This window comes from Hemiscyllium ocellatum, chromosome 14, assembly GCF_020745735.1.
Source record: "Hemiscyllium ocellatum isolate sHemOce1 chromosome 14, sHemOce1.pat.X.cur, whole genome shotgun sequence".
Taxonomy (NCBI): Eukaryota; Metazoa; Chordata; class Chondrichthyes; order Orectolobiformes; family Hemiscylliidae; genus Hemiscyllium; species Hemiscyllium ocellatum.
Window position 1 is genome coordinate 12869163 of NC_083414.1, and position 121896 is coordinate 12991058.

Sequence of the window (121896 nt, forward strand, 5' to 3'; positions counted from 1 at the left end):
TGGGTGCTTTGGTTTCCTCCCACAGGTTAGGTGAATTGGCCATGCTAAATTGCCCGTAGTGTTTGGAGAAGGGGTAAATGTAAGGGAATGGGTCTGGGTGGGTTGCGCTTCGGAGGGTCGGTGTGGACTAGTTGGGCCGAAGGACCTGTTTCCACGCTGTAAGTAATTTAATCTAATTTAAGATAATCTAATTTAACATGGCCAATCCACCTGACCTGCACATCTTTGGACCGTGGGAGAAAACCAGAGTATCCATAGGAAATCCAGGCAGACACAGGGAAAATGTACAGATGGTCGTTCAAGGCTGGAATTGAACCAGGGTCCCTGGTACTATGAGGCAACAATGCTAACCACTGAGCCACTGTGCCACACCAAATTGCAGCAGCTTATACACATCGCACTGTATTTTCATAAACATAGGTGAAAATAAATTGTTACTCTGTTCTGTTCTATAACCATGAAATCCCCTGTTAATCAAGAATCTATCTAACTCTGTCTTAAAAATATTAAAATAACCCTGCCTCAAGCACTCTCTTGGGAAGACAGTTATACACTTGTGAACCTCTGAGAGAAAAGATTTTGCTTTGTAGAGTCAGAGAGAACTACAGCACAGAAAAAGGTCCTTTAGCTCATTGCACCTGTGTTGATCAAATAGCAACCACCTAATTATTTTAATCCCCTTTTCCAGCACTTGGCTCAGAATGTGTATGCCTTGGGATTGGAAGTGCACATCTAAATACCTCTGTTTTAAATAAGAGGCTCTTATTTTAAAACTGGATCCTCTATTTCCAGTCTCTCCAACAAGGAGAAATATTCTGACTCTGTTCATTTTGTCGGGTTCCTCAGGATCTTATATGTTTCAGCAAAATTGCCTCTTATTTTTCTAAACACCAATGAATGCAGTTCCACAACTTGTCCAAATTTCCCTCATAGGAAAACCCCCTCACCCAGGTATCTGTCAGGTGAACCTTCTCTGATTTGCTTCTAGTGCAATTATCTCCTTTCTTAAACGCTATTTTTTAAAAAATTCATTCAGGAATGAGAGCGTCTCTGGCTTGGCCAGCATTTATTGCCCGTCAGCAGTTGCCCAGAGTCAAACGTAGGCCCAACCAGGTAAGGACGGCAACTGTTTTAACCTGTTCCGGCAAATCATTTGTTTCACTCTGCGCGAGAAATGCCTCAGGAGATCAGCTTCAAAAATGCAACTGCTGCATCACCAGAGATTGTGCAAACTTTTATGACTATTTCTGAAGCAGAAGAGAAGTGAAACTTTAGCAGTGAGTTACAACTCGCAGTTGGTTCCGCAAAAGGAAACACAGCTGGTTGCACTCAATCTCATGTGACCAAATAACTACATTACAATTGGAGCCAGCAGATCAATTTTGATAAGTTTGGACTCAAAGACAGAGCTTTCATGATTGACGAAGTTGCAATTGCGAAAGATACTGATAAAATGGTAAGTACATTTAAGATTTCATGGAGACAGTTTTGCAATTTGGGTCAAGTGCATTGCGTGCAAACTTATTTTCCACAGGCTAGGGAAACAGAATTGGGAAAATAGCTTTTCAGCTTTGGCTAAGCTTCAAAAGAGGAAAGTAAAGTTTATAAAATATGTTTATATCTCTCTTATCTCTCCTCCCTTTTCAGTCTTTAGAACTTTATCAGCTCCATAACAGAATGATGTACAAATGAGGTGTCATATCCAATTTTCCATCTCTTCACAATCAGGAATGGAAACTTATCTTCAATTGTTCATTGGGTTTTGTCCTCCATATCCCAATATTGAACCCTTATCTTCATTATGTGTAATGCCCTGTCTCTTTGCATTCATTGTGATTCATGGACCCTTCCATTCTAGTGCAAGGTTTTACAGAGCTCCTAAAGGCAAAGAGTGGGTTAGAAAACTGGAGAGACACAGAGATGATATTCCTGAGATGGCGAGTTTGCCAATGTCAGAGCACAAGATATTAGAGTTTGAGAAACGCAGATAGACTGAAGGTTGGAAGTGTCAAAGAGACTGCACAGCTTAGAAAGAGGTGTGGCCATGGAGAGATATAAAAACAAGGGTGAGAATTTTAACGTGGGGTAAAAAATGAGGTCTGCAGATGCTGGAGATCACAGTTGAAAATGCGTTGCTGGTTAAAGCACAGCAGGTCAGGCAGCATCCAAGGAATAGGAAATTTGACGTTTCGGGCATAAGCCCTTCATCAGGATTCCTGATGAAGGGCTTATGCCCGAAACGTCGAATTTCCTATTCCTTGGATGCTGCCTGACCTGCTGTGCTTTAACCAGCAATGCATTTTCAACTGAGAATTTTAACATCAAGATGTTGATCAATAGGAAACTGATGTCGAACAGTGATCATTGGGGTAACAGGTGAGTTATAGAGTCATAGAGCACGGAAACAGACCCTTCAATTTTCCATGCCGACCATAATTCCAACCAGTACATACAGACCATAATCCCAAATTAAACTTGTCCCACCTGGCCCAACTCCTTCCAAACATTTCTTATTCATGTGCTTATCCAAATATCTTTTAAACATTGTAACTGTATCTGCATGTACCTCTTCTTCTAGGAGTTTATTCCACACACTAACCACAGTCTGGGTCAAACAGTTGCCCTTCATGTCTTGTTTAAACCTTTCTCCTCTCACCTAAAAATATGCCCCTAGTCTTGAAATTCCCACCCTCGGAAAAAGTCACCTGTCATTCATCTTGTCTGTATCCTCATGATTTTATAAACTTCTATAAAGTCATCCCTCAACCTCCTACACTCTAGTGAAAAAGTCCCAGCCTACCCAGTTTCTCCTTATAACTCAACCCCTCCATTCCTGGCAACTTCCTGGAAAAACGTTTCTGAGCCATCCCAAGCTTAATAATATCCTTCCTATAACAGGGCGACCAGAACTGAACACAGTACTCCAGTAGAGACCTTATTATCCTGTAAATCCTCAATTCACATCCAACTCCTATTCTAAAAGAACAATGAAAACGAGCATGCTAAACTCCTTCTTAACCACTCTGTCTACATGTGATTTAAACTTCATAGGGGTAGTATGCTGCTTAGTACTGATGCCACACAGCGCCTGGGACCGAGGTTCAATTCTAGCCTTGGGTGACTGTCTATGTGGAGTTTGCACATTCTCCCTGTGTCTGTGTGGTTTTCCTGTAGGTGAACCAGTTTCTTCCCACAATCCAAAGAGGTGCAGTTTAGGTGAATTGGCCATGCTAAATTGCCCCATAGTGTTTGGGGATGTGTGGGTTATGTACATTAGACAGAGGTAAATGTAGGGGAATGGGTTTGGGTGGGATATTCGTTGGAGGATCACTGTGGACTTGTTGGGCTGAAGGGTCTGTTTTCACACTGTGGGGATTCTATGAATTATGTACCTGAACCCCTAAGTCTCTCTGTTCTACAGCACCACCCAGGGTCCTATCATGAATTTTATAAGTGCTGCCCTTGCTTGTTTCACCAAAATGCAATACCTCGCATTTATCAAAACTAAACTTCATCCATTACACCTCACCTCGTTGACCCAATTGATCAAGATCTCTTTGCAATCTTAAATTACCTTCTTCATTGTCCCCTGTCCAACCAATTTTGTGTCATCTGCAAACTTATTAACCATAGTCTCCTAAATTGCCATGAAAATCATTTATATAAATGATAAACAAAAGTGGAACCACCAATCCCTATGGAACACTGCTTGTAACAGCCTCCAGTCTGAAAAGTAACCCTCCATCAGCACCGTCTGTCTCCTGCTGTTAAGCCAACTTTGCATGCGATTGGCAAGCTCACCTTAAATCCCATGTGATCTGACTTTACCAATTAGTCTACCATGTGGAACCTTATCAAAGGCTTTCTTAAAGTCCAAGTAAACAACATCCACCACTCTGCCCTCATCAGTTTTCTTAGTTACTTGCTCAAAAATTTTAATCAAGTTTATGAGACATGATTTTCTTTGCACAAAACAATCCTGACTATCCCTAATCATTCCTTGCCTCTCCAATTGCATATAATTCCTATCTTCCAGAATCTCCTCCCAACAACTTACCCGCCACCGAAGTCAGACTTACAGGTCTATGAATCCCAGGCTTCTCCTTACATCCTTTCTTAAACAAAGGCACAACATTAGCCACTCTCCAGTCATTCAGCACCTCACCCATAATTATAGGTGACATAAATATTTCTGCAAGGGTCCCCACAATTTCCTCCCTAACTTCCCATAGCATCCAGAGATACATCAGATCAGGTACCAGAGATTTATCCACTTTTATATTTTCTGAGAACCCCAACATTCCATCTTCTGTCTTGTGAACTATTTTCAAAACATCAAATGGATTCCCCTGAGTTCTCTAGCCTCCATTTCTTTCCTCACAGTAAAAACTGGCGGAAAATGTTCGTTTAATATCTCTCCCATCTCCCGAGAGATGAACAAAGATAAACAATTTGATCTTTAAGGGGCCCAATTCTTTTTTTTTAAGATTAGATTACTTACAGTGTGGAAACAGGCCCTTCGGCCCAACAAGTCCACACCGACCCACCAAAGCACAACCCATCCAGACCCATTCCCTTATATTTCACCCAATGCTACAGGCAATTTAGCATGGTCAATTCACATAACCTGCACGTTTTTGGACTGTGGGAGGAAACCAGAGCACCCTGAGGAAACCCACACAGACAATGTGCAAACTCCACACAGTCAGTTGCCTGAGATGGGAATTGAACCCGGGTCTCTGGTGCTGTGAGGTGACAATGCTAACCACTGTGCCACCATGCCGCCCATTGCCATTGGGCCACCCATTCTCTCTCTAGTTGTTCTCTTACTCTTAATGTATTTTTAGAATCTCTTTGTTAGGACATGACAGCAGAGATTTAGCTGAGTTTAGGATTATGACGTACAGAAGATGGAAGTGCATCAGAATAATCAAGCCTAGATGTAACATAGGCATCAGCGATGGTTTCATCAGCAGATGAGCTGATGAGGTGATTCAAATCAGGTGACATTGCCAAGTTATAAACATGCAGATGTAGTGACAACATTAGTTTGTAACTAGAAGATCATCTGAGTCATCTCAGACCCCAAGTTTGCAAACAGTATGGTTCAGCCTTAGTTGTTTGCCTCGGAGGGGGAGGGGGAGGGGGATGGAGAATGAAATTCGTGGTAAAGACCAAAGACAATGGCTTCAGTCTTCACAATATTTGTTGGAGGAAATTTCTATTCAGTTACAACTGGATATTGGAGAGGTCATCTATCAGTTTGGAGAAGATGGAGGGCTGGGGAAAGTAGCACCAAACTGGGACCACTCTCGGTATGGAACCCAACCTTTTTCAGATGATGTTGCAAAAGGGGCAGCAATAAGCAATAAGAATAAATTACCTTTAATTCTCTGGTTTTTAGCATCCTATTAACAGATTTAGATACTAACAGAATCCTTCTTTCCTTTTTTCCTGATAAACAAATGACAAAAAAGCTATTTATTTGAAAGTATACAAAATGATGATAAATTATATGTTTACTTATTGTGCAATCAATCTCTGACAAACTCTATATTCCTATACTTCTTGAAAACAAAAGAGATCAATAAGATTACAACAATTCATGATAACACAAGGGTCTCCACTTCAACAAGATCCAACTATTTGGTCAGATAAGCACTCCTCTTTGTAATGTAATCTGTTGCTTGATGATCTGAATCTACTAATTTTATTTTCAACATCTCCTTACTTTCCAGCTTCTGTTTTACTCATAAGATCTATCCTCCAATGGCTTTCCCACAGCATTTTTCACTGAGTGAACATTGTTCCAGAGTGAACGGCTATCAATTATAGTATTTAAATTGTTTTCTGATTACCTCCAATATAGAAAATCCCTTAAAATACTTGGCAAATACACAGCCATACCGTTCACGTCTACCACTGCAAGTGTTTCTGCAGTGAAAATACTTTTATCTAGTCTTTCCATTTTTATCAGTATCTAAGAAAATGGGTATTTCTTCCCACTAAAGATGTAGTGAATCCTGCTGTATTTGAATAAGCATTGAGAAACTAACTTGTGAAGCATCATTAATTTCATTGTTGACTGAAGCCTAATATTATTATTCTGGGTCACCCAAGTCTGGGAATCTGAGCGTACACTGCTCTAAAATTAACTTCTTCAATGTCTTACTTATCTTCAAGCCTTCTTTAACAGTAACATATTTTGACAAAGTTGGACCAAAGGGTCTGATTCCATGCTATACATCTCTATGATGCTATGACTCTATGAAATGGTACAAATTCTAATGCATTATCACACTTACTGATCTACATTGTGTGCATGTAGTGGCCAAGTGGTTTAGGTGGTAGATTAGGAATCCATTCCAAGGATCCCTGTGTTGGTCTGAATCTTGCTAATTATGGTCCAATTAAGTAAGCTTTTAAACTAACGCTTACTGAGCAGGGGGATTCTTATAGTGCAGTGGTATGTGCTTTCCTCTGAGCTAGGAGCTGCAAATGTGTTGCTGGTCAAAGCACAGCAGGCCAGGCAGCATCTCAGGAATAGAGAATTCGACGTTTCGAGCATAAGCCCTTCATCAGGAAGGCTCAAGTTCAAGTCCCACCTGGTCTAGAGATGTGTAATAACATTTCTGAACAGGTTGATTAGAACACATTGAACCACTTTAATTGCCAGATGAACCTTCTCTGCTGATCTGCTTTTTCCTTGCTTGTAGGGATCCTTTTTTCGCCTAGATCTGACCCAATTTATCAGAATCCTATTAACATTTCCTCAGTGGGTCTGTTGATTTCAAGTTATTCCCCACTTAGTCAGTCTAATACCAAACTTTATCATTTTAAAAGCTCCTGAGACCTGAGTTTCAAGTTTGAATTCCCTTATAGTTTTATCCATTGCTAATTTTTCCAGTGCCTCAGGTCCTCCCAATAGGAAATCATTTACATTCATTAAGGAACTACTTTCTAACCTTTCTTCACTGTTTCAACAAAACATTGCATAAATGCTGTCCCCTCCTCACTTCACTTCAGCACTAATGAAGACTCATCTAGATTCAAAAAGTTAGCTTGCTCTCTCTCCATGGACTGTGTCTGACATGCCTTGATCTCCAACATTTGTTGCTTTCAGTACAGATTCCAACATCTGCGTAATTTTCTCCTACAAAACATTGCTGAGACTGTTTTTAGCAAAATATAACTAGTTTTTAACATGACAGGCCTAAGTGAAAAATACCACATGCTGGAAGTTTCATTTATCTCAATAATTTCCCTTCTGTATCTCCAGAAGGGTGGGTTAGTAAATTTGCAGACGACACTAAGGTCGGTGGAGTTGTAGATAGTGACGAGGGATGTTGTAGGTTACAGAGAGACATAAATAAGCTGCAGAGCTGGGCTGAGAGATGGCAAATGGAGTGTAATGCGGACAAGTGTGAGGTGATCCACTTTGGTGGGAGTAACCAGAATGCAAAGTACTGGGCTAATGGTAAGATTCTTGGTAGTGTAGATGAGCAGAGAGATCTTGGTGTCCAGGTACACAGATCCTTGAAAGTTGCCACCCAGGTTGACAGGGTTATTCCTGATGAAGGGCTTGTGCCCGAAACGTTGAATTTCCTGTTCCTTGGATGCTGCCTGACCTGCTGCACTTTATCCAGCAACACATTTTCAGGGTTATTAAGAAGGTATACAGTGTTTTAGCTTTTATTAATAGAGGGATCGAGTTCCGGAACCATGAGATTATACTACAGCTGTACCAAACTCTAGTGCAGCTGCACTTGGAGTATTGTGTCCAGTTCTGGTCACCGCATTATAAGAAGGATGTGGAAGCTTTGGAAAGGATGCAGAGGAGATTTCTTAGGATGTTGCCTGGTTTGGAGGGAAGGTCTTACGAGGAAAAGTTGAGGGACTTGAGGCTGTTTTCGTTAGAGAGAAGAAGGTTGAGAGGTGACTTAATAGAGACATATAAGATAATCAGAGGGTTAGATAGGGTGGACAGGGAGAGTCTTTATCCAAGAATGGTGACGGCGAGCATGAGGAGGTATAGCTTTAAATTGAGGGCTGATAGATATAGGACAGATGTTTGAGGTAGTTTCTTTACTCACAGAGTAGTAAGGGTATGGAATGCTTTGCTTGCAAAGGTAGTAGATTCGCCAACTTTAAGTACATTTAAGTCGTCATTGGACAAACATATGGACGTACATGGAATAGTGTAGGTTAGATGGGTTTCAGATTGGTATGACAGGTTGGCGCAAAATCGAGGGCTGAAGGGCCTGTACTGCGCTGTAATGTTCTATGTGCTATGTTCTATAGTTTCAGAGGCTTTAAAATTCTTCTGTCTGAATTTTTCAACCACTCAGAAGTGCTGTTTTGACATCAACAGATTTACATGCCCATGACTATGTTGTTTAAAGTGCTAGGAATGACTTGAAATTCACTTCTCCTACTGTTGGGGAGTCTACCCTCACCTACTGGTCACTCAATTGTTTCTCAAATTACAAATCTGACCTGAGCTTTATATGCACCATCAAGAAGCATTTATTTTCCTTACATATCCATCAATAGCACAACACTGAGTGTCCTTGATGTGGGGCTTCTGGGCATACCCCAAATTCCCTTCAGCCCTGGAATTCATCGCAGTAATGTTGTTGGAAGCTGTATCCTGATTGCTTTGCAGTCACAAAGGCTTGGTGAGCACGCACCTTTTGCTCTTGGTATCATTCCTGGCCTTGTTCTCTATGAATATCCCTGTGATCACTTTCTGGAGTCTTGCTGTTTGACATCCTCCTCTTATTAACTGGATTCCTTTCCATGCTTCACCATCCCTTTCAAGGGGCACATTCACTCCCAGACCCACTGACTGAGCTTTCCAATGCCTCAAATAAGTCTAAGACTCGTTGAATTCTTTCTGAGACTTCAACTTGAATAAAAGCTCTTTTGATTGCAGGAATGCATTTAAATACTTAGGGAAGATAGAGCTAATTGCGGCCCCTTCCAATCTTCAGCTAAACATTTATTGCTGACAGACTTTAGGATTTCGACCAAAATCTAATTGAGGTTGACTATATCCTTGGACCATCTGCAGCAAATTCTTAGCATGCATGCTGGGTCAGATGATATTGTACAGTTCGGCTAATCTGCCAAAATTTTATGATCCATTTTGCCTATTATTACATAGATTCTATCTTACATCCTGTTGCTAAAAGGGCTTTCCTCTGCTGCATTGATAGCTTTTATATCATTATATTGATTTATGTTTTACATACTTGCACAAGTATATAAAATGGGAAGGTAAAAACCAAGTTGTATTATCAGTAGGCTATAAACCAGAATCCTGCTAACATGATGGGGGCTTGGTTTCAAATCCCACTATGGCAGATGGTGAAATTTGAACTCAATAAAAATCTGGAATTATGAGTCTAATAATGACTATGAAACTATTGTCGATTGTCAGTAAAACCTATCTGCCTCACTATTCTCCTTTCAGGAAGGAAACTGCCATGGTGTTGACACTTGACTGCTCTCTGGGCAATTAGGGATGGGTAATAAATAGTCAGGTGACACTCACATCGTGGGAAGAAACAGAAAAAATTTGCATGTGTATCCCCAAAGTCATCATGAGCAAGCTCTCCATTCCACCCTCCCACCCCACTCCATTGAAATGAGAAACCAGTGATTCTAACACCTTGCTATCTTTAAGTCGTTTGTATTTAGCAACCCATTAACAGAATTAGATACTGATATCTTATCTGCATCTAACCTGTCTGTCCCTTTAAATGTTCTTGTTGGTTTCTACACAATCACTTTTCATTCTTCAAAACTCAAGAGGATGCAGGGTCTGCTTCTTATCATCTTAAAGAGTTCTAGCAAATTTGTCAGGCATGTTTTCCCCATCATGAAGCTGTTTGATCATATTATGGACTTCGAAATACTCTTCTTTTGCATTCTTTATTACAGACTGAAACAGTTTTCTATCACAGAGCATCCCTACAGTGTGGAAGCAGGCCATTCAGTCCATCGAATCCACACTGACCCTCTAAAGAGCATCCCACCCAGACTCAGTCCCCAACCCTCCTCCTGTAACTCCCATGGACAATCCACCTAACCTACTCATCCCTGAGTACTACCTAACCTGCATATCTTTGGAATGTGGAAGGAAACCAGAGCACCCAGAGAAAGAATGTGCAAACTCCACACATGATGGAATTGAACCTGGGTCCCTGTTGCTGTGAGGCAGCAGTGCTAACCACTGAGTTAACCTATGTTTTGGTGGTGATTTAATCTGAGAGTCACCACACCTCAGGCAAGAGGAGAGGTTGTGAATGAGAGCCCATCCTGAGCCAGTGCAGGAATTGGTGTTGGCATCACTCTGCATGATAAATCAACTATCCAACCAACTGAACTAACCAGTTGTGGACGTAACATCATTATCCAGACTGACACTTCACTGCATAATGAGGTTGTGCTTAACTCCTTGGAGTTGCCATTTTCCAAATGGGATTCCAAACTGAGACTTTATTCATCATCTCAGCTGGATGTAAGACTAGTCAGCATGAATTTGTGCCATCCCAACAAATGTTAAAATAACTGGACTATATTTACCTTGCTCCCTCCTTAATAAAGGCGTCTCACACTGGCAATTTTCCAAACCTCTGGAACTTTTCCAGAATACAAGGGTTTCTGGAAGGTTATTCCCAGTGTGTCCACAATATCTGTAGCTACTCCCTTTAATTCCTGAGGATGCAGTCCACCAGGTCTGGGGGACATACTGGCTTTTAGTCCCATTAGTTTCTCTCCCTAGTTATACTTATTAGATTTATTTCCCTTGCTTATTTTGCACATTCATTACTCAATAATTATGAAATACTTTTGGTGTAACTGCCGTGAAGACTGATGCAAAACATTTATCAACTCCCCTGCCATTTTCTGGTCCCTTATTAGGTGGATTGGCCATGCTAAATTGTCTGTAGTGCCCAGGAATATGCAGGCTAGGTGGATTAGCCATGGAAAGTGTGTGGTTACAGGGGTAGGGTAAGAGGCTGGGCTTGGGTGGACTGCTGTTCAGTGGGTCAGTGCAGATTTGATGGGCTGAATGGCCTCTTTCCTCCCAGTAGGGTTTCTATGACTATTAGTAGTTTAGCCTCATTCTCTGAGAGGGCTATGTTCACTTGGGCTTTTCTCTTCCTTTGTCTATATTTAAAGAAACTCTTGCTGTCTGTCTTGACATTACTTGCAAGTTTACCCTCAAAGTTTCTTTCCTCCACCTTTTTTTGATTGTCTTTTGTTGGTTTTTAAAACTTTCCCAATCCTCTTTTGCAGTTAGCCACATCCTCAACTTACTTGCAAGGATCCTTGCATTAAAATAAATGCCGTCTAGCCTTGTTGTGCCCACTTAACTTGTTTATTTTTGCACTGCCTTCTAGCTTTGTGCCATCCACGAATTTGGAAATATTACACTGAATCCCCACATCCAGAACATTGAAATGTATTGTGTATAGCTGGGGTCTAAGTACAGGTCCTTATGGATCCTACTAGTTCCAATCTCCTAGTATGAGACCTGCCCCTTTTCCCTATTCTGTGTGTTCTATCTTTTAGCCAATCCTTAAGCCATGCCAGTGTTTTACTTGTGTGCCCTAATTTTGCTAATCAGCTTACGCTGGAGAACTTTATCAAAAGCCCTCTGAAAATCCAAATGTACTATGTCCAAATACTTCCCCTTCTCAGTTCTGTAAGTAATATCCTCAAAAAACTGTTGTACAGTTTTGGTCACCTTGTTGTAGGAAAGACATAGTTAAACTGGAAAGAGTGCAGAGAACATTTTTGAGGATGTTGCCAGGACTAGTAGGGAGAGATTGGCAAGGATAGGACTTTTTTCCTTGGAACGTAGGAGAATGAGGGGTGACTTTATTGAAGTGTATAAAATCATTAGGGGCATAGATGGCATGAATACATACAGTCTTTTTCCCAGGGATGAGGAATTGTAAACTAGAGGACATAGGTTTAAGGTGAGAGGGGAAAGATTTAAGAAGGACCTGAGAGGCAACTTCTTCACACAGAGGGTGGTGCGTATATGGAATGGGCTGCCAGAGAAAACGGTTGAGGCAGCTACAAGAGCAACATCTAAAAAACATTTGGAATATGTGGTTGGGAAAGGTTTAGAGGGATAGGGACCAAATGTGAGCAATTGGAACTAGCTGAGTGGGCACCATGGTCAAAATGGACCAGTTTGGGCCAAAGGGCCTGTTTCCATGCTGTTTTACTCTATGACTCTATAATTTCATCAAACACAATTTCCCAATCACAAATCCATGCTGACTAGGCTTAACTGTATTACGTGTTCACTTATCACATCCGTTATGTCAACTTTGAGTACTTTTTGTACTTCTGATAAAGGGAGATAACAGTGGAAGGCAATGGATAGTGTGCTGCCTCTTTTGAAATTTTAGCACAAAGTGGAGAGAAGTTGGGGTCAAGGTACTTCTACTTATCATATCCCAAACACCGCAAAACTTGATTGATGAAATTCTAATTGTTAGTTTAGTCCTTCTTGGACATCTTCACCAAAGGGTATTGATGTCATAAGGTGATAATTCACACCATGGTCAACTCTGTGAACAGTATTGTTTGGAGAGGCTCTGACATAGCGATCTCTGCTGCACTCCTTTTTACTTGTCTGCAGAACGTGGCCATCACTAGTTAGGTCAACATTTATTCATCATCCCTAATTTCCCTGGAGAAGGTGCTGGCGAGCTGCCTTCGCACGGTGGCACAGTGGTTAGCACTGCTGTCTCACAGCGCCTGAGACCCGGGTTCAATTCCCGACTCAGGCGACTGACTGTGTGGAGTTTGCACGTTCTCCCCGTGTCTGCGTGGGTTTCCTCCGGGTGCTCCGGTTTCCTCCCACAGTCCAAAGATGTGCGGGTCAGGTGAATTGGCCATGCTAAATTGCCTGTAGTGTTAGGTAAGGGGTAAATGTATGGGTGGGTTGCGCTTCAGCGGGTCGGTGTGGACTTGTTGGGCCGAAGGGCCTGTTTCCACACTGTAAGTATTCTAAAAAAATTTGGGCGGCACGGTGGCACAGTGGTTAGCACTGCTGCCTCACAGCACCAGCGACCTGGGTTCAATTCCCACCTCAGGTGACTGACTGTGTGGAGTTTGCACATTCTCCCCGTGTCTGCGTGGGTTTCCTCCGGGTGCTCCGGTTTCCTCCCACAGTCCAAAGATGTGCGAGTCAGGTGAATTGGCCATGCTAAATTGCCCGTAGTGTTAGGTAAAGGGGTAAATGTAGGGGTATGGGTGGGTTGCGCTTCGGCGGGTCGGTGTGGACTTGTTGGGCCGAAGGGCCTGTTTCCACACTGTAAGTAATCTAATTTAATCTAATCACTGCCCCCATGTCGTGTATATATCCACAATGCCTTCAGTGAGGGAGTAGCAGTATTTAGTCCCAATGAAGGAATGGCAATCTAATTCCAAATCCAGATGGTGGGTGGTTTTGAGGGAAGTTGCCAGTGGTGGTGTTCCAATGCATCTGCTGCCCATAGCCCCAGCTGGCGGAGGTTGCGAATATGGAAGATATTGGCTAAGGAGTCTTGGTGAGTTGCTGTAGTACATTTTGCAGTTGATATACAAAGACAATGTGCCTGTGTTGGAAGCAGTAAATGCTAAAACTGTTAGATGCCACTCAAGTTTCTTTATATTCAGTCATGTCAAGCCTCGTTAGAGTTGGTAAAGCTGCTGTCATCATTAAATAAGGACATATGAACTTGGAACTAGAGTGGCCATTCAGCCCCTTCAGCTGCTCTGCTGTCTGGTACGATCATGGCTGATCTCACCTTAGCCTCAACTCCACTTTCCTATCCACTCTGCAAAACCCTTCAACCCTTTCCTAGTTAAACATCTATCCTTCTCAACGGGCAAAGTACAGTAGAGGAACAGGCTCTTTAGCCCACTAAGACTGCACCAATATTTTATCCCTCTCTAATCCCTGCTTATACATATAGCTGTCAAAATGCTTCTTAAGTGTTGCTATTGTACCCACCTCCTTTGGCAGCACATTTCAGACACCCACTATCCACTGTGCAAAAAAACTTGCCTCTTATATCTCCTTCGAACTTACAATCTTTTACCTTAAGCCCATGTTCCCTAGTAAGTGACATTTCTACTCTGGGAAAACTATTTATTCTACCCATGCCTCTCCCAATTTTGTAAACTTCTATCATCCTTCCCTCATCCTTTGACATTCAAATGAAAACAAACCAAGTTTGCCCAATCTCTTCATAGCTGAGATTCCTCCAAACCAGGGAACATCCTGGTAAACCATTTCAGTACCCTCTCCAAAGTCTCCATATCCTTCTGGTAATGTAGCAACCAGAACCTTTTACATTGTTCAAAATGTGGCCAAATTGAAGTTCTATACAGCTGTAACATAACTTGTCAATTTTTATACTCTATGCCCCAACCAATGACGGCAAGTATGAAATATGCCTTCTGAACCATCTTACCCACTTGTGTTGTTACACACTTTCAGGGAAGTGTGGGCTTGTACTCTGAGATCCCTCTGTATGTTGATGTTACTAAGGGTTCACCATTTAGTGTAAAATTCCCTCCTGCATTAGATCTCCCAAAATACATCACCTCACATTTGTCTGGATTAAACTCCATCTGCCATTTCTCTGCCCAAGTCTCCAGACTATCCATGTCCTGCTGATTCTCTGGCAATCTTCCTCACTATCTGCAGTCTTTGTGTTATCCACAAACTTACACATTAGACCATCCACATTCTCCTCTAAACCATTTATATATATTATGAACAACAGGGGACCCAGCACCAGTCCCTTCAGAACACCACTGCTCACAGATCTCCAGTCAGAAAAATACCCAACATCACTACTCTCCGTCGTTTATCACTAAGCCAGTTCCATATTCACCTTACAAGCTCATAGTGGGTTCCATGTGACTTCCCCTTTCCTATAAACCTGCCATGAAGACCTTGTCAAAGGCCTTGCTAAAGTCACTGTAGACAACATCTACTGCCCTGCCTCATCAATCATTTTGTTACTTCCTCAAAGATTTATGAGACACAACCTTTCTTACACAAAACCGTGCTGCCGATCGTGAAGTCAACATTTTTCCAAAGGTTTGTAAATTCTTTCCCTAAGAGTCTTCTCAATAATTTCCCTATCGTTGACATAGTCTCATCAGCCTGTAATTTCCAAGGTTTTCCCTGTTGCTCTTCTTAACCAAAGGAATATTAGCTATTCTCCAGTCCTTAAAGCATATAAAGCCTGATAGCCTCTTTACAACCTATCCACTCCACCCTCCCCATAATCACCCCCCACCGCATCTATCAATCGCCTTCCCAGCTGCCTTCCCCCCAGCCCCACCCCCACCCCCACCCTCCTATTTATCTCTCAGCCCCCATTCCCCACAACATTCCTGATGAAGGGCTTATGCCCGAAATGTTAACTCTCCCACTCCTTGGATGCTGCCCGACCTGCTGCGCTTTTCCCATGCCACACGTTTCGACTCCTTAAATTTACTCAATGTCCCAGTATTTGCTGCACACTGGGATGGTGAATTCCACAGATTCATGAGTCTTTGAGAAGAGTACTTCCTTTTCATCTCACCTTTGAATCTGCGACCCCTTACATTCATCGGGTCAAAAAATCATACCGCACAGAAACACACTCCTGGGTCCAACCCGTCCATGCTGACCAGGTTTCCTAAGCTGAACGAGTTCCATTTGCCTCTGGCCCAAATCTCTCCAAACTTTGTCCATTCATACACCTGTCCAAATGTCTTTTAAATGTTGTAATCACCTCTACCACTTTCTCTGGCAGCTCAATCCAAACAACTGTGTGAAAACATTGCCCCTCAAGTCCGGTTTAATACTTTCCCTTCTCACATTACACCTAAGTCCTCTAGTTTTGGACAACTTTCCTAACCTGGGGGAAAGACTTTGGCCATTGACTTTATCCATGACCTTAATTGCCCTGGAGAAGGGGCAGATGAGCTGCCTTCTTGAACCATTACTGCCCATGTGATATAAATACCCACAATGGTTTTAGGGAGGGTGTTCCAGGATTTTGACTCAGTAACAGTGAACATAGAACATAGAACAGTATAGCACAGTATAGGCCCTTCAGCACTAAATGTTGTGCCAGCCTTTTATCCTACTCTAAGATCAGACTAACCTATGTACACTTAATTGTACTAATTTGCATGTGTTTATCCAAGAGTCGCTTAAATGTCCCTAATGTCTGACTGTACTACTACTGCTGGCAGTGCATTCCATGCACCCACCTCTCTCTGAGTACCTAACCTACCTCTGAGTCTCCCCTAAACCTTCCTACAATTACCTGAAAAATATGCCCCTTGTGGTAGACATTTCCACCCTGTGAAGGTCTCTATCTATGCCTCTCAACATCTTGTACACCTCTATCAGTTCACCTCTCATCCTTCATCGTTCCAATGAGAAAAGCCCTAGGTCCCTCAGCCTTTCTTCATAAGACATGCCCTCCAGTCCAGGCAGCATTCCGGTAAATCTCCTCTGCATCCTCTCTAAAGCTTCCATTTCTTTCCTATAATGTGGCAACCAGAACAGAACACAACATTCTAAGTGATCTAACCAGGACTCTATAGAGCTGCAGCATAACTTCAAAGCCCTTAAACTTAATCCCTCAGCAATAGAACCCCAACACACCATAGGCCTTCTTAACAACCTTATCAACCTGGATGGCAACTATGAGGGATCTATGGACATAGACCCCAAGATCCCTCTGTTCCTCCACACTGTCAAGAATCTTGCCTTTAACCCTGTATTCTGCATTCAAATTCAACCTTCCAAAGTGAATGACTTCACACTTTTCCAGGTTGAACTCCGTCTGCCACTTCTCAACACAGTTCTGCATCCTGTCAATATCTCATTGCAACCTATAACAGCCCTCTACACTATCCACAACTACAATTACCTGAAAATTATGCCCCTTTGTGATAGATATTTCTGCCATGGAAAAAAGTCATTGACAAACTTACTAACCCACCCTTTCACTTCTAGATCCAAGTCACTTAGAAAAATCACAAAGAGCAAAGATCCCAGAACCAATCCCCATGAAACAGTACTGATCATCGACCTCCAGGCGGAATACTTTCCATCTACCACCACCCTCTGTCTTCTATGGGCCAGCCTATTCTGTATCCAGACAACCAGATATCCCTGTATCCCATGCTTCTTTCCTTTCTGAATGAGCCTACTATAGGGAACTTTATCAATTGTCTTGCTAAAATCCATATATGCCACATTCACTGCTCTACCTTCAGCAATGTGTTTTGTCACATCCTCAAAGAATTCAATAAGATTAGATTAGATTCCCTACAGTGTGGAAACAGGCCCTTCGGCCCAACCAGTCCACACTGACCCTTCGAAGAGTAACCCACCCAGACCCATTTCCTTCTGACTAATGCACCTAACACTACGGGCAATTTATCATAGCCAATTCATCTGACCTGCACACCTTTGGACTGTGGGAGGACACCGGGGCACCCACAGGAAACCCACACTGACATGGGGGGAATGTGCAAATCCACACAGTCACTTGAGGCTGGAATCGAATCTGGGACCCTGGTGTTGTGAGCCACCGTGCCACCCCTTATAGAATCTGCCATTCAGCCCATCAAGTCTGTACCAACCCCCCCAAAGAACATTCTCCCCAGACCCAGTCTCCCACTTTATCCCTGTAACCCTGCATTTCCCATGGCCAATCCACCTAACTAGCACATCTTTGGACTGTCGGAGGAAACCCACGCAGAAGCATGACCTGCCCCTCACAAAGCAATGCTGACTATCTCTAATCAAACTATGCTTTTCCAAGTAATCATAAATCCTGTCTCTCAGAATCCTCTCCAATACTTCACCCACCACTGATGTAAGACCTGGTTTGTAATTCCCAGGATTATCCCTATTCGTTTACTTAAATAAGGGAATATCATTTGCCACCCTCCAATCATTTGGCACTACCCCAGTAGACAGTGAGGATGCAAAGATCATCGTCAAAGATGCAACTATCTCTTCCCTCACTTCCCGTAGTAACCGAGGGCATATCCCGTCTGGTCCAGGAGATATATCTACCCTTATGTTTTTCGAAATTTTTAGCACATCCTTCTTCCGAACATCAACCTGTTCTAGCATATCAGTCTGTCTCATGCTGCCCTCAGAAATGTCAAGGTCCCTCTTAGTAGTGAATACTGAAAAAACGTATTCATGAAGGCCCTCCCCTACTTCCTCTGACTCCAAGCGCCAGTTCCCTCCATTATCCCTGATAGGCCCTACCCTCACTCTGGACATCCTCTTGTTTCTCACAAGAGTGTAGAACGTCTGAGGGATTCTTTAATCCTACCTGCTAAAGTTTTTTCATGCTCTCTTCTGGCTCTCCTAAGTTCCTTCCTGGCTACTTTGTAACCCTCTAGAGCCCTGTCTGATCCTTGCCTCCTCAACCTTAAAAAAGCTCCCTTCTTCCTCGTGATTAGATGTTCCACATCCCTCATCACCCAAGGTTCTTTCACCCTATCATCTCTTCCTTACCTCAGTGGAACATACCTGTCCAGCACTCTCAGCAAGAGCTTCCTAAACAACCTCCACATTTCTATCATGCATTTCCCTGACAACATCTGTTCCCAATTTAGGCACCCCAGTTCCTGCCTAATAGCAGTTTAATTCCCCCTCCCCCAGTTAAGTATTTTCCCATACCATCTGCTCCTATCCCTCTCCATGAATATTGTAAAGTTCAGGGAATTGTGATCACTGTCACTGAAATGCTCCCTCACCAAGAGATCTGACACACTGGCATGGTTCGTTGCCAACTCAAATATGGCCTCCCCTCTACATATTGCATCTGGAACCATTCCTGAACACACCTGACAAAAACTGTTCCATCTAAACTATTTGAACTAAGTAGGTTCCAATCAACATTAGGGAAGTTGAAGTCACCCATGACAACAACCCTGTTACTTTGACACATTGTCTCCCAATTTGCTTCTCTGTGTCTCTGTCACTATTGGAGGCCTGAGGAAAACTCCCAATAAAGTGACTGCTCTTTTCCTGTTTCTTACTTCCACCCATACTGACTCTGTAGACAAACCCTCCTCAACGATCTCCCTTTCTACAGCTATGATACTATCCCTAATTAGCAATGCCACTCCTCCACCTCTTTTACCTTCCCCCCCCATTCCTTTCAAAACATATAAATTCTGGAATATCCAAGAATCATTCCTGACATTGTGATATCCAAGTCTCTGTAAAGGCCACAATATCATCATTCCAAGTACTGATCCATGCTCTGACTTTGTCACCCTTATTCCTGATACTTCTTGCATTAAAATAGACACACTTCAACACATCACACTGACTGCACCTTTATCCAATGAAGTGCCTATCTCTCCTCACAGACTGCCTGTGTCTGCCTGTTCACGACCTACTTCATTATCTAATCCGTAGCTCAGGTTCCCACCCCCTGCCTAGTTTAAATCCTCCCAAAGGGCTCTAGTAAACCTCCCACCCAGGATATTGGTACCCCTCCAGTTCAGGTGCAACCCACCCTTCCCCAGAAGGTATCCCAATGATTCACTTATCTGAAGCCCTCCCTCCTACTTCAGCCCTGCAGCCACATGTTCATCACTCTCTCTCTATTCCTAACCTCACTAGCATATGGACAGGTAACAATCGTGAGATTACCAGTCTGCTCATCCTGCCTTCTAGCTTCCAACCTACCTCCCTATATTCTCTTTTCAGGTCCTCCTCCCTTTCCCTACCTATGTCATTGGTACTGATGTGTACCACAATTTATGGCTGCTCTCCCTCTTAAGAATTCTGTAAATGCGGTCCAAGACATCCCTGACCTTGGTACCCGGGAGGCAACACATCATCGGGAGGAACGGCATTGCAAAATATTCCATTACACTCCTGGTGGACAGGCTTTCTAAGTAAGGAAAAGAATTATTTGCAACAGAATTCCCAGCCTCTGACCTGCTCTTGCAGCCAGTATTTGTTTGGTTGGTCCATTTCAGTTTTTAGTCAACAATAACTGCCTTTCCCCATGTCCCTGTCCACCATTTCTGTACAAATGATTATCCAAAGCCGTCCTGAATGCTTCAATTGAGCCTGCCTCCACCACAGCAACTTGATGAGTGAAAACATTACTTTCTCACATCCTCCTAGATTTGCTCACACATTCTCATTCTTTTCTTAATATCTTAAATAATGCAACATTCCCGCAGTACCACACTGCACTGAAGAGGTGTCATTAACTGATCAGACCCCTCAGCTTGGTCTTGAACTCCACAATTTTCTGATTCAGGGTCAAAGGCACTATCAATTAGCATAGTATCTCTGTGGTTAGCACTCCTGCCTCACAGCACGATGGATCAGGGATTGAGCCCAGGAGTTGGGTGACTACCTGTGTGGAGTTTGCATGTTCTCCCCATGTTTGTGTGAGTTTTCTCCAGTTTCCTCCCGCAGTCCAACACTGTGCAGGTAGATTGACCATGCTAAATTGCTCAGAGTGGCTGTTTAGCCATGGGAAATGATGGTGGGTCTGGGCCTGGGAGGGATGCTTTTCAGAGGGCTGGTGTGATCTTGATAGTCTGAATGGCATGCTTTCTCACTGAAGGGATTATCAAGTTGTAAAGCATGGAAACAGAACCTTCAGTCCAACTTGTTCATGTTGACCAGATATTCAAAATTAATCGAGTCCTATTTGGCCCGTATCACTTCCTATTCATATACTCATACAGAATCCTTTTAAATGTTGTTATTGTATCAGCCTCCACCACTTCCTCTGCAGCTCATTCCTTACACAGACCACGGACTGTATGAAAAGGTTGTTCCTTAGGTCCCTTTTAAATCTTTCCCCTCTCACTTCAAACTGAGGCCCTCTAGATTTGGACTCCCAGACCCCAGGGAAAAGCCCTTGTCTATTTATCCTATTCATACACCTCACAATTTTATAAACCTCTGAGTCACCACTCAGCCTCCGGTGGTCCAGGGAAAACAGTCCCAGCCTATTCAACCTCTCCCTATAGCTCAAACGGTCCAACCCTGGCAACATTCTTGGAAATCATTTCTGAACCCTTTCAAGTTTCACAACATCCTTCCTAACAGGAAGACCAGAATTACATGCAGTATTCCATAAGTGACCTAACCAATGTCCTGTACTGTCGCAACATGACCTCCCAGCTCAATGCACTGACCAATAAAGGAAAGCATGCCAAATGCCTTCTCACTATCCTATCTACCTGTGACTCCACTTTCAAGGAACAATGAACCTGCACTTCAAGGTCGCTTTGTTCAGCATTGCTACCGAGGATCTTGCCATTCAGTGCATAAGTCCTGTCCTGATTTGCCTTTCCAAAATGCAGCATCTCACGTTTATCTGAGTTAAATTCGATCTGCCATTCCTCAGCCCATTGGCCCATCTAAGGTACCTTCTTCGCTGTCCACTACACCTGCAATTTTGGTGTTAGCCACAGGAAAAAGACAGAGTTGTCAAGGAAAATGCTGAGATACAGGCTATCAGACTAGACGGGATTAAGGTTCATAAGGGGGATGTGTTAGCAATTCTGGAAAACGCGAAAATAGATAAGTCACCTGGGCCAGATGGGATTTATCCAAGAATTCTCTGGGAAGCTAGGGAGAAGATTGCAGAGCCTTTGGCTTTGATCTTTAAGTTGTTATTGTCTACAGGAATAGTGCCAGAAGACTGGAGGATAGCAAATGTTTACCCTTTGTTCAAGAAGGGGAGTAGAGACAATGCTGGTAATTATAAACCAGTGAGCCTTACTTCTGTTGTGGGCAAATTTTTGGAAAGGATTATAAGAGATAAGATTCATAATCATCTAGAAAGGAATAAGTTGCTTAGAGATAGTCAACACAGTTTTGTGAAGGATAGGTTGTGCTTCACAAACCTTACTGAGCTGTTGAGAAGGTGACTAAAAAGATGGATGAGAGTAAAGCAGTTGATGTGGTGTATATGGATTTCAGTAAGGCATTTGATAAGCTCCCCCATGGTAGGCTATTACACAAAATACAGCGGTGTGGGATTGAGGGTGATTTAGTGCTTTGGATCAGAAATTGGCTCATGGAAAGAAGACAGAGGGTAGTGGTTGATGGGAAATGTTCATCAGTTACTAGTGGGGTACCACAAGGATGTGTTTTGGGTCCACTGTTGCTTTGTCATTTTTATAAATGACCTGGATGAGGGCATAGAAGGATGGGTTAGTAAATTTTCGGATGACACTAAAGTTGGTGGAGTTGTGGACATTGCGGAAGGATGTTGCAGGTTACAGAGGGACATAGATAAGCTCAGAGCTGAGCTGAGAGGTGGCAAATGGAGTTTAATGTGGTAAGGTGTGAGATGATTCATTTTGGAAGGTGCAACGGTAATAAAGAGCACTGAACTAATGGTAGGATTCTTGGTAGTGTGGATGAGCAGAGAGATCTTGGTGTCCATGTGCATAGATCTCTGAAAGTTGCCACCCAGGTTGATAGGGTTGTTAAGAAGATGTACAGTGTGCTAGCTTTTATTAGTAGAGGAATTGAGTTTCGGAGCCATGAGGTCATATTGCAGCTGTACAAAACTCTGGTGAGGTCGCACTTGGAGTACTTGTACAGTTCTGGTCACCACATTATAGGAAGGATGTAGAAGCATTGGAAGGGATGCAGAGGAGATTTACCAGGATGTTGCCTAGTATGGAGGGAAGGTCTTATGAGGAAAGGTTGTTTTCATTAGAGAGAAGAAGGTTAAGAGGTGACTTAATAGAGGTATACAAGATGATCAGAGGGTTAGATAGGGTGGAGAGTGAGAGCCTTTTTCCTTGGATGGTGATGACTAGCTTTAAATTGAGGGGTGATAGATATAGGACAGATGTCAGAGGTAGGTTCTTTACTCAGACAGTAGTCAGGATGTGGAATGCCCTGCCTGCAACAGTAGGGGACTCGCCAACATTATGGGCATTTAAATGGTCATTGGATAAACATATGGAGGATAATAAGTGAGGTTAGATGGGCTTTAGATTGGTTTCACAGTCGGTGCAACATCAAGGGCTGAAGGGCATTGTAATATTCTATGTTCTATCTGCAAATTTACTAACCATACTTCGTACGATGATTAAAGATCAATTGACTTCTGGATTAGAGTGGTGCTGGAAAAGCACAGCAGTTCCGGCAGCATCCGAGGAGGAGGAAAATTGACATTTCGGGCAAAAGCCCTTCATCAGGTATTCCTGATGAAGGGCTTTGCCCGAAACGTCGATTTTACTGCTCCTCGGATGCTGCCGGAACTGCTGTGCTTTTCCAGCACCACTCTAATCCAGAATCTGGTTTCCAGCATCTGCAGTCATTGCCTTTACCCCATCAATTGACTTCTGATTGACAGAGAGAATCAAATCATACAAGAATGTCATTTTATAAGAAAAAGGATTTTAAAAAATGATTATTCTCATTTTACTTTACTGCAGGATATTTGCAAGAATCGTTTGAGAGAATTACTGCTTGTCCTTCTTAATTGCATCATCACCCATTGTCGTTTTCCAAGCTTCCTGCCATGCGATGGTGCAAGGCTGTCCAGACTGATTAATTGCAGCCACAGGGGTTTAATATCAATACCTATAATCAGATCAGAAAATGCAACCACACTGCTGCTAAATTTTAATTCACTTCAAGAGATCAAGAGACAATCTTTTTCTGGTGTCCCAAACCTTGAGATACTTGACCTGAGTTATAACTGTTGTCCTGGGAAACTCCGGTCCCCTGGTGAAGAATGCAAACTGACCATTGAACCCACAGCATTCGTCCACCTTCGCAAATTGAAAAAAATCGACCTTACAGGAAACAGTCTGACGAGAATCCCACCATTGCCTGCAAACCTTATTGACTTGAGGTTGATCCTCAACAATATCATCAATCTGCAGTTTAGCAACGTCTCCAATCTGGTAAACCTGGAGGTTCTGAATATCAGCAAGAACTGCTATTACCAAAATCCATGCAACACCTCAATGACTATTGCAGAGGACACATTTAAGAGAATGCAGAGGCTGCACATACTCGAAATGGACTTCAATAACATGAAAGCTGTGCCCAGAGGTCTTCCGCGGTCATTGACTAGGCTGAGTCTCTGCGAGAATAAGATTCAGCGCATTTCAGCAGAGGATTTTAAAGGTCTCATTGATTTGGAGCAGCTTCTTCTGGCATGGAATTGCCAACGATGCGATCATGCCTCCCAGCCCTGTTTTCCTTGTAAAGGCAACAAACCCATCGAGCTGTCTCCTGGAGCCTTCCACCCCCTTAGAAAACTGAAGCAGCTCGTGCTCAGAGGTAATTCCCTTCGGAAGCTTGATGCCCAGTTATTCCACTCTCTGGGAGGTTTAACCGAACTTGATCTGTCAGACAACTTCCTTGCCTATGAAATTCAAAACGCCACATTCTTTGCAAACCTCCACATGCTACAAGATCTCAACCTGATGTATAACTATGAACCTTACAAAACCTTTAATCGCCTGGTCTTACCTCCTTCTTTTGTGAACCTAACTTCTTTGAGAAAATTTCAGATTGATGGGTATTTCTTCAGCAGGCTAGATCAGAGAGGCATACACTCTCTGCTCAGGCTCCCCAACCTTAAATCCGTAAACTTTCGAATGAATTTCATACAGACTGTTGACTTGAAATTGTTTGAAAATATAACGACATTGAAATACATTGGGCTGTCGGAAAACAAAGTGTCATTTTCAAGGCGGAGTTCCAAGTGGTACGGTGATGAAAATAACAGAATTGAAGAGGACTCCACCAGCTATCAAGAGCAACAGATTTCTGAGAGAAGAAGTGAAGGTGAGAATAATGAGCATGCCAACACTAAAGATAGATTTTCCTTTCAAAGATGTTCTTCTTACGCAAAGACCTTTGACTTATCATCCAACAACATTGCAGATATTAAAGCTGAAGATTTTGAAGGATTGGAAGATGTTGAATGCCTCTTGTTGTCTTCGAATTATCTGACACAGACGCTAAATGGCTCTCAGTTCAACAAGTTGAAAAAACTGAAGCACTTGGACATTACTCACAACAGAATTGATTTTTATCATGACAAGGCGTTTTCAGAGATCCCATTGCTTGAGACTTTAGATCTCAGTTACAACAGCTACACTTTTGAAATGAAAGGGATGGGGCATAATTTCAGCTTCATCAAGATGCTCCCTTCTCTCAGGTACTTACGTCTAGCCCATAACCAAATAGCTCAGCGGGTGTCAACTGAGCTGCACAGCAACTCTTTGAATGCATTAGACTTTAAGGGCAACATGTTAAACATAATGTGGGAAAGTGGAGCAAACACATACTTGAGTTTCTTCTACAATCTTCACAATTTGACTTTCCTGGACATCTCGGAAAATAAGCTGATGACTGTGCCCCCAGACGCAATGGTTCGATTCCCGCCAAGTCTGAAAGAGCTTTACATCAACAAAAATCAAATCAACTTTTTCCATTGGGATAATCTGACAGTGCTAGTCAATCTACAGCTTCTAGACTTAAGCTATAATTTACTTCATAGCTTGCCCAAAACACCATGTCACTTCCCCAAGACATTTTCCAAACTTGTCCTGCATCACAATATGATAATGGAACTTCCCAGTGAATTTTTCTCCAAAGTCAAGGCGATGCGTTATCTTGACTTAAGCCATAATCGTATAAAAATATTAAACGAAAATAGTTTTCCCTCTCAGTTACTGGGAGGTTTGGAAGTGTTAGCTCTGGCCAATAACCCTTTCAGTTGTACCTGTGATGCTGATTGGTTTATTCACTTTATCGAAGACACTAATGTGTCATTGCCAGAGCTCACCACAAGTTGGAAATGTGAGTTTCCAGAATCGCAACAAGGAATGAGCATTCTTTCAACAAATCCCCTTTCCTGCCAAAAGGTTTACGGAAGCATCAGCTTTGTCTTGTCTTTTCTGCTAACAGTAACTTTCACAGTCCTCCCAATACTGAATAAGCTGTTTGGTTGGGATTTCTGGTATGCCTTCCATGTCTGTGCTGCCAAGTTAAAAGGGAGTGCAACAATCGACCAGGAAAATCTGCACTACGATGCATTTATAGTTTTCGACACCACGTGCAAAGTGATTGCAGACTGGGTTTATGATGAACTGGTGGTCAATCTGGAGAAGAAAGGCCCAAACAGTTTCAGGCTCTGTCTTGAGGAGAGGGATTGGATTCCAGGAAAGTCATCAATAGAGAACTTGTATGACGCCATTTACCAAAGTAGGAAAACAATCTTTATACTGACAAACTCTTATTTTGTGAGCGGACAATTAAGACAGGCCTTCTTCATTGCACATCAGCGGCTATTGGATGAGAAGGTTGACGTCATTGTGTTGGTCCTTCTCGATCAATCCTTGAGAAAGTCAAGGTATCTGCAGTTACGCAAGAGGTTGTGCAAAGCTTCTGTCTTAAGATGGCCCCACAATCCATATGCGGAACCATACTTTTGGCTCAAATTTCAGAAAGTATTGACCAGAGACAACAGGTTGCAATATGATCCAAATTTTAGTGAGAGCTTTTTGCCCTTTGAATATAATTTACAAAGCATCTTGTGGCATAATCAGTAATTTGAAGAACAAAGCATCGTAACTTGGTAACAAGATTTCCACTACACTTTGGTGTTAAGATACACTTCCTGAAGTTCCAGCTCTCATTTTAAGCTCCTGCAAACTTCCGTGATGCCCTTCAATGTGGACTCACCTAATTAAGGAAAGAGTTTCTTCCAAAGTGTCTATCAAATACTTTGATCAATTTAACTTGGCTCATGAATCACATGATTCAAGTGGAAAGGGAGATTTTAGAAACTAGGACCAAATTTCCATTGCCAGGATCGGGGTTGGGACAAGGGCAGGAGATGATAATCATGTGCCAATGTTCCACCTCCAATCTCACTGCTGCTGATTTTCCTGGGAATGGGAGGAGACCAGTAGAATTGAAGAACCCCGTGGTGTTAATTGAGTAAAAGCAAAATATTGCAGATGCTCGAAATCTGAAATAAAACCAGGAAGCACTGGAGAAACTCGGCAAGTCGGGCAGCATCTGCAGAGAGAGAAACATAAGAGTTTATCTTTTGAGTCCATTAAGACTCTACTTCAGAATCAAAAGGAGTTGAAAAATGGCCGTTTTTATCCTGCTGATAGAGGGGGAAGGGGAGCGAGTGGAATAAATTCTGAGAGTGCCCAGAGCAGGAGACAGGGGGAATGTTAATGGTTTTAAAGGAGTGATAGAGATGTAGAAGGAGAAAATGGGTCTCCTGTGCTGACAGTAATTGAATGAGACCCAGACAAGAGGCGTTGGGGGGGGGGGGGGAGGAGGAGAAGGAAGTTGTAAGAAAAATAGAGCACACAAATCATGCTTTGAATTTGTGGAACTCAATATTATATTGAGCCTTAGAGGCTGCTATGTGCATAGACAAAAATGAGATGTTGTTTTTCAAACTTGTGTTGAGCTTTGTTAGAACACTGTAGCAGGCCCAGGATTGAAATGTTACAATGGGAACAAGGTGGTTTACTGAAATGGCAAACAACTGGCAGGTCAGGGTCATCCGGACTGACAGAGCGGACGTGTTCTGCAAAGTGAACACTCAGTCTGTGGTTCTTCTCATCCATGTGAAGAAAACTGCACTGTGATCTTCAACTAGATTGGAGGGAAGGATAAGCAAAACATTGCTTCAAGCGCAAGGTGTTTCGGGGCCTTGGACAGCGGGGAATGTACAGGTGAATGGGTAAGTGTCACACTTCTGCTATTGCACGAGTAAGAGCCATGGGGGAATGAAGAAGTGTTGGAAGTGATAGGGGAGTGGACAAGGGTGTCACAGGGAGAGTGGTCCTTGCGGATTGCTGAAAGTGGAATGGAAGGGAAGTTGTGTTTGACGGTGGCATCCTGTTGCAGAAAAGGTGGAGGTTGATCCTTTGAAAGTGGAAGCAGTGAGGTGGACAAGAGAAACCCTACTAGCTAGCTAGTTCAACACACAAGGAGACAGAGTTGCAGGAGTGTGGTGTTACAGAAATGGGGACAACTGCTTTTGAGGATCTCTGTGGAAACTTAACCCACATGGTTCCATTGCACCAACTTCTGCTCCTCCCACTGAAATGAAACCATCTGCCTTCTGTATAATTATCACTGGGGATCCCAAATAAAATTGGAAACCTCCCTCAGTGCAAGTATCATGAGTTCGAATCTTGCTATCAGGGTGATGATTATTTCAAGAGTCCACGAGAGCAAGAGGTTAGCAAAAAATATATTTTATTTTAATTTGAATAAAGACACTAATGCAAAAAAAATCACATCTTTAAACTTCATAAGCAGAAATTCGACGTAGGATTCTCTTTTCAGAATATTCTATTAATAACAAATCAAACAGATATAAGACAGACAAATTATTAAACAAAATTCAGGATCAGGTACAAAAATCAGTGTCTGCTCTACATTTTCAAAACATGAAACAGATACTTGCTGAGCCTTGTACAGATGGTCAGTAATAATTCAGTGCCCGGTCTGCTTGCATTTCAGAGCAAACTGCAAAATGGATAATCTGTTTCAATCCCACTCAAATTGTACTTACTCCTTTCCCTGTGACTTGCCACCTTTAAATACTCTCACATTTAGAAACTGTGCTGTATGATAAGATGATGCAGACACTTGTGTCCATCAAATACCTTTGCCAACTATTTTAGAAGCGTTACTCAATTTGGAACAGACAGATTAACATTTGTAAAATGAAGGGCACAGCGATTTAAAGCACACATGTTCAGGCTTCATGAGATAATAGTGTGATTTCCAAGTTTAAGATTTTCCTTCAAAGTCATTAAGGTTGCTACAAAATCCCTTTATCACATGTCAGTTCATCAACCGGAGACTTTAATTTTGTTTCTCACTCCACTAATGCTGCTAAGCATTTTCTTTTATCATGTGTACAGTATCTGGCAGCCACTGTTTTTACATAGTAAATACTTAACAATGCCAGGGTATTGTAAAAGGAACCACTAGGATATGGGCCACCCTTCAGTTGGATCCTTCAGTTTAATGTCCTGTCCCAAAAATCCATCTCCAATAAAATTTCTGCCACTATGCCTTCATGAATGTAGAATTAAGCATATCACTTGATGACTTATTGTTGTGTTTAGAAATGTCACTGACCTGATATAATCAAATGTGTTGGTGAACTAAAACTGACATCACAGAGGAACGGCTATTCTAGGATAAAGGACCAAGAATTGGAGGAGGCAGTGTCGGACTGGGGTGGTCAAAGTTAAAAATCACACAACACTAGTTTATAGTCCAACAGGTTTATTTGGAAACCCTTGCTTTCAAAGCACTGCTCCTTCATCAGGTGATTGATCTTATACTCCACAACCACCTGATGAAGGTGTGGCGCTCCGAAAGCTAATACTTCCAAATAAATCTGTTGGAGTATAATCTGGTGTTGTGTGATTTTTACAGTGTAACCCATCAAGGTTCAGCTGGTTTAGCCACCAGCATTCATTGTGTGGAACAATGATAAGAACAAAGAACAAAGAAAATTTACCCAGGAACAGGCCCTTCTGCTCTCCAAGCCTGAGCCAATCCAAATCCACTGTCAAAACCTATCATCCAATTCCTAAGAATCTGTATCCCTCTGCTCCCCACCTAATCATGTATCTGTCCAGACGCACCTTAAAAGAATGTACCATGCTTGCCTCTACTACGTCTGTTGGTAACGTGTTCCAGACACCTATCACCTTCTGTATAAAGTGCAATGATAATGGATTTGGTTATGGATCATAGTTAACCTACCAGACGGTTCACCTAAATAAAATGCAAGAAAATCTGCAGTGGTGGGAAAGGTCTAGGTTCAAAATCATCAGTTCCTTTATTACATTGACCACATATCAGACCTCAAAATTGCTGCATCACAGATCAGTAGGACCTTTTTGTAATTAATTCAGAGGACATGGACTTTGGATCCTTAATTGCTCTGGAGAAGGTGGTGGTGAGCAGCTTTCTTGAACTGCAGCAGTCTATTTCATTCAGGCATGCCACGACCCACTCAAGTGCTGCTTGGGAGGGAGTTCCAAGATTTTGACTGAGTGACAGTGAAGGAACAGCAGTATACAGTATTTCCACGTCAGGATGATGACTGGCTTGGAGGGGAACCTGCAGGGGGCAGTGTTCCCATGCATCTGCTGCCTTTGTTCTTCCAGGTGATCACAGCTGTAAGTTTGACGTGAACACTAATTGCTCCTCATAGAGGAAATTCCTGATTTCGGAACTTACAGCTAGGAAATGGAAAACTTGTCTCAGGGTGGGGATTCATAGCTTCTGGTTAAAGTGTTAACAGTAAAGATCCATCATGAAATTGCTGTGGCGTACCAAATGTAAGGGGAACATTTGTCGGGGGGGGGGCAAGAATTGAAAGCAAATGGGACAATGCAGTCATAGTCATAAAGATGTCCAGCACAGAAACAGACCCTTGGTTCCAACTCGTCCATGCTAACCAGATATCCTAAATTAATCTAGTCTCCCATTTGCCAGCATTTGGCCCATATCCCTCTAAACCCTTTCTATTCATATACCCATCCAGATGCCTTTTAAATGTGGTAATTTGACCAGCCTCCACCACTTCCTCTGGCAGCTCATTCCATTTTGTCACCTCCCATGTGGAACCTGTTCTCCCTCTTTCCTGATGAAGGGCTCATGCCCGAAACATTGATTCTCCTGCTCTCCTCGGATGCTGCCTGACCTGCTGTGCTTTTCCAGCACCACACTCTCGACTCCTTCTTTCCTCCTGTTTTAAAAGTACAGGTACACAATCCTTTATCCAAAATCCCAAAATCTGAAATGCTCCAAAATCCGAAAAGTTTTTTCGCCAAGTTAAGTTCTCCATTACAAGGTTGTTTGAGCGTGCAAACAATTAACCAACTCCACACTCACTCGACTCATGTCACTCAGGTGTGATGTGGGGTTGTGGCCCAGCACTGGCAGGCGTCAATCCTAGCTCAAAACTCATAGCATTCACAGGAGCATCTGCTGTTGGTAACTTTTCTTTATTGCACCATGAAACTGTCACTTATTCCGAAATCCAAAAATTTCCAAATTCCAAAAACCAACTGGTCCCAAGGGTTTTGGATAAAGGATTGTGTACCTGTATCATTGTTTTGATCTTTTATTGCCAAAATTCCAAAACAACCTAACAGGTTAGAATAGTAATTACTACTCCAAGAGATCGAGGAAATCAGCCCCAGCACTAAAAAAAACTTTAAAAAGGAACAACTCTTACAGTTGGAAATAAAACATCCCCATCTATTTTTTTTTTCTAAAGGGATAGACAGGGAGAACGTGAGGAGCTGTATGTCTCCTGAGCTCAAGAATGGTCATGGGTGTCAACACTTGGATAGAAACATAAGAACAGGCCATTCAACTCTTCAAATGTCTTCTGCCAGGCAATTAAATTCTGGCTGATCAATTGACTTGATGCACGTTTCTGTTGAATGCTTAAAGTCTGCAAAAAGACATCTCAACATCATGTAATAGAGGAATATACAACACGTCTCTCGGTGAACAGTATTGATGACATGTGCATACCTAATTGAACTCTGTAGCAGCTTGTAATTCATGATTGAGAATCGATTTGCACCAACTGATGACATGACCATAAAGCACATTCTTAAAAAATAAATCCATTTTCATATCAATTATTTTACTTGGAACATACTGCAAGAGTTCTGTAAGATATCTGTAGACAGCAGTGGAGTAGCTCAATATCATGACATAGATCACATTTAAGAAACGACACAGTATTTTCTATAATTCACGCGTCAATGTGTCCGATATTTGTGTGCATTGCAGAAATACAGCCATTCAGCTCCTCCAATTGTTCTGGCATTGAAGGAGATCAGAACTATCAGTGCTGGGAAGTGGAAAGCATTCCATTTCAGACCCATTCCGATGTTATCATCAGTCACTCCCTGTTGCTTCGACCTTGTTTCAATGCCCCCTCAGTAGCACCCTCATACAGGCAAACCTCCACGCTCTATCAACCTCAGCAGTCGAGTGAGAGTGCAATGTAGTGATAATTATGAAATGAGCCTGGCTCAGTCAGTAGCGTTCTACACCTCAGGGTCAGCAGATTCAGTTTCAGACTCTGACCGAGTGTCGAGTGATACATCAGTGCAGGAGCAAGGCAGCAAGCCATTCCTGGAGATACTCGCCCCTGATGTGTCAAATGAAGGTCCCTTTGCTGACTCAGGAGGATATCTATGATACTAGAACAAATTACTGCAGATCCTGGAACCTGTACTGAAGACAGCAAATGCTGGAGATCACAACAGGTCAGACATAATCCATGGAGACAGCACAAGTTAACATTTCGAGTCTAGATGATTCTTCATCAGAGCTGAAGTAAAATGTGGAGGGGACAGCATTTATGCTACAGTTTAGAGGTGGCATGGGCTGGGGGTAGTGGGTGTAAGGGTGCCAGTGAAGAAAAGATATTGATTGGTCAGTTTAACTGATCGGAATGTGAGAATGACAGAATAGATGAGATTACTTACAGCATGGAAACAGGCCCTTTGGCCCAACAAGTCCACACCGACCCGCAACCCACCCATTCCCCTACATTTACCCCTTTACCTAACACTATGGGCAATTTAGCATGGCCAATTCATCTGACCTGCACATCTTTGGATTGTGGGAGGAAACCGGAGCAGCCCCACACAGACATGGGGAGAATGTGCAAACGCCACACAGTCAGTCGCCTGTGTTGGGAATTGAACCTGGGTCTCTGGCACTATGAGGCAGCAGTGCTAACCACTGTGCCACCGTGTCGCCCAATAATGGAGTGCCTCCTGCCAGGCTTGAAAGGATAACATGTGGGACGAGGGAAAGGGAAGACATGATATCACCTTAAGCAAAAGTGAAGAAACGTTCACAATCTGAAGGTGTTGAACTCAATATTGAGTCCAGAAGGCTGTGAAGTGCCTGGTGTGGAGATATGATGTCCCTCCAGTTTGCACTGTGATGCACTGGAATGCTGCAGCATAAACACTGTCCCATCCACAACTGACTTCAGCTCTGATGAAGAGTCATCTAGACTCGGAAAGTTACCAAACTTAAGATACCACTGCCTGAGCTGGAGAAGAACAAATGTCTGTCCAATATGCAGGCCTCCCCCCCACACCCCCCACACCGCCCCCCACCCACCCCTCCCACCACCGCCCCAACATGCAGACTCCCCAAGCTCCTCACGTGAAGAATTCCACCTCACAATAGACCAACAGCTTGCTGCTATTGGTTGATTGGCTTGCCAAGGAAACAGTTTGAGTCAAAGAGGGTGGCGCTGGAAAAGCACAGCTGGTCAGGCAGCATCTGAGGAGCAGGCTTAAGCCTGAAATGTCGACCCTCTTGCTCCTCGGATACTGCCTGACTGGCAGTGCTTTTCCAGCGCCACCCTCTTTGACTCTGATTTCTCCAGCATCTGCAGTCCTCACTTTCCCCAGAAGGAATGGATTCGGGCCACTTTTTGTGCAGCCAAATTAGCAATAGAATCACTGAATCGTGAATGGGATGCCATTTGGCTCATTGCATTGTGCTAGCACCCAGTTTGCAGGAGCACCTCACCTACACTTTTCTCCCCATAATGCCCTGCAATTTTTTTCTCGTCAGTTAGTTATCTAATTCCCTTTTGAAAAGCCTTGGGTTGATCCTGCTCCAACAAACTCTAAGGCCGCGCATTCCAGATCTTGCGGCGTAGAGGTTCATCGCTCATATTTTGTACACACTGAGATTGAGGTGGGGGGTGCTGCTGCAGCCATCTTCAAACACCAAAGCCTTCACCTCCTTGAGACAGTGGGTAATGTTCCCTCTAAACTATGCAGCTGTTGCTCCGAGAGTCCGGGTACACCGATTGTCATGCCATCCATGTTCTTGGCATTGTCTTCTGGTTTCAGGAGTCACTACTTCAGAGGCCAGCACAGAAGGGAGAGAAAGACAAGCTGGAAGGTGGGTAGTGGGCACTTCTAACGTGCAATCTGGTGTCCCATCGCCCACAGTGACACAATGAGCAACTTTTGTGCCGCACGCATTCCTGAATAGCCCATCTGATGGCACAGACCCCTTCAAAGTGGGTACTGTTAAAATTATGTTTTTGCAGGGAAAGCATGGGAGCGCTCCCTACTGACTTCACAGAGAAAAACAACACAAAATGCTGTTGCTACCCAAAACCACACACACTCCAAGACCCTGCCCCCTTGTGGCTAGGCAGTCTTTCTGACTTGGCAAAAGCATTTCTAGGCTCAGTATTGGACCAACCCAAATCCAGCAAGCTCAGGGGAGTGGGAGGGGCTGTGGTGGTGCCCCTCTGAGGGTACAAAGTGAGATACAAATTTCAGAGGACAGTTGGTGCGGGAATTGAAACCATGGTGTTGGCATCTCTCACTAGCTGTCCAGCCAACTGAACTGACCAAGTCCAAAATATCGAAATGCATTATACAGTGAGCACGGAATGGCAAGTCAAAGTAAATGGCTAATAGGGCATAAATTTTATATTTACTCAAAGGAGTAATTATCCAGGTCATCAATGCTTACATAAGATAATGGAATCTTATACACTGGGGACATCCTTTGTAGCTGGATTCTAGGGGCCTAGCTAATTGACTGAAGGGTTTGTTGGACCAAATGGGTTTTTGAATCCTTGGCTCTTGTTTTATGCACTCGTCCACTTTACCACCAAATGTGGTGATGTCAACTAATGACGTGTCTCCATAATAAAGAAAGAATTCCTCTTCCACAATTGGTATAGAACAATGTCACTTGTTCTATAAGCAGCAAGAATGCATTGGAAAACTGGACAATGTTAGAGTGTCACTGCTCTGTAGCAGACCATTCAGCCTATTAAGTCCACTCCTCTATCATTTGTCCCACCAACCTCATCCCCCCCACTGTCCCGCTTACACAGCATCAGTATTTCTCTTTCACTTGCATCTGCTCAATTCCATTTTCCTTAAGTTTGACTCTTCATCATCAATCCTCTGGACAGTTAATGTAACATGGTTATTATAATGCCCCCTTTTGAGTCCTTGCCTAATTTTCTAAAGTGAGTGAGTGTGTTTGTGTGTGTGTCAGTGAGTGAGTGAGTGTGTGTGTTGTAGGGTCCAAAGCTGAGACACACACATGCCAGCTGAGAATTGAATGGCCACCCTCACACTGTGAAATACGGCTTTGGCAGCACAATGCAACAGTGCCAACTCCAGCTGAGGCACGAGCATGTTTGGGCACGCAACCCAGGCCTTTGAGCCTGATAGAGCCCCCACCCTGCACTGACAACATCTCCTGACAATGAAATGGGTCACTCATCTGTCTACTTCCATCAATCAGTCGTGAAGAGATCTGTTCTGAAAAGGAATTGGGTCTGGACAGCAGAGTCTGTACAATCCATCCTGACAACTCATCGCCCTCGAGGCCGCTTCGAATAGAATATATCCAGTCCACCCACGGTCGACACTTGGAAATACATCATTGCCTTTTTTTCTGTGCTGGGCTCAGGGTTTCTGCAGTGCTGATGATGAAAGTACTGGTGTGGATAATCCATCCATGGAAGCAACGGGAATGTGGATCTGCGTGTTCCCCGCTGAAGGAAACTGCAAAGACAAGACAGCACTTACTGAGAACTTACAAACATGGAAAGCAAAGGCCATTCAGTCCCTCAAACCTGTTCTGCCGGCCATCACTTCCTGATTTGAGGATTTGAAGCTTGGCTCTGGCCCAGAGTTGGCTCTCTGCCAGCTAAGTGAAGCCATGTGTTATCATTCTATCCATCTGCCTTGGCCCCATAACCTTCTGGTTTAAGTAGCAAACATCTAGCAATCCCAGATTTGAAATGATAAACCTCCATCCATTATTACGTTATCTTTTTGTTGACCATCCTTTTCATAATTCATTCCTGAGAAATGGGTGTCACTGGCAAGACTTGCACTTGTTGTCCATCGCTAATTGTCCTTGAGTTATGTGGGTTGCTAGGCCATTTCAGAAGGGCAGTTAAGAGTCAACCATATTGATGTGGATTTAAACGTAGAACAGTACAGCACAGGAACAGACCCTTCGGCCCACAATGTTGTGCCAAACAGAACACTAAATTAAACTAATCCCTTCTGCCTACACTTGGTCCATATCCCTCCAGTCCTTGTATATTAATGTGCCTATCTAAAAGCCTCTTAAACACCCCTATGGTATCTACCACCACCACACCCCCCGGGAGTGTGCTCCAGGTCCCTCCCACGTGTGTGTAAAAAAATGCCCCTCACATCTTCATGAACTTTTCCCTCTCACTTTAAATGCATGACCCCTAGTATTAGACATTTTGACTTTGGAAAAAAAATTCTGTCAACCCTATGTATGCATCTCATAATTTTATAAACTTCTATCGAGTCTCCCCTCAGCCTCTGCCACTCCAGAGAAAAAAAACTGAGTTTTTCTAGCCTCTTCTTATAGCTTATACCCTCTAATCCAGGCAGCATCCTGGTAAACCTTTTCTGCACCCCCTCCAAAGCCTCCCTATCTTTCCTGTAATGGAGCGACCAGAATTGAATGCAATGCTCTAAGTGCGGCCTAAGAAAAGTCTTATAAAACTGCAACACGACATCCTGACTCTTGTAATCAATTCCCCAACTAACAAAGGCAAGCATGTCATATGCCTTCCTTCCCACCCTATCTAATTGCATGGCCATTTTCAGGGAGCTATGGACTTGAACCCGAAGATCCCTTTGTACATCAATGCTGTTCAGGGTCGTGCCATTAACTGTATACTTTTCATTCACTTCCTTATATTTATCCATTTGGTGTCATATTGAAGCCATACTAGGTAAGGACAGTAGACTTCCTTCCCTAAAGTGTATTTGTGAACCAGATGGGTTCAGATCTTATGAAATAAATTTAAATTCCATTAACTGCCCTGGTGGGAATCAAACCTTAGTCACACACAGTAACCTGAAGCGGTCAGAGGAGCCAAGTGAGATTATCACTGTAGAACATAGAACAATACAGCGCAGGACAGGCCCTTTGACCATCGATGTTGCACTGACCTGCAAACTATTTTCAGCTCGTCCCCCTACACTATCCCATCATCATCCACGTGCTTATCTAAGGATTGTTTTAAATCTCCCTAATGTGGCTGAGTTGACTACATTAGAGAGTAGGGCATTCCACGCCCTTACCACTATCTGCGTAAAGAACCTGCCTCTGATATCTGTCTTAAATCTATCACCCCTCAATTTGTAGTTATGCCCCCTCGTACACGCTGACATCATCACCCTAGGAAAAGGACTTTCACTGTCCACCCTATCTAATCCTCTGATCATCTTGTATGTCTCTATCAAATCCCCTCTTAGCCTTCTTCTTGCCAAGTCCCTCAAGTCTCTCAAGTCCCTCAGCCTTTCCTCATAAGACCTTCCCTCCAGACCAGGCAACATCTTGGTAAATCTCCTCTGCACCTTTTCCAATGCTTCCACATCCTTCCCAAAATATGGAACCAGAACTGTACACAATATTCCAAGTGTGGCTGCACCAGTGTTTTGTATAGTTGCAGCATGATACTGTGGCTCCAGAACTCAATCCCTCTACAAATGAAACCTAACACACTGTATGCCTTCTTAACAGCACTATCAACCTGGGTGGCAATTTTCAAGGATCTATGTACATGGACTCCAAGATCCCTCTGCACACCCACACTACCAAGAATCTTTCCATCGACCCAGTACTCTGCCTTCTTGTTATTCTTCCCAAAGTGCATCACCTCACATTTAGCTGCATTGAAATCCATTTGCCACCCCTCAGGCCAATTCTGCAGTTTATCCAAGTCCCCCTGCAACCTGTAACATTCTTCCACACTGTCCACTACTCCGCCAACTTTAGTGTAAACTATTATACAATTTTCCCAAGCCTCCTCCTCTACCCTCCTCCTCCACCCATCATTAAACAGTCAGGGGAGAGCAAGTACTAGTCTGCCCTTGGGGACAGAAACTTAGAAACTAGGAAGAGAAGTAGGCCATTCAGCCCTTCAAGCCTGTTCAGTGATTCAGTCAGACCATGGTAGATCCTTAATCCCAACACCATATTCCTGCTTTCTCACCATGCTCTTTGATGCCTTTAAAATCTAAAATTTGTTTAAGTGTGGGGGTGCTGACAGATTAAGTGGTTCAGAAGAGAGAGTTGCCCATTGACTTTTCTTCATTAATGTCTGAAATCTTTGCCTCTCCTTGCTGACTGTTGAATGAAGGCAGGCACAGTGGTTCAGCGGTTAGTGCCTCCCAGCTCCAGGGACCCCAGATTCAATTCCACCTTCAGGTGACTGTCTGTGTGGACATTCTCCCCGTGTCTGCATGGGTATGTTCTGGGTGGGTACTCTTCAGACAGGCGTGGACTCATTGGGCCGAAAGGCTTGTTTCCACAAGTAGGGATTCAATGAAATGCCACAGATTCACAGCTCCCTCTCTAACAGCATTGTGGATCTACCTACACTAGATGGATTCATTACTACACTTCTCATGGATAACTATGGATAGGCAACATTTGCTGGCCCAGCCAGCGATGCCCATGTCCCATGAGTGAATTACAATAAATACAGGATCTGAGGAAGTGTCTACAGCATTTAGGGACACTTTTTCAAGGCCAAAAACCAGCCCGTCTCCCTCACATTCAACACTACCATTTTCAAATCTCGTTACACTTGGCTCTCTATACCCTGGTGTGAGCAAGTATAATGCTGGCTTCAACCCACCCTGTGTAAGGCCATAATACAATATTCTGATGTTGCAGAAGTTCACTTCTGAGAGGTGTTGATCTATTAGATTGGTTCAATAAGCTGAAGATTAGTTTGAGCCATATCTGCACGGATTCGCCCAATCTCCCATCTATCAGAGAACCAGCAGAAGTACCCAATGTTGTTTCTCCAAATTTTCGTCGATCTTACACCAGAGATACTCCGGGAGCCCCGTGGAAATCTGATGTCGTAAAGTTCCATCTTCAGCCTTACCTGAAATGAGAGTTTGGCTGGGCTCATTGGTGCTATTGGACTAAGTGTGCTCCAGAAGTGAATGGCAGATGGTAAAGCACTCGGTGTTAGTATTATTGGGGTCTGTCAAAAAACAGAATGTAAAATTAAAGACTTGATAAAATAAAACACAGTGCAAACCAATGTTTTGGCATATACTGTCCCACTATCAGATGTACAGTAGGCCAAATGCAGAATAAAGCATTGCTTACCTAATCCTAAAATAAAGGAAATTTAACTCTAGGTTATATCTACATGACTACACATCATACATCATTCAGATCATCAAGTCAACACTGATCGTCTAATGAGCATCCCACCCAGACAGCTATCCCCTTGACCCTACATTCACCACCGCACATTCTGGGTACTACAGACAATTTAAGAAGGCCAATCCACTTAATCTGCACATCGTTCGAGTGTGGGAGGAGAGCAGGGCACGCAGAGGAAACCCAGGCAGGTACAGGGAGCATGTGCAAACTCCACACGGTCAATCGCCTGAGGCTGAAATCAAACCCCTTGCGGTGTGGGGCAGCAGTGCTAACGGGAAGAAACTGTTCTTGAATCTGTTGGGACACGTGTTTAAGTTTTTGTACCTTCCGCTTGACGAAAGAGATTGGAAGAGATTATGACAGAAGTGGGAGAGGTTTTGGTGATGTTGACTGACTTGCCGAGGCAGTGTGAAGTATAGATGGAGTCAATGGATGGAAGGTTGGTGTGTGTGCTGGAATGGGCTGGGTTCAGGACATTCTGTAATTTCACACGGACCTGTGCAGAGCAGTTGTCTTACCAAGCTGCAACACCAGATAGAATGCTTTTTAAGGTGCATCTATAAAAGTTGGTAAGAGCCTTTACAGACATGCCGAATTTCCTTAGCCTTTTTGTCCCTCTAGTCCCAGTCTCTCCCATGAGGGGAAACATCCTTTCAGCAGCCATCCTGCCAAGTCCCCTCAGGTTGCAATAAATTCATCCTTCATCCTTCTAAAATTAAACAGATACAGGAATTCCATTTCCTTTGCAATAAAACAAACCATCCCATTTCCCTTCCCATGCTAAATTGCCCACAATGTCCAGGGAGGTGTAGGGTAGGTGGGTTAGCCATGGAAAATGTAGGGGAGGTGAGTCTGGGTGAGATGTTCCTTGGAGAGTCAGTGTGGACTTTTTGAGGTGAATGGCCTGTTTCCACACTGTTGGAATTCTAATGCTAATTCTCGAACACTGGCTGCACACCAACTTCAGATTCCTTTCCTACAGCAGCCATATCCCTCATTAAACATTCCCCCACATCATCCCAGAAATCAGTCCTGTGAACCACCTCCTTCTAATGACCTTTCCTAAATAACTCGACCAAAACTGCACACAGTAAAGTTGCCACAGTCCCATGGAAATGACTGGTGGCTGTTCAGTCTGGAGAATCATCCTATCTCAGGAGAAGGGAATGGTTGGGAAGAGAGAATCTCAACAGCTACCTCAGCCAGTGCAGGAATTGAACCCACCTTGTTGATGTCAGTTGGCACTGCAATGATGTGGAGGTGCCGGTGTTGGACTGGGGTGGACAAAGTTAAAGATCACCTGGTGTTGTGCGATTTTTAACTCTGCATTGCAAACCAGCCTTCCGAGCTAACAAACTCCCTGCTGTGTAGTACTGTAGATATGATCTCACCAATGCCTTGTACAACTGCAACAAACTATCCCTACTTCTGTATTCCTTTCCATTGGATTAAATGACAACATCACAATTGCTTTCCAAATCACTTGCTGCTAACTAACGTTTCTTGTGATTCATATCAAAGGACAGCCAGATCTCTCTGTACCTCAGAATTCTGCAGTTTCTTTCAATTTAAATAATATTTTGGTTTTCAAGTCTTCCTTCAAAGTGAACAAGGTCACTTTCTCCCACATTACACTCCTGGTAATTGTTAAAGTCCCAGTTACGTGTGTATCACTACTTACGAAATCAGTATCATATAAGCAGTACAGACGTCACAGATATGATGCATTCTCAATCTCAGACATTTCAATGACTTTTTTTCCTCTTTATTCGGGACTTTTGGAGGAAATTGAGTCATCAACACAAAAGATTCCAGAAATTAACAGTGGGAAATATTTCAGCTGATTGGTGGCAACAGACTGATTTTTCATGATCTCAGCTGATCATTACCAAACCAAAAAATGTAACTTTTTCCATTAAAAATAGTCCTATTGCCACCTTGTGGGAAAAATAATAACTGCATCAATCTTAACCTAAAACTATGTTAAACAAATCACGCAACACCAGGTTATAGTCCTCCAGGTTATTTGGAAGTACTAACTTTCAGAGCACTACTCGTTCATCTAGAGTGCTCCGAAAGCTTGTATTTCCAAATAAACCTGTTGGAATATAACCTGGTGTTGTGTGATTTTTAACTTTGTCCACCTCAGTCCTATACCAGCTCCTCCAAATCAAACCGATGACTGTGATCTAGATATTCCGATTTCTGTCGGAACAGATTCGCACAATGATCATTCTGTCTGGTATTGCCCATTTACACGTTGTCAATTTTTCTACCCAAAATTCTGAGTCTGTCTTGTCCCAAATTGGTGGGAGATTAACCAAAAAGAATTGTGGATGCTGTAAATCAGAAACAAAAGCAGGAGATGCTGGAAAAGCTCAGCAGGTCTGGCAGCCTCTGTGCAGAGAAATCAGAGTTAACATTTTGGGTCGGTGACCATTCCTCAGAATGACTGAAGAAGGTTCACAGAGTCATGGAAATGTACAGCACTTTGATCCAACTTGTCCATGCTGACCAGATATCCTAAATTAATCTAGTTCCATTTGCCAGCACTTGGCATATCCCTCTAAACCCTTCCTATTCATATACCCGTCCAGATACTTGTTAAATGTTGTAATTGTACCAGCCTCCACCACATCCTCTGGCAGCTCATTCCATACACACATCACCCTCTGCGTGAAAAAGTTGCCCCTCATGTCCCTTTTAAATTTTTCCCCTCTCATCCTAAACCTCTGCCTTTCAGTTCTGGATTCCCCCAGACTAGGGAAAAGACCTGAAACGTTTACTCTGATTTCTCTTCACGGGTGCTGCAAAATCTGCTAGGCTTTTCCAGCAACTTCTGTTTTTACTTCTGGTGGGAGATGAAGGTTGGCGAGACATTAAGGTGACGGGTGGATGATGGGAGTAGAATGCCAGGTTGGTGAGGGACTAGGGCATTTGGTTGGCGAGGGGGTTAGGGTGACTGGATGGTAAGGCTTTCCCAGGACATAAAGGGGAAGCACACATGCTCTTCCTAAAATAGGGCACCAGGTTTTTTTTACTTCTGCCCGAGAGAGCAGACACAAATTCAGGCGTAATGCCTCAGTATAAATGCAGCATTTCAGACATGGCATAGCGGTTAGCACTGCTGCCTCACAGCACTGAGGATCTGGATCAATTCCAGCCTTGGGTGATCTTGTGGACTTTGTACATTCTGTGTGGATTTCCTCCGGGTGCTCTGGCTTTCTCCCATAGTCCAAAGATGTGAAAGGTTAGGTTTTTTTTAAATTAGATTCCGTACAGTGTGGAAACAGGCCATTTGGCCCAACAAGTGGGCAATTTATCATGGCCACTTCACCAGACCCGCACATCTTTTGGACTGTGGGGAAAAAACCGGAGCACCCGGAGGAAACCCACGCAGACACGGGGAGAACGTGCAAACTCTACACAGACTGCCGCCCGAGGCTGGAATTTGAACCCGGGTCCCTGGCTCTGTGAGGCAGAAGTGCTAACCACTGAGCCCATCGTGCCGAGGTTGACTGGCCATGCTCGATTATGCCGTAGTGAGCAGGGGTGTCCAGATTTAAGTGGACTAGCTATGGTAAAGGCAGGCTTATGGGGGATTGGTGTGGAGCTGGATTTGGGTAGGATGCTGTTTGGAGGACTGGTGCAGACTTGATGGGCCTAATGGCTTCTTTCTGCACTGTAGGAATTCGAACAGTCAATGGAACGTGAATCCAGGGACTATGTTCAAGTCTCAAATGTGGGATTTAAACCTATGACCGTCTAGCATGGAATCAAGGGTGCTACCAACTGAGACACAACCACAGAGGAACCTCAATTATCCCGCATTCAATTTTCTGGATATCGGATTATCCAGCAAGATCATAAGGTCCCAGTGCTTGGCTTAACAATGCTATCCAGCATTCAATTATCCGGAATTCAATCAACTGAACAAAATACTCCCTGCCTGTGTCCTTCAGATAATTGAGGTTCCTCTGTAATACAAAGTATTTTAGATTCTATTCAGACCCAGTCAGCTGATGTGATAGGAGGTTTCAACTTTTCTCTTTGCAAGTTGGGTGAGTTAAGGTGCATCTTAAATCTATACTGACCTTACGATTAAGATCATACCTGAACATGCTGGGTAATCAGTGTTGGAGTGACAGCACTAGAGGCAGGAAACACCACTGTATTCACAACACCAGCGTTGCTTTTATCTGGAGGGGGACTGTTCTGGGCAATGAGGAGCGTAGCTGGCAGCTCCAGATCCTTTGGCTTCTTGGTTTTTGCTGGCTGAAGGTTACCAATGTTTTCTACCTTCTTCTGACCTGGGCTGGACACCTGAGCGACATCATCATCAGCAGGTTTGGTATCAAGGATATCACATTCCAACTCCTCAATCGTCTCTTCCTTCACCTTGAAATCTCCCTGGAAGGGGCTCTCTCCACCTGTTTCCATAGAGACCTCACCGCCATCTTGCAGCTGTTGCTCCTCGCCTTGGCATTGAACCTCAGGCTCCTCAGGAGGCCTCTCGAGAACCTGGACTTTCCCGTCGAGGATTGGCAGCTCCACGGTTCCGGGAGGGGAGTCGTTGGCCTGATCCCGGGATCGGTGGTTGTTGCTTTGCAGTGACTGGATGGTGAAGGTCGAGTAGAGGCCAGAGCGCATGTATTCATTCCGGGATGAAACTCTGGTGGTGGGCTTCAGCTGCCTCTGCAGAGAAAGGCCTTCGTCCTTCGGCCTGGATATTGCCCACTCACAGTCGGAGGCATCACACTTTTCTGGTTCCATCACCAGGCTGTCTGGCATAGACACAAACTTATAAACAAACTTCTGCCCGTTCACCTTCTTAATGATATTCTGGAAAAGAAACGAGTTTTGTGATAGAATAAAATCAAAAGGGGCAACAGGGATGTAGACCCTAACTTTGGCCATTAGCAAGCTGGAAGCATAGTTCAGATCTTGAGAGAGATAAAAGGGGCTTTGTTCCCCAATAAGTCAAAATTTGACTCCCATGTGTTGCTTTAAAAATAGATTATCAATCCGATATTTTCCTAAGTGATGAAGGCTGATACGATTGCAATATTTAAAAGGCATTTGGATGGGTATATGAAGAGGAAGGGGTTAGAGGGATATAGGCTGAGTGCCCACAGGTGGGACTAGATTGGGTTGGGATATCTGGTCAGCATGGACGGTTTGGACGGAAGGGTCTGTTTCTGTGCCGTACATCTCTATGACACGATGACTCTATTCCAAAAGCTCAGAGCCTTGACATGGGAAGGCTCCAAGTGTGTTGACTGCTCTCCTTTATCTCACCAACCTGCAATCTCCACCTGTTGGGCTTTCCCTGTTATCTAAGAGACATATTGCACAATTTGCCACCTCCTCAGTAGTGCAAGATGGGACAATAATGCGTTGAAATGACCCCGGAGATCAACTCAGCCTCTCCTCAACTCACCAACTATATCAGGATCCTTAAGTGGTCAACTCATGGCCCATTAAGGTCCTCAACCCGCCATCTTCCGAAACACCTGCCTCCCCAGTCAGGTGAGAAAGGTGCCTAGTTTCCCAAACCTGGGGACCAGCATGATGACTTTGGGGATGGGGAGGGTCAGTAATTCCAATGCCCCAATGTCAGGGTAATCAGAGTCTGGGATTGGGGCAAAAGGGGTGCCTTGGGATTAGGATGGGATGGCCTTGGAAAGACATGTCCCTGCCCTTGCCTCCGATCACACTGACCAACCACTTCCTGTGACCCCAACCAACGACAAGAAGTTAAGAATGACATATGTTCTCAATGCTGGATTCCCTCCCTCAGGAGTAAGATCTCAACAAGGAAAATCCTGAGACCCAGAGGCTGCTGGCAACTGACTGGCAGTGCCAATACCTGTGATAATGCAAGATACCTGCTGTCCTCATTATGCCTTTCAACTCTTGGAGAGTCAACTTTGTGGTGTTGGGGGTGGGGTGGAGGTGACGTGTTAGTTGCCACCATTCCCACACTGAGGAAAAAGTCTGTAAATCACACCCACTCAGTCATAACGGCACAGGAGGAGCCCATGTTGTTTCTGTATAGATCTATTCAATCTGTCCCATTTCCCCTCTCCATCTCTATAGCCCTAGTTTGTTTTTCCCCAGGAAATTTCCTTTTGAAATCATTAATTGACACCACTCCCACCACTTCAATTGGCAGCAAGCTTCAGCTCACTGTCACAAACTGTTTCAAAGCATTCATCGTCACGTCGCTCCCCTCCCTGATGTGATGTTTTCTGCCTCTCCCTGGTTAATTTAAACATTGGAGCTAGCTGACTTAGATCATAGAGTCAAATGCACAGAAACAGACCCTTCGGTCCAACTCATCTGACCAGACATCCCAATCTGATCTAGTCCCATTTGCCAGCATTTAGGCCATACCCTTCCTATTCATATACCCATCCAGATGCTTTTGAACTATTGTAATTGTACCAACCTCCACCACGTCTTCTGGCAGCTCATTCCATACACAGACCACCCTCTACGTGAAAACGTTACCCCCCAAGTCTTTTATAAATCTTTCCCCCTCTCACCTTAGACCTATTTTTGTACTCCCCCAAACTAGGAAAAAGACCTTAGCTGTTCACCTTATTCATGCCCCTCTTGTTTTTATAAACCTCTGCAACTTGGGTGTCCTCGAAAGTGTGAAGTGATTCACTTTGGAAGGTCGAATTTGAATGCAGAATACAGGGTTAAAGGCAGGATTCTTAGCAGTGTGGAGGAACAGAGGGATCATTGAGTCTGTGTTCACAGATCCCTCAAGGTTGCCACCCAAGTATATCAAGAAGGCGTATGATGTGATGACGTTCATTAACAGGGAGACTGAGTTTAAGAGCCATGAGGTTATGCTGCAGCTGTATAGAGGCCTGATTAGACCACACTTGGAATATTGTACCCAATTCTGGTCACCCCATTATAGGAAAGATATGGAAGTTTTGGAGAGGGTGCAGAGGAGATTTACCAGGATGCTGCCTGGACCGGAGAGGATGTCTTATAAAGAAAGGTTGAGGGAGCTAGGACTTTTCTAGTTGGAGTGAAGAAGAGTGAGAGGTGACTTGATAGAGGTGTACAAGATGATGAGAAGCATAAATAGAGTGGACAATCAGAGACTTTTTCTCAGGGCGGAAATAGTTATCACAAGGGGGCATACTTTTGAGATAATTGGAGGGATATTTAGGGGAGATGTCAGAGGTAGGTTCCTTACACAAAGAGTGTTGTGTGCATGGAATGCACTGCCAGCAGTAGTAGTAGAGTCAGCTACATTAGGGACATTTAAGCAACTCTTGGATAGGCACATTGATGACAGTAAAGTGTACAGTATGTAGGTTAGAGTAGGATAAAAGTTTGGTAAAACATCGAGGGCCAAAGGGCCTGTACTTTCTATGTTCTGATTAGATTAGATTAGATTACTTACAGTGTGGAAACAGGCCCTTCGGCCCAACAAGTCCACACCGACCTGCCGAAGCGCAACCCACCCATTCCCCTACATTTACCCCTTTACCTAATACTACAGGCAATTTAGCTTGGCCAATTTACATGACCCACACATCTTTGGACTGTGGGAGGAAACCGGAGCACCCGGAGGAAACCCACACAGATACGGGGAGAATGTGCAAACTCCACACAGTCAGTCGCCTGAGTCGGGAAATGAACCCGGGTCTCTGGCACTGTGAGGCAGCAGTGCTAACCACCGTGCCACCTATAAGATCACCCCTCAGCCTCCGAAGCTGCAGGGAAAGTAACGCCAGCCTGTTCAGCCTCTCCCTGTAGCTCAAACCCTCCAGCCCTTGTAAATCCTTTCTGACATCGTCTCAACATTACAACATCCTTCCTGCAGAAAGGTGACCAGAATCGTACAGGGTACTCCAAAGGTGGCCTCACCAATGTCCTGTTCAGACGATTTGTGTTGTAACCCTGGGTGATTCTAGTGTGCTGCGCCCATGTTTAAGTGAAGCCCAGTCTAAACGCAGGTTGCCCTCACCTTGTCATAGTAATATCGGAGTGCTCGGCTCAGCTTATCATAGTTCATGTTGGTCTTATTCTTTCGCATGCCCCATAGCCGCGCTACCTCCTCAGCATTGCGTAGCTTAAACTCGCCATCCTTAGATGTCCAACAAATGAGATCGTTCTTGTTCTCGTCCAGGAGTTGCCGTAGAAACTGCCACAATGTTATCGAGTTGTCCATCACTGACCTGTGCAAGAGTGCCAATCAGTGGAACCAGAAAATGCCTTTCTTTTAATTAGAATCATACAGCGCAGAAACAAACACTTTGGCCCAACTCACCCATGCCGACCAGATTTCCCAAGCTAAACTAGTCCCATTTGCCTGAGTTTGCCTCATATCCCTCCAAACCTTTTTATCCATGTACCTGTCCAGATGTCTTAAATATTGTAACCGTCCCTGCATCTACCACTTCCTTTGGCAGTTCATACCACCCTCTGTGTGAAAATGTCACCCCTCATATTCCTTTTAAATCTTTCCCCACTCACCCTAAATCTATACCCTCTAATTTTGAACTCCCGTACGCTAAGAAAGAGACGTGTGCAACTTAATTTATGCATGCTCTTCATGATTTTATAGACCTCTAAATTGGCGCCCCTCAACCTCTTACACTCCAGGGAAATGACTCATTCATGGGATGTGAACATCATTGATGAGGCAAGCATTTCAATAATTGAGTCTCTATAGAGTAGATAGAGGACATTCGGTCTATTGAGGCTGCACTGACCCTCCAAAGAGCATCTCACCCAGGCCATAAATTTGCAATGAGATTCTGAATCCAATCTTGAAATGTAAATTCAGAACAGTATTCATCCTGACTCTAATCCCCGAGGTATCCCACACTCAGCATTTGTCCAAATTGTATCACTGTGCTCAAGTTGGTAGCCTTGAGACAGACATCTATTATAAACCGACTGACTCCCATAGCTACCTGGACTACACCTCCTCCCACCCTGCCCCCTGCAAAAACGCCATCCCATATTCCCAATTCCTTCGTCTCCGCCGCATCTGCTCCCAGGAGGACCAGTTCCAACACCGCACAGCCCAGATGGCCTCCTTCTTCAAGGACCGCAGATTCCCCCCAGACGTGATCGACGATGCCCTCCACCGCATCTCCTCCACTTCCCGCTCCTCCGCCCTTGAGCCCCGCTCCTCCAACCACCACCAAGACAGAACCCCATTGGTTCTCACCTACCACCCCACCAACCTCCGCATACAACGTATCATCCGCCGTCATTTCCGCCACCTCCAAACGGACCCCACCACCAAGGATATATTTCCCTCCCCTCCCCTATCAGCATTCCGCAAGGACCACTCCCTTCGTGACTCCCTCGTCAGATCCACACCCCCCACCAACCCAACCTCCACCCCCGGCACCTTCCCCTGCAACCGCAGGAAATGTAAAACTTGCGCCCACACCTCCACACTCACTTCCCTCCAAGGCCCCAAGGGATCCTTCCATATCCGCCACAAGTTCACCTGTACCTCCACACACATCATCTATTGCATCCGCTGCACCCGATGTGGCCTCCTCTATATTGGTGAGACAGGCCGCTTACTTGCGGAACGCTTCAGAGAACACCTCAGGGACGTCCGGACCAACCAACCCAACCAACCCGTGGCTCAACACTTTAACTCTCCCTCCCACTCCACCGAGGACATGCAGGTCCTTGGACTCCTCCACCGGCAGAACATAACAACACGACGGCTGGAGGAGGAGCGCCTCATCTTCCGCCTGGGAACCCTCCAACCACAAGGTATGAATTCAGATTTCTCCAGTTTCCTCATTTCCCCTCCCCCCACCTTGTCTCAGTCGGTTCTCTCAACTCAGCACCGCCCTCCTAACCTGCAATCTTCTTCCTGACCTCTCCGCCCCCACCCCACTCCGGCCTATCACCCTCACCTTGACCTCCTTCCACCTATCCCACCTCCATCGCCCCTCCCCCAAGTCCCTCCTCCCTACCTTTTATCTTAGCCTGCTTGGCTACTCTCTCTCATTCCTGATGAAGGGCTTATGCTCGAAACGTCAAATTCTCTATTCCTGAGATGCTGCCTGGCCTGCTGTGCTTTGACCAGCAACACATTTTCAGTTGAGACAGAAGGTTGTGAAGCCAAGACTTACTCCAGACTGGACTCTCTCAGTAACTGAGGGTGTGCTGCACTGTTGGAGGTTCTGCCTTTCCAACAAGAAGGTAAATTATGAGTCCTAGTCAACCATCTCATGTTGACATATAAAAAAATCTCATAGCACTACTAAAACAAAGAGCAGGGGGAGTTATCCCTCGTGTCCTAGCCAATTTCTAAAGGTGGCACAGTGGCTCAGTGGTTAGCACTGCTGCACCACAGGACCCAGGTTCAATTCCAACCTCGAGCAAATGGCTATGTGGACTTCCTCTGGGTACTCTGGCTTCCTCCCACAGTCCTGCAGGTGAGATGGATTGGCCATGCTAAATTCCCCATAATGTCCAGGGATATGTAAGTTAGATGAATGAGCCATGAGAAATGTAGGGTTATGGGGTGAGTCTGGGTGGGATACTCTGCAGAGGACTGGTGTGGGCTTGATGGGCCAAATGGCCTGCTTCCATATTGTAGGGATTCAATGTTTCTAACCCTCGATCAATTTTACAAAAGCAAATGATCTGGTATAACTGTGTGTAAATCAACTGTCACATTTTGTAAATTGCATTTCAATAGTACTTAATTGGTTATGAATGGCACTATAAAATGCAAGTCCTTTTTCAACTTAACTCACTTAACAAACTCATTCCTATGCTTCAACCAATTTCTTATTCGCGGATTAGAACCCTTCAATCTCTCCACAACTTTAAACTTAAAGGGTGGCCTCCTAAACAGAAAACTAAATGATGGCTTTTGAAAATCAAGATACAACATATTGCAAAGTTCTCCATTAAAATACCATTTCCTAGGAAAATGGGAGTAGTTGTCAGTCACTTTGCCCCTCCAGCCTGTTCCGCCAACCTAGGGTCAAGAATTCCAAAAATTCACTACCATTTCTTCCTCAAAGTCAGGGAGTCAGGCCTTTCCTATCTGAATATGTTATTTACTAAGTTATCATACCAGTGACAATTACATTATTTCGGACTGATGTACTCTCTTCAGCTACATCTTTCTTTCTTTGTTTTGTTCTTAAATTATTTAAAACAATGATGTTTTGTGTAACAAATGAAAGCTTTGCACTGTATTTTATTGCATCCTTACTGTAAAATACATGTGACAATAAAATCAAAATCACATCAATTTAAGTTAGTATTACTATGATAATTGTTAGGACCAGGAAAGATCCCTGTCTTTAATCTCTTCAGTTGGCCACAACAAAGAATTTTTCATTTCTGTTTAGCACGCATCCACATCACCCTTGAACTAAAATGTAATGGTAGTTGAAATTAAGGAGCAAATTACAAAGTTTATTGGTTGACGAACACCAATAAAGTTAGTAATTTTCAACACACACGCACACACACACACACACACACACACACACGCGCGCACACACACACACACACACACACGCACACACATAAAGTTTATAAAGGGGAGAGCGTCTGGTACAGAAAATAAATTGCGTAGTTTAAAAAGTCCTTGAGGCGTTAGGTTTGAACTTGAGAGCAATATTGTTTAATTGATGTCTTGTATTGTCTGCGATGAGTTCTTAGTGAATGGATTTTTCTCTAATTTGCCTGATCACTGGGCACTGTTTTCTCAGAGGCTAACAGAATAGGAGAAGGACAGCAAGGTTTTATGAATTTATCATTCTTCTAAATCTCTTGGCCCAAAACCTGTTGCCAGAAATAAATTCCTTTACATATTCCTGTGTCTAGCTTCACTTTCTTTCCCCAAGATGGGTGATCTGCAGGTGAATTTCAAAATGGTGTAAATCAAACAGGGGATACAGATCTGAGTAACTGGATTCAAAATTTTGAAAACAGGTTAATTTAAAATTCAAAATAGATATTCTCTATTCATGAGATTGACTCAACTTGGTCAGGTGATCATACTAAGTCATTATTTTCGTTTTCAAAACCATTTTGAGCTTAGCGAGTTTTGAGAAGATTTGTAGCTCAGGTTGAGGTTCTGGATGTAGGTTTGCTCGCTGAGCTGGAAGGTTCATTTCCAGACGTTTCATCACCTACTAAGTAACATCTTCAGTGGGCCTCCGGGCGAAGCACTGCTGATGATTCCTGATTTCTATTTATATGTTTGGGTTTCTTTGGGTTGGTGATGTCATTTCCTGTTCTTTTTCTCAAGGGGTGGTAGATGGGGTCTAATTCAATGTGTTTGTTGATAGAATTCCAGTTGGAATGCCATGCTTCTAGGAATTCTCGTGTGTGTCTTTAGGCTGTATAAAGTACCAAGTAATAGAAAACAGATGAAGCAAGCTAAAATTGACAATAATTGTGTTATGATTGGGGTAAAATTTGACTAAATCCTTGTAAACTGTGTTTTGCCCATGAAAATGAGCATCTTGCTGACCTGCATTTTACTTTTTTAGAACTTTCCAATCATCCACTCTATTATAATGCCTTTTCTTCCCCCATCCCATTCTTGCACACCCTCACCACAACATCTATAACGCCAGATTCATTGAAGAAATGCACTCTAGGCATCTCTTTATAACTGATTTAGTCTCATGACCTCAATGTCCCTGGCAAGGTGAGCATTTAGTCATAGAGTCATGGAGATGTACAGCATGGAAACACACCCTTCGGTCCAAACCATCCATGCCGACCATATATCCCAACCTAATCTAGTCTCATTTGCTAGTACTTTACCCACATCCCTCTAAACCCTTCCTATTCATATACCCATCCAGATTCCTTTTAAATGCTGTAGTTGAACCAGCCTCCACTACTTCCTCTGGCAGCTTATTCCAATATACACACCACCCTCTGCGGGAAACATTTGCCCCTTAGGTCTCTTTTATATCTTTCCCCTCTGACCCTAAACCTATGCCCTCTAGTTCTGGACTCCCCAACCCCAGAGAAGAGACTTTGTCTATTTATCCTATCCATGCCCCTCATGAATTTATAAACCTCCATAAGGTCACCCCTCAGCCTCCGACGCTCCAGGGAAAACAACACCAGCCAATTCAGCTTCTTCCTATAGCGCAAATCCTCCAACTCTGGCGACATCCTTGTAAACCTTTTCTGAACCCTTTCAAATTTCTCAACATCCTTCCGACAGGAAGGAGACCAGAATTGGACAAAATATACCAAAAGTGGCCTAACCAACAATCCCTTGACCTCCAAACTCTACTCAGTACTCTGACTAATAAAGGAAAACATACCAAATACCTTCTTCGTTATCCGATCTACCATTTCATCATTATCCTTTAGGAAAGCTGACTTCCTGAGGAGCTACAGGGCTTTTGGAAAACGTACAACCTCAGTGCTATTGGCTCTTGGATTTTAATCCAATGACAGCACATAAATGGTAAGACACTTACACATGGTGTACTAGCTTGCTGCATCCCACTCTGCTACAAATTGTACACCTCAGTTTCTGACCCATCATTCCTCACTTTGATGTTGGGTCAAAGGCAATGAAGCTTAAACTCTTTTTGCTTTCGTAAGAAGGTGAGCAGATAATAAACAGAAGCATAGCAAGGGTCTTGGTGGCACTGTTGGTTAGCAGACTTGCGCCCACGTCTAATAATCTGAACCAGACTATTTACATTAAGGATGGTGATACTCTATCTGGAATGATCATGGTAACCCAATCGGGACTTTTTTTGGTGTTTTTGTGGGTTATAGCTGTTGTCAGAGCCTTTGACATTCGGATCTTTCTGTGAAACGAGGCCAGGTGGCCCATTGTACCAGCACCAGCTCTTTGATCTGTAACTGTACAAATATTCCACTTCCAAGAGTAGATGCACTTTTGCTTTTGAAAAATTCTATCTTATCTTTTCTATCTTGACCAGATTTTTAACACGGAACTGCAGAATCACACAGCCATAATATCACAGGAGGCCATTTCGGCCTATCATGATTGCACTGGCTCTCCAAGTAGGCAATTCACCTACTGCCATTCTCCCCAAAACCCTGTTACGTTCTTCTTTTGCAGTTAAATGTCTAATTCTGTCTTCAGCACATCGATCGAACCAGCCTCCACCATGCTCTCAGGCACTGCGTTAACCACGCGCTATGCAAAAACTTTTTCCTCATGTCTCGTTCACTTTTTTTTCGAAATCTGCTCCCCCTCACTGGCAATCCTTTTATGAGTACAAACAATTTCTATTTACTCTATGTAGACCCTTAATGATTTTGAACACTTCTATCAAAATCTCCCTGCTCCTGGGAAATAGTCCCATTTCTCCAATTTAGCTTCATAATTGAAATTTCTCAGTGTGGAACCATTTTTGTGAATCTTTTCTGCAATCTCTCCAATACCTTCAGAATTTTCCAAATGTTCAGCACTCAGAACTAAATACCCATACTCCAGCTGAGGCTAAATTAGTCTTGTATAAGTTCAACATAACCTCCTAGCTTTTGTATTCTTTGCCCCATTAGTAAAGCCTTGGACTACATATGTTTTATTAACAGTTCTCTCAGCCTACTCTACCACCTTCAATGACTTATGCAAATAGACATGCCTCTGCTCCTTTTGAGTTACACACCTTACTCCATATTATCGCTTCAAGTTCTTTTTGCCAAATTGAACCAAATTGAAATTCACTTGTCTGCCCATTCCATCAACGCATCCATATCCTTAAGAAGTTCAACATTGTCCTCCTCACAGTTCACAATGCTTCCAACTTTTATATCATCCAGTTTTTAAAATGATGCCCTGTACACGAATATGTGATGCCTGGAAGTTGTTATTTGCAAGTTATTTAATGATTAGATTTTTGAATCCCCTTTGTATGAAACCCTAACATCCCATTTTCAATCACATGCGCCACATGCAATCCTGAAGATTTCAGAACGAAGGCTCCTTAGACACAGTTAAATGGCTTAGAAGGTTTGAAGGTTAGGATTAGCCAGGAATCTGCGCTACTATAATGTGGCAAATGGGCACCACTCCATGTCAAGCCTGGAACAAGACAAGGAGTTGGATATTCCATGAACTACCAGGATCGAATCCATGCTATTAATATTGTTCCACACACACTCTCACCAACTGAGCTTGCCAACCCTCACAAATAAAGGTAATTTGACTTGAGAACCAAGTCTCAGAAAGGTGGGACACATGAAACCCCTCTTGAGAGCAGTTGGTTCATCAAAAATACTAGCTGTTTACCAACAGAATCAGTCCCATTTGCAAGATGTGTGTGCAGTTCTGGAATCGAGAGATGTGATACCACTGCCGAGGGTGCAGAGGAGATTTACCAGGATTTGTTTGGGCTGGAGAAGTTTAGCTATGAAGCGAGATTGGATATACTGGGTTCTTTTCCTTACAGCAGAGAAAATTGTGAAGGGACATGACTGAGATATATACAATTTTGAGGGGAATAGTCAGGATAGAGAGGAAGAAACCTTTTCTCCTTGATAGAGGGATCAATGACCTGGAGCCATATATTTAAGGGAAGGGGCCAGAGGTTTAGAGGAGATGTGGGGAAAATTATTTTCACTCAGAGGGTAATCTGAAACTCGCTGCCTCTAAGAATGGTACAGGCAGATACCCTCTGAACATTTAAGAAGTATTTAGATACATATTTGCAATTCCAAGATAGATAAGACTATGGGACAAGTGTTGGGAAATGGGAATAAAATAGTTCGGTAGTTGTTTCTGACCACACAGACTCAATAGGCAGAATAAGTTGTCGTCCATTTAAAACTGAGATGGGGAGGAATTTTTTCTCTCAGTCATAGAGCCATAGAGATGCACAGCGTGGAAATAGACCCTTCGGTTCAACCTGTCCATGCCGACCAGACATCCCAACCCAACCCAGTCCAAGGTTGCAAATCTGTGGAATTCTTTACCACAAAACGCTGTCAAAGCTCAATCATTAAGTATATTCAAGGCTGAGATAGACAGATTTTTAATCAGTAAAGTAATCATGAGGATTAGGCAGGAGAGCGAGTTGAGGATTATCAAAGCCACCATGCTGTTGGTGAATGGTAGAGTAGATTCAATGGGCTGAATGGCCTATGTCTGTTCCTATGTCTTAAACACATGAATGAGAAGTAGGACAGTCAGCCTCGAGTTTGATGCATTGTTCAATAAGGTCATGGCTGAACCGATTACTCCACATTCCTGCCTACACCTGATGCCCATCAGGGTTCTGTTATATCCGGTCATGGGTTTGAAGGAGTTTATGTTGTTGCTCATTAAGCTCCACCCAATCCGCTGCTGCCACTCAGGTGGAGGTGTTTGAGGTCTGGTTCCAAGAGGAGCAGATGTGATCTGCACCAACACCTGGTGGTCCTAAGTAATCGTGCTTAGCACATTAATGTAAACTTACATTTTTCTAATGTGCAACAAAGCTTGGAGGTGTCACTGTTTCCTTTTCTAGTCACGCTCCTCTGCTGGTCAGAAAAAGTTTACATGTAACCAGGTTAATAGTTTGGATAATTATATCAGGCTTAGATTGTGCCAGGTAAAAGCAAATTACTGCGGACGCTGGAATCTGAAACCAAAAGAGAAAATGCTGGAAAATCTCAGCAGGTCTGGCAGCATCTTGTCAAAGCTTGACAAAGGGTCAGTTAGACTCGAAACGTCAGCTCTTTTCTCTCCTTACAGATGCTGCCAGACCTGCTGAGATTTTCCAGCATTTTCTCTTAGATTGTGCCAGATCTAGCATTAAGAACAAATCAGACGAGTTTCTTTCATTAACAACAAATAACTGGTTTATTACTAAAAACAAACTTACTCAAAGGTTATTTATATCTGCATTGTGCAAAATGTGTATCTACTCTTTCAAAGAAACTGGCATACACTGACACACACACTCAGATACACACAAACACACAGAATCCTCGCAGTGAAACTTACAAACATCCAGCAACATGCAAACACACATGAAGAGAAACACACAAACATAAAGTCACAAACATATAGACACATGCAGAGAAATACACAAATACAGACTCAAACACATAGAACACACACAAAGAAACAAGCACACATACAAAATACATCGACAAACACACACATAGCCAGACACATACACACATAGAAAGATGCAGACTCTCACACACTTCTCACACACACAGATATACACACACACACATCTGAGATGAAATAAAAAATTTTAAAAAGTGTCCCATTATTCATGAAGGATGCAAGGGACACACCAAATCTGGTCAGTCTGACCCTGGTGGTAGATGAATTACTGGAATCAACATTGAGAGATAGGATTAACCATTTCTTGAAAAGTCACTGGCTACACAAGGAGACTCAGGATAGTATCTTAACTGAATATCTTCATGAAGTAACGAGAAAGATTGATGAGGACACAACAGTGGATGTTGTTTACATGGATTTTAGAAAGTTATTTACCAGGATCCCACAGACATGCTAGTCACAAAAATTAAAGTCCAGGGGATATAAGGAACATAGTGAGCTGCTTCCAAGATTGGCTTCATGGCAGGAAACAAAAGATTAATTTTCAATGGATGTTTTTCTGAACGGAAAGAGATTTCTAGAGGTGTTCCACAGGGTAGGTGTTGGTCCCTTGCTGTCTGTGATAAATATGAGTGATTTAGACTTAAGTATGGGAGGTACAATTGGGAAAACCTACAGACAACATGAAAATTGGCCAGATTAGCTGACAATGAAGAGGATGTCTACCAAGTGCAGGATGATAGCAATGGTTTAGTTGAGTGGAAGGAGAAATGGCACATGGAATTCAATTGAGAAAAGCGTGAAAACAACAATTCACAAAAAATGGGAGGAGATTGAGAAGGTCAGAGGAAGTGATCCATCTTGGAGTGTATCTACAGGTCCCTAAAAACAGCAGGATAGGGAGCTAAAACAGGCATATGGGATGCTGATCTTTCATCAGGGTTAGGTACTGACTGCAGGGATATAAAACTGGATCTCCCTCTCTCTCTCTCTCTTACATTTGGAACTATATATGTGTTTAGGTCACAGCTGGAAACAAAAGGGCAATTGTGTGCTGTTCAGGTCACCACATTCCAGGAAGGACAATAATTGCTCTTAACGTTTGTACTTTTGAATGTTATTTAAATGTCACATGTATTTTACAGTGAGAAAAACAGTAAAATACAGTGAAAAGCTTTTTCCGATTCAAAATAGCAACAGTCACGACATTGGACAGCTTTTTTCACTGTCACCATGATCTGCACCATTTTAAATAGTTTTAAGATAAAGCAAAAATTAGAAAACTACTGCTTAAAGAGGGAATGATGCCAAAGCTTGGAAATTGCAGCTTTGAGAAAAAACATTGGATACGCTTGGGTTGTTTTCCTTAGAGCAGAGAATGCTAAGCAGTTATTTAATCAGGATGCAAAGACTAATGAGAGGCCTGGATAGAGGGGAGAGGAAAGATATGTTTCCCGCAGCGATGAGGTCAGTTACCTGGGGAACAGGTTTAAGGTAATTGCTCGAAGGAGTAAAGGGGACATGGGAAAATATTTATCACACAGAGTCACCCTGTAAAAACGCCATCCCATATTCCCAATTCCTTCGTCTCCGCCGCATCACCCTGTAAAAACGCCATCCCATATTCCCAATTCCTTCGTCTCCGCCGCATCTGCTCCCAGGAGGACCAATTCCAACACCGCACAGCCCAGATGGCCTCCTTCTTCAAGGACCGCAGATTCCCCCCAGACGTGATCGACGATGCCCTCCACCGCATCTCCTCCACTTCCCGCTCCTCCGCCCTTGAGCCCCGCTCCTCCAACCGCCACCAAGACAGAACCCCACTGGTTCTCACCTACCACCCCACCAACCTGCGCATACAACGTATTATCCGCCGCCATTTCCGCCACCTCCAAACGGACCCCACCACCAAGGATATATTTCCCTCCCCTCCCCTATCAGCGTTCCGCAAGGACCACTCCCTTCGTGACTCCCTTGTCAGATCCACACCCCCCACCAACCCAACCTCCACCCCCGGCACCTTCCCCTGCAACCGCAGGAAATGTAAAACTTGCGCCCACACCTCCACACTCACTTCCCTCCAAGGCCCCAAGGGATCCTTCCATATCCGCCACAAGTTCACCTGTACCTCCACACACATCATCTATTGCATCCGCTGCACCCGATGTGGCCTCCTCTATATTGGTGAGACAGGCCGCTTACTTGCGGAACGCTTCAGAGAACACCTCTGGGCCGCCCGAACCAACCAACCCAATCACCCCGTGGCTCAACACTTTAACTCCCCCTCCCACTCCACCGAGGACATGCAGGTCCTTGGACTCCTCCACCGGCAGAACACAACTACACGACGGCTGGAGGAGGAGCGCCTCATCTTCCGCCTGGGAACCCTCCAACCACAAGGTATGAATTCAGATTTCTCCAGCTTCCTCATTTCCCCTCCCCCCACCTTGTCTCAGTCGGTTCCCTCAACTCAGCACCGCCCTCCTAACCTGCAATCCTCTTCCTGACCTCTCCGCCCCCACCCCACTCCGGCCTATCACCCTCACCTTGACCTCCTTCCACCTATCCCACCTCCATCGCCCCTCCCCCTAGTCCCTCCTCCCTACCTTTTATCTCAGCCTGCTTGGCTCTCTCTCTCTTATTCCTGATGAAGGGCTTATGCTCGAAACGTCGAATTCTCTATTCCTGAGATGCTGCCTAACCTGCTGTGCTTTGACCAGCAACACATTTGCAGCACACAGAGTCACAGTCTGGAATTCACTGTTCCAGTTTGATGGTTCAGTTAGAAACACTCAACTTAAGTAAAAGGACTCTGGAACTTAAACGGAATTACTGTAACCTGCAAGGCTGCCAAAGAGATTCCGGTGGGTGGGATTCAAATGAACAGCTAATTTAGTTAGTCAGCGAATACCTAATATGCTTAATGGCTTCTTTTATGCTGTAATTTCTCAATGGTTTTAATGAAACTTTAATATATTTTGATTAAGTAACAGTTAAGCTCATGAAAAAAGGAATAGTCATGGATTAACCCAAATGGTGTTCTGAAATGAAAACCATTCTGCACTCACAATGTGTATGCACTCAGATGGCTTCCTGTGACAGATATAGTTAGCTAAATTCTCTTTACTTCAGTGAGTGGGGTAGATTGCAATAAAATCCATCTCAGCAACTGTTCCTGAGTGGGAAAGATGATTTCAGGTGGGTTTTCAGCTCCCACACTTTGATGAGAGGAATTGTGAAGAAAGAGAGACGGAGTAATGGGCTGTTACTTTTCAGGCAGGTCTCAAATTCTCTGGGACTGAGTTAAAAAATGCAACAGTCTCAATCCAGCCACAAGTCAGGCTTTGAGGCCTCTTTCTGAAAGTTCTGAAGACTGTGAGCTCCCTGCACTTTGCAGGTGCAATACTGTTGCTAGTGCAGCTAGTGCCTTTCCTTATCAGAGTATCCTTTGTTTAAAAGTTCAAAAGCTATGCATATTGGGTCCATATCATCTTTTAAAAAAATATTTGGATCACATCTTTTCAGAATTCTATAATGCAACAAATTAGCTTGTAACGCAAGGAGAATTGGTAGAAGCAAACTAACTAACCCAGAATGCAACAAGCTTGATTGATTATTTTAAATTGGCTGTTAGAGAAGCCATTAGCACACTCATGATTGTTCAGTAGGTGCTGCTGAGATGCAACACTAACAACAACTGGTATTTATATTGCCCCTTTAATGTAATGAAATCTCCCAGTCTCCTAAACACTTGAATTAAATTACCAATTCACATGTCCACGTTTGAGAGAATAAATGCATGAATCTATACAACTTACCTGCATAATTTACTATTTTTTATCCCAGTATCATTCCAGTGAATCCGCACTGCATTCTCTGACTGACTTCCTTCCTTCTTCACTAATGTAAGCCTTAAGTGACCAATTATACCTTACTTACTATATCTAAGCTCGGGATCAGCTCAGGCAGCTCAGACCATGACCACAAGCTGGTATTTTGCTGTACACTGTCACAGGCGAAAGCTTTGTTTCATGAAGGGTCGGGAGAGATAAATTATTCTAGTTTTTACAAGATCCCACAGGGAAAACCTGACCTCTCTGAAGAGTCCTTGCCAATAGTGTTGTGGTGAGTGTGGCCTGCTAATATTGAGACACATTACAAAAGGAACCTAGCTCGTTTCCTTTGTTCAGCTCTGCACTGTGAATGTTCAGATGACATGTGCAACAACACAAGGACTGCAACTGCGGGGGTAGAAATAAAGCATTGCCCTTTATTAACAACAGGAAGCACTCAGTGCACAATGTCTCTTCGCACCTTTGCTCTAGCAGTGCATGAAACACTGCAAATTCAATAGCACCTGTTTCTACTGTCCTTCAGAGCAAGGTATCATTTAGCCTAAAAAAAAACCCAGTTTGGTTCACTTTAGTCAATCGTTCACTACTTATCGTTTACCCAGTAAACATCTGATAATATCACCATAAACAACAGACACAATAATTATTGTGAATCAAGAATATTTAACAAATGCATTTGATTGCATCTTATTGCCCTATGTAAGCATTGCCCACAATGTTTTTACTGCAATGATTACAGAAGTCCTAACAGTAAGCCATCATTAACATCCAATTATAATCCAACAGATTTGCATTCTGAAAGCTTTTTGATTTTAAATAAACCCGTTGGACTATAACCTGGGCTCGTGTGACTTCTGACTTTGTTCACCCCAGTCCAACACCGGCACCTCCACATCACCATTATTAACATGGCAGCAGAGGGATTGTTACCTGACTGTACACCAGGGACCTGCGATAAAAATTTGAAAATAAGCTGAGTTTGAATCCCACCTTGGGTTGTAGCAGAAAGGGTAGTCATTTCGACTCTTCAAGCCCATTCCATCTTTGCAACTGGCAGATATAATTCAGCTGCTTAAATAAATCTGGCCTTTAAAATGTCAGCATATGTCACATGGAACTTTGAAATTACTGGACTACCATAAAAAGTCATGTGGTTCACTCATGCCCTTTAGGGAAAGAAATCGGTCATCTTTACCCAACCTGGCCCATATGCCCCAGACATACAGGAATGTCTTAATTTCTGTCTGAAATAGTGTTTCAACCATTCAGTTACATCCAAGACCACCAACTTCTCAAAGGTGGGTAGTAAATGCTAGTCCTGTTAGTCACAGTATTCCAGATACAAATTAAAATAGAAAATAGCAGCAGGATTAGGCCATTCAGCCCTTTAAGCATGCTCCGCTGTTTAAATTAATCATGGCCAAACATCCAAATCAGTATCTTGTCCCCACTTTTCCCCCATACCCTTTGATTGCTTTCAAACAAAGAACAGCATGGCGTAGGAACAGGTCCTTAGGCCCACCAAGCCTGTGCTGAACCATGATGTTTTTCTAAACTAAAAACATTTTGTCTCAATGCTGTCTGTATCCCTCTTATTGCCCCTTAGACTTTCAGATGAAAACAAACCAAATTTGTCCAACGCCTCCTCGTGGCTAATACCATCCAAAACAGGCAACATCCTGGTAAACTGTATCCATACCATCTCCACATCCTGGTTGTGACAACCAGAACTGTACACGATATCCCAAACGTGGCCTAATGTAAGTTCAAACAGCTGCAACACGACCTGCCAATTTTTATACTTGATGTCCCAACCAATGAGGGCAAGTATTGCATATGCCTGATTGACCACCTTATCCACTTGTGTTGCCACTTTTAGGGAACTATTGACCTGTACACCTTGATCTATCTGTATGTTAATACGTCCAAGGGTTCTGCCATTTACTGCACACTTCCCTCCTGCATTCAATCTTCCAAAATACATCACTTCACATTGGTCTGGATTAAATTCCATCTACTACTTCTCTGCCCAAGAGTCCAACCTATGTGCTGCTGTATTCCCTGGCAATTCTCCTCACTATCCAGAGCTCCCCATTCTTCGTGCTGCCCACAAGCTTACTAATCAGGCCATTTACAGTTTCTTCCAAATCATATATCCATATTATCAACAAAAGCACTGATCCCTGGGGAACCTCACTGGTCATCAATCTCCAGACAGAAAAACATCCTCCCACTGCTCTGTTTTCCATGACCAAGCCAGTGTTGTATCCATCTTTCCAGCTCACCACAAATCCCATATGACTTCATCATCTGTGTCAGCTTGGCCATCAGAGACCTTTAAAGTCCATGTAGACAATATCTCCCCCCGACCCCTATCAAATATCTTTGTCACTTCCTCCAAAACTCAATCAAGTTTATGACATACAGCCTCCCTGGCACAAAGCCATGCTATAACCACTAAGTCCATATTTTTCCAAATCTGAGTCAATCCTGTCATTAAGGATCTTCACCAAAATTTCCCTAACTACTGACATAGGGTTCACTGGCCTGTAATTTCCCAGATTATCCCGGTTTCCCTTCTTAAACAAAGGAACAACATTGGCTATTGTCCAGTCCTCTGGGACCTCTCCTGTGACTACAGAGGACACAAAGACTTTGTAGAAGGCCTCGCAATTTCCTCACCTGCCTCCCTCAGAATTCTGTGATAGATCCCATCAGGTACTGGGGACTTGCCTCCCTTAAATGTTTTTCAAAGCACCTTACACCTTTTTTCTAACAACATGGTTTTGAATACCAACATACCCTTCTCTACACTCACCCTCCACCATGTCCCTCCCCTTTATGAATACCAATGCAAAGTATTCATGAAGGACCTCACCCACTTCCTCTAAAACTACACATAAATTCCCTCTTTTGTACTTGAGTGGACCCACCCTTTCCCGAGTTCCTTCTTGCTCCTTGTGTGTGTAAAATGCCTTAGGATTTTGCTTAATCATTTTTGCAAAGGATGTATCGTGGCCACTTTTAGCCCTCCTAACTCCCTGTTTAAGTTCTTACCTATTTTTTTCTAAATTCTTCAAGGGCTCTGTCTGTCTTCAGTTTCCTAAACCTTTTATATCCCTTCTTTTTTAACTTTTTGACTTTAGCTCTAAAAACTACACCCATCTTCTTGATGGCAGTTTCACCTGAACCTCATTCTGTGACAGAGAATTCCTTAGCTTATCACTCTCTGGGTGAAGAAATTTCTCCTCATCACAGTCCTAAATGGCCAACCCTGTATCCTCAAACTGACCCCTGGTTCTGGACTACCTGGTCATTAGGAATATCCTTCTTGTATTTTTGAAAATATGACTGACAGACCGCAGAGTTTATTACTGAGAGGGAGGTATGCTGGCTTTACTCAATTTACTCTTTGCATGGTGCCATGAATTGTTTTATTTAAACCATTATTTCAAATGAAAACACCTCTAACTATGCAGATGCTTCATCACTACTGAACTGAGTAGCCAGTCTCCAATTAGGACACACAACCATATCCCACTTGCCTCCGGGGACAAGGCTTGGTTAAGAACTGACTTAATAGAGGTATACAAGATGATCAGAGGATTAGATAGGGTGGAGAGTGAGAGCCTTTTTCCTCGGATGGTGATGACTAGCTTTAAATTGAGGGGTGATAGATATAGGACAGATGTCAGAGGTAGGTTCTTTACTCAGAGAATAGTAAAGGCCTGGAATGCCCTGTCTGCTGCAGTAGTAGACTTGCCAACTTTAAGGGCATTCAAATGGTCATTGGATAAACATGTGGATTATAATGGAGGTTAGATGGGCTTCAGATTGGTTTCACAGGTCGGCACAACATCGAGGGCCGAAGGACCTGTACTGCGCTGTAACGTTCACTGTTCTAGTATCAACGTGTCAAGCTGACAGTGCTAGACATTGATGATCAACCTGAGTCTAGACATACAATAAACCCTTTATTAGGTTTCCCAGTGCAGAAATCTTGCATCTAGCACAGCCTAAGGTTGTCAACTCCAGTGGACATATTCCTAAAGGTTTTATCAAATGATCTCTAACCAAGCTGAACAAATAAACAGCCTTTATCTGTCTTCCAGGAAGCCATGTAAGTGGGTGAAGCAATAAGCAATTCAGTAGGAGGGGACTGTCTGGTGAAGGATCTTGACATCATCTTTGGCACAAAGAATGTGATTCCTGACGGCGGTGTTGCCCGCCCAATATCAGAACTGGGGACATCTGCTCAGGGCTGGAGAGCAACTTGCAATGGGAGGGGCAGGATCCAATTGTCATGAGTATCAGTGACACATGTAGACCCAGGAAAGAGATTCTCCATAAACAGTTAGGCACTAAATTAAAAAGTAGAACCTCAAAGCATTTTAAGCTCTGCATTATGACCTGAGACATGTGCAAATTAGCATGGGATACATAAAATTGGAGAGGTGAATACATTGCTCAAGGATTAGTGTGAGAAATAGGCTCCAGTTGATGGGGCACTTGTACCAGTACTAGAGAACGTGGGAAGTGAATGGATGGGATAGTTGCACCTGAACCAGGCTGGGACCTCTTTTATTGTGAAGCAAATATCCAGGGATGTAGTGTTTATTTTAAATTGAATATGGGGACAAGGGTTTATGTGTGGACATGTAAAATATCGAACAGTAGAGAGAACGAAACAGAGGAAAATAGTATGGGAACAGAGGGTCAAAATATGGCAGGAAGGTACAGACAGGCAAAACATAAGAAGGCACCAACAATCAATACTTAATGCTAAAAAGGTAATAGAAGAAATCAAAAGGGTCTGTATCTGAAGGGGCACAGCATTTATAAAACAAAGTAAACAAATTGTTGACGCACATTAAAGTAAATAAATATAATCTGACAGCGATTACAGAGACTTTGGTACAGGATGATAAAGGTTGCATTCCGAATATAGAGGAATAAATTACATTCAAAAAGAATGAAGCTAAGTAAAGGTGGAGGGGTAGCACTGCTAATCAAGCATGGCATTTGTACAATAGTTAGAGATTACCTTGATTCAGGAAATCAGGATGTAGGATCAGTTTGAGTGGTGATGAGGAATACTAGGGGAGATAATTAATTAGTGAGAGTGGTTTATAGCCCCCATAACAGTACCCACAATGTAGGAAAAAGTAAACATGAAGAAATGTTGGCTGTTTGTGATGAACTGAGGACACTAGTCATGTGTGACTTTAATTGACTGAAAATTCAGAAATTGCAGACTAGCAATAGCAGCCTGGATGAGGAGTTCATAAAATGTCTTTGCCATATTTTCTTAGAGCAGCACTTTCTGGGACCACTACACTTGTAACATGACAGCATTAATAAATGATCTCAGAGTATAGGCACATTCGGGTATCAGTTGCCACAATGTGATTGAAATTTATATCTAGTTTCAAAGGGAGAAGGACTCGTGTTTTAAATTAAAATTAAGGCACCTATGTGACATGAAAGCTAATAGTGGGCTAGGGATATATTAGGAAAGATTCTGTGGCAAACATTTAACGTATATTTCAGAACGTTCATAATAAGTACATTCTGACTACAAAGAAAAATTCTAAAGTGAACACACGCCATCCATGGTTCACTAAAGTATCAGGGAAAGCATCAAACCTAAGGAGAGACCAAAGAACAGTGCTAGATGAGTGGCAGCTCAGAAAAGATTGAGAAGGATTTTACCAGGACTGGATGATCTGAGTTATAAGGAGAGGCTGAATAGACTGGGACTTTTTTCACTAGGGCATGGGAGGTTGAGGGGTGATCTTACAGAGGTTTATAAAATCATGAGAGGCATTGTCAGAGAAATTAGATCACAAAGCACAGTTCAAAGTGAAATTGACAAGCAGTTTATTAGTACCACAATGTCACGGAAGAAAAATTGACTAAGCTGAAGCAGCACAGATAGTCTGTCCAGGTAGCCGAGAATTCTCTTCTTCCAGCTGAGGGTGAAGCCAGGTTTTACAGAAATCTTGTACAATGAGGTTAATTAAATGGGGAAAGATACAATGTATTTAGAAATTAAGTAATCCAGTTCCAATGATGATAATTGAAAAACAGTTATGGTGAGAATTTCTGATTACCGATACAATGTAACATCCTGGCAATATCAAAGAGTCCTTGATGGGATCAGGAGATTCCAGCTCTCTTTGTAGGTAGGTGAGAATGTCTCTTTTGAAACAGTAAGGTGGTTCTAATGTTCCTGTCCTGGGAGCAAGTTCCTTGGTGGTGCCTCTCCATCTGACCTATTCCTTGTGTGGCTTCAGTATTGCTGTGTTATGAGTCTGCCCTCAGAGCTTTGGGACAGCTGTGTTGACAGTATATTGTTAGTGTGTTTTGGGAAGTGTATTCCCTTGTCTGCAAGTGCTGTCTGGATAAACTTGTCAGCCTGTTTGGTCACTGCTGAGGCATTCTGGGTGTTTCTGGTATAGTTTGGCCAAGTTTGCTTTCTAATGTTCTGTGTGGGTTGACTATGGGTAGGTGGTGGGGGGGCAGATATTTTCCCACAGGCATAGATAAGGTGAATAGCAACTGTTTTTTCTCTAGCGCAAGGGAGTTCAAAACTAGTGGACATAGGTTTAAAATGAGAGGGGAAAGATTTAAAAGGGACCTGAGGGGCAACTTCCACACAGACAGTAGATCATATGTGGAATGAACTGTCAAAGAAAGTGTAGATGCAGTCACAAGATTCAAAAGGCATTTGGACAGGTACACGAATAAGAAAGGTTTAGAGGGACATGGGCCAAACACGGGCAAATGGGACTAGTTTAGTTTGGGGAACTTGGTCAGCATGGATGAATTAGACTGAAGGGTCTGTTTCCATGTTTTTTGACTTGCTGATAAATCAAAACATAAATAAAAGCAAACGATATCTAAAAGTTTAATTAGGACGGAGAAATTAAAAGAATCTAGCTAGAAATGTAAAACAAAAAAAAGGAACAGCAAGAGTTCCTATAGGTATTTAAAAGGAAATGAGTGAGAGAGTGCTGACCCTCAAGATAATGAGAATAGGGGGTTAGCAGCAGACAACAAGGAAATGGTAGATGGAATGAACAATTAATTTGTTTCTATCTTCCCTATAGAGGACACAAAAGAAATTGCAATAGCAGTAAATTAGAAGATGGAAGGGAAGCAGGAACATTGTCAAATTACAATGAATTTGGGAAGTGGTACTAAGCAAGCTGGTGGAGCTGTCGTGTGGCAAGTTTCTGGGTACAGATGGATTTCAGTCTTGGCTTTCGAAAGGGGTCATTCATGAATCATTAATGTAGCTGTATTAATTTTCCAGAACTGCCCAAGTTCGGGAAAAGTTCTAACAGACTGAAAAGTAGCAAATATAATCCCCCTAATCAAGAATCGAAGAGGAAACTTTAGGCTAGTTAGCTTGTTTAATTGGGTGGGGGGGTGGTGTGGGGGGTAGGGGTGGGTGTTAGAATCAATCATTAAGGACATGAAGCAGAGCACTTACTAAAACCTCCAGTAATCAGGAAAAGACAACAGGGTTTCATAAAGAGGAAATCATATTTAATTAAATTTATTAGACTTCTTTGAAGGAGTAACATGCAATGTGGATAAACAGGATTTCCAGAAGGCATTTGATAAGGCGCTACAAAGGTTATTAAAGGAAATGAAAGCTCATGCGTAGGAGGTAGCCTGCTAGCACAGACAGAAAATTGGCTGACTGACAGAAAACAGAGAGTAAGCATAAATGGATGTTTGTCCGAGTGACAGGATGTGATGAGTAGCGACCTGTAGTTTATATGTGATGAGTAGACACCTGTAGGAGTCAGTGATCACCTGTACAGGTGTCAGGAGACACCTGTAGTTTATATGTGATGAGTAGCGACCTGTAGGAGTCAGTGCTGGGACCTCAATATTTTGCAACTTACAACAATGACTTGGATGATGGGAGTGAAGACGTGGAATCTAAATTTGGAGATGACAAAGTTAGGTCGGAAAACATGTTTTGACGAAGACAAAGAGTCTGCAGACTGATACAGATCAGTTGAGTATGGAGTATAATGTGGGAAAATGTGAAGTTGTTCACTTTGGTAGGAAGAATGAAAAAAATAGAGCAATACTTAAACACAGAATGGCTGAAAAATGTTGAGGTGCAGAGGGATCTAGATGTTCTAATGCACGAGTCACAGAATGTTAGTATGCAGGAACAGCATGTCATCAAAGCCACTGGGATGCTATACCTTATTAAGAGAAACTCAATATGTAAATTAAGATCGTATGTTTAAGTTACACAGGCATTCGTGAAGACCACGTTTCAAATATTATGTCCTGCTTTGGTCTCCTTATTTAAAGAAGGATATAAATGTATTATAGGTGGTTCAGAGGAGGTTTAACAGATGGACAGCTGAAAAGAGTGAGTTGACTTATGACGAAAGGTTAGACAGGCTGGACATATCTCAGCTGGAGTTTAGAAGAGAGAGAGAGACAGAGAGAGAGAGAGAGACAGAGAGAGGAGTGTCTTGATTGAAGTGTATAAGGTCCAAAAAGATCTTGAAAGGTGGATGTGAAAAGGTTTCCTCTTGTGGGTGAGCCCAGAACTAGAAGGCATGGTTTCATAAGAACATAAGAACCGGGAGAAGGACTAGGCAATTCATACCTACCTCAAGTCTGCTCCACTATTTAATCTCAACTCCACTTTCTTGCTCACTCCCCATAACCCTTCAACCCATTACTAATTAAAATTCTGACTATAGCTCCCCTAAATTTATTCAACATCCCGGCATCTATCACACTCTGAGGCAGTGAACTCCTCAGGTTCAGGACTTCTTGCGAGAAATAATTTCTCAGCTCTATTTTAAATCTGCTACCCCAAATCCTAAAACAATGACCTCACATTCTAGTTTGCCTCGCAAGGAGAAAAATCTTCGCTCTGCCTAACTTTGTAAGTCCCCTCTAGCATCTTATATAGCTCAATTAGATCTTCTCCCATTCATCTAAGCTCCAGAGAGTGTGGAACTCAGCCACTTTGTCTCTGTTCAGAAGACAATTACAATTACGGACCACCCTTTGAGATGTGACATGAGGAGGAATTATTTTTGTCAGAGGGTTGAACAATTTTGGGACTCTATCTCAGAAGGCAAGTGTCACCTTTAAGGTGGAGGTAGATCGATTCTTGTTTCCCAAGGAGATCAAAGGTCATCGGAAGAAGATGGGAATGTGAAATTCAAAATACAAGTAGACCCTACTAAATGGACAAACAGACTCAAGAGATTAAATGGCCGACTTCTGCTCTTATTTCATATATTTGTGATTGACAACAAATACTGACTTAGCCAGCAAAGCCCATGCTCCATGGCAAACAAAAATAATAACTTATAAGTAGAATCCCTATGGTATGGAAGCAGGCTATTCAGCCCATCGAATCCACACCAAAGGGCACCCCACCCAGACCCACCCCCCCCTACCCTATTCCTGCATTGTCCATGGCTAATCCACCTAGCATGTACACCCCTAAACACCATGTGCAATTTGGTATGGTCAATTCACCTAACCTGCACATCTTTGGACCATGGAAGGAAACCAGAGCACCTGAAGGAAACCCATGCAGACACAGGGAGTATGTGCAAACTCCACACAGACAGGCGTCCGAAGCAGGAATCAAACCCAAATCCCTGGTACTGTAAGGCAGCAGTGCTAACCGCTTTATAATAACACCCTTTATTATTAGCCCTTGAGCATCTTACTCAAGTGACACATCTTCCTCTGTGTTTTTAGTCAACCCGTTCAGACATGTTATGAATGGACTGGAATGGACGAGATATGAAGCCAGACCTCCTAGTCCAAGTATAGGATTGCAACTATTGTGCCACACAAACCCTTTTGTAAATGATCCCTTCCACTTCAGTGTCAGAAACAGTAATGCCATGATTTTCAGTCAATACCCTTATTCATGTGAAACCACGATTTACAAGTGTCTGCTGATCTCCCAATTCCCCTCAAACTAAGAATGGGGCTTATTAAAACCAGTCTTGTTACTGGCCCCTAATCTGCATAGCAACCCAAACTGGTGCGATGATGGCACTGAGCAATCCAAGAGGATTGAGGTCCAATTTAAATCAAGTCAGCCACAGGCAACTTTTGCTTCAAAAGGCCAGAAAAATGATGCCGTGCTTTATTTTAATCCCGTTCTGCTTGACCACATGAAGGATTCTGCTTAAATGGGTAGGTTGTCTATTTCTGAACATGATGTGGGACTTCTCGATAATGCTCTGAATTATTATAGCACTATGCCACTTTCAGCGTTGCACTGATCACATACACTTTCTTCAACGTCACTGTTGTTATTGTCAAAAATAATGATGTGCACATCCACTTTCATTAACATCACTGACCCAAGCCAACGTATTCCAATTTATTTTTCCATGGGATTCTTTAATGGGATGTGGGCATCACTGTCTGGGTCAGCATTTCTTGCCCATCCCTAGGGAGTGGTGAAGAGCTGCCTTCTGGAATAACTGTTGATAGACCAACAATGCACCTGGGGAGGCAGTTCCAGGATTTTACTCAGTGACAGTGAAGGAACAGCGATTATGTCTCCAAGTCAGAACGGTGAGTGGCTTGGAGGGCAACTTGCAGGCTCCCATAATCCCATATCTGCTGCCCATATCCTTCTAGGTGGGAATGGTCATGGGTTTGTAAGGTGAGTCAAAGAAGCCTTGGTATATTCCTGCTGTGCATCTTCTGATGGTATACAATGCTGCTATTAGGAACCAATGGTAGAGGGAGTAAATGTTTGTGGATGTAGTGTCAATCAAGTGGGATACTCTATCATGGGTGTGTCAAGCTTCTTGAGCATTTTTGGAGCAGTACTTATCCAGGCGAGTGGGAAGTATTCCATCACAGTCCTGACAGTATTTATACACACACAATCTGCTCAATCAATCCTAGTCAACATATTCCAATTTATATACATTCACAGGTTTCCAAATTTTGATCAACACATGCTTAACTACTCAATTCTGCCATTATGAATTGTTTCCAATAAAAAGAGATCTACTGTTAGATCTGTTAGAACAAGAGATTTGTTAAACAATCCTGACTGAGCTAATAGATACATGAAAAAGAAATTTAAGTAAGGTTTATAACATAGTTCATTTATGCTTGCTAAAGTCACATAAATTCATTCCCAGGGACCTATTTTTTGTAAACGAATTCTGGATCTTTTTGATTTACCTGGGGAATCTATAAATCACCACTGCTTTCTCCAAGGCAATTTCTCAACCAGAGTTGGCTTGCTCATCAATCAGCTTCTTATTCTTCTGGTACTTTTGCAATCATTTGACATTTGTATCTTCTTGACCATAATGAGTGAAAACAAATAGCTTAGGCAAACATGTCTTTCTGTTCAGCAATAAACAGGGACTTATATTCCTAAGGTAAGTATACCTCTAACGTAACAGGCTAAGTCAGAAGCCCATGGGCTCAGAGTGGACATTTGGGCAAGTTGCCTGTGGTTATTCCCTTGTATGCTTTCTTTATGGGATATCAATATTGCTGACAAGGCCAACATTTGTTACACATCTTGTTGAAACAGTTCATATGGCTCATGAGGCCATTTCACAGGGCAATGAAAAGTCGACCACATTATGTCCAGAGTCACATGCAACCCACCCAGACATTCCAGTGGGTCAACACTTTCATTGCTGGTTTCTGTAGCCACTGCTACAGTTCAGCATTAGAATCATAGAATTATATGATATGGAAGAGGCCCTTCGGCCCATCTGTCTCACCATTCAGCTCAGTAGCTGGAGAAATCAGAGGGAACTTGGATCAAATGCAAGTCAGACCAGGTAAGATTTCCTAAAGTAAAAAGTGAGGTCTGCAGATGCTGGAGATCAGAGCTGAAAATGTGTTGCTGGCTAAAGCGCAGCAGGTCAGGCGGCACGGTGGCACAGTGGTTAGCACTGCTGCCTCACAGCGCCTGAGACCCGGGTTCAATTCCCGACTCAGGCGACTGACTGTGTGGAGTTTGCACGTTCTCCCCGTGTCTACGTGGGTTTCCTCCGGGTGCTCCAGTTTCCTCCCACAGTCCAAAAATGTGTGGGTCAGGTGAATTGGGGTATGGGTGGGTTGCGCTTCAGCGGGTCGGTGTGGACTTGTTGGGCCGAAGGGCCGGTTTCCACACTGTAAGTCTAATCTAATCATCCAAGGAACAGGAAATTTGACGTTTCGGGCATAAGCCCTTCATCAGGAAACTGCTGCCTGACCTGCTGCGCTTTAACCAGCAACACATTTTCAGCTAAGATTTCCTAAAGGAAACCAGTGAATCAGATGGGCTTTTGTAACAATCAATGTTTGCGGGTGGCACAGTGGTTAGCACTGCTGCCTCACACCGCTGGGAACCTGGGTTCAGTTCAAGGCGATTGTCTGTACAGAGTTTGCACATCCTCCTTGTGACTGCGTGGGTTTCCACCGGGTGCTCCAGTTTCCTCCCATGGTCCAAAGATGTGCAGGTTAGGTGTTTTGGTCGTGCTAAATTGCCCATAGTGACTACGGGCGTGTTAACCATTATAGACGTAGGGTTCTGTGGATAGGGTGGTGGGCTGGGTCTGGGTAGAATGATCTTCAGAGGATCAATACAGGCTCGATGGCCCGAATGGCCACTTTCCACACTGTAGGACGTCTATGGTCATACGATAATTTTCATGGTAACCATTCCTGTGATTAGCTTTCAATTCCAGATTTTATTAGATGAATTTAAATTCCACCAGATGTCATTGTGGGATTTGAACTGAGTCCAGACCATATTAGTCTGGTTCTCTGGATCACAATGAAATCATCACTATATCCCCACTGCAACATCCCCTGGCACGTGAATGGAATTTATCTCTCTTGCGTGTTACCACAGAATCCCTACAGTGTGAAAGCAGGCCATTCGGCCCATCAGGTCCACGCATCCCACCCAGACTCACCCCACCCCACCCTACCCTATCCCTGTAACCCTGCATTTCCCATGGCCAATCCACCTAAACTGCGTATCTTTGGACTGTGGGAGCAAACCAGAGCGCCCAGAGGAAACCCACGCTAAAACTCCACACGGACAGTCTCCCAAGGGTGGAATCGAGCGGTTCCCTGGTGCTGTGCCAGCCACTGAGCCACTGTGCCATCCAAGTACACCAGTGAAAAATTAGAACCATAAGGAGAATGACAAGAATGATGGCTATTTCCTATGGTTTAGGAGTCACTTCCATTTGTTAAATCAATCAGGTTCACAGCTTCTTTGTCCAGGTCCCCGAGGAACATATTCAACCACAGAGTCACCACTTGCTCTGAAGTCTCCGGGATTTGAACACTAATTCCCAGAAAATTGTGACAGACAACCCCTGGAGAAATGTCAAGGGGGAATCGAGATGATAAAATTAAATTTTGAGTCCAAAATACCCCTTGAACATTTTCATTTGTTAGATACATGAAGGAGGAACTGGCTAGCTTGGCTGGCAAGATGGTGGCCTATGATTCTGATTAACACCAACTGCGTGGGTTCGATTCCAGCTCTGACTAAGGTACAAATGTCACCTTGCCCTGTCCCTGAAACTGGAAGCCAGTAGCAAAAACTCCACTGACGACAACTAAGAAAAAAAAAGAGATTAGGCTGAAGCATTGGTCTACCCTGAGAACAGGACACACCTCCCACTCATTGTACTGATTAGGTTAGATTCCCTACAGTGTGGAAACAGGCCCTTTGCCCCAAAAAGTCCACACCAACTCTCTAAAGACTAACTCACCCAAACCCATTTCCCTTTGACTAATGCATCTAACACTATCGGCAATTTAGCATGGCCAACTCGCCTGACCTGCATACCTTTGGATTGTGGGAGGAAACCGGAGCACCCGCAGGAAACCCACACAGGCAGTCGCTCAAGGCTGGAATTGAACCTGGGACCTTGGCGCAGTGAGGCAGCAGTGCTAATGCCTGAGCTACCGTGCTGCCCATTGTCATGCATTAACTCCACAGCAAGCTAACATTGGTCAGTTTGTAACTACTGGCAGTCAGCCACCATTCATTGTCTGCTGCTTAGTTCACAAAAAATCTATTCAAATTCCCAGCTATTGCAGCCTTTCCAGTTTGACTACATCAACACTGCAGAAGCACTGAAACAGACCCTGCACTGTAAACAAAAGCTGACATTCCAACTAACTTGGCCCACATCCGAGACTCCAACTGATTATTATCCACCTGCTATATTCCTCTATAAAAATGCCATGTATTATTCAAACCTGCAAACAATCCCAGAAATCTTGCCCCAACAATAACATGCATGTATATAACATAGTTAACATTATAAAATATTGCAAGATGTTTCCCATGTTATAGTTCATATTTTCCATAAGTTAGTTGACAAGCCCCAACAGTTGGTCACACTCAGCACTAAAGTGATGTGTATCCAATGGGATGGATCTGAGCCCTGTCCAGTTACTCAGCATCTGCCCCACATCTCCATTAGTGTCAGGAAAGAAGTGACAGGCTCTTCTCTCTTGATCGGAAGTGCAGCCTACCAGAGGTCTTGAAAAGTATGAAAGCTATTGATAGGGTTGTTAGAGACGAATATTTCCTCTTATTGAAAAGAGCATAAATTGAGGCCATCAACATAAAATATGTCAAAGGGAATTCTGAAGAAATTGCTTTCCTAAAGCCAGGACGTGGCTGAAGCAAGTTCTATAATTCACAGCATATAGGTTGACACCGCATATAAGATGTCCCCAAAAGTCATATTTTTGCACATAATTGTGGTACAGACAACTCACAACTTGATGACCAACGGAGGTGCGCTCATGAAGGGACCAAACAGGTTGATGCTCAAGCCCATCCCACATGCACCAGTGTGACCCTCAATACAGTAGGACTGGGAGACTTTCCTGGTCAGCCATTTCCAGCCACAACATATTATATAACACATATTTTACTGATCGATATAACGGATCTAATAATGGATCAAGCAAGCGATACTCGCTGTGCCACAAAAAGTTGTGAGTTGAACACATAGGCACCAATTTGCAGCAAAAGCTGATAGTATTTCAAGATGGTGTGACGACCCTTTAACAAGGCCATGGTGCACTTGGGTTTTTTTCAAGATGGGGTTGTAAAAGCAGAGGTGTCAATTTGACTGGAAATGGTTACTTGAAAACAATGGTCGGGGAGTGGCCCGTTCTCCCAGTTCAGTTCTTCTTTCTAGTTTGGTTTAGTTTTAGTAGGGAGTCAAAAAACTGCTGGGGTCCTAGAGAAGCAGCTGCAGTGAAAAGAGGTTCCATGCTTCAACAGATGTTTCTTGCCTGAACTTTCTCTCTGAAATCTCTCCTGCCTGTAAGAACCTGTATTTGAATTTACCTCTTGACAAGGGGTGTGTTTAAGGGATGTTGCAGGGATTGGAACAGCTTCATTAAGTTGCAATAAAGTCGGTTGGGTTTTCAAATTGTTTAAGTTATTCTAAATTCTGTTTTTCCTTTGTTAAAGTTTCAATGGTAGTGTTTAAATAAATTCTGTTTTGTTTAAAGCTGAGTTGTTTGACCAGCTACAATCTCGTAGAAAATCTATTTTACATCTGCCCTTTAAAATAGGAAAAGTTAGGATCTGGGCTACCTTCTTAAACATTTTGAGAGAGTCTGGTCTGGTCCATGACAATGGCAACCACCCAGACATACACTAGTGATTCACTTTTAAATGCATTGTCTGTGGCAACCTTCATTTTTGGTGATATCTTTAGCTCTTCGACCTTTATTAGAACAAGGAGTAAGCTATTCAGGGTTGAGATGAGAAAGGATTTCTTCAGAGAGTTGTGAACCTGTGAAATTCTCTCTCACAGGAAGCTGTTGGGGCCAGTTCATTAGATATGTTCAAGAGGGAGCTGGACATTTACCTTGTGGCTAAAGGGATTAAGGGGTATGGAGAGAAGTGGGAATGGGGTACTAAGATTGCAAGATCATATTGAATGGTGGTGCAGGCTCAAAAGGGTTTAATGGCCTACTCCTACATCTAATTTCTATGTTTCTATGTTACTTCAAAATTGATAGTACCTGGTCCATTTAAATTACACGAGACAAGCTTATGAGGGAGAAGGGAACAGAAGGTTTCTTAGATTGAGATTTTAGATTTTGTTAGATTTAGATGAAGAAAGATGGGAGGAGGGTCCAATGGAGCATTAACTACATGGACTGGTTGGGCTGAATGGCCTGTTTCTGTGCCATATTTGCTGTGCTGGTGAGAAGAGTTGCAAGTATAGCTCCACGTCCTTAAGGACTCAGGATTTTTAAAACTTTATTCACAGAAGAAGGGTATCAGTGGCCCATCCCTAATTGCCCATATGGGCATTTAAGAGTCAACCACATTGCTGTGGGTCTAGAGTCACCTGTCGGCCAGACGGAGTAAAAACAGCAGTTTCCTAAAGGACATTAGGGAACCAGATCGGATTTTCCAATTATCAACGATGGTTTAATGGCCAACACTAGATTCTAATTCCAGACTTTTTAACTGAGTTCAAGTTCCACCATCTGGTATTCAGTCAGTGTTGCACCCAAAACCCCACACACTGGGGATGAGGTTTTAGCTATGTTTTCTTAACAGCTCATTCCGAATCAAGATTTATGACTCTGGATTTTCACATTCACTTGTTATGGTTTTGAAGTGGCCATAAACTAAAATCTGGAAATCCCCAGTGAAAGTCCCCACCTACTACAGCTCCACTCAACTCTTAACCTTCAAGCCAGCCAGCTCACATTTCCGAGTTGTGAATCACTCACACTTATACTGGACATGTGTCCAAAAGAGAAGTGAGATGTGGTTAATACTTGAACTAATTCTTTTGCACTCGTCCGCCTTGTACAGTGTTATACTTACCTGAGAACAAATCTGACAGCATTCATGGAGAGAGAAACAGAGCTAATGTTTTGAGTGTGATATGACTTCCTCAGAACTGAAAGGAGATGGAAATTGTTGTTTTCTTATGGTGTTAACAGAGGGGCTAGTGGGACCCAGAATAAAAGACAGCAACAGTGTTAATGTTGGAAAGGAGGGATTTACTATTTCCATTACCACAGGTTACAACTGTCTGACCACAGCATCATATGTCCACAAATGTGCCATTGTCAATAAGGAGCTAACAGAGTCCTGAGGTGAAGATTAAGGCTCACATGGGTCTACTTTATTAAACGGTAAAGCATTTGTATTTCTATCTTCACTTTCATTACCACAAGCCCCAACCGCACCACCACCAACCATCCCCCCCCCCAACCCCTGCCTGTCTCCACCCCTCAAACTTGTGGATGATGGAGGACTTTTCAAGTGCGTTCTCATTTTTAAGTTAGGAAGGACAGCAACCAAGCACACAGCAAGATCCACAAAGTGCACTGACACAAATGACCAGATAATCAGTTTTCACAATAATGGTTTGGGGATACACATTAGCCAGACCACCAGGGCAAACTCCCTTGCCCCTCCTTGAATGGTGTCATGGGGTGCAAATGTGTTGCTGGTCAAAGCACAGCAGGTTAGGCAGCATCTCAGGAATAGAGAATTCGACGTTTCGAGCATAAGCCCTTCATCAGGAATCATTTGATAAGGCCCCATTTTAAAATTACAGCATCAAAAAGACATCTGGATGGGTCTACAAATAGGAAGGGTTGAGAGGGTTATGAGCCAAATGCTAGCAAATGGGACTAGATTAATTTAGGATATCTGGTTGGCACAGAGAAGTTGGATTGAAGGGTCTGTTTCCAGGTCTGTTTACTTTCTGACTCATCCAAAAGTCAATACCTCTGGCAGTGCAGTGAACCCTCATAGAACATAGAACTGGTCACATAGAACATAGAAAAGTACAGCACAGAACAGGCCCTTAGGCTCACGATGTTGTGCCGAAGTTTAATCCTAATGTAAAAGATAATAATCTAACCTATACAGCCCTCAATTCACTGCTATCCATGTGCAGGTCCAGCAGTTGCTTAAATGTCCCTAATGACTCTGCTTCCACCATCTCCGCTGGCAGCACATTCCATGCATTCACAACGCTCTGCACAAAGAACCTACCTCTGATGTCTCCTCGATACCTTCCTCCTAATATCTTAAAACTATGACCCCTCATACCAGTCAATCCTGCCCTGGGGAAAAGTCTATTGCTATTGACCCTACCTATTCCTCTCATTATTTTGTACACCTCAATCAGGTCTCCTCTCTTCCTCCTTCTCTCCAAAGAGAAAAGTCCCAGCCTTTTCAAACCTTCTTCATAAGACAAGCCCTCCAGTCCAGGCAGCATCCTGGTAAACCTTCTTTGCACCCTCTCCAAAGCCTCTATCTTTCCTATAGTAGGGCGACTGGAACTAGACACAATATTCCAAGTGTGGTCTCACCAGGGACTTGTAGAGCTGCAGCAAAACCTCGCGGCTTTTAAACTCGATACCCCTGTTATTGAAAGCCTAAACACCATATGCTTTCTTAACTACCCTACCCAACTGGGTGGCAACTTTGAGGGATCTATGTACTTGCACACCCAAATCCCTCTGTTCCTCCACACTGCCAAGAATCCTGTCTTTAATCCTATATTCAGCATTCGAGTTCGACCTTCCAAAATGCATCACATCATCCTGGATTCTGGGCTCCGATCTCTGCAGTGGGGACTCAAAGCCACAAGGTTCTGGTTTCAAGGTGAAAGCACTCTGCCTTGAAAGTGAATAACAAACAGAAACCTCTGGCAATCCACTGAAGGTTCAGAGGAGAGGAAATGGTAGTCAGCAGACAGGGCAAATGCTGAAAACTCCGAATAGGGAGAGGGTAGGTCACTGTTAGAGTATGGTGTGCAGTTCAGGAATCCACATTGTCGGAGGGATGTGACTGCCCTGGAGATGGTACAGAGGAGATTTATCAGGATGTCACCTGGGCTGCAAAATTTCAGTTATAAAGAGTGACTTGACAGATTGAGGTTGTTTTCCTTAAAGCATTGGAGACAGAAAGGAGGTGTGATAGAGATTATAAAACTGAGGAGCTTAGATATGTGGGAACTTCTCCCCTTGATGGAGGGATCAACGAATGATTGATTGATTGATTGTTGTCACATGGAGTCATAGAGATGTACAGCACTGAAACAGGCCCTTCGGTCCAAATCATCCATGCTAACCAGATATCCTAACCTAATCCAGTCCCATTTCCCTCTTGGCCCATATCCCTCTAAACCCTTTCTATTTATATACCATCCAGATGCCTTTTCAATGTTGCAATTGTACCAGCCTCCACCACTTCTCTACATCGGGGAGACCAAACATAAACTTAGGAAATGGTTCGCCAAGCATCTCAACCAGGCCTGCAGGGGCCGACCAGACCTCCCACTCACCGCCCATCTTAATTCCCCTTCCCACTCCCTTTCCAACATGACCATCCTTGGCCTCCTCCATTGCCACAATGAACCAAACCGCAGATTGCAGGAACAATACCTCATCTTCCACCTGAGCAACCTACAGCCTGGAAGACTCAACAGTAAGTTCTCCAATTTCAGATAACCTCCCTTCCCACCCCCATACTCCCTTCCCAGCACCTCCCCCTCCCTTCCACACCTCCCTGCCACCAACCAGATTCATTCCTCCCATTGACCAACCAGGTTCACCTATCCTCACTTCACCCACCCTGTCCCTGCCACCCACTTTATCTGCAGCTCCCCATACACCCACCCAGTCTGGAAGAAGGGTTACACCCAAAACATCGACTTCTCCACCTCCTGATGCTGCCTGGCTTGCTGTGTTCTTCCAGCCTCCTGCCTGTCTACCCTGGATTCCATCATCTGCAGTTTGTTTTTGTCTCCACCACTTCCTCTAGCAACTCATCCCATACACACACCACCCTCTGTGTGAAAAATTGGCCCCTTAGGCCCCTTTTAAATCTTTCCCCTCTCACCCTAAACCTATCCCCTCTAGTTCTGGATTCCCCCACCCCAGGGAAAAGACCTTTTCAGTTTACTTTATCCGTGAACCTCATGATTTTATAAAAACCTCTGAAAGGTCATGGACTGAGATACAGTAAGAAGTGTCATTTTGCATGCCATACAGGCAGATCGTACCACGCAAGATGCATCAGAGTGGCAGAACCGAGTGCAGAATATGGTGTTACAGCTGCAAAGAAGATGAAGAGAGAGAGATCAACATTAACATTTGTGAGATCTGTTCAAAGGTCTGATAACAGTGGAGAAGAAGTGGCTTTTGAATCGATTTGTAAGTGTCTACAAACTTTTGTATCACTACAGGGAATGGATTTAGATAAGAGGCAAGATGTGAGGAAAAATGTCTTCACTGTAGGGGTAATAACGACAGAAACTTTATAATATTTAAGAAGTATTTAAATGCGCATTTGCAATGCCAAGACAATAGGCCAAGTGCTCGCAAATGGGATTAGAATAATTCAGTGTTTGTTTTTCAACTGGCCCAGACTTGATGGGCCAAAGAGCCGTTTTCTGTGCTGTGGACCTCTATGACTGTATGATACAGTGCACGGATATGGGCTCTATGTAAGATTTTGGAACTTCTCTTTATAAGTATCACCTTGGCTCAATTGACACAATCTGACCTCTGAGTCACAAGCTTGTGCATATGAGTAGGATATGAATTCACACTTCAGTTTGATATGGTCAGACTGCTACACTGCTGCTGAGAAGCTCAGCTCCCACTTGATTAATCAAGGGTTTTAAAGGTTCCACGACACTCTTGAAAGGAAAGCAAGTAACCATGGACACAGGTTCTCTCTTAACCAACACAAAAACTGAACAAAATTAGTCAATCACCTTATTGTCTTTGCTGGGATCTTTCTATGCACAAAAATGGCTGCCACAATCACCTACATGACAAAATCACCACGCCTCGAGGTATAAGCCCCAGACAGTCCCTCAATCAGCCACTTCATCTTCAGCAGAAGGAGCTTGGGTTATTCACGGCTAAGCATAGCACTAGCGAACATTGGAGGGAGCTCCCAGAGGTGAAGTACTAATGCCCCAGGTGCACAATACTAATAAATCTCAACCAGAGGCACTTCCGAGTGTGGGGACTGTGGAAGGGCTGAGGCGGAGATGGGTGGTGTGAAATCAGGCTTCCACTCCTGATTACTCTGCAGTGACGGGTAATGGGAAAAGTGTGTAGGCACAGCACGTTAGATAGAGTCAAGGTAAGTGGTGATGGTTGAATCATTTGCTGACACACACAGGTAGTCCCAACATATAAAGAGCTGCCAATTGGGTGAGGTGCTGCTGTCACTATACACTGGCACTGGTGCATGTTGGCACCAGATGCTGCTCAAATGGCAGCTGGCATTGTACATTGTAAATGATGACCCTGTACCCTGTAACCTTAAAGGAGGCATTTACACTGGACATGGATATTAACATATCTTTGCATTGAGGACAGGCACCAATGGATGAAGAATGTAACATATGAGGAATGTTTGAGCTCTGTGGATTTATACTTGATGGAGTTTAAAAGGATGAGATGGGATCTAAATGAAACTTACAGAATACTGAATGGCCTGGACAGAGTGGATGTTGGGAAGATGTTTCCATTGGTAGGAAAGACGAGGATCTGAGGGTACAGCCTTAGAGCAAGGGGAGGACCTTTTAGAACGGAGATAACGAGAAACTTCTTCAGACAGAGCATGGAATTCACTGCCACAGAAGGGTGTGGAGGCCAGGTCATTGACTATATTCACGGCAGAGATTGATAGATTCTCAGTTGTCAAGGGGATCAATGGTAATGGGGAGAAAGTGGGAGAATGGGGTTGAGAAACTTATCAGTGGAGCAGACTCAATAAGCTGAATGGCCTAATTTCTGCTCCCTTATCTTATGGTCTTACGCTGATGGTGTACACTGGTACAAGTGGTTCTGGTATTGTACACTGGCAACAGTGCTGGAGCTGTACACAAGCACCAATGGGCAATTAAACTAATGGTGCACTTACAGCAGCACACACAGACCTTGTAAAATGACACCAGTGTATGCTGGTATTGAACACTTGCTACTGTCAGCACATTCTGCAGAGGAAGAGTGGAAGCTGGACAAACAAAATGAGACAAAGATGGCAGAAAGATAATTCCACCATGTCTGAAGAAGATGGATGAAAGGCCAACCTGTTGGAGAGCATGCGAGTACAGGTGAGTGTCAGAGACAGAGGGGAAATTTTGTCATCAAACACACCAAATATCTCTCCTGTAATTTAAGGAATCAGTCCTTTTCTTAGCTTTTGTATGAAAAAGGAAGCTGGCTGGTTTGTCTGATTCTCAATGTATTCAGCCTGTGAAACTTAACATTGAACTTTTGATCAGCTCACTCACAGCATATAGCCTGGTGAATAACTGCTACTGTGCTTACTAAGGTGATGACTGTCATGTTTAAGAGTTGTAAGTAGCTGTTCCAAAAACTACCTGAAAATCAGTATTAGAAAGAGAACATCACAAATGAAAACATTCTCAAATCAAACTGGAAGTTTCCTCGATGATTCATTAGTGTTAACGACGATTTTACATTTCAGGAGGGTTTAAGCAACCACTGTCTTTCCACGATTTGATTACCACCCTCATAGACAGGCTTTCTCTTCCGTGATTGGGCTACAGCACTTTAGCAATAATCTAGTTTTACCAGAAACAAGGATGTCAGAAAAACAAATGCTGTATTTTCAGTCATTTGATCATGAGATTAAATGTGGTCTTATGTCATATTCTAGAACAAAATATGTGTCACAGATAACAGAGCTTTTAAGCACTGAACAGAATATTTAACTGCAACAAAATTAAAAATATTAAGAACACAAATTTGCCGATCAGGGTCCAAACCAAGTGGGGTAAATCCACATAATCATCCACCTGCACTCAAATATTGATGTAAGCTGCCAACAATGATCGAGGCCTCTAGCTGCTCCATTAGGAGAAAGTGACAATTTTAAGACCCATTCAACCTGTACTCAATCTAGCAGGTGGCTACCTCAATAAGGGTACTGTTAGCACTGGCACAAGACCAGATTTTCTTTTATTCATTTTTAGCACGGTGAGTGGCACTGGCTTGATTAACATTTCCTGCCCATCTCCAATTGTACGTGAGAAGGTGTCGGGGATCTGCTTCCTGAAGGCCTAAAGTCGATCTGTTGCAGATTTGGGTCCAGTGAAAGACTGGTGGCATTACAGGTCATTCTGCTATAATGTACATTTTGTTAACGTGAATTCGCTGAAATTAGGGAATTTCTGAAGTGCAAACTTCTAAAGAGTGTGTTGGCTGTAATGCGATTACCTCATCAACACTAAGCAAGGTTTCTAAAATGCGATTTTTCTGTAATGCAGGGTTCCACAAGAACACAACCATTACATTATAGAAAAACTACCTGTACACAGTTCCTGTGGGGGAACTTGCTGAGGATGGTGTTTCCAAGCCTCTGCTTCGCTTGCCCTTCCAGGTGAGGTTGCGAGTTTGGACTGTGCTGTCAAAGGAGCCTTGATGAGTTGCCATGGTGCATCTGGTACACAGTGTTGCCTCTGTGATGACAGAGTGAATGGTGAAGGTGATGGGTGGGGTGCCAATCCAGACAGTTGCTTTGTCCTGGATGGTGCCAAGCGTTTAGTTTTGTTGGAACTGCACCAATCTGGGCAAGTGAGGGAGAAATCCACCACACGTTTGGTCGGTGGTGCACAGGCATTGGGAGGTCTGCTTATCTACTGACACCAAAGAATGATGACGGGCTTTCGCCCGAATCGTCGATTTTCCTGCTCTTCGGATGCTGCCTGACCTGCTGTGCTTTTCCAGCACCATTCTAGTCTTGACTCTGATCTCCAGCATCTGCAGTCCTCACTTTCGTGTAGATCTGCTTATCTACCAAGCACATCACACTGACATAAAAGAATAGGATTCATCAAATCAGAGGGAATCTGTAACAAGGCACCCTGACCCGTCATCCTCACTGGGGAGACAATGGCCTAGTGGTGTTATCTACTAATCCAGAAACTCAGCTAATGTTCTGGGACCCAAGTTCAAAAGGAACTGAGGACAGCACGGTGGCGCAATGATTAGCACTGCTGCCTCACAGCACCGGGGACCCGAGTTTGATTCCAACTTTGGGCCATTGTCTGTGTGGAGTTTGCACATTCTCCCCGTGTCTGCGTGGGTTTCGTCTGGGTGCTCGGGTTTCATCCCAAAATCCAAAGATTGGCAGGTTAGTGAATTGGCCATGCTAAATTGCCCATAGTGTTCAGGGATATGTAGGTGCGTTAGTCTGAGGTAAATGCAGGATGTTTGGGTTGAGGAATGGGTCTGGGTGGGTTACTCTTCGGAGGGTCGGTGTGGACTTGTTGGGCCAAAGGACCTGTTTCCACACTGTAGGAATTCTAAGTTCTAAATCTTGCCACGGCAGATGCTGTATTTTGAATTCTGTTTAAAACAAAAAAAAAATCTGGAATTAAGAATCTACTGATGCCTGTGAAGCCATTGCCGACTGTCAGAAAAAAAAACATCTGGCACAGAAATGCCCTTGAGGGAAGGTAATCTGCCACTCTCACATGGTCTTGCCCACATGTGGCTCTGGACCCACAGCAATGTAGTTGACTCCCAACTTCCCTCTGAAATGGCCTAGAGAGACACTCAGTTCAATGGAAGCTAGGGCAACAAATACTGGCCAGTTGGTGATGCCCACTTTCTATGAAGAATTTTTTTAAAATGACTCCTTAAACAAGAGGAATGGAAATCATTTCAGCATTCAAACCGCTCTATCGACAGACAATTTCTAAGAAATTCGTTCATCATTATCCTCAGAAACTGGATAAGAATTCTAAGTCGTTCTCCCTGAGTTGGCCTACTTTAAGGGAGTCCACGCTTGACGTTCAGTAGGAGCAGTGCACAATTGCAGCCTAAATGGATGGACCAGATGAATGGGATTTTCTTGGTGCTTTTCCCAACACAACAGCCTATGAAGCACAAAGTTCTGAGGAAGGGTCACCGGACCCGAAACGCTAACTCTGATTTCTCTACACAAATGCTGCCAAGACCTGCTCAGCTTTGCCAGCAGTTTCTGTTTTTGCAGCACAAAGTAGTTTTGAAGGGTAATGTTGGAAATTTAACAGCCAATTTGTGCACAGCAAGCTGCCACAAACAGAACTGTAATAATGATCTGATTTGTATAATAGTGTTTCAGGGATAAATGCTGGCCAGGACACTGGAGTTAACTCTTAACTTTGCTTCGAATAGTGTCGTGGGATCCTTTGCCTGTGAAGTTCTCAGTTTAAAGTTGCACCAAAAGGCAGCGCCTCTGACAATGCGGCAGCCCGTCGGTACTACAGTGGAATGTCAGCCTTGAATTTTGTGCTCAGCATTCTGGAGCAGGAGTTCGACCTAAAATTTCAAACTTTACGGAACTGAAAAGCAGACAGAGCAGGGCAGTGGGCGGGGGGAGGGGGGGAGGAGATGAAGATAAAAAATAACTCTCACAAAAATATTACAAATGTAGACAGGAAATACAAAAATGTCAGGCCAAGTCAAACGATCACTAGTACTGATCTACTGTGGATTAGCACACTGTGTACACAGAAAAGCAAAATGAGCTGCCAAGTATATGAATGGCAAACAGTCAATTAAAGCTGCCTTTGTTTCTGAATGGAGGCTAAATTTATTTCCCTCCAGAGCAATTCAAAAATAAAAACCTTCTGAATGTTTTTGTAAAATATTTTGGTATGTCTGCCCTTATTTTTATAGCTTGTTGAGTTGTGCCATATTTTAAAATGTTGCCAGTTTTCATGCATACTGCCTGTCTGCTCTATGTCTAACCAGAAGGGCTATTTGGCCAAGGCAATGATCTAGCGAAGGACTCTGACCTAGGGACAAAGTGTATTTTCCCAGCCAGTAATTCTACAAGTAGCCATATTAACTGATGCTTGATGTACTACAGTCTCGGCAAGCATCTGTCTTATGCGTGTAGCACCTAGCAATTACACAACAGGCCCACTACATTCTGATGTTTATCAAACAAACGTTAGGCAGCTGAAGGTCAGAGCACAGAGTGTGGCTTGATACACACTCGCACTTGGTTTTTAGTCGGAGGCTTATCAAGTTGGATAGGCTAGAGGAGGAACATTATGTTAGACCCGCTTGCCTCTGCATTCTCTGATAGGTTAAGCACGAGATAAGTCCGTGCATGTGCCCCATTCATGATTGCAGACGTAACAGGACAAACAGGCAGAGATGGGAGAAACTTGCCTAAAAGGAAACTCTCGAATCTTCCAACACAGCAGACTGTTCTCAGGCCTGTGCTGACCTTTAAATACAGCTGTCCGAATAATCCCACTCTCCGTGGTCGTACAATTATTCTTTTCTAGTTGATATCCAATTACCTTTTCAAAGTTCAGACTGAATCCGTTCTGACGTCCTTTCAGACAGAACATTTAGATCCTAACAACTTGATTTGCTAAAAAATAGTTTCCTCATTTCCCCGCTGATCCTTTTAAGGTCAAACGAAAGACTGGCAGAACGCGGTCTTCCAGCTCATTGAACCTACTCCACCACTGAATAACCTTGAGGATGAGCTGATCCAAATACAGAAAGCAGATCTGTCAGTTATAGTGAGGAGAATGCAGAGTTAACGTTTCGAGTCTGCTGACCGTTCTTCGGGGTCCCTAGTATCCTTGACACCCATGTCTATCAAAATGTTGTGGAGTTCAGTCTTGAATATATTCAGTGACAGAGCCTCCGTTGCTGTGTCATTGAATATTCTTCTGAACTGCTCTCAAGGGAAGAGAATTCCACAGATTCATGACTCTTTCGGAAAAGAAATTCCTCCTCAACTCTGACATGAATGGCAGAGCTGCTTCTCTTTAGACTCTGTCCTCTACTGCAAGGGGAAACACATTTTCAGCATCTGTCCTGTCAAGCCCTCTCAGAATCACCTCTCATTCTTCTAAGTCATGGGTTTAGAAACTGCTGTTGGTTACAATCCTGATGGGAGGACAGCACGGTTAATCAAGCCTGACTACTCCACAAGCTGTTCCAAATGTGTAAAGGATAATTGAAACACCATGGTGGTTAATTTGCCTGAATTTTGGACAGAAAAAATTCACATCAAGTTTCATCAACAAGCAAAAAAGATAAATTTGAGATTTCCTGCGCAACAATGGTAGTGTTCCAACCTCTGGACAGGGAGGCCTGCATTCAAGTCCCACCTGCTTCAGAGATATGTCATAACGTTTCTATAGTGCTCAAAAACTGTGTCTCATTTTCAGTATATGGATATCTGTTAGATGCTGTTGTCCTCTGAAGTGGCAAAAAAAACCCTGCCGATGTTAGAATCCAAAGTGGGCAAGCAGGTGGCTGGAAAAACAAGAGCAAGCCAGGCAGCATTATAAGGTGGAGAAGTCACCGTTTTGGATATAACCCTTCTTCAGGAATGGTGGGAGGGGTAGGGGGAGCTGCAGATAAAGCGGTGAGCTGGGGGTGGGGATTATGGGTGGGGAGAGGGGCGGAGTGGTGAGCTCATGATAGGTGAATGCAGGTGGTCGGTATGACCTGGTTGGTTGATGCTCATGTCCACCACCTATATTCACTGATCACTATCTCACCACTCCGCCCCCTCTATCCACTTACCCTCCTGCCCCTCCCCCTTTATATCCATCTTCCTCTACCCTGAAGAAGGGCGATTCCTGAAACATCAACTTCTCTGATGCTAACTGGCTTGGTGTGTTCTTCCAGCTTCCGGCTTATCTACAGTGCCCTTTGCAGAGTGTCATATCATCGGCAATTCAAGGCCCTTTCTGACAAAGTAAAATATTTACTCATGACTATAGGCCCAACCTGTTCAACTTTTCCTCATAAGATCAAACCCTTCATCCCAGTGAAATAACTCTCCAAAGGCTGGTATCCCATCACCAAGTAACCCTTTATTTACACGTGGGAAATTCTTGACACTGATCCAGCTCCTTCAGAAGCATCTGTCAGAGTGAACAGAACCTCTGACACCCCTGTTTTTATCTATCAGCCAGGGCTCCCTGCTTGGGTCAGGTTAACAGCCTCAGTCAGGGATCTCATATTGATGTCCACCTGGCTGACCACTCGAAACATTCTTCAGCAGGCAACCCAGACATGACTTTGCAATTTGCTTTGGTAAGTGTACAATTATCCTGAGAAAGTTAGCTAGGTTGACTACCAGGATTTAAAACAGACAAACATTTATTCACAAAATTACAGAATGCAACACAAAGAACAGAATATAGAATACCCACAGAACTCAGTCTATCCAAACTAGACTTAATTATGTTGTCCCAAAAAAAATGTACAATAGTCCCAATAAACAAACTCCTTAAACACAGAGCAAAAATGAGACAAAGGCTTATACGTCCATGTGAGAAAAGCAGAATGAAAGAGAGTTCAGCAGCCTGTTTCCACACAGCTTCTGCTGCACTTACTCAAACAAGACTTCAGCTTTTAGGACTGACCACTCCCGTTTCATTATACAGGTCACTTCTAAAACATAAACGCTTTTGACTAAAGTCTCATTTGTTTATGTATAAACAAAAAGGCCTCTCAGTAAACTCTTTAATCTCTGTACCAAAACAGCCAATTTGGAGCCTGGACGGTTTTATGACCCCTCTGACAAAAACCAAGAACATGGTATATCCTTAAGAAGAAGGAACAACTTTTAGAAAAAGGACCAGGTTTGTGACACCTCGTGAAAATAACTACACCCAGATCTTTTGTTCTTTGGCAAATATCTGTATCCTTTAGTTGTCAACTGCCCTGCTTGGGAGATCAGTCACTTCTTCCATAGCCTATCAATCACCCTTCATGATTTTAAATAATCCCTGTCAAATCTCAGCATTAAGATACAAAAATATTGTATTAAAAATTAGAAGGACTAATAACAATAAAATATACAAAGTACCTACAGAATAGAAAAGACCATTTAAACTAACAATTCCAAATGGGTATTAATATTCCATATAAACCTTCTTCCAATCTTGTTTAATCGAACCCCATCAGTATCATCTTCCACTACTTTCTCCTTCCTGTGTCTATCTAGCTTCTTCTAAATACCTCCACCTTACTTCTCTCCTGTAATCAATGTGAAAGGGGGTTCCATATCCCAACAATTCTGTGAGTTTCTCTTTAATTCCATTTTCAATTTACTGACTTGTCCCAGATACGTTTTCATGATTTGGAGGTGCCGGTGTTGGACTGGGGTGTACAAAGTTAAAAATCACACAACACCAGGTTATAGTCCAACAGGTTTATTTGGAAGCACTAGCTTTTGGACCGCTGCTCCTTCATCAGGTGGTTGTGAAGTATAAAGCTGGTGCATCCAAATAAACCTGTTGGACTATAACCTGGTATTGTGTGATTTTTAACCAGATATGTTTGCTTTTTATATCTTGTGTCCAGAGTTTGTGAGGCTCTGCCACAAAAGCTTATCCTCATCAGAGTATTCAGAAAGGATAGGATCAGGACGACAATGCTATTTCTCCCTCTCTTGCCCAGACTCAACGTAAAAACACTTTGAACTGGCATCACTATCAGCTATGGCTCCATTTGTTACATTTTCAAATACCACACTGTCACCATATAGTACTTGGGTTGCTCACTGACATCAATCCTCCTCTGTGGTGAATTTTAGGTCTATGTAATTATCAGTGACAGAGGGTAAACCACTGGTGTTCCTAAACAGAAGAGGTATTCAGCTTACAAAACAAGCAGTTCATTGCATATTAACAATAGGTATAGTTTTCAAAACGAATTAGGCATAATTTAAATACTCTTGGATGCTGCACAGAATACACATGCTTCCTTTAGGTATTTATTCATCACCTCCTTCTAAACACCCTGTGACATCTTCAGATTGGGTACAGCTCAATAAGGACATTAACTCCTTCTGAAACTTTACCCTTACAACACAACTAACCTTGAAGTCAGATGGTAATGAATTAAAAACGACTAAAGCAAACATAAACACGGCTGTTGCTCCACATGCTAAGGGATTGCTACTCCTTATATATGGATGTCAAGTCTTTGTTACAACTCTGTCCTAAGAGCAAGGTTCTGAGGAAGGTTCACTCAACCAGGAACGTTAACTCGGATTTATGTCCACAGATGCTGCCAGACCAGCACAGCTTTTCCAGCAAATTCGGCTTTTGTTTCTGATTTATGGTATCCACAGTTCTTTTGGATTTATTTAGTTATTCCAGGTTATGTCAACCAACATCCCAAAAATTAGATGATCCAATCATTTTCACATTACTGTTCATGGAACATCGTTGAGCGCAAACTGGCTCATGGATTTCCTTCACTCCAACAAAGACTACATTTCAAAGGTCATTCTTGAGCCGTAAAGTGTAGTTGCATGCCATTCGGTTGTGGAAGGTAATATTTAAATGCAAGTCTTTCCCTTTCTTTTAATGCAACTCCCATCTAGTAGATACATACTAATGATGTGGAGGAGGATGTTGGATGGGGGTGGACAAAGTTAAAAATCACACAACACCAAGTTATACTCCAACAGGTTTATTTGGGACGGCATGTGGTTACCACTGCTGCCTCACAGTGCCAGGGCTCCAGGTTCAATTCTCATCTCAGGCGACTGTCTGTGTGGAGTTTGAACGTTTTCCCTGTGTCTGCATGGGTTTTCTCCCAATGCTCCGGTTTCCTCCCACAAACCAATTCAGGTGAGATGAATTGGTCATGCTAAATTGCCCATAATGTTAGGTACATTAGGGGTAAATGTAAGGGAATAGATCTGGGCGGATTTGTTGTGGACTTGTTGGGCCGATGGGCCTGTTTCCATACTGTAGGGAATCTAATCTAAAAAGTACTAACTTTTGAAGTGCTGCTCCTTTGTCAAGCAGCTAGTGGGGCAATTTAACCTGATGTTGTGTGATACATACAGATGACAGTGACAAAGGTGATACAAGCACAGAAGGTAGTTTTTTTGCAGGGGAAAGATGGTGGAACTGGAATCTGTGCTCAAGATAGAACTTCGGAATTATTTGTTAGATCAGCTCCACAAAACCAATAATGGCCTGAAGGATACACAGACAGTCCAACGCTTAATGTTACTTTCTATGATTTTGTCAATGGAATTTGAGAAAGTTTTGATGAAATTAAACTCAAAATAAAAGAAAACCTCTCTGATGTAGATGGTCAGAATGTAAATGAAAGGGAAAAGAATTTAGAAAAGAAAGGTCAATGATGATGATACACTGACACCAATGATACACTTTCTCCAATAAATATGTTTTGAGTGAAAGTTTTGATTCCTATGACATTCGTGCTTGGTACCAACTTGAAGAAATCAGCAAAAATTTATGAAATTGTTTGTCATCTTTGGTTGATCTCGATACCTTGGATAAACAGCTGTGTGAAGGTGAAAATATTCTGATGAAAGATTATCTGATAATGCTCTGGCATAAATCTCACTGAAGAGATAAATAACTTTAAGCCTACATCACGGAAAAGTATTCAAGTAAAGGTCACTTAAACCACCAGGGCCATTCCCAAGTCATCATCCAAGATAAATGGCGGCCCAATACCTCAGTGGTTAGCACTGCTGTCTCACAGCACCAGGGATCCAGGTTCAATCCCACCCTCGGGCAACTGTTTTTGTGCATTCTCCCCGTGCTCCAGTTTCCTTGCACAGTCCAAAGATGTGCAGGTTAGGTGGATTGGTCATGGGAAATTTGATTAGATTAGATTACTTACAGTGTGGAAACAGGCCCTTCGGCCCAACAAGTCCACACCGACCCGCCGAAGCGCAACCCACCCATACCCCTACATCTTAGCCCTTACCTAACACTACGGGCAATTTAGCATGGCCAATTCACCTGACCCGCACATCTTTTGGATTGTGGGAGGAAACCGGAGCACCCGGAGGAAACTCACGCAGACACGGGGAGAATGTGCAAACTCCACACAGTCAGTCGCCTGAAGCGGGAAATCAACCCGGGTCTCTGGCGCTGTGAGGCAGCAGTGCTAACCACTGTGCCACCGTGCCACCCTAATTGTTTATAGTGTTTATAGTGTTCCAAGATATGCAGGTTAGCTGGATGAGACATGGCAAATGCAGGTTTACAGGGTAGGGGTTTGGGTTTGGGTCTGGGTGGGATGCTCTTTGGAGGGTTGGTGTGGACTTGGTGGACCATATGGACTGCTTCCACACTGTAGGGATTCTATGATAAGAAGCAGATGGCTATTCCTAAGGTCGAAGCAACATTGTGGCTCTTTTGGAGTCTATTGGTAAAAAATGGCTAGTTTCATAACTGAACAGTAGAACGATTTAAATTGCTGGCAGAGGCAAGAATTCTGCGAGAAAAGCTGACTGTACAATCAGTACAGGAATGGAAAGTGATACAGTTCATACCTTATCATTTGAGGGTATCAATTGTGACTTTGCTAACCAAAAAAATCATGAACAATAAATGTTTTAAAGTTTAAGCAGGTTGTATTGCTGCTTCCATTTAGTAAGTGCTGATTTCTGCAATTACTCATGTTGCTGAAGATTAGAAATTCATATAAATGCTAATTAAGGAATCATTAAGTATTTCATTTGAAAGCATTTCATAATGCAACTAGGTTTATTGCAAGTTCAATTATTTGTTTCTATTTGCGCATTTACCAACAATTATACACAAATATAAAATTTGGTATCTCTGTTTTTATTGTCAGAATAGGAAAGGGAAGAGACGGCCAAGTGGTGTTATCGCTGGACTGATAACACAGAGACTCAAGTAACGTTCGGGAGAATCCAGGCACAAATCCCACCATGGCAGTTGGTAGAATTTGAATTCAATTAAAAAGTCTGGAATTAAAAGTCTAATGATGACCATGAATCAATTGTCTGGGGAATTTAAAAACCCATCTAGTTCACTAATGTCCTTCAAGGAAGGAAATTGCCATCTTTACCTGGTCTGGTCGACATGTGACTCCAGACCCACAGCAATGTGGTTGACTCTAAACTGCCCACTGGGCAACTGGGATGGGCATAAATGCTGACTAGCCATGTACACCCCCATCTCTTGAATGAATTTTTTAAAAAGTATTTTTTTGGGGGTTGCTATGTCGTTTCTTAAGCTTGACATACCTTAGAGCCTTATCGTGTAATAATCCTGCCCTGACAGCCAAAATAAATGTATATTATCTAAACTTTATAATTTATAGTCATTAGGACAGAATGACAAGAATACCAATCTCAAAGAGAACAATTTATCCTGCACAAAAAGGGCCTGAACAAAGGCTACAGCTGTTCAAGGAGGAAATATTGCACCACCTTCTCAAGAACAGCATAATTGGTTTTTGTGCTATAAATTCCATGTAAGGTCTCAGCACACCATCCAATAATGGGCATGATACTCATGGAGAGGTAGCATTAGATGAAGTCAACATCTTCAGGAGGCAAGAGTAGAAAACAGAAAGCTAGAAAGAGCCTCCAGTTGCTGAAATGACCCAGAGTCAATTTGTGGACTTGTCTGGAACACTGGAGCATCCGACACTGCTACCCCAGTCTTCAATAGATTAGCATGTCAACATCATCATTGTGAACCATGAATGAGGTAAAAATAGGATGTGGTTGACACGCAACGGAAAATGATGGTGACTATCTCATAGCACACCGACCACAGATTCCATTCAAAGCTGAACAAAGTCAAAGAGTGTTGGAAACAAATGGCACCTGCAACCTGCAACCTGTGTTTGAAGTGCACACACTCCTGCAGCCTTTGCAAGGTTTACAGAGTGAATGTGCTGTACAACTGCAGCGAACCTCTGAAGTAGGCTCCGTCAGCTTACCTTGTTTCTCCTGGTTCTCTCACATGTCTGTGTAAAAAGAAACAGCCTGTCAAACTTTCCTGATTCATAATGGCTATAATGAAACCAAAGAGCATCCCATAAGTAGCCAATGATCCTGTAAAAATGACCATCTGATTTATATACATTACAATATGGACAGTGATGCAGAGTATGGACAAAACTTCAAATCTATTTCATTGCCTCTAAAACGTTTTAGGATGTAAAGTTGTGGAACGTGCTATATAAATGCAGGAGACAGTCAGGTCTGCAGATGCTGGAGATCAAAGTTGAGTGTGTGTTGCTGGAAAAGCAAAGCGGGTCTATTCCAAGGAGCCGAAAAATCAACGTTTCGGGGCAGAGCCCTTAATCAGGAATCCGTGCCTGTCTTCCTTCCTTCACAGAAACAGTATATAGACATAAACTATTCCGATGTTACACGTTACATAAACTGTCTGGGTAACAGAAACATCAACATTTTTATTATATTGCCACAGATTGTTTTATCTCATTTGAATTGTAATTAAGTGTATTTACTTTCAAGGAGACACAGCCACACAATCTGTTACTGCCATATTGTATGGGTGAGGGGAATTGTAGGGCTCTGGTGATCTGCACCAATGCTTAGTGCAATGGACTGGGGCAGACACAGGTTCAAATTTACCCTGTTAGTGTCCTAGTCCAAATGTCTGGTTGAACTGTGTTATGTGATATTCTGTGAAGCCATAGACAGGACATGGCTTGCCTAGTCATGTCAAGACCTAGACATTGCAGAGAATAACAACAGGGATAGATCACGTTCCCTTCTGGAAACACAGCTCAAGGCCACAGTGGCCACCCTTTTGGTTGCAGAGGTTCCTGATTGAATGGACGGAAGAAATAGAGTAAGGGACATTACTCAATAGCACGCCCACATGGATTGCAGTGGTTCAAGAAGGTGGTTCACCACTACTTCCTCTAGGACAGTTAAGCTGGACAAAAAATATTAGCCTTGCCTGCAACACGCATATCCAAAAGCAAGTTTAAAAATATTCTATATAAACAGAGAATTTGACAGAATAGCAATCACATTCATCCTATTGGCCAATGCTAACATTGTGTAACAGAGAATAAAGGAGTTCTTTAGAGATTTTTCTTTCTAGATGCCTTGATGTTTCTGACCATACAACCGCATTGAAAGGTTCCTTATCATTCCTAATCAGTGACTGGTTAGCTCAGTTGGCCACATGGTTAGTCAGTGATGCAGAGTAACACCAACAGCGTGGGTTCAATTCCTGCATTGGCTGAGGTTCCTATGAAGGTCCCACCTTCTGAACTTCACTCCTCTACTGTGGCATGACAACGCTCAGGTTAAACTCACCACCAGTTATCTCTTTTTAATGAAAGAGCAAGGATTATGGTGACTTTATCTTTTTTATTATGCCCAACAATGAGAAACCCTATTCTTAATTCCTTTCCATGAATATCATGTCCATTTTTGAAGTGAGTGACAAGGTTTTACGTAGAATTTGCCACATGGAAGCTAACAATCTTTTCCTGAGATCCATATTCTTTATAAGTATACATCCAACTCAATACTTGAGAGTTAGTTGTCTGGTCTGGCATTTGTTTTGGCAATTATCCCATATCTTCAATAGTCACAGGTGAAATGCCGGAGGACTGGAGGTTGGTAAACGTGATGCCACTGTTTAAGAAGGGTGGTAAAGACAAGCCAGGGAATTATAGACCAGTGAGCCTGACCTCAGTGGTGGGCAAGATGTTGGAGGGAATCCTGAGGGACAGGATATACATGTATTTGGAAAGGCAAGGACTGATTTGGGATAGTCAACATGGCTTTGTGCGTGGGAAATCATGTCTCACAAACTTGATTAAACTTTTTGAAGAAGTAACAAAGAAGATTGATGGGGGCAGAATAGTAGATGTGATCTATATGGACTTCAGTAAGGCGTTCGACAAGGTTCCCCATGGGAGACTGACTAGCAAGGTTAGATCTCATGAAATATAGGGAGAACTAGCCATTTGGATGCAGAACTGGCTCAAGGGTAAAAGACAGAGGTTGGTGTTGGGGGTTGTTTTTCAGACTGGAGGCCTGTGACCAGTGGAGTGCCACAAAGATCGCTGCTGGATCCTTTACTTTTTGTCATTTACATAAATAATTTGGATGCGAGAATAAGAGGTACATAAGTTTGCAGATGACACCAAATTTGGAGGTGTAGTGGACAGCAAAGAGGGTTACCTTAGATTACAACTGGATCTGGACCAGATGGGCCAATGGGGGAAGTGGCAGATGGAGTTTAATTCAGATAAATATGAGGTGCTGCATTTTGGGAAAGCAAATCTTAGCAGGAATTATACACTTAATGGTAAAGTCCTAGGGAGTGTTGCTGAACAAAGAGACCTTGGAGTGCAGGTTCATAGCTCCTTGAAAGTGGAGTCACAAGTAGATGGGATAGTGAAGAAGGCGTTTGGTATGCTTTCATTTATTGGTCAGAGTATTGAGTATAGGAGTTGGGAGGTCATGTTGCGGCTGTACAGGAGATTAGATAGGCCACTGTTGGAATATTGCGTGCAATTCTGGTCTCCTGCCTATCGGAAAGATGTTGTGAAACTTGAAAGAGTTCAGAAAAGATTTACAAGGATGTTGCCAGGGTTAGAGGATTTGAGCTATAGGGAGAGGCTAAATAGGCTGGGGCTGTTTTCCCTGGAGCGTCGGAGGCTGAGAGGTGACCTTATAGAGGTTTACAAAATTATGAGGGGCATGGATAGGATAAATAGGCAAAGTCTGGGGTCGGGATGGGTATATGAGTAGGAAGGGTTTGGAGGGATTTGGGCTGGGTGCTGGCAGGTGGGACTAGATTGGGTTGGGATATCTGGTCAGCATGGACAGGTGGGACCGAAGGGTCTGTTTCCATGCTGTACATCTCTATGATCCTGTGACTTTATGTCCCCGTGGTTACCAATTTATCCACCAATAAAAGCAAATTCCTCCCTTGGTTCATTCTGAAGAAAAAAAACTTCCCTGTGGAACACACGTATTCAAAGAAAGCTTTAAATATAAAAACTAAATGATCCATTTTCAGCATTATAAGATGGAAAACGAGTTGATGATAATCTTGATAAGAAGCTGCTTTTTCCACTCACACTGTGCAAAGTCCTAACTCTCTCATGTTTACACAATTGACAAAAGAAAATATATTCCCCTGCGATTGGTCAACTCTCAGGGCCACTGTATCAAAGATGAAAATTAACAATACCCCAACCTAAGGCTTAAGTACCATCATTTCCAGGGCTAATCAGCCTGGCTTTAAAAAAAACTGTACAGCAGTACAGATCAGTAAATGACACCTGGCTGATTAAAAAAAAAAGGCCCTTTGTAGTTTACATGGAGATATAAAGACAATTTTGTTCAAAAAACAATGGATTTTCTACCACTGCACTGTGCAGCCTTTATACAAGGTCAAAGCAAAAGAGTGCAAAAAGGGAAAGGATTTTACTTTTCTCCCCCACTTTGGCACTGTAGATTCTGTCACCACACATTACACCACCCCCACCAGCCCTTTCCAACCCCACGTCCAGCACTCAGAGTCATAGAGATGTACAGCATGAAAATAGACCCTTCGGTACAACCCGTCCATGCCGACCAGATATCCCAACCCAATCTAGTCCTACCTGCCAGCGCCCAGCCCATATCCCTCCAAACCCATCTGACATTTCTAAAGGAAAGGCAACATGTAACACAGGAGGGCCAACAACCCCATGCAAACCTCTGTTAGATCTTTGACAGTACACTTGACACTATCCTGCAGACCCTGGACCCTTGGGTCTTCCTTTAGGGCCAAGCCTTTGAACTGTTGAGATCAACGCTGGGTTATTTGTCAAGGAGGTAAGAAAATATAGAAAGTTCTTTATTGGCAACTGCAAGGAACTGGCTGATGGGGTTGTATGGTCAGAAACAACAGGCACCTGGAAGGTAATATCCCCGACAAACAGAATCCTCACAAGACACGAGCATCCTGCTCACATCATAATTGTGTCTCTGGAAGCATTGAAATTCCCAATACAAAGGATGGGCTTCTAAAATACATTTTGAATCAAAGTTGAAACAATAAGATTGCCAACTGCTAGATTGCCCTGTATTCAGATGGACCTCTCATTTCACCCAGACAGCCTAGCCAAGACTGACACTCCATGGAATCTAATTGTTTAGGCATAAGATTGACAACAGTACAGTTGCATTGCCATTGACAGCGTGTCTCCGACACCACGTTTTAAATGGCGTGAATCTGCATCACCAACACCGTACCACATAATAAATGGGACGACATAGGTTATTCCAGCCTAATAAATGTGAACATTTTACATGTTAAACTGATTCTGTCACCCTGACACATGCGCAGAGTCATGCAATGATACAAACTGCAACCCATCATCATCTTTCAAAGTTTTGTTTTAATCACTGCCTTCATAAAAAAATGCATGTTAAAAACACACCAAAGGAACTTGGTGAAGCATTGAGTAAGACATTGATCTTCCATGGATAGAAGTTTATAAGATTGTGAATGGCATGGATAGAGTAGAAAGTATGAGGTTTTTCCCAGTATGGAGGGGTCAATACTCGGGGACAGAGGTTCAAGGTGTGGGGGTGGAGGAGGTGGAAATGTTTAAGAGATGTGTGAGGCAAGTTTTTCACACAAAGGGTGGTGAGTGCCTGGAACACGCCGCCAGAGGAGGAAGCAGACACATTGGCAGCATTCAACAAGCACCTAGACGAGTACATGATCAGGAAGAGTGTAGAGGATTACAGATCCTGTGAGGGAAGACAATTTTAGCATGGAAGGGTGAAATGTGTCAGCATAGGCTTGGAGAACTGAACGGCCTGCTCCCTGTGCTGGTTTGTCCTTTGTTGTTTTGTTCTACTTCAGGAACCTGGGATAATGCAGGAGTCTCCCCTTAGTGAGTTTAGAGTAGATTTGTAGCTCACGTTGAGGTTTTGAATGTAGGTTTGCTCGCTGAGCTGAAAGGTTCATTTCCAAATGTTTCATTACCCTACTAGGTAACATCTTCAGTGGACCTCATGCGAAGCAATGCTGAAAATTCCTGCTTTCTATTTATATGTTTGAGTCTCTCCTGTCTGTCTGCTGCATTTAAACATTACACATGAAATGAGCTTGGCAATCTCAATTCAACTGAGAGAACATCAAAACAAAATAGATAAATACATTGATTTATGGTAGGCAAGAGAATCAAGGATTATGTTTGGTTTGCGGGGGAGGGAATGGAAGGAAGTGGAAGCAAACAAAAAATGGACTTTAGATCAAACCATTGAACATGATAACAGCCTTGAATGACAGAATCCCTACAGTATGGAAGGAGCCCAGTCGGCCCATTGAGTCCACATTGACCCTCCAAACAGCACCCCAACCAGACCCACACTTCCCAACTCTCTCTCCATAACCCTACATTTTCCCATAATCCACCTAGCCAGCACATCCATGGATACAAAGTCGATTTAGCATTGCCAATTCACCTGAGCTGCACATCTTTGGACTGTGGGAGAAAACCAGAAAACCTGGCGGAAACCCCACACAGATACAGGGAGAATGTGCAAGCTACATACAGATACTCACCCGAGGCTGGAATCGAACCCGCATCCCTGGTGCTGTGAGGCAGCAGTGCTAACCAAGGGCACAAAGAAGGGCTGAATGGCTGTTTTTTTTATTCATTCACAAGATGTTGGCATCACTGGCTAGGTCATCATTTATTGCCTTATACCCATCCCTAATTGCCTAGTCATGTGTAGGCCATGATAAGGATGGTAGTTCCTCTTCCTAAAGGGGCATTAGTAAACAAGATGTTTTTTTTCCAATAATCAACAATGGATGCTGCCTGACCCGCTGTGCTTTTCCAGTACCACTCTAATCTAGACTCTGGTTTCCAGTATCTGCAGTCCTTGTTTTTACCTAATGGATTCATGGTCATCATTACTCAGTAGTTAGCACTGCTGCCTCATAGCACCAGGGACCTGGGTTCGATTTCAGCCTCGGGTGAGTATCTGTTTGGAGTCTGAACATTCTCCCTGCGTCTGTGTGGGATTCTCCCCAAGTCTATGTGGGTTTCCTCCGAGTGCTCCGGTTTCCTCCTACAATCCAAAGATGTGCAGATTAGCTGAACTGGCTATACTAAATTGCCCAGAATGTTCAGCGATGTGTAGGTGAGGTTCATTAATTAGGGGTAAATGCAGAGTAAAAGGATAGGGGAATGGGTCTGATTACTCTTCGGTAGGCCGGTGTGGACCTTTTTGGGCAAAATGGCCTGTTCTCACACTGTAGGAATTCTATGATTACACTCTTAATTCCAGACTTTTTTTTGTTGAAGCTGAAAATGTGTTGCTGTAAAAGCGCAGCAGGTCAGGCAGCATCCAAGGAGCAGGACAGTCAACGTTTCGAGCATGAGCCCTTTCGTCCTGAAGGGCTCGTACCTGAAACGTCGACTCTCCTGCTCCTTGGATAAACAGTCCCGTGATGATACCATGAGACCATCGCTTCCCTTATAACTCCTGTTTCTAAAATGGTGCAACTGGCAATGGCAATCAGTCTATCCAAAGGAAGAACTTGGAAAAAATATTACATTGGCATGGTAATAGTTCACTAATGTCTTTTAGGGATGGCAACTGGCCTACAGTGTCTACAGACTCACAGGTTGATGCTTAACTGCCCAGCAAGCCAATCAGTCCAAGGACAATTGGGGTGGCACGGTGGCTCAGTGGTTAGCACTGCTGCCTTACAGTACGAGGGACCCAGCTTCAATTCCAGCCTCGGGTGACTGACTGTGTGGAGTTTGCACGTTCTCCCCCGTGTCTGCGTGGGTTTCCTCCGGGTGCTCCGGTTTCTTCCCACAGTCCAAAGGTGTACAGGTCAGGTGAATTGGCCATGCTAAATTGCCTGTAATGTTAGGTACATTAGTCAGAGGGAAATGGGTCGGGGTGGGTTACTCTTCGGAAGGTCGGTGTGAATTTGTTGGGCCGAGTGTATTCCAATACACTCGCCACCCTCTGCATGAAAATGTTGCCCCTTAGTTCTCTTTTAAATCTTACCCCTCTCACCCTAAACTTATACCCTCTAGTCTTGGACTCCCCTACCCTGGGAAAAGACCTTGGCCATTCATCCCATCCATGCCCCTCACGATTTTATAGGTTTCTATAAGGTCACCCTCAGCCTCGGATGCTCCAAGGAAAACAGCCTCTCCCTGTAGCTCAAACCCTCCAACCCTGGCAACATCCTTGTAAATTTTTTCTGAATTCTCTCAGGTTTCACAACATCCGTCCTGTGGAGGGAGACCAGAAATGAATGCAGTATTCCAAAAGTGGCCTGACTGATCATCCCCTTTTGGCCTTGCAAAGCTGATAGTAAGCCTTAATCTTGAATCTCTCCAATCTTTGGGGTATAGAGACACTCAATACAATTCACGAGGCAATTCCAGGATTTTGACCCAGAAACATTGATATATTTTCAAGTCTGGATGATAACTAGCTTAGAGGAGGGGTTTACAGGCGGTGTCCCAATGCATTTGCTCTCCTTGCTCTGCTAGCTGGTGGGTTTAGAAGGTGTTGTCGAAGATCTTTTGGGAAGCTTACTTCTGGAAGGTTATGGATTGCAGGGGTCAAGGAGGAAGCTTACCAAAACCTTCTCAAGGGCAATTAGGGACACTCAGTAAAGGGTGGCTCAGACAGAAATGCCTACATTCTGCAAAATAAGTTTTAAAAATAAGGATGCAAAGAGCATTTGGGTAAGACTACAGAGTATCTAGAACAGAGGTGATCGGAAACAATCGTTGGAATTTGATTTTGCTGTCTTCCACAAAGATTTGCTCAAATGGGGAATGCCCAAGTGAGCACAGTGAGGGAGGCTGAAACAATCGCAGACATGGAAGGATTCAGAAAACAAAAACTGTAAAGACTTGGAGAGAGAAAGAATGAATGACTGAGACTAGGTTGCTGGGAGAGTTAGGAGTCATTAGCTGAATTAACTAGCTAGCGAGCAAATAGACTTATTAACATCAGCAGCATAACGAGCCAAAATAAAACAGTACTTAGCAATGGAGTGGTAAATAATTACTAAGGGCCTGCTTTTTGGCAGAGAGTTGAAAAACAGAAACTGCTAGCTGGTTGAGGGAGTTGTCATAAGTTCAATGTGCCAAGTGGCCTCTCCCAGCACACTTCCATGTATTCTCAGGGATTTACAATGCTCATACTTTCTGCCTGTTCCTCCAATTAATTTAGTAATAGAATCATACCAAATTGGAGCAGCAGTATGCCAGTCAGCCCCTCAAGCCTGCCCTGCCATTCATTACAATCATAGCTGAACACCCAACTCAATGGCCTGTTCCCCATTTCGCCCCCCCCCCATACCCTTCAATCCCTTTAGCCCCAAATGCTATATTCAACTCCTTTTGAAATCATGCAATGTTTTGACCTCGACTGCTGTTAGTGTTAGTGAACGCCACTGACCCAGCACACTCTAGGTGAAGACATTTCTCCTCTTCTCAGTCCTAAATAGTTTACCCCATTTCCTTAGACTGTGATACCTGATCCTGGGTTCCCCAGACATTGAGAACATTCTTCCTGGATCTAGCCTGTCTAATCCTGTCAGAATGTTACAGGTCACTATGGAATCCGTCACTCATTCTTCTATACTCCAGTGAATACAATCCTAACCAGTTTAACCTCTCCTTCTATACTAGTCATGCCATCCCTGGAATCAGTCTAGTAAACCTTTGCATCACTCCCTCTATAACAAGAACATCCTCCCTCAGGTAAGGAGACCAAAGCTGCACACAATATTCTAGGCATGGTCTCACCAAGGCGCTGCATAATTGCAGCAAGACATCCCTATTCCTGTACTCAAGTGCTCTTGCTAAGAAGGCTAACATACGATTTGCCTTCTTTACCACCTGCTGCACCAATATGCTTACCTTCAGCAACTGGCGAACAAGGACACCCAGGTCTCTTTGCACATTCCCCTCCCTCAACTTACAGCCATTCAGATAATAATCTGTCTTCATGTTTTTGCCACCAAAGTGGATAACCACAACTTATCCACATTATACTGCATCTGCGTTGCAATTATCCACTCATACAGCTTGCATTTCACAATGCATTTGCTGTACAACAGAGATGACCAAACATACCCAGAGGCTCTGACAATTCAGGCATTAAAGGTCAATCAAGCTGACCTTTTTGCAATTATATTGATTACTTTTCCTGATTTATGTCAGCTTAGAGATTTACAAAGGGTTATCTCTGAAATTGCCTCTTTTGCTGGATATGTCTTAAATCTGATCATCAACATCTGTCACTAACATCTGCTTGTCTGACAAATCAAACTACTCTAATTTCCACCATCCCATTATTAGTGGTCATGCCTTCAGCTGCCTTGGCGCTATCCTTGGAAAATCTCTCTCTAAACCGCCATGCTTTTCATTATTGAAACCTACCCTGACCAAGCTTCTGTCCTTATAGCTCTAGTCATTCAGCATCAAATTTTGTTTCAAAGCATGTGCATTTCACACTAAGTTTTATTACACTGAATCTTCTTTTAAATTCGTACATAGCATCTGGCTGCCAACATTAGTGCCTGCTCCTAATTACTCTGGAAAGGTTGGTGGCAACCTGCCTCCTTCATGCATTTCTTGAAGTGTAGGGACAGCATTGTGCTGTTAGGAAAAGGAGTTCCAGAACTTTGACCTAAAAGGTGATATATTGCAAAGTCATGACATAGTGCACAGCTGAGAGGGGAACTTGCAGGCCGTGGTATTCCATGCATCTGCTATCCTTGTCCTTCCAGGTGATAAGAGTCACAGGCTTGAAAGATGTCAAAGGGGCCTTGTTGGGTTGAGGCAGGGCATCCTGTAGATGGCATGTATCACTGCTAGTGTGTGTCAATGGTGAAGGCAGTCAATGTTAGAAATGGTGGATGGGGTACCAATCAATATGGCCACTTTGTCTTCAATAGTGTTAAGACTCCTAAGTGTCATTGGAGCTGCACAAATCACACTCTTGATTCGTTCCTTATAGATGGTGGATAGATTTTTGGGCTGACAGGAGGTGAGTTATGCATTATAGAATTCCTTTGACCTGTTGTTGGAGCCACAGTAATTGGATGACTGGTCCAGTTTAGTCTCTAGTTAATGGTAACCTCCAGGATGTTGACAGTGGAGAAATCAGTGATAGCAATTTCATTGAATGTGAAGGAGAAATGGTTAAATTCTCCCTTGTTGGAGATGGTCATCGCCTGATACTTGCCATTAGTCATCCTAGGCCTGGAAATTGTCTGGACCTGGACTATTTCAGTATCTGAGGAGTTGCAAATGGTGCTGAACATTGTGCAATCATCAGCTAACATCCCCATTTCTAACCTTATGATGGCTGGAAAGTCATTGATGAAATAGTTCAAGATAGTTGACCCATGGATTATCCTGAGAAAATCCTGATTAATGTTCTGGACCTGAGATGACTGATCTCCAACAACCACAGCCATCGTCTCTTATGCTAGGCATTACTAAAACCAGCAGAGAGTTTTCCCCGATTCCACTGACTCCAGTGTTCCTCAAGATCCTTGATGCGTCACTTGGTCAAATGCAGCCGTAAATGCCAAGGGCAGTCACTCCCACCTCACCTCTGGTATTCAACTTTTTTTTTATGCGTGGACCAAGGCCAATAAGGACCCGAGTAACCATAACAGAACATAAACTGAACTAAACTGAGCAGGTTATTGCTGAGCAGGTGTTGACAACCTTTCCATCACTTTACTGATGACTGAGAGTAGACTAAGAGGGCAGTAATTGGCCAGGTTGGAGTTGTCCTGCTTTTTATATAGTGATCCAACCTAAGCAGCTTTCCACATTGTTCGGCAGATGCCAGGGTTGTCGCTGTACTGGAAAAGGATTCTGGATTAGAGTGGTGCTGGAAAAGCACAGCAGTTTTTTAACCTAGCTGTACTGGAACAGATGTGGCTACAGATGTGGCTAGTTCCAGAGCACATGTCTTCATTGGTTTTGCTGGAACAATGTTGGGGCCCATCTCCTTTGCAGTATCCAGTGCCTTCAGCCATTTCTCGACGTCAGACCGGATGAAGAGCGACCATTTGTGATGCTGGGAACCTCAGAAGGAAACTGAAGACGGATCCATTTGACATTTCTGGCTGGAGGTGAACGCAAATGGTGTAGCCTTGTCTTTTGCATTGATGTGCTGGGCTCCCCTGTTATTGAGGCTGGGGACATTTGTGGATCTTTCATTTCCTGCCTGATGCTTATTTATCCACCACCATTCATAACTAGATACAAGACTGCAAAACTTCAATCTGATTGGTTGGTTGTAGGACCACTTAGTCCTGCTTATTGCACACTGCTTCCACCGATTGGCTCCCAACTATTCCTCTGTTGCAGCTTCACCAGTTTGACATCTCATATGTGGATGCCCTTGGTGCTGCTCCTGAAATGCTGTCCTGCACCAAGGGTGGTCTTCCAACTTGAACGCAATCATACACTGGGGGCATGCTGGGCCTTGAGGTGACAGATTGTGGTCAAACGCAATATTGTTGCTGCTCATAGTCCACAGCACCCCATGAATGCCCAGTATGACGTGCTCGATCTATTCTGTTCTGTTCATCCCATTTAGAACAGTGGCAGTGCTACACCACATGATGGAGGGTATCATCAAATGCAAAGTCTGGATTTTGTCTTCACAATCTCAACACCACAATTGCAACCAAACTAATCCCCAAATTCCAAGACCTAGTTGCCTACTCTGCCCTCTGACTTCCTGACCCACAGACCGCAGTCAGTGAGAATGGGCAACACTTCCTACATGATAATTCACAACACTGGTGCCCTTTAACAGGGTGCACTTAGCCTCTTACTATACTCCCTTTACACTCACGGTTGTGTGGCCAAATTCTGTCCCAACTCCACCTACAAGTTTGCTGATGACCCACTGTTGTAGGTCAGATCTCAAATGACAAGACAGAATATAGTAAAGAGATGGGGTGTTTGGTGGTGTGGTATAAAGATAACAATCTCTCCCTCAATGTCAGCAAAATGAAAGAGCTGGTCACTGACTTCAGGAAGCAAGGTGAAGGACATACATCAATGATGCTGAGGTGTAAAGGGTTGACAGCGTCAAGTTCCTGGAAGTGATGATCATCAACAATCTGTCCTGGTCTACCCACAATGATGCTATAATCAAGAAAGCACAACATTGCCTCTACTTCCTCCAGAGGCTAAAAGAAATTCAGCATGTCCATAAAGACGCTTACCAATTTCTATACAGGCACCATAGAAAGCTTTCTATCCAGATGCATCATGGCTTGGAAAGGTAACTGCTTTGTCCAGGACTATATGAAACTACAGGGCATTGTGAATACAGCCCAATCTAACACACAAGCCAATTTTCCATCCATTGACTCCATTCCATCCAGTGACTCCATCTCTACTTCCCGCTCCCTGAGAAAGGCAGCCAACATCATCAATGACCCCTCCAACCTGATTATAATCTTTTCTAACCACGTCTGTCAGATTGAAGATACAAAAGTGTAAATACACATACTAACAGATTCAAGAACAGCTTCTTTCCTGCTGTTATTAAATTTCTGGATGGACGTCTCAAATTTTAAATTTGATGTTGATCACCCTCTATGTGTACGCTCTCTGCAACCGTAATATTTTTTCCTCGCTCTGTTCTATTACCCCAATGCACTTTATATAGTATGATCTGCCTGTACTGCATGCAAAACAAAATTTTTCGCTGTACCAAGGTGTATGTGACAACATTAAATCAAATTAATGGTGTCTCCTACTGATACTATCAAGGACAGATGCATCTATGAGAGGTAGATTGGTGAGGGCAATGCCAAGGAGATTATTCTGTCACTACCTATCACAGAATTTAATCTATCACTTATGCTCTTTAGAATACGGCTTAGCTCAAATCAGTATTAGTGCTACTGAGCCGCACTTGAGAATGAACATTGAATTCTTCATCCTAAAGTATATTCTGCGCTCTGGTCACCGCCAGCAATTCTTCCAAATGGTGCTCAACTTGGAGAAGTACTGAATCATCAGCTGAGGGGTTTGGAGGGGGTCACTGGGTAGTAGTCCATAGAAGATTTGCTTGCTGAGGTTATTGGAGGCAGACTGGACACTTTGCAGGACCAAGAATGATCATAAGTTTGTGCGATATACAATTAACTGATCAGGATAGCCATTATTCAGCATCATGTTTTCACAATAAACAAGTGCCTTGGGACCTATTTACAAGGCTGTCAATCTTATAGCGCCTGGAACTGTTGGAATCCCAAAGTGTAATGTGACTCAGATTACTCTGGAAGGCTAAGGAACTCAAAGGTTTGAGTGACAGATTTCATGCTGCTACTCTGCAGTATTGAGTAACAGGATGTTGCCATGTCATGAATAATGTGGCATGCAAATTTAAAATGGGCAAGTTGCATCGAACAGCATGTCTCTTTGACTGTTCACAATAAGCAAGGTACTGACCACAACCAACCAGCCCAAACTTGCAAAATTCACAACACAGTAAGCAACAGGAAATGTGAATCTGTGATTGGACAACATTGGTTTAATAATCTTGAGCGCATGAAACATTACTCTGACAATCAATTCAGGATTGTCATGGTGTGGCATAATTGTGTGTACTGGAAGCTACATTTACTATACATTGTAGATTAGAATAGATTACCTACAGTATGGAAAGAGTAACCCACCCAGACCCATTTCCCTACCCCATGTAGCCCTGACTAATGCACCTGACACCATGGGCAATTTAGCATGGCTAATTCACCTGACCTGTACATCTTTTGGATTTGGGAGGAAACTGGAGCACCCAAAGGAAACCCATGCAGACACAGGGAGAACATGCAAACTCCACACAGATAGTCGCCCAAGGCAGGAATCAAACCCAGGTCCCTGGCACTGTGAGGCAACAGTGCTAACCACTGAGCCACTGTGCCACACCAAGTACATCCAGACCCAATCTTTCAATCAGAGTTGCATCTGTTTCAACCAATAGCACAGATGATAATCATTTGCTCTTCCATTTCTCAGCCCTGATCAATCAAAGCCAACCTGCTGGTTTAAAATTTAAACAAAGCCTTTCTGATCATCAAATCGGCTTTATCGGGTGCATTCTCCAAGACAACACTTCTATCAATTAGCGCCAATTTGCCAAAAAGGCAGCACTCTCTTCTCATTAAATTGTTTTTTCCCTCTTGAATTTGTGTTCTTGCAAAATATCCGGGGATGAGCCAAGATGAAAAAATTCAACAAAATGGGCCTTTTGTCAGCAATACTCTAATTCCATATGACCAAACAACTACTTTCATTCCTTTGTTTAGACTTTGTTACAACTGAGTGGCTTACTAAGCCATTTAAGAGTCTCAAGTCACATGTGAGCCAGACCAGGTAAAAGTAGTAGATTTCCTCCATTAGGAATAAGTACAACAAATTGCTACCATTAGACTCTTTTTAATTACAATTTTTTAATTGGATTCAAATTCCACCATTTGAACATATAACCCACAAACATTAGCATGTTACTAGTCCAGTAACATGACCACCACCTCCCCATTGTTCTTGGGAATGTACATAGATTAATGAGGAAATAAATTTACACATTAGTTCTGGCTTTTGAGTCCTGTGAACATTCCAATGTAGCTCGTAAATACAAAACACTTCTCTTCACTACATCAATAAAAAGCGCTCTCTGCAATGACAATGTTCCTTTGGGAGGATCGGAGACTGTCTTTCAAATGATTGAGATAGGGGTAAGTTATACCAAGAGTTTGCCAATATTTGACAGAACATTTGAAAACCATCCACAATAGAATGTTGTGATTTACGATGTTATCTAAATAAAAAATGACTGGCACATTCCACATCATCAACCAATGAAATAAATGCCAGTATCATCAATGACAAATCTAAAGCAAAAAGAGTAAGAAGACATACTGGACGCTTGCCTTTGTCAACTGATTATAAGAACAGGGAGGTCAAGTTGGAGCTGTACAGAAACTTGGTTCAGCTATAAATTCCTGATGAAGGGCTTATGCCTGAGACGTCGAATTTCCTGTTCCTTGGATGATGCCTGACCTGCTGCGCTTTTCCAGCAACACATTTTCAGCTCTGATCTCCAGCATCTGCAGACCTCACTTTCTCCTCAGCTACAAATGGAGTTTGATAGAATCCTCACAGTGTGGAAGCAGGCCATTCAGCTCACACCAACCTTTCAAAGAATATTCCCCCCATATACCTGTAACCCCACATTATGGCTAACTCACCTAGCCTGCACATCACATCCCTGGACACTACAGGACAATTTAGTATGGCTGATCCACCTTTGGACTGTGGGAGGAAACCCATGAAGTCACAGAAAGAATGTGCAAACTCCAGTCAGCTGAGGTTGGAATCGAAGCTGGATCCCTGGGGCCATGAGATAGCAATGCTAACCACTGAGCCATCATGCCATCCAGTGTACAGTTCTGGTCACCAGACTATAGGAAGGTTGTGGTTGTACTAGAAAGGTTGCAGAGAAGATCCACCCAGATGATGTCAAGGATGGAGCATTTAAGTTTTGATGGGAGGCTGGATAAGTGCAAGTTGTCTTCTTTGAAGTAGAGAAGGTTGAGGGAAGATCTGTTAAAGATGTACAAAATTATGAACAGTCCAGACAAAGTGGATAGAAAGCAATTGCTCCCAATAGTTGAAGGGTCAAGAACAAGTTTTAAAATGAAAGGCCGGAGGTTTAGAGGACATTTGAGGAAACGTTTTTTCACCCAGAGGCTAGTAGGAATATGGAAATGCATGGCCTGGGAGAGTAGTGAAGGAGACATACCTCACAGCCTTTACAAAGTACTTGGATGAGCACTTGAAGTGGCAGAACATTCAAGGCTATGAACCAAGTGTGGGAAAATGGGAGTTATCTTGGTAGTTGTATAGAGACTCCAAGAGCTGAAGGGTTCTACTCTTGTGTACAGTTTTATGATTTTATAACTCTCTGTGATTCACAAAATATGTCAATAACTGTTTGCTGTTTGTAGAATCTTACACAAATTAACTTCTGCGTTTACATACATAGCAACCACAATTAAGTTCACGTTTCAGGCTTGTGACCTTTCAAGTTCATTGATTTGAAATGTCAATTCTGTTTTTCTCTGCAACGACCTGCTGAAGGCTTCCTGTTTTACCTCAGCTGTCTAGTGTCTGCAGCTTTGGACTTTTGGCTAGAGTAGTCTTGTTTGTTGTGGCAAATGGTAATCACTGGACACATTTGAGACAGATAGGACATAAGATAAATATCTACTTCTTCCTTCTGCAGAGACAAGAAGGAAGTCCGAAGTGATGCTTATAGAACGAAAATGATTTTATACATTGACAAGTGTGGATTTAAGCTGAAAAATGTGTTGCTGGAAAGGAGCAGCAGGTCAGGCAGCTTCCAAGGAGCAGGAGAATCGATGTTTCAGGCATAAGCCCTTCTTTCAGGAATGAGGAAAGTGTGTCCAGCAGGCTAAGATAAAAGGTGGGGAAGGTGGGACTTGGGGGAGGGGCGTTGGGAATGCCATAGGTGGAAGGAGGTTAAGGTGAGGGTGATAGGCGGAGAGGTCGGGAAGAAGATTGCAGATCAAGAAGGCGGAGCTGAGTCCGAGGGTGGGGACTGAGATAAGGTGGGGGGAGGGAAAATTAGGAAGCTGGAGAAATCTGCATTCATCCCTTGTGGTTGGAGGGTTCCAGGGCGGAAAATGAGGCGCTCTTCCTCCAGGCGTCGTGTTGCCATGGTCTGACGATGGAGGATTTAAGTCTGGGGTGACTTTGAAATTGAGATACTGATCTAAAGGATGAAGTGGATGGAAGGTAGCAGAAAAAGGGGGAAAAGGAGGCATAGTTGGATATCAGGCATCACAGAGTGACTGCAGATTATCTAGTGTGGGTGCATGAGGATGGTACAGGACAGACACGCATGTGCATATCAGGACAGGAGATCTCATAGCAGTGCTGGATAGAGCAGCAGACCACTATGAACAGAGCTGCATGCTGTATATAGCATCACAGATTTCCTCTTTCATCCTGACCCATGAGTAAATTACAAGAAGGTCAACAGTCTGCGTTAAGAGACTGAGAAACTCAGTCCATTTCATCTGGTTAAAACACTGGAATATTTATCAAATGCACCCAGATGCCGAGGAAGGAAATATAGTGTCTTTGTCCCATTTAAGACAAGTCTAAATCCATTCTTGCAACGAATTGACTTTATATGCTCTAGTAATGCTGGATGAAACCAGTAATGGAATATTAAATATACCTGCAGCTTAAATTATAGCAAGTGCCGAGTCCCTGCGCTTTTCACTGTAAATAACATCTCAACCCAGGAGTTCTTAATGGTAAAACTGAAATATTAGACCCTGCAACCCTCATATTTTGAGCTGAAAACTCAACAAAGATGATAAAGCACACGCATAAGCAGAACAGACTTATTTTCAGAAAACAGTTTAGTGGTTATGCACTGATCGGGGCCCTGAGTGTAACTTGTTATTATGTATGTTCTTAATTAACATTGATGCCAAAAATATGTTCCCAAAGAGGGGGGAGGGGGGGAAAGGAAATGAAAAGATACATTGGCATTCAGTGGCTGCCACATTAATCAGCTCCAGTCATCACTGTGACAGACATTTCAGCATCAATTCAATTTTCCCTGCTGTGTGTACCACAAACCATGGCTGGTGTTGATGCCTACAGGTGACATTAAAAAAATATATTTCAATGCATAAGATTTCCCCAGTGACATCCCCACCAGCTTGTGGATCACCCACCAATATTCCCAATTGCTTTAAAGCTACTGCACAGTATGTACTATTTAGCAAAACAGATTAGATCCATCATGTGTATCTGTGCAGAGAGAGAGAGACAGAGTGAACATTGAGTCCAATATGATTGTTCGGGAGAAAAGTCACGTTGGACTTGATACTTTACTCTCTCCACAGATGCTGCCTGACCTGCTGAGTTTTACGAGCACTTTCCTTTTTCTTTTTCAGATCTCCAGCACTTTACTTTGACATACACATCTGATTCTCCACCCTGCTGGTCTAGCTGGTCTAGGATGCTACTAACTGCACCATATCTGAGCAAGAAATAAACACTGAAGGATTAGCAATCCAATTTTCTGTAACCATATGTGTTGTAAATTATGGGGGAGGTGCAGTGAAATGGGAACACTTAGATGGCTCTGAGAGAACTAAGAAAGTGATGATAGGACAAATGGCCTCCTTCAGTGATACATGAGGGGTGGCACAGTGACTCAGTGGTTAGCACTGCTGCTTCATAGTACCAGGGACCTGGGTTTGATTCCAGCCTCAGGTGACTGTATAGGGTTTGTACATCCTCCTCCTGTCTGCATGGGTTTCCTCTGGGTGCTCTGGTTTCCTCCCACGGTCCAAAGCTGTGCAGGTTAGGTGGATTGGCCATGTTAAATTGCCCCTTAGTGATTATGGATGTGCATGCTCGGTGTACTAATAATGGGAAATGCGGGATTGAGAGGGTGGATCTTGTTGGATAGCTATTCAGAGGGTCGGTGCAGACTCAACGGGCCAAATGGCCTCTTTCTGCAGATTCTATGATTCCCATGGTGAGATCAAATTTCAAAAATGGGAAATTCATGCTGTAATTCTATACCACTATAGGTAGATATAGTAATGTGGCTGTTTATGGATCAGTTTGATCTCTAGGATATTTTCGTTGACTTGTGACTCAGAGGAGAAACCAAAACAGAATACTCCAAATACAATCAGCAGTCCTTTGTAACCTCTTTCCTTTAATATTTTCAGAAACAAATGGTGCTAGAAAATTACAGGATGATGTCTGAAGTAATCCTTTAGAGTCATAGAGTTTTAGAGATGTACAGCATGGAAACAGACCCTTCGGTTCAACCTGTCCATGTCGACCAGATATCCCAACCCAATCTAGTCCCACCTGCCAGCACCTGGCCCATATCCCTCCAAACCCTTCCTATACATATACCCATCCAAATACCTTTTAAATGTTGCAATTGTACCAGCCTCCACCACATCCTCTGGCAGCTCATACCATACGTATACCACACTCTGTCTTAGATCCCTTCGGTCTCTTTTATATCTTTCCCCTCTCACCCTAAATCTATGTCCTCTAGTTCTGGACTCCCCAACCCCGGGGAAAAGACTTTGCTATTTATCCTATCCATGCCCCTTATAATTATATAAACCTCTATAAGGCCACCCTTCAGCCTCCGACGCTCCAGGGTAAACAGCCCCAGCTTGTTCAGCCTCTCCCTATAGCTCAAATCCTCCAACCCTGGCAACATCCTTGTAAATCTTTTCTGAACCCTTTCAAGTTTCATAATACCTTTCCGATACAAAAGAGACCAGAATTGCATGCAATCTTCCAACAGTGACCTAACTAATGTCCTGTACAGCTGCAACTTGACTTCCCAACTCCTGTACTCAATACTCTGTCCAATAAAGGAAAGCATACCAAACACCTTCTTCACTATCCTATCTACCTGCGACTCCACTTTCAAGAAGCTATGTACCTGCACTCCAAGGTCTCTTTGTTCAGCAACATTCCATAGGTCCTTGCCATTAAGTGTATAACTCCTGCTAAGATTTGCTTTCCCAAAATGCAGCACCTCAAATTTATCTGAATTAAACTCAATCTGTCACTTGGTCTGGATCAATGGTGAGGGCTTTTACCCGAAACGTCGATTTCGCTGCTCGTTGGATGCTGCCTGAACTGCTGTGCTCTTCCAACACCACTGATCCAGAATCTGATTTCCAGCATCTGCAGTCATTGTTTTTACCTCAATCTGTCATTTGTCAGCCCATTGGCCCATCTGGTCAAGATCCTGTTGTAATCTGAGGTAACCTTCTTCGCTGTCCACTACACCTCCAATTTTGGTGTCATCTGCAAACTTACTAACTATACCTCTTATGCTCACATCCAAATCATTTATGTAAATGACAAAAAATAGAGAGCCCAGCACCGATCCTTGTGGCATTCCGCAGGTCACAGGCCTCCAGTCTGAAAAACAACCCTCCACCACCACCCTCAATGAACTCAACTTTACAGACTGAGGTGAGCAGATAATCCCATCATGCATGAAATGTACCTTAACTTGTTGGAGACAAAGAGAGGGGGAGGACAAAGAGACTGCAGTGGATTGGCCACCAAATATACAACTCAGCCCCACAATTCTCTTCCCAATAACTGGAGAGGGGGAAGATGTTCCATTAAAAACTAAACATGATGATATGTGGGGATGTGTGTAAACACCCAGAACATGCCACTCTCTCACCTATACACATAAACTTCCTATGCAAGTGTAACAATGATCGCTCTCACACAGTTACCCTGAGCTGGTCTGGCCTCCACTTGACAATTCCCCTCTGAAAAGGCCTAGAGAGCCAATCAAACATTCCAGCCTTGACCATCCCATGTAATTTCTTTTTCAGAAACACAGTAAGATCCCACAAACAGCAATGAGGCAGATGGATCACCCACCAGTATTTACTGCCCAGAGGCCAGTTAAGAGTCAACCACATTTCTATGGGTCTAGAGTCACATGCAGGCCAGACCAAGTAAAGATGGTAGCTTCCTTCCATGACGGACATTAGTCAGTTTGATGGGTTTTTCTTTGGTGACAATTCATGGTCATCATTAGAATTCATTCCAGATTTGTACAGAATTCAAATTCCAGCATCTGCCATGGTAGGATGTGAACCCCGGTGCCCAGAACATTACCTATATTAATAGTCTTGTGACAATACCACTAGGTCACTGCCTCACTGAAATCCAGGTCTCCTAAGGGAATAATGTTGGACAAGAGAATGCCCTGTTCCCAATTAGAATAGAAATAGAGCATTCAACATTATACAAAATGCCATAAGGAGGCCTTATACCTCAATTGGTAGTGCCACCTGTCTCTATGCCAGCAATTTTTGGCTTAATGATACTTCTTGGCTACAGAAGGAGCAATGTGGTTCAAAACTGATGAGGTTTTAGGCCAGCTAAACTTTCCAATATCTTCAGTATGGAAAATACCAAACAAAGCACAAGAGGTAGTCGGTTCTTGTCTCATTAAGCTCTTCCAACAGCATGGCACGCCTTCAGTAGTGGACTGGAACATCAGCTTGCATTCTCTGCTGACATTCTACAGCATAAACCATCTTAAAATAGCTACCAACTTGAGCTGGCAATCAAACACATATGCATAGATTTGGTAATTCATTGCTGTTTGAAGTAGTTTAAGATGATTTGTTCTCAAACATTCTGACTGTGAGCGAACAGTATCATGGGGGCAGGGGCCCTGAAGTCATGTAAAACAGCACTGTGTGTAGAATATCAGAATGTAAATGGTTTGAGGTTGACTGATGGCATTACCATTTGTTCAATTCAGTTACTGGTATATTTTGCATCACTTAGCTTAAGTTTTGAACCAACCTATCTAATGCTTTTGACAACCTGAATCCTTCGACACAGCATTAACACATCATTAAAAGAAAGTTCTCTCGTGGTTTCTGAGCAGTGCAAACCACTAAATATCAGACTGAGTATTTTATTTTCGAAAGGGAGCAACCTTTGCATGATACTTTACTTTCAGCCTAGTGCTACCGAGACAAAGTAACTGAATCATTGGCAGTTTTAGCAGCTGACATGAAAAATACCTTACTGATTTTTATAAACCCACATTTCTCAGATCTAGGTTGTCAGTTCCTCAAGCCTAGATCCACTTATAATCAGAAAGTGTACTTAATAAATAAATATGTCTGTAGTCAGATGTAATTTTATAACGTGAAAGATTTGCATTTTCGTAACACCTGAAACAAACTCTTGATGTCCAAAAGAGCTTTAGAGTCTATTAAGTATTTTTGCAAGACATTTGCTGTTGAAATGTAGAAAATGCCACAGTCGATGTGCGCACAACAACAACCCATGGATTCTCAAAGTCCCACTGGAGGGTTTAATTATTTTTCCTTAGGTTTGGTTAATTTCTACATATCAATCTGTGTTTTTCCTTTCATGCCAACACCAATAGCATTCTTACAGTCCTGTGGTTACACAATGCGCTGTTATACATGCAAGTCTTTTTTTTTCATACCAATCAAATCAGACCAATTACGAGATTCTCAACACACAATCAATGTTGAGATTCTGGCTACAAGAAAGCTTGCTTCAGTGTCTTCTCCCAGTATCCCTATTTTCACAGGATAGGCTAGTAAATACAAGCAATTGTGAGCTTCTGCTGCCTGGAACCATCAATAATTTGTGACACATTTAAGTGACGAGGATAAACATTAAGGACAAGCACACGAATGACATGCAAAGTGGCAATAAGCCAGTGAGCAAATATATTGTAACTGAGAAAAGCATATAAACTTTATAACTAAAACATACAATGAACAGGAATAACGTGCCTCTTTACAGTCCCTCTACTGTGGTGAAGCATGGTACAGCACTTTACGAAAGGGAGAGACTGAACTTCCAGTGGGAATTTTGGTTAAGACACTTAACCAACATAACAATCCTTTCCAATATAAATTACAAATTGGGCTGCCAGATATTGTTTAGAAAATTACAACAGCTGGAGTGTAATACCAGTTAGAATTCAATCAAGGGATTCTGACAGTTGGTAACAATTTGGGGTGACTGGGTCAGGCTGGAGCCTAACCAAGGGTTTCAGGTGGTTTATATGTGAAATAGTGGCAACTGGGAGTAAGCTCCAGATTGGAATTCAACCAACAGGTTCAGACAGTGCATAAAATATTAAGTAACAGCAGGAATTGAGTAACAAGATCAAATCTAATTGAGGAGTTCTGAGGATCCCTGCGATTAAGGAGTCACTGAAGTTATCATTCCCCCTTACACAGCTCCACCACCCTGCTTCCTACTACATTCCTCATGTCAGCCTCACCCTGGACAGGGAATGTGCAGTAGCCATAAGAACTCTTGAGGCTTTTGACAACCAATAAGCACCGCAGGGAATAAAGTGTCTTAAAGGGAAAATGAACATTGAATTGGGATGGTTCCTGTTGATTTTCTTGAGACCTTGTGATTTATTTTGGCATACTTTAGTTTTGTTGGAAGATATTTTGTTTATTGTCTACTTATAAAGGACCCTTGCATGACTCTTGTGCCATGACAATAAGCAACTCACCGACACTCTTTATAATCCCTCAAAAGAGGGACAATTATTTCTTCAGTAATTGTGGGGATTTTTGCCTCTACCACTGATCTATCCATTTTCCTATATGTCTCATAAACATGGAAAATAAGGAAAGATCAATGGACAAATGTAGAGACTTTGGAAAGGGGATGGAAAATATACAGACTACAAGACAAGTGAAACTCTATAAAAAGTTACATCCAGAAAAGAAATTGACAGCCTGTTGGCCATTTGTTCATAACGGAAAAGCTACAGAGATATCTTCTAGATGACAAAGTGGAGGCAGCCAAACAAGAGGTTACTCTAGGCGTGGTTCGATGACAGATGACACAGAGCAATTGCAGGCAAGCTACAGTCAATGAACATAACGTACCATGACGGCAGATCTCAAGGGAGGAACAGCTATAAGTGGCATCTGATCAACAGAAGCCCATTTTACATGGTGGCCATCCTGCATCCAGCCTCTTGTCTATAGCTGAGAGCTGGTCTTTCATTTGAACACAGTGCTCTCCAACGTTGATTCTACTATAATACTTTGTTTTGTGTAATATTTGCACTCTGTATACATACATTACAGAAACAGCCCCATCAGCCCAACTGTTTCATTTACTGTCCACACATGCTTCATCTAAACCTAACAGCATTTACTGTATTCCTTTTTTCCAAGTGCATCTTTCTAGCCTCCCTCCCCATCTCCCTGCAAAAACATATTCTGTTTATCTCTCTTTCTATACTTGCAGCTGGAAGATTGTGGATTCAAGTTTCATTCCAAACACTTGAATCAGAGAAACTTCAGGATTACCATTCCAGTGTAGCACGGAGGGCCTTGGAGGTGCTGCGTTTTTTGGATGAGGCGTAAAATTGAAGTCCTGTCTCAAGTGGATGTGAAAGATCCCGCAGCACAATTTTAACAAGAGCAGCTTTGTGCCCTGGTTGATATCTAAATCTCAATCAAATTCACCAAGCCAGATTATCTTATGGCAGCTTGTTGTGCACAACTGACTCCATTATTCCAACAACTAGATTTCAGAAATGACTTTGGGACATTTTGAATTGTACTATGTAGACTCAATGACTCCTTTAACTCACACAATACCAGATTATAGTCCAAAAGGTTTATTTGAAAGTACAAGCTCTCAAAGCGCCCCGCCTTCATCAGGTAGCTAGTGTGGCAGGATCATGGGATACAGAATTTATAGTAAAAGATAAATTCTGTGTCCTATGATCCTGCCCTACTAGCTACCTGACAAAGGTGCAGCGTTCCAAAAGCTAGTACTTCCAAATAAACCTGTTGGACTATAAGCTGGTGTTATGTGATTTTTAACTTTGTCCACCCCAGTCCAACCCTAGCCCCTCCACATCCTTTAACTCTGTGAGTCTCTCTCCTCAGCGGCTCAACTTCACATTTTCAGACTTCATGTTTATTCCCCTTGACCTGGGAGACCAAATTGCACGAGTTATTAGATTAGATTAGACTTACAGTGTGGAAACAGGCCCTTCGGCCCAACAAGTCCACACCGACCCGCCGAAGCGCAACCCACCCATACCTCTACATTTATCCCTTACCTAACACTACGGGCAATTTAGCTTGGCCAATTCACCTGACCCGCACATCTTTGGACTGTGGGAGGAAACCGGAGCACCCGGAGGAAACCCACGCAGACACGGGGAGAACGTGCAAACTCCACACAGTCAGTCGCCTGAGTCGGGAATTGAACCCGGGTCTACAGGCGCTGTGAGGCAGCAGTGCTAACCACTGCTTTAAAAATGTAGCAGCTTCAGGAAGGTTCATTCAACTGAATCCCGGGATGAAGAGCATGCCTTATGAAAAAGGGGTAGAGTGGATGAGACCTAGAATCACTGGAGTTGTGGGCGGCACGGTGGCACAGTGGTTAGCACTGCTGCCTCACAGTGCCTGAGACCCGGGTTCAATTCCCGACTCAGGCGACTGACTGTGTGGAGTTTGCACGTTCTCCCCGTGTCTGTGTGGGTTTCCTCCGGGTGCTCCGGTTTCCTCCCACAGTCCAAAGATGTGCGGGTCAGGTGAATTGGCCATGCTAAATTGCCCGTAGTGTTAGGTAAGGGGTAAATGTAGGGGTATGGGTGGGTTGCGCTTCGGTGGGTCGGTGTGGACTTGTTCGGCCGAAGGGCCTGTTTCCACACTGTAAGTAATCTAATCTAAAATATAGGAGGAATATTGTGAAGGGTGGATACCAAGAGGATGTTTCCTCTTCAAAGTTTGTGTGAAGATTTGTAGCTCGGGTGCTTGTTGTAGTGGTTCTGTTCGCCGAGCTGGAAGTTTTTGTTGCAAACATTTCGTCCCCTGGCTAGGATACATCATCAGTGCTCTGGAGCCTCCTGCGAAGCGCTTCTTTGATGTTTCTTCCGGCATTTATAGTGGAATTCGCAGGAGGCTCCAGAGCACTGATGATGTCTCCTAGCCAGGGGACGAAACGTTTGCAACAAAAACTTCCAGCTCGGCGAACAGAACCACTACGATGTTTCCTCTTGCGGGGAGGGGGTTTGGTGACTAAAACAGGGTGACAGTTTAAGATTTGTTATTAGTCTGAAGAATTCCCTTCGACAGAGAATGGTGGAGGCTGGCTCATTGAATTTACTCAAAGTTGAGTTTGACGGCTACAAATGAATGGAAGCTTAGAGAGCAGAGCACAACAGACCAGTCAGGATCTTATTGAATGGTTCAGTAGGGTGGATGGGCCAAACAGCCTCCTCCTAAATTCTATGACAACAGCAAAGTTTCTGCAGTGAGACCCAGTGTCTGTTCAGTCCCAAAATGTTCCATCTTTTCAGTCACTCTCGCCCTTGGGCAGTGCTGGCACCAAAATTAAGCAGGAAAGCTTTTGATTTCACTGTTACATAAACACACACGGGTTCACACACACACACACACACACACACAAATCCCGGGATATGTGCCAAAGGCCAAAGCAGGGTGGAAAGCAGCATGCGTTGGAGACGGAAGCGTGCAGCAATCCGCCTTAAACCTTCGGTGCTTTGCATTTCCATCTCCCACTCCCTGCCAGTTTAAGAAGACAAACTCCCACTGAGGCGATCATTTCCCCCCACTCACCCCCCTCCCATCCCACTCCTCCACCATAAAAAAAGTTTTTGGTTATTAAAAAGTTGAACCATTGCCAGACCTACCAACCCTAGACTGACAACCCCTCCCTCCGCAAAGATAATGTATCTTTATTCCCCTCTTTTAAAAATGTTAAGAGAAAAATCGATATACGTACTGCAATCAGGAATGGAAAAAAAATCACATCGTCCTAGTGTGTTTCTGCCAAAAGAGAAAAAAAAACTTGCCCGCCGTCTCGAAAGAATACAGTAGATCTGTCAATCCTGTTACAGTAGAGAGAGAAAAAATGTGTTGCTGTATGTTACCTCGGTGGTTGGTGACACGAATGAACACTTTCCCTCCCCCTAGGGACACATGACAGCCAGAAGTCCTCCAGCTTCCCTTTCCTCCTCCTTGTTTTGTTAAAAAAAATGAACAAATAAAAGTCGAAGAGTGAAATTGGCGGACGGTGACTTTAAAGCATGGGCTCAGAATCCTGCGACTTTTGGAGCGTCTGTCGATTGCAACTCGTTCAGTCAACAAAAGCTACAGTGGGAGCTCCGCCTCTCCTCAGTTATTATTCCTGGTGTGTGAGGTTTCAGACTTTTAGTCAGCGTCACGCCTCCTGCCTGCTCTCTCTTTTGAGAAAAAAAATGGTCTTGAATTACTTCCAGAGGCGTAAGTTAAGGAGGGGGTAACATTGTCACTATTTTCCCCAGACTATTATTTCAAAACCTCACTCTAGAACTTCATGGGCTGGTTACACACGGGACGTTCAGTGCCGGGTCGTACACACTGTAGCGAGGAAGGAGGGTTAAAAAAAATCGTGGATATCATGTTACAGAATTCCGGAATTGGAAGAGCAACCGAGTTTATGTGTTCCTGGTCCCTGGCCTGGCAACTAGATTGTAGCAATATTTAGCCTTTCAGACCTTACGGTTCAATAATCAATGGATACACAGTTCCTTGTAGTACTTTTTTTTGTTAGGAAATGATTTGGAGATGTTGGACTGGGGGTGTACAAAGTTAAAAATCACACAACACCAGGTTATAGTCCAACAGGTTTAATTGGAAGCACTAGCTTTCGGAGCGACGCTCCTTCATCAGGCAGCTGTGGAGAACACATTTGTAAGACACAGAATGTATAGCAAATCTACACAAAATCTGAAAGAACTGTGAATACTGTAAATCAGAAATAAAAACAGAAATTGCTGGAAAAGCTTCGCAGGTCTGGCAGCATCTGTGGAGAGAAATCAGAGTTAACATTTTGGGTTCAGTGACCATTCTTTAACTGGAACAGTTTGTCGGAGATTGTTACAGCATTAATTACTCTTGGGAAAAAGGCGTGATTGAAGGAAACAGATCTGACTGTTCCCAATCTGATCATTTTTATCCAAGTGTCCATTTATCATATCCTTTTGATCTATAAAGGGCGGCACGGTGGCACAGTGGTTAGCACTGCTGCCTCACAGTGCCCGAGACCCGGGTTCAATTCCCGACTCAGGCGACTGA

At 43.2% G+C, this 121896-nt stretch overlaps 2 protein-coding genes across 3 annotated transcripts; one reads left to right on the forward strand and one right to left on the reverse strand.

The window, feature by feature from the left end:
* The first annotated feature begins 1412 nt into the window (after positions 1-1412).
* On the forward strand, positions 1413-26643 carry tlr9 (toll-like receptor 9). The gene is made up of 2 exons (XM_060835830.1): positions 1413-1456; positions 23497-26643. Exons 1-2 carry the CDS (start codon positions 1415-1417, stop codon positions 26632-26634), a joined length of 3180 nt encoding a protein of 1059 aa, XP_060691813.1. The 5' UTR covers positions 1413-1414; the 3' UTR covers positions 26635-26643.
* Positions 26644-33287: 6644 nt separating this feature from the next.
* Positions 33288-120842, reverse strand: LOC132822069 (ETS domain-containing protein Elk-1-like). Of its 2 annotated transcripts, none has more exons than XM_060835084.1 (5): positions 120711-120842; positions 47358-47568; positions 43475-44203; positions 39072-39173; positions 33288-35682 (listed from the first exon to the last, which is right to left on the reverse strand). In XM_060835084.1, exons 2-5 carry the CDS (start codon positions 47559-47561, stop codon positions 35584-35586), a joined length of 1134 nt encoding a protein of 377 aa, XP_060691067.1. In that variant the 5' UTR covers positions 47562-47568; positions 120711-120842; the 3' UTR covers positions 33288-35583. The 2 variants fall into 2 exon arrangements, with proteins under 2 accessions (XP_060691067.1, XP_060691066.1); XM_060835083.1 differs by having other exon boundaries at positions 120563-120787.
* Positions 120843-121896: the final 1054 nt, after the last annotated feature.

Coding starts and splice junctions, on each gene's coding strand:
- tlr9 (XM_060835830.1), top strand. CDS start 1,415: ATGATTGACGAAGTTGCAATTGCGAAAGATACTGATAAAATG. Junction 1,457..23,496: donor CGAAAGATACTGATAAAATG/GTAAGTACATTT, acceptor ACTTTACTGCAG/GATATTTGCAAGAATCGTTT.
- LOC132822069 (XM_060835084.1), bottom strand. CDS start 47,561: ATGGACAACTCGATAACATTGTGGCAGTTTCTACGGCAACTCCTGGAC. Junction 39,174..43,474: donor TGATTACCCAGCATGTTCAG/GTATGATCTTAA, acceptor GTTTTTTGACAG/ACCCCAATAATACTAACACC. Junction 35,683..39,071: donor CAGCCAAACTCTCATTTCAG/GTAAGGCTGAAG, acceptor TTGTCTTTGCAG/TTTCCTTCAGCGGGGAACAC.